Source organism: Podarcis pityusensis (genome assembly GCF_964106645.2).
Source record: "Podarcis pityusensis genome assembly, chromosome: 1".
Taxonomy (NCBI): domain Eukaryota; kingdom Metazoa; phylum Chordata; class Lepidosauria; order Squamata; family Lacertidae; genus Podarcis; species Podarcis pityusensis.
The window spans coordinates 70,146,979-70,291,157 of record NC_138028.1 but is presented as its reverse complement, the minus strand read 5'-3'; the positions used below and the strand labels follow the sequence as shown (position 1 = coordinate 70,291,157).

At 41.0% G+C, this 144,179-nt stretch overlaps 1 protein-coding gene across 17 annotated transcripts; it reads right to left on the bottom strand.

The window, feature by feature from the left end:
* Positions 1 to 83,530: 83,530 nt before the first annotated feature.
* STK33 (serine/threonine kinase 33) lies at positions 83,531 to 143,732 on the bottom strand. 17 transcript variants are annotated; one of them, XM_081013962.1, is made up of 18 exons: positions 142,902 to 143,131; positions 130,091 to 130,154; positions 127,105 to 127,192; positions 126,923 to 127,010; positions 124,467 to 124,517; positions 123,715 to 124,029; positions 119,707 to 119,829; positions 116,793 to 116,906; positions 109,972 to 110,076; positions 109,028 to 109,166; positions 108,021 to 108,109; positions 104,139 to 104,223; positions 102,324 to 102,399; positions 94,197 to 94,309; positions 93,832 to 93,917; positions 88,043 to 88,306; positions 87,382 to 87,465; positions 83,531 to 85,610 (listed from the first exon to the last, which is right to left on the bottom strand). In XM_081013962.1, exons 5-18 carry the CDS (start codon positions 124,506 to 124,508, stop codon positions 85,428 to 85,430), a joined length of 1,818 nt encoding a protein of 605 aa, XP_080870088.1. In that variant the 5' UTR covers positions 124,509 to 124,517; positions 126,923 to 127,010; positions 127,105 to 127,192; positions 130,091 to 130,154; positions 142,902 to 143,131; the 3' UTR covers positions 83,531 to 85,427. The 17 variants fall into 17 exon arrangements, with proteins under 17 accessions (XP_080870088.1, XP_080870086.1, XP_080870087.1 ...); XM_081013960.1 differs by lacking the exons at positions 127,105 to 127,192; positions 142,902 to 143,131 and adding an exon at positions 143,383 to 143,732; XM_081013961.1 differs by lacking the exons at positions 127,105 to 127,192; positions 142,902 to 143,131 and adding an exon at positions 143,234 to 143,355.
* Between the last annotated feature and the right edge of the window lie 447 nt (positions 143,733 to 144,179).

Below are 144,179 nucleotides of genomic sequence, written 5' to 3'. Positions count from 1 at the left end.
CTAGCTTCTTGAGATCAGATCGCACACACATTTTAGAAAATGGTTATTCAAAAGTGAATGTAATAATAGAGCAACATCATGACAGGAAAGTTTTAATCTATCCCACAAGGGATTTATCACTTAGGATAAACATACATGATGTCTGCATAAACAAGAGAGAATCTATGAGCAGAGGGAATGGAACCTGAAAATTCTTTGTTAGAGACCCCAAGCCCTCCTCACAGAAGTCCTGGGGAAAAAGAAAAAGTATTGAACCAGTTTAAATCTATGGCATAAATATGTCTTTAGACTTCCCCTATGCTATTCTTATGCTGCTTTTATACTGTTTTCATACCAGTGCTGAGCTGGTTTTATGTTGATCTTACATTATTCTACTGTATATTTTATGATTTTGTAAACCACCCCAAAAAAATTTTGTTGATGAGTGATACAGAAATGTTGTAGGTAAATAAATTGGTGTACACCAATTAAACAGGAGTCGTTGATCACATATATTTTCTGGATTGTGTCTAGTGTGTGTCCATCCTCTGGTAGAAGGCAATTTGATCCAGCAGAGAATTCTGTGTGCACAATGGGAAGGAACTCAATTGCTCCTCTCCCTTGCAGCCCCCTCTGTCCCCACCACCATCTCCCCCAGAGCACTAAAATCAGGGACCTTTGGGAACATTATAGAAGGTGGTTTGGGGGGGGGGTTGCAAGGAGTGATGGGCAATTTCTGAAGATCACCTCCTTTCCTGTTATGCTGACAGAAGCCTCTGCAAGAACACCACTGGATATGACATGGTCCAAAATATCTGAAAGACCTCACTGGGTGTAGCTCCACCAACCACAGAAGTTCAGGGATGGTGGCCTGGGAGAGGGCATTCTCTATGGTGGCACCTACATTGTGGAATTCCCTCCCCACAGAGGTGCACCTGGGACCTTTATTATATAGTTTACATCATAAGCTAAAGATGCTGTCGCCCACTCTGAGATCTTACGGTGAAGAGCAAGTAAGAAGGTTAATAAATGATGATGATGACAACGAAGATACCACCCCATACATTTTTCAAGGCTTGTTTTGTACACTGTAAAAAGACAAGGCATCTTGAGATCAGGTCCCTGATTTTTTTGTTCAAAGGTAGTGCTTTAAAAGGGGGGGAAGGGTTTAATGAAGCTTGGTGTGGCAGCCACTTCAATTTATAAGGTCAAAAAAGGATATTCTTTTTACCTTGAAAAAGATGCTGTCAGGACTTTAACTGAGCCGAATGACTTGAATTTCATTATAGCTTAAAATAAAAAAGATTTTTTTAAAAAGAGAAGAAGAATCCTAACACAATTTACAGCCTTTGTTCAACACATCAATACAGATATTTGCATAAGGTATTGATTACAAGTCATTATAATCACAAAATGTTAATTACGCCAATTAATTCCCAATCTGTTTTTACCCTATCTTGTTTGCCTTGAGCGCAGAAGGTTAAAGCCAGAGTGACTAACTTGTGAGGTTTTCTCTGCTAAGAACATTTCTTATAGGGGAAACACTTTCATTTTAGGAATTTGTATCTTTTCCCTTTATCAAGCTTGAAAGCGATTATACCTTGTAATGACTTCTCAGATGTATTTGTCTCATTTAATGTAATATATCTATATTAAGTGCAAACATTAATTATTGAAGCTATCAGAAAAAAAATTAATGAAATGCCTTATTTTTGTAGAACTACTTACAACTTGGATTTGATCAGATTGCAGTGTGTGGTATTCAACTACTATGTACCATCAGTGCAAAGATTTCCACTTGCAAATGAGACTTCCCCACCTCGCTGCCCACCCTGCACCCTCCCCAAATCTACTCCAGAGGGTTGGAGGAAACTTTGGGACAGATTTAGGAGGTGCACAATGGGAGGAGAGAGGGAGAACATTCTATTGCACAAGCATAAATCTTTGTGCTAATACAACATCCACTTAGTGTTACATTGGCTCTTTTGTGGTACCCAGCCTTAGGAATACTCCGCCTTGTGAATTATGTTTGCCCTCCCCACTCCCATTATTTCACCAACTAGATTGATTGATTGATTGATTGATTGATGATTGTATTTTATTGTATCTTATTTTTATCGTATTGTAATACGTTGTCCATTGCTTTGGGGGTCCTCTGAGTCCAAGAAGCAAGGTGAAACCAAACCACAAGTATACTTTATTAAATTGTGTGCTGTATTGCAGAAAGTGTTTCTCCCAAAAGGCACTGAACATTGGCCAACCTCACCCCTGACTACTGCAGTTCTTCATGCAATAGTTCAAGCTGTTCTGAAGAGTGACAAAACCTTCAGGAGCAAAGGGGTTGCAGAGGGAGGTGGGACAGAGTCTACAGTAAAAAGGGCAGATCAGGTGAAATTGTGTGTTCCAGCTTGGGGTGTAAGAAGGCAATGACTTCCATTCCAACCAATCTTCTTCACAATCCATTCAGCTGCAGTACAGCTTCCACCAAATACTATGTTATTCACCTTACTGTCCACTATTTAACATACGTTACATAATTATTTACATAATTTATGTAAGTTAGAAAGTTAACATAATTAATGGCACAATTATTTCTACACCATTCATTTCAGTGTAAAGGAAATGGATAGACAATGTAAAAAAGTCATAAGTTATGTATTGGTTGTAGACTTTAAAATGATAAATAGATTGATTTCTGTTCTGGACCTGTGATGAAAATGCAAAGAGTGGCAACTTCCACTTCTGATTTAGTTCTCCAGCATTTCTCACCCCAACTTGCACAAACAAAAGTCCAACTGATGGTGCAAAACCATCATCAGCTATAACCCATTATTAGTATTTTCATTAAGTGTCTGAATTACTGGTGTGTTCTAAACCTCTGTGTAGTGCCAGAACATACCAAACTCTGCCTCTTGGCTACAAAATCCTCAAATGGGGCATGCAGTTTCAGCATCTCATTCAAAAAGGAGATTCAATCACCATTACATTTGTGGTACATTCCCTGACATCAAATGCTCTAATACAGGGAATTTCAAATTCTGAAAGCTATAGTGGTTGGATTTTAGTAGCTATATATTGCCCAAATACAATCCATGTATTATGAATGTTCTCCACAATGTGCCTAAACCCTCTGAGGTTAAAGCACCACTGACAACAGCAGCTTTTCAAATGTACGTATGCACAAAGATTTGTAGAGCACTTTTTGGACATTCTGTTAGATCATTTTTAATCTAATCCTCTACGATAACCTTCCAACCAAGCCCTTTTGACATATCCTTAGTGTTGACTTCCAACAACCAATTATAAATCTTTGAAATTAGTCCTCTAGAAATATTAATTGAGGAATTTAACCTATAATTTATTGTTTGCATGATTTATTTTTTTCCCCCTGTGCAGCTGAAGCAACAGCCCCATGAAACCCAAGGAAGGGTAAAATATTTATGGGCAATGTGCTTCATCTTTAAGAGACAAACTGGGAAGCCCCTGGGAGGCAATGCTGCTGAGAAACCTGCCTATAGTGGCTTGGTGTCAATTTGCATAACATTACCCAGAATGCTTTGTGGTTTCACGTTAGTGTGAAGAATGTTATCTTTTCCTTTCATTTAGGGAACAGATGGCAGCACAGAGGGGCTGGTTGATAGGCTGTTTGATTTAAAGGTTTGTTCATAATGCAAAGGGGTGTCAGTGTGGTTGCTGTATTAACATGGAGTGGAGGAAAGAGCAGGTCATTAGTGATAGCTCTGCATGCCAATCAAAAATCAACTGGAAGCAGGGATATCTATCATCAGATTGTCTTAAATTCTGTTCTCATAGCAAAGGTGTGTGCAGTCCATGTGTGGAGGAGCAGCACATCCATACCTGCTGGCCTGCTCCCAGCTTTTGCACACGGATAATGTCTTTTGAAGCAGGTATGCATGGTAAGCTTGATCTCCTGCACAATTAGCACATATTGGCTGTGGTAGAACCATCAGATGTGACGTACCTGCCTCCAATCTGCAGGGACCTCACCTGCTCTCCAAGAAGTCTCAAAGATTAAATCTGCAAGCTCCTTTAGCACCCTTGGGTGCAGCTCATCAAGCCCTGGAGATCTGAATTCATTTAAAGTAGCTAGGTGTTTCCTTGCCACCTCTTTTCCTATCTTGGGCTACAGCTCCCTCCTCACATCATTGATTCTGTTATCACCAGGTTGGGCACTGCTTTCCTTTAGATGAAGACAGGGGCAAAATAGGTGTTGAGCAATTCCACCTTCTCTCTGACACCCAATTAGCATTCCTCAGTCTTCTTCATGCAGATGGTCTGCTACTTGCTTGTTCTTCCTCTAGCTTCAAACATAGCTGAAGAAACATTTTTTTATTGTTTTTAACCTCTCTTGCAACCCTGAGCTCATTCTGAGCTCTGGCCTGCCTGACCTTCTCCCTGCAACTATTGGCTACTTGTGTTTTATTTGTTTTATTTAATGTTGAATTTGCCCCTAGCTCCCCCCCCCCCACTTCCTCAATTCAATGGCATTTGAATTGCCATTGACATGGTCTCCATGTCTTCTTTTTTCTCTTCTTTTTTCTCTTAAGTACTTGCTGCAATTACCATATTGATACTAATATCAACATCTTTATTGCTGGCATAAAACTAAGTATTTCTGGAATTTGGGGGGGAGGACTAGTCATTCCTTTTAGAAGAGACAAAGAACAGATAAAGTAGTTTCATTTACTGAGCCAACTTTGGTTAGAGTAGAAACATGCATGTTTTTCAATCATATGCAGATTTTACAACCCACTTCTAATATTTACTTGGAATGCAGTCGCTTTTATCTTAATGGAAACTGCAAAAGTGCTTAGGATTCCTACTTTAAGCAGGTAGTCGGAACAGAGCGAAAGAGAGCACACAAAGTTGAGTGCAGATCCAAATATTTTTAAACAAGCAGACAGAACTGAAACCAAATGGAGAAACAGAAACAAGGGGAATAATGGAGACAGAGGGCAAGCAAAGTTTGATAGATGCCATAAATAGTAGGCAATACTTTGGGTTCAAACCAAAATTGTTGGTACATACAATATAAATTCCAAAGCCTTTTGAGCAGTGAACTCTTCATCTACTGTATCTGACATCTATTCTAGTTTACCATTGTAGGATTCGGTGGGTCAGGGGCTCCTTTTGGAACTAAAGAAATTACTATTCTTTTCTTTTTGTCGCCTGATGCTCATTGCATGGAACACTTTAAGATTTATACTCCTTGGATGGATCCATGAATGTGTTTATCTGCCAAAGTTTGCTTAAAATCTATGTGCACTGGCTTAGGGATAGGGGTGATGACGGTCAATTTCGATTTCTCTCTGTTTCCACTCTTCAGTTCTTCACATTTTCACATCACTTTGCTTTTTTTAAAGTCCTCATGAAAATTCACTAGCATTTCAGTGAACATTTCCCCCACTAAATATGTTTGTATGCAATTTTGGCTAATACACTCATTTTTACAAACATATTTCCCCCTACCTAATATTTATATTTTCCTAATATAGTGCTTGTTCAAAGGATGGCAATATTTTGTTTCTTGCATTGTTTTGAAAAGTGTAAATAAGGCTCACTTTTCAATGAAAATTAAATCAATTTTTCCCCATCCTTACCTAAGCGTAAACCCCAATGAACACAGTGGGAGTTACTTCTGAGTAAATGTGTATAGGATTGCACTGAAAGTAATGTTTAATACATTTGACCACGGCACCATATTTGTGTAAAACTCCTTATGCAATTAAAGACACTTCTGAAAGCTGTTTACAGCATCTTAATATAGTAAGGTAAGTAGAGTTATCCATAGTCTTTTCTTTATCTTACAATGCAATCCTATGCATGTCTACTCAGAAGTAAGCTTCATTGCATTCTAAGAGATTTACTTCCCTGTATGTGTTTATAATATTTCATCTCCAGTTGTACAGTGGTACCTTGGGTTAAGAACTTAATTCGTTCCGTGACTGGCAGAATCCGAGACCAGGGAGAAGAGTCGGTGGAAGAAGATTGGAAGAAATTTAAAGACTATTTACAGAAATATTGTAAAATTAATGAATGTTAGAATGATGTTGGAATGAAGCTAGGTGGTTTAAGCAGTAATGTTATAATGGTGTAGGTAAAAAAGGACTGATAACAGATGAAAATTTAAAGTTATAGTATATTAAGTTAAAGAATCATGAGAAAACAAAGAGGGAAAGAAATTGCTGACTTAACTAATTGAACTGGAATACAAAAAAGGGAGGTATGAGGAGGTCAGGGAAATAAGGATATGAATATAAGTTATGGAAAGATTGATCCATTTTTCTTTTTCTTTTTTTTCTTTTTAAGTGTCTCTTACTTTTTTTTGTATTTTGTATTTTGTATTTTCTTGTATTTTTACTTTTTGTTTTTGCGTAATTCTTGTATTCTTTGAAATTTTAATAAATATCTTTTTTTTAAAAAAAAAAGAACTTAATTCGTTCCGGAAGTCTGTTCTTAACCTGAAACTGTTCTTAACCTGAAGTACCACTATAGCTAATGGGGCCTCCCGCTGCCGCCGCACAATTTCTGTTCTCATCCTGAAGCACAGTTCTTAACCCGAGGTACTATTTCTGTGTTAGCGGAGTCTATAACCTGAAGTGTCTGTAACCCGAGGTACCACTGTATACAGAATGAACCCCATCCTCCTGCCTCCTCTTAGAGCAAACCAGTGTGTGGCTAGATATAAATGGCAACACTTAGCACAAAAGTCTATTTCTATAAAACTAGCTTCATGGTCTGCCATGGTCACTGTCTGTGTGACATTCCCACATTGTCCCCCCCCCCCCCCCCAGGCATCACAATAGTAAACGTATAGTTTTAAGAATAATTGTAGAATCGAGTCTAAGCATGACCTCCATCAACACAGAGTACATGCAAGCGATTAAGTTTTCTTTCAAATCACAAAGGAGCCAGGCTTTAGAAATAAAAACAAGCCGACCCTTTGACTTCTTTCAAGATTATTCTTCCACAATAATGTCCTTGTCAGTAATTTTTACAAGATACAAGAAAATTAGGTGAAAATTTATCAGGGAACATAAACAACAACGATTTGATCTTTCGTTATGTATTTTATTGATTTTCCTCCTCTGCAAAGATTAACAAGCAGGCACTGGCATAAATTTATGCTATAATATGCCAGGCACAGTTGTATCTTCTAGACTGAGCTGCAAGAGGAAAGTTCACTCACTTAAGGAAGCTCTTGCTTAGCATCAGTTAACCTAATTTGGCTGCAGCGGGAGATGCTTGCTCCATGCTTCCTCTTTCCCTGTGGATAGACTTCATAACTTTGTAACCTACCTTTTGGTTCTGAAAATAACTCAAGTTTTGTCCATTCCATTTGCCTAAAAAGGAGCATTTTAAGAAGAAGAAAAAGCAATTTCTTTTTATATAATTTGGTAGCCAAGTCTACATTGTCCACAAATTTATAAAAGCCAATTTTGTTCAGTCCTATCAAGTTCACATTTTGTGCAGATGTGTGGCAATGATGTAGAAATGAAGCAACTCCAAACATCAGCTCTAGCAAAATGAATTAGTATAAGCAAATAAGAGATGCCCAGAGGATGCACACATGGATTCCTTGTGCTGCTGAGGCAATGCTTTCCTACTAATTCTTAAAAGTAGAATTACCACTCTTTCTCCATATATGTATCAATACTATGCAGAGACATTGTGCAAGTGTTGTCCGTGCAGCATTAATGTTTGTATGGATGGTATATAGTAAATTGAGGGGGTCTGTGATGGCAAGTGGCTAATAGACTCCAGACCTTTCCCCCTCCCATTCAGGTTTCCAAATGATATAATATAACAACAAAAAACCCAGCTTGAGCCAGTGCCAGCATCAACATAAACAAAGACCTGCATACAATTAATATAAAAACTAGCAAAGAGAAAGCCATTTCAGACCCAGAGACCTCCCCCCCCCCCAAAATAAATCCACACATGACTCAAATTTTAGTCTTGGTTAGGGAAGTTTTTTAATGTGTGACATTTTAATGTATTTTTAATCTTTATTGTAAGCCGCCCAGGGTGGAGGGGGAAACCCAACCAGATGGGCGGGGTACAAAGGTACAAATAATGAATTATTATTATTATTATTATTATTATTATTATTATTATTAGTTACAGAAGGTGAGTGGTTGCATAGGCTCTGGTTCGACTAGCGCCCTGCACCCTTACAGGCAGCGCTGACCCAGGGCACCAGCATAAGTCAGCCCAAGGGTGAACACCTGGGAAGGCGAAAAGCCGGGAACAGACTATGTTCACCACCCAGATGCCCCCCTGGACTCAGGCAGGGCACAACCCCCTCTCGGGGGTTGACCAAACCAGTTGAGTCCCTGGATTCCTCTAACGGAATACCCTTCACATAGGGATGGCGAGACCGCTCCACCATCCCTATCACCTGAACCAGTGCCTATCCGCAACCTTACAAGTTGTGAGGATTTCCTGCCATGCCCCTGTCTCAACAACAGGCGACACACGACGGCATAGCAAGGTCAATAGCATAAAACCCTAAAAGTAGGGAGAGGTGGGCGGGTGTTCCAAATGCATGAGCCGAAAGAGAAAGCTCTGGGTCATGTGCATGGGTATATATAGGTCCCTCGATCCTTTAAAACTGTGCCCCATTGGCCAGATTGAACCCAACATCGAGAGACCTAACAATCGGCTAACCAATCAACCCACCCACAACATAGGGAGTCAGTCTCCAGGTCTCACCGCAACATGTGCCCTCTTTTAGGGAGGACATGATTTATGTCCAGAACTAAATGCACTGAAACTGAAAAGACCACAACAGGGGCATTCCCTCCCAAATAAGGGCCTAGTATCCACCCTCCTAATATGAATTGGCAGAGGCACCCAGAGAAGGATCTCAGATTAAGATATTCATAATCAAGAAAATATATGTGGTATATATGCAATAACTGGTCAGTCCTTCAAACAACCTGGTCCGAGGTCATTTAGGGCTTTAAACTAGCACTGGAATTTGATGAAAAGGAGGCATGATTGTATTGTTAGTTTGACTTTGTACTTGATGTATCCTGTACTAGGATCACTTGCTTGATGAGGCGTGGTTTAAAAATGAAATCAAGAAATAAAATTTAAAATCTTGTTTTCCCAGAGTGGGAATTAAAAAAAAAAAAAAAAAGGAGACATGATTCCGGGTGTCATTAGCATATTGGCTGCTGCTTTGTGCAAGGAAATGACTTGCTCAAGTGAGAAGAAAAGTAATGGATGGAGATAGTTATATTTATATTAAAGCACATTCCTAACAAATCCACATCTAAAGTTTCAGTGTTACAATACCTGAACAATGCTATTAAAAGTAAAATAAAAATATTTTTAAAACAAAAAATAATTTAAAACCTGTAAAAGAAAAACCTTTAAAGCACTAAAAACATCTAAAAACGTGTAAAACTTGTACCCTCACAGTTAATTTGCTCATAGTTAATAACCTCAACATTGCCAGGAACAGAATCTTTCAGCTATCACATGCCTGGGTGAACACAAATGTTTTAAAGTTCTTTCTCAAAGATAATAATGAGGGAAACAGATGCACTCTCTTGCCAGGGAGGGCATTCCATAAATGGAGAACCACCACCATGAAGGCCCTGCCATGGGGCAACATGACTGGGCGTCTCCCAGTCTGATACCTCACTGGTAAGTAGCTGAAGACTGCTAAAGCCTTGGGTGGAGCAAAGATTGGGAGTTAACTTGTCAAGGGCCTGCTCTTTGTCAGCAGAAGATGGAAGAAATGTTTGAGGATTATATATAAAACAGCCTCACTGCTGTTGTATTTCCCAGGGGTTCAGTTGCCTTTGGCACCTAAGCGGCAGTACTGTCATTATACATCAATAGTTGCAGCAGCTGGGGATCTGGCCTTTTGAGATTTGCTCACTCCAATATATAGGAAATCAAGGAAAAGGAGAGGCTGCAACAAGTCTGAAAATGAAAGAACAGTCTTGGTTGGTCAGATCAAAACGTCAAAGGGGAAAGACACATTCTAGCTGTGATTCCTTCTGCATTTTAATGTGAACCTAGCTAATTTGTACTTTCAAAAACAATGTGTGAAATAAAGCAGCTATCCAAGAAGGATAGATTCAAAATATATCCTTTGAAATTCACTCTTCTATATCTATGCAAAGCAATGTGTTTACCTGGGGAAAGTGTTCATAAAAAGGCATTTTATTAGAGAAAAATGGGTGCACTGGGGAAAACTGCATACAAAAATGTGTGTTTTAGGAGAGAGGCATCCTAAAATGCTCAAATGTTGCCCCGTGTGATATTCATTCAAATAGGGTTGCAAAATTTTCATATATATATTTCCAGATTGTAGGCAGGGCCTGGGGGCATGGAATGTGATCACCTGAGGGCTGAGCCCCACAGAAGATGCTCTGTTCATCTGAGATGTACAGCCATTCCATTTACTTTCCAATTCTCTGCCAATAAGCAAGATTATCCACACAAGATCTCAAGCCCCACAGAACAATCTAGCCCAGAGGTTTCCCAAAATTCTGAGTTCATTAACCCCTTGATGAGCTTTTAAAGTTGTCATAGACCCCAAATCCAGGAACGTAAATAAAGTCAAGAAATATCAATATGCAGTTTACATTTATTAACCATCAATCACCATGACAAGGAGTCATAAAATGTACAAAATAAGGAAATAAAACAAGTGAAAATAATAAAAATACCATACATTTTATCTTCTCTAATAAGATAATTGGGGCTGATGGGCTTAACAAGTGTATGAATATTGACGCTGGAAGTTAATCCAGTAATAAGTATCTCCACGTCTGTGAAGTCAGAATGTCCTTAAACAAAAGGTACTCAGGACTGTAAGTTTTCTATTCTTGGTATACTTCTGTCAATCTCTTATTCTTTTATTCCTAAAGTTTCATAGCTCTCATCCATTTGCTGTTTATTCTCAGAGTACGTTTGCTCACTCTGACCCTCCCCATCTTTTCACAACTTCCTCTCTATTTGCAATGCAAAATCTATTGAATATCTATATTGCTTGTATGGCTATTGAACATATTTAACAAGGGCAAATGCTAATAGGCAGCTTGATGTCCTTTGTGATGGACTGATGTGGATGTTAACAACGGTGATGACATCAATGAGGGAAATACCATTATTGCTTTTTAAGTGAATGCAAACATTATGGCCATATGCATTGCAGAGGGGCAAGTAGAGCATTGGTTTAGATTGATGCTGTGATTAACAGGGCTAAGAGTATAGCATCTATGAAAGGAGGTGGTGTCCCCCCTCCCAAAGGCTCATGTTCACCCGTCAACTGTCTCCAGTCCACAATGCTGATGGTGGTGAATGAACTTATAGAAGACTGGAACCACAATTGTACCATTATTGTATTGTGGTAATATTCTTATCCTTGTGGTAATATTCTAGATGTAATTAAAAGTGTACTTGCATTTGTATTAAGTAGAAATGTAGAAGTACAACAGTGCCTCAATCTTCTCAGTGATGTGTAGACTTTTCCATGAAGCTGTGCTAAAGTAGCATTTCCAGTACGACTCAATCGGCATTTCTGATGCTAGTTATGTATCGGAGAAGGCTTGATGACTACATGTCTAAAAGTTAAGTGCTCTAATAACTTCTCTGTGGTGCCGGCATGACTACAAACCATTTCCAAAAACAGGAAAATGCTGCATAGTTTTCTGAATGCCACACCCTGGATTCCAGGAGAGAAGAAAACAGTTTGCCAAAAACACTGAAATGAGTGCTAAACTTGCACTTGTTTAGTCGTTTAGTCGTGTCTGACTCTTCGTGACCCCATGGACACCAGGCACTCCTGTCTTCCACTGCCTCCCGCAGTTTGGTCAGACTCATGTTTGTCACTTTGAGAACACTATCCAACCATCTCGTCCTCTGTCACCCCCTTCACCTTGTGCCCTCCATCTTTCCCAACATCAGGGTCTTTTCCAGGGAGTCTTCTCTTCTCATGAGGTGGCCAAAGTATTGGAGCCTCAGCTTCACGATCTGTCCTTCCAGTGAGCACTCAGGGCTGATTTCCTTAAGAATGGATACATTTGATCTTCTTGCAGTCCATGGGACTCTCAAGAGTCTCCTCCAGCACCATAATTCAAAAGCATCAATTCTTCGGCGATCAGCCTTCTTTATGGCTGCACTATGGCCTACTATATTTCTACAAGTGGTTTTGACATCATGTGAAATCTCAAATATAACATGGAAATTAATCACTGGGGAAACAACATGGAAACGGACTAAACTGCCGTGTGAATGCAGCCACTGTGACTTGCTAGCGGTAGCAGATGGTGTCAGGAGAGTGGCTCTGCCCCACCATACTCATCGTTTGCTAATAAAAGTTAACCATTCATTTCACTATGAAGCAAAATGGAGACCTTGTGCCTCTAAAACAGTCAGCGATCTAATCAAACATACAAATGACAACTAGAGGTTGACTCTGCTATTGGGTGAGGCCTAAAGGGCTAGAACTGAGAAATTGGCTTTTCTCTGTACTACCACCCTATCCAGTGCTATTTTTCTAGAAAAAGAGGCGCCAACTGCTCACCATGAACTTCTCCCTTGTTCTCTTAGAATGGCAATGGCGCCCTCCTGAGAGGTGCTCCAATGAGCTTCAGCTGAGAAAAAGCCCTGACCCTACGTGTTGACCTCTTGCCTCTGGAAGGATGATAGGCAGCTACAAGAGTTCAATTCCAATGCCAGTTGAAAGCATTCATGTTCTCCCTGGCCTTCTGAATGCTGTCAGACTGTTTTGCACAATAGTTAGTATTGTTTTTTGTGGCTGTACGGTTGTTTGATTTGTTTCTATCTGCCACTGTGATTTTGCATGTTGATTATAGTTGCATTGTATGTGGATTTTAATTGTGTTTGTTCATCAGGTGTCTGTCTGTTGTATTTTAATGTTTTATTGTGCAAAGGGCTCTGGGATTTCTATGAAGAAATCCCAGAGCCTAGAAGCATGCAAATTTTATTTTCTATTATTTTCTATTTATATAGTGCCCTTCATCCAAGGATCACAGGGCTGTTTACAGTATAAAAAACACAAATATCAGCAAGAGTCTTGATAGCACAAGGATGGAAGAATGAGGAAACCCCGACAAAAGAACAGTGGCAAGAGAAATTGATGAACTATGCAGAACTGGCAAAAGTGACATGCAAATTGCGAGATAAGGACAACTGTGACTTTAAAGAAGAATGGGAACTTTTCACAAATTATTTAAAAAGACAACAAAATGAACTGGACTCCTTGGCAGGTTTTGAATAAACATACACAAATTTATTGAGGGTTAATATAGTGAATAGACAATATAAGGATGTATACAATTTTACAATATGCAGAGAACAATATGAGTTGAGAAATCAGAGAGAGGAGCTGAGGGAAGACTTGGGGGGAGGGAGGGAGGGAGGGAGGGTGTGTTGTGGAGGTGGGAGGGAAAAAAGGGGGAAATAATGAAGATGATTTGTTTTGATAATTTGTTATGTTCATATTGTTAATATTTTTTTAAAACATGCACACACACAAATATATGTAACATAATTACAAACAAAACAATACACCACCTTGGGTTCCATGATGGAAGAAATTCAAGACATAAATATAATAAAATAATATATGGACAAAGTCCGTCCCCAATGAATAACCACAATGAGTTTCCACAAATCTGTGACTAGCAGTTAAATTTTCTAGAGTGTAGAATGTAAGCTTCTTTTAAGGATTACTAGATCCACACCTTGTGAGGAGAGTGGTCCCTTTAATAATATGTTGGTACACGGTAGGATAAATGGTAGGGGCAGATGTGTGAATGGCTCATTCATCTACTTTTCACACTTCCAGTGTAATGTTTAAAAGGGAACTTGCTCATTCCGCACCAAAAGTGAGATCTGTGAGCTCTATCCACATATTGAGCTCGTTCATCTCACTTTGTGGGAGAAAGATACGCTTCACCATTGGATGTTATGCTGAAGAGCAGGTGTGTGAGAGGAACCCATGTATTCACTGTAATCAGTGCTGTGAAACGTCTCTTGCAAATCCCAAAAGAGCCATACAAAAAAATGAGCTCTCTTCATGATGCTGCTTTCGTCATGCCTGAAACCTTGGGATTCAAAGAAAACATTTCTCATGCAATAGACTAGAGCTGGAGGAAGGGCCCTGCCATCTTCAGGTAAGGTTGGCAAAGACTCCTGTCTGAAAAAACTCTCTCATGGGAGGTGGAGAGAGAGAGAAATGCAACAAGAACAAAGGATAGTCTGCTGGATCCAGCCAGTTCAGTCCATCTAGTTCAATATCCTGTTCTCCCATAGCCAACCAGATGCCTATGGGAAGCCCACAGGCAGAATCTGAGCATAATGCCACTCTCCCCTCCTGCCATTTCCAGCAACTGGTATTCAGAAGCATAATGCCACTGACTGTGGAACTAGAACATATCCATCAGGGATATGTAGCTACTGAAAGTCTTATCCTCCAGGTTGGTGGCCATCACTGCTTCTTTGGTGAACAAATTCCATAATTTAAGTATAGAGGATAGTGCCTCTTATTCCACGACTGCTAAGGTTACTTGCTTTATTGAAAGCTTTTTGTTTTTTGTTTTTTTTAAAAAGATATTTTTTAAAGTTTCAATAAAAGATTAAACATAAAACATAAAAAAGAAATACACAATTCAAAAATACACAATACATAATCCAAAAGAAAAAAAAGGAACAAAAAACACAAAGACAAAAAAGAAAATAGAACAATTAAAAACAATATCACCTTTTCATCTCCATTTTTAAATTTACTTATTTTCTGGACCTCCTCGTACCTCCCTCTTTTGTATTCCAGTTCAAATTGTTTGTCCAGCAATTTATTTCCCTCTTTTTTAATCCCAATCTTTACTCTTAATATAATATAATATTAAAATTTTACCTTTTAAAAACCAAATTTCCATTTCCTTAAACTTTTTTAATCCTAATCCTTAATCTTAATCTATCCATAACTTTAAATCCTGTACAGCTGGAAGCCACTTATTTTCAATCCAACATCACTCTAACATTCTTTAATTTTACAATGTTTCAGCAAATAGTCTTTGAATTTCTTCCAATCTTCCTCCACCGACTCTTCTCCCTGGTCACGGATTCTACCAGTCATTTCCGCCAGTTCCATATAGTCCATTCTTTTTGAAAGTCCACGTACACCATGTCAACCGGATTGCCTCTATCTATATGCTTGTTATCTCTCTCAGAGAACCCTAATAGATTTGGGAGACAAGACTTACCCTTGCAGAAGCTATGCTGGTTATGCTTCTACAAGGCTTGTTCTTCCATATGTTTGCTTATTTTATCTTTATCAGTACTTTCCACCAGTTTTACCAGGTCCAGGATTCCCCCTGGATCATCATAAAATTCATGCTACATTAGCCACAATCCAGTCCCTATGGATGCTGATCTTAGGGACAAGATGCCTCTTGATGTTAGCTCTGCCATTTCACATGGTAGTTCTTGGAGAGGATGCCATCTAGACCAGGTGATCGGCCAGTTTTTATTTTGTCTATTTGGCGTAGAACTTTATCTCTTGTCTCCCCTCTTTGCCTCAGTTCCTCAGACTCCCTTCCTGAAAATATTAGTTCAGGCACTGGAATTCGCCCTTTAACTTCCACTGTGAAGGCAGATGCAGGGAATTCATTCAACTTATCTGCAGTCTCATTCTGCTTTTGGTTGCACATAAAACTTCTGGTTGCAACAAGGGATCAGGGAAAAATTCAATTTTGTTTACATTTTAATAAGAAATTACCTAATTCACATTTCCATATGCAAACCAAAACACAGTTCCCCTTGAAGATTCACATTTCTCTTAATATTGCTATGCAGTTCTCCAAGAAACCAATATATGCCACAGACATATTATATTAGGGGGATATGCTAGCAAAAATGTGTATGTAAGTTAAACCTGTTGGCAAAAATGTGCTTATTGGGAGATATTCACACCAAAAATGCTGACAAATTTTATGAAGATTTAAATATATATATATATCACTGCTCACTGGAAGGACCGATCATGAAGCTGAGGCTCCAATACTTTGGCCACCTCATGAGAAGAGAAGACTCCCTGGAAAAGACCCTGATGTTCGGAAAGATGGAGGGCACAAGGAGAAGGGGACGACAGAGGACGAGATGGTTGGACAGTGTTCTCGAAGCTACCAACATGAGTTTGACCAAACTGCGGGAGACAGTGGAAGACAGGAGTGCCTGGCGTGCTCTGGTCCATGGGGTCACGAAGAGTCGGACATGACTAAACGACTAAGCAACAACAACAACAAATTGAAGCAGGTTGATGCCCCATCCGTTGTGTCATAAAATGGGACCTGGATCAGATTTAGTGCTAATGGAAGTATCTGGTAGGCTTTTTTAAAAATGTGGAAACCCTTTAATAATCTACAAAAAGGTACTACCTACACAGAACAATCTTCATCAGCAGGAAAAGAAAACCCTGTTAATATCCCAAAATTTGCTTTCTAGAGCCACAATACCCTAACTCTGGGGTAAGCCTTGTCAGTTGTGCTTTTTCACAATGGTTAAATTGGCCCTCTGCACCTCCAATCCTACTGTATCCAATGACAAGAGTTTGTCATTGTGTGATCACCGACAGTGTGCCATTATTAATTGAACAGATGGAATTCATCTTAATCGTTTGCCCCCCTCTTGGCTTTAGACAAAAGCTTCATTCTTTCCTTATGCTCAATTGCTCCCATAAATGGTTCATTAACACGTTCTTTTGGTGGATGTAGCAGCTGTTCCAGTTTCTTCACTCCTTTTTGGTATTACAGCTGAAATATATTTCCTGGGTGTTAACCAATTCTAAATGTGGTGTCTGCCCCCATCCTCCTCCTTTCTCTGAATGCATTCATCCTGAAGATGGGGAATGAGTGTTCAAGAGCACTGGACTCTGGAAAGTTGAATACCCCTTCTGTGCCCTGTTTATCCACATATTCCCCTTTCCTTATATCTTTTCATGATTTACATTTTTATTCTTAAAATACATCAAATCTAATGTCAAGTCCAAATTACAGAGTCCAATATTACAGAGTCCAAATTACGGAGTAAAATGTCTAAGCTGAAAACAAACTGTGGTTGTAGTCTGAACATAAACTTGCTAATAGGTAACACATGATACCAATTTAATGTCTTGAACATACAACATGCTCAGTGACTTTGTAATGTATTGAAGTGAGCTAAATGCAATTATTTCCAACATGTTAGTATTTCTGAATGAGCTACCTATCAGCACAAGCTACATTCTTGGAGTACATACAGGAGTACAGGAGTTCTTCCAGGTATAGCAACCTTGTTGGAATATTAGTTTCATTGTCCCAGTTCAGAGGATAACGTATTCTGATGGGAGAATTGATATTCACTTGTGAATTATTATCTGTATCATTAGGGTTTAATCAGGAGGACTGTGAAGAGTCACATTTCATATCAGGAATAACTAGGGTTCAGACAAGACTTGATGAGATGATTAATTGCAAATGGAAGTATGTGTAGCAAGCAGACATATGTGGTCATTATTGTCTTTGGTGCCACTATGGTGAAGTGGATGCTATGCTAGAAGCAGACTTCGTATATAGCCATTCTAACTTCTAGAAAGGTCCGGTGAATGGGGAGGTGGAAAACAGATGAGAAGGGATCCTTTGTGATAGTTTGAAAGCTTTCTTTTTCAGTAAAGGTTATATGTACCATGACTTAGAAGAGGCAAGCCCTGTAACAACATACTACAGCATATATGCATGCTAGACGCCAGTTGTGTAGAAGTCCAGACACAAGCTGTTCAGAGGCAGGGCCAGCAGTGTGCTTGATGGCCCTGCTCCCCAAGAATGACATGATGCTACCCTCACACATGTAATGCATGTAAAGGTCATCTATCTTGCCAGGTTCTGGTTCCTTTAAACCCACTTTCCCCCTTCCCCAGAATGGAAGTGAGGAAAAAAGAAATAAAGCATTTTAGCATACCTGTGACTGGGCAGGAGCTTCCCACCCACCACCCACCAATAAAAAAAAGACATAAATACCAATAAAAAAAATGTCTCTGGCATTCACTGAAAATCTGGAGGTTCCCTCTCCAGACAATGAGATGGATTCCTCCTATTTTCTTAATCTTTTTGTCTCCAGTGCTTTGTTGACACCCCAGAAGTTCACAGATCTAAGAAACTCACAGCTGGTGTTGCTATTTAATGTATATATTGTACACCATGGGGCTCATAACTATGCAAAAAATGTTACTTCCACATTTTTAGGTGGCTTTGGTTTGCCCTTATAGGCATCACCCAAGTTCACTGTTAGAGGGTCTGTACTAGCTGCAGTTTCCAAACCATCTTCCAGGATAGGTTCACACTAAGTGCATTTCAATAGTCCAGATGTAAGGTTAATACTGTTGTGAGGCCATCCCCATCAGGTAACTGCCATAGCTAGCAGGAATGCCAACTTAGCCCAGCGACTGTGGGTGCCCAGGACCATGGGTGCCATGCAGCGTGCATGGCACTGGCACTGAAATTTGTGGGTGCCCAGCCCCTTCATGGGGAATTTTGTGGGTGCTCAAGCACCCAGGGCCCCAGAGAGTTGACACCTATGATAGCTAGTGAATGAGCTAAAGTTGGAAAAAGGCTCTCCTGGCCATTATAGCTACTTTTGAGATCTATAGTGATATTGAGGGATCCCCAAAGATACCCATCTGCCTCTTCAAAGGAAATGCAACCCTAGACCATCTCCCCACTTTTTAGACATGGGAACTACCAATCAACAGTGTCTTCATCTTGCTGGGATTCACCCTCAGATTACTGAGCATCATCCAGACTCCAGGCACTAGTTTAACACTGACACAACACATTCAGATGGAATGGGGCAAGGGAAGCGAGAGAGAGATGGGTGTCATCAGTGCATGTACCCAAAGGGAGTTCTGTTTATCATGCGTGTTATAGGATCAAGCCTTGGTGCTGAAAACTTCTTAGGGATTACTGAGGTTAAGCACTCACTCTATCTCAAATCAAACCTATTTTTACTGAAAAGTTAATTGGGTATGTTGTCTGCTTGCCTGCCTGCCTCTCTCTCTCTCTCTCTCTCTCACACACACACACACACACACACACACATACACTGCTTTATTTTTTTTAATGTCATACTTTCTCTTGCCATTTTCTAAGCCACTACCACGATTTGCCCTGTGATTAGCAGGACTATACATGCATGTTTAACCACTAAAATGGGAGGGGGAGAAGTTCTGAACATAGCTGTCAACGTTTCCCTTTTTTAAAGGGAAATTCCCTTATTCCGAATAGGATTCCTTGCAAGAAAAGGGGAAAGTTGACAGCTATGGTTCTGAAGCAAGTGAATATTGTAATGCTTAAAGTAAGTATGCCTAGAACTACAGCTATCTGTGACAAACACTGAGCATGGAGACTGGACCGGAGTGACCAATGTAGTCAGAGCTGGCATATGAATAAGCTTTGAAGGGAGCTGTTAATCCAGCAAATGTCCATAGGAGAGTGTGGAACCTGGTCCTCTGCTGCATCATTGCTTGCAGCTGGATGTTGGCTTGCAGGTTGATCTGCTCCCTCCTCCTGAGTAGGCCCTTCCTCGCTCAGCAACTGAATCCTGTGACTTTTGTCTTGCCACCCAGACTACCACCACCTTTGCTTCTCAGGCTATAGGGGTAGGGGATGTGACAGGGGAGAACTGAGGAGCTAGATCTGGGGAATCTCCCGATGGGGTTACTAGCTAAATCAGGCTACCTTTAGCCTAGTGCAGGTTTCTCCAAGGGATCCTCCTCAGAAGAGATTTCCCCAACTTCTGGGTGAGCCGAGATCCTGACTGCATTCTAAGTGACCTAAACTTAAAAGAAAAAAACAACATCCTTCTGGGTTCTGGAAAATGTGGTTGCACTTCTAAGTTCAGTGTTTTCATATAATTAATCCCAGTCTTATTTGCTTTCATTTCTTTTATCTGCATCTTTCCACAGGCTATTAAAAATCCAAAGTCTTATTCACTGTGGCAGTTGGGGAGGGGTTGGCTGTGGGGAGGGGGAAATTATTTTATTTTTATTTTTTTGGTCCACCCAATGTGAAAGATGACAGGTAATAATATAATGTGTGGTAGAAGAAGAAATGCTGACAGACATTGTGTTACTTTGCTTCAATTAGGCTCTAATTACTTCTTCTCTTCAATTAGAAAATCACATGAACCAATTATGCCAGATAATGTGTGCTTATCCTATTCAAGCTGCACAATGGGTGAGGTCTATTCACATTGATTATCTTCAATTTATGCTTTTAGCCTTTTCCCCCCTTCTGTCTGCATGGCCCATTACAGTTTTAAAGTGGAAGCTCTTAAGCAGTTCACAGTATTATGATATCATTCATAACAATTGTTGTGTTTTGATGGAAGAATAATTTTGATGCCTTGAATAAGAAAGGGAGATTTCTTTGGATTCAGTATATTCTTCTCTCTCTTCATGGTTTATAAATGAAATGACACAAAACAAGGCTTTATTGAGTGCACACAAGTGCATTCAGATGATCAACTGTAGGGAGCAAAGGATTTAGAACTAAACTTTGTACTGTCTCATTGACAAGAGAATTTGATTGACACAGGCCTCCAACTCACTGAAAATGCTCTTACTATTTGAAAAGCGAAAAGGACCAGCATGGAGGAAAAAATGACAAGTAAAAAATTATAAAAGCCAGTCATTAGCTCTGGGTTCCACCTATGGTTGTTCTCCCTGACTTCTGCCCTACCAGTTTTAGTGGCACCAACAACCACTAGTAAATGCCAATGTGAAATTAGAAGAGAAATTTGCTATTGCCAGGGGTATTATGAGGGGGTGGCTAGATGTCCCAAGCTCTGAGTCTTTGGGATAACTCAGCCTCTTTCATCCTCACAGCAGCTAAAATTATATCATTTTCTCTTTATATTATGTCATGCCCTTTTTCTGTCGTAAGGTATGTTAATAATAACTCATTACAGATGAATGGTAAGATGCTATAGCTGTCTATCTCTCCCTCACCCACCGAGCTTATAGCAGCTGGAAAAGGATTTAGATGGGAGACACTCACAAAAGAAAGGGTTTAAATATCCCGGGTTGAAACCGGCTAAATAACTGCACATGCACAATGACTTCCACAAGTGTAGCAGAGCTTCCCTTCAATCTCTTCCTAATTCGATATCTTCTTCATTCCATCCAATTTGATGCTGATATACACAAACCTCTCTTCAGAATGCGGGACTGTCTTCAAAGGAACAAGACCCACCTTCCCTTTCCTAAAGGTATTCAACACATTGTTCAAAACTTACTAAACTAACTCCGCTTGTTTCAGTTGAAAATGCTGTCTTACACCTCTAACTACAGACATTTTAGAGAGCATAAAAGGCTTTCGAATATCTAACTATAGATTTGCTACAGCAAACCTACAATAAAACAAATGGCAAGTGCCCATTATTCAAGACAGGGGGACTAAACTTTGAGGGATGTGTGCAATTACCGTAATTACACATCCAGCCGCTGCCACCTGCAATCATGCAACTTTGAGCCCAAATTAGCCTCAAAATGGTACTTGCATTTCTACACCTACGTATATGTACTACATATATTTTTCCAAGTGCATGTATTATAGAATAATAATGGCAGCAGAAAGTCCAGAAGATAAAGCCAGAGGAGTTACTGTAAACGAAAGTATAAATAGATGTATACAGACAGTGGTTTCACAGTGGTATAAGTTTCAGGCATGAACTTCACATTTATAAGAGGCTGGTTTTCCCATGTGTGGCAGTGTACATCACTTGATAACTTTGCGCTTGACAACTATGTGAAAGGACTCCTTTGGAAAGCATTGCATATATGGTGATATAAAATGGTCTGTTGCTGGCACCTCTGATTTCTCATTCATACATACCACTTGATTCCACTCTCAATAAGTAGGGTTGCCATACGTCTGGGAAATCCAGACGTGTCCTCTTTTAAGGGAGATACATGTCCAATCAGGGGGGGTTTTACAATTGTAAGCAAATGTCCAGGGGGTTTTGGGGGGAGAATTGGAAAAAATGTGTGTGCACATGGACAGCTTGGGTTCAGGCTTGGGCAACCCTACATTAAGTAATGCCTAAGATGTTGGTTTCTGTGTCTCAAAATTCAGCTCAACCTCAAAACTGAGATCAGATACTGTACCTCAAGTATCCATGGGTAAATTATTAAAGTCCGTGGTTATAGAATTCTTCAGAATTACAGGTTTTCAGTCTGTAAAAGACTGCAGCTTGCGGAATTAGATAGCGCTAAGGATATATAGGCATAGAAACTGTATGAACTTTGTATTACCTTTGGAATCCAATGTAAGATTTTATTGACAATAAAGCTTTACAGTGCAAGAAGCCAATTAATAAGGGTACAGGCCTATGGATATTTATCTGAGAAGAACCAGCACTGGAGCCAATCAGAGCCTTTCTCCTGTTCCATAGAGTGCCTGGGAAGAGAAGGGTTTTCGTCGGGAGACTGGTGTGGGAGAAATACCCACTCTCATCTACACCAGTGGCTATCAGAAGGCCCCGCAGCTGTTATTTACAGTTTTTATAGATGCCCATAATTCCCATGGCTCTGTGTATAATTTGATCTTCATTTGTACAACACTTTGCCCTAATGAAAAGCATGGCTAGTAGAAACTCAAATATTATGAGGAGAATGCATATCAGTTGTGAAGTGGAGAGTCCTTCCTTGACCAAATTAAAGCACACATAGACACATATATCCACCCTCCAACCAGGAAAGCAGGAGGCGTTGTCACAAGGCAGGGACACATTTATAGGCAGGCAAAAGCACCGTCTGGAAGCCTGCTGGCCCACAGGCCAGAGAGTCCCCACCCCTACTTTACCTATTTCTTTAATTTGCTTATGTTCTACTGTGTTTTGTGCCACAGAAACACATAAGAAATCTGAAAAAAAACACAAAAAGCAGCTCTCTGGTCTATGCTACCTACCTGATCAGAAAGAGTAGAAGTTTGGGAATCTCAATGTTCACAAAGCATGTTTGACCAGAAGAGGCTCCAGCATCATCAGACTTCAATTTGTCATAGCAACAGTTTCTCATGCCACACATAGCAGCTACTACCCTGTTCCCCTGGGTAATGTTTGTGTTTGAAAATCCAAGCACAACTGCTTCACTGTGACTGTGATAAAATAGTTTTACATTTTCAAATCTCCAGGGCTTGATGAGCTGCATCCAAGGGTACTAAAGGAGCTTGAGGATGTAATTTCAGAGCCTTTGTCTATTATCTTTGAGAATTCTTGGAGAACAGGTGAGGTCCCTACAGACTGGAGGTGGGCAAATGTTGTCCCCATCTTCAAAAGGAGAGGGTGGAGAAGTCCCAGGTAACTACCAACCAGTGAGCTTGACATTGATACCAGGGAAAGTCCTAGAACAGATAATTCAACAGTCGGTCTGTGAGCATTTAGAAAAGGGTGCTGTGATTACTAAGACCCAGCATGGGTTTCTCAAAAATAAGTCATGCCAGACCAATCTGATTACGTTTTTGATTGAATTACAAACTTGGTGGATCAGGGAAATGTTGTGGACATAGTCTGTCTTGATTTCAGTAAAGCTTTTGACAAAGTCCCCCATGATATTCTCGCAAGGAAGCTGGTAAAATATTGATTGAACGAGGTAACTGTTAGGTAGATTTGTAGCTGGTTGACTAACCGAACCCAAAGTGTACTCATTAATGGTTCCTCATCATCCTAGAAAAAAGTGACAAGTGGGGTGCCGCAGAGTTCTGTCCTGGGCCCATTGTTGTTCAATGTCTTTAAAAATGACTTGGATGAAGGAATTGAGGGGGTGCTTATCAAATTTGCAGATGACACCAAACTGGGAGGGGTAGCAAATGATGCAGGAGACAGAATCAGAATTCAAAATGACCTTAACAGAATGGAGAACTGGACGTAAGCTAACAAAATGAATTTCAACAGGGACAAGTGTAAGGTTCTGCCCTTAGGCAGGAAGAACCAGATCCACAAATATAGGCTGGCGGACACCTGGCTTACTAGCAGTACATGTAAAAAGGATCTGGGGGTCTTGCTGGAAAGGATCTAGGGGTCTTGGTGGGCCACAAGCTTAACATACTGTAAGTTAACAGTGTGATTCAGCAGCAAAAAAGCTAATGCTATTTTAGGCTGCATCAACAGAAATATAGTGTCCGGATAAATGGAAGTAATAGTACCACTCTATTCTGCCTTAGTCAGACCACACTTGGAATACTGTGTCCAATTCTGGGCACCACAGTTTAAGAAGGATGTTGACAAGCTGGAACATGTGCAGAAGAGGACAACCAAGATGATCAAGGGTCTGGAAACTAAGCCTTATGAGGAGCGCTTGAAGGAGCTGGGTATGTTTAGCCTGGAAAAGAGGAGACTGAGAGGAGATATGATAGCCATCTTCAAATATATTAAGGGCTGTCACATGGAGGAAGGAGCATGCTTGTTTTCTCCTGCTCTGGAGAATAGGACTCAAACCAATGACTTCAAATTGCAAGAAAGGAAATTCTGACAAAACATTTGGAAAAACTGTCTGATAGTAACAGCTGCTCAGCAGTGAAACAGACTCCAGCAAGAGGTGGTGGACTCTCATTCCTTTGAGGTCTTTAAACAGAGGTTGGCTGGCCATCTGTCATGGATGCTTTAGCTGAGATCCCTGCACTGCAGCGGGTTGGACTAGATGACCCTTTGGGTACCTTCCAACTCTAAGATTCTTTTTTGTTAGTTTATTAAAAACCCAACAGATTGGATGCCAAACACTGCAGAGTTTTATATCTCGGTGGCTCACAGCTTTCATTCATTTGAAGAACATTGAAGGTGGCAGATGTTAACTGTTGAGAACATCTGACATAGGAATTGAACAGAACTTCTCTAGAGCCTTAGAATACTATGTGAATGAGAATACATAGGTGCAAATCATATTCATTTTAGGGGAAAGAATTTCCTTTCCCATCAAAGTGTGTGTGGGTGAGTGGGTGAGTGAGTGAGTGTGTGAATACTTTCTGAAATACATTCCCACTATAATTCCTTTTGCGGGGGGAGAAATGTTTCAATAGCTATGATAGCTCCCCAAGAGAAGGTATAATAATAATATCACACAAACAGCATTAATAGAATAACAATTTATATAATAGCTTGCTTTCACGCAGAAACATCAAAATTTATTTGTAAACCCTTTTTAATAAATCATACAGTGAATTGCTTTTACATGTCAGATAGAATAACATGCAACAAAATATTTAATAGCATAATGTTCTCAAGGGCTTCAATTATATCATCGAAACCAAAGTAACTTGTTTCCCGACAGACCCCAATATTCACCGATAGCCAATATTACACTGGGCGTTTGTAAGAAAATATGTGTCATGGGTACGTATCAATACTCAAAAATATTCAATACTATTGTGAGCATTTTTTATAAAATGTATATCTCTATCTACATGATATAGCAGCACTATTAAAGCTTAAGACTTAGGCCAGCTTTTGCCATCCTGGTTCCCTTCTGAAGTTTTGGACTACTGCATAGCCATACTGCATAGGACTGATGGGAGTCATAGTCTCAAAAACCTGGAGGGCACCCGGTTACAAAAGGCTGCCCGAGGGAGTAGACTAATCTTAAGACATGGATAATTTGGCAACAGTAGGCTCAACTTGGGGTGAAGGTAACCTGTCATTGAAGAACACCATAAAAATAGAAGATCGAAGCTAATACAATCTCCAATCATCTGACCCAGTAGTTCTCAAACTTTTTTTTCCTGTGGGCCTTTTGAAAATTTCTCAGGGGATTCTTAGACCACTTAGTAGCCTTTTTTTATCCTACAAATCAAAGTCTTACCCTTCTAATGCAATGAGCAAAGTTCTATGAAACCAGGTGTAGTAATGCCTGCCAGTCTTAGGCTCAGGTCATGTTAAGCATTAATCAAGGATGGACTTGAGGGTGCAGGTAACAAACGTTCTCTCACCCAGTGCAGAATTATGAAAATAATTAACCAGTTTGATAATCTGGCCAGGATCAAAATATTCTCAATCCCATGGTTAGAAAAATAATAAACAAAGTGCAGGTCCTAGCAACAATGTGCTTTTGTAGAAAGCTCTTCTGAGAGTACCAAAACTCTAGCTAAAGCACTTTGAATATGTTCCTACCACAGAAAAGCACCAGAGAAATCTGCAAAAGCCCACTGGGTTGGGCTGCTGACACTAGGCTCAATCCAGAGAAAATTGGACAAAGTTTCACTAAATCAGTGATTTCACTAAATCATCTAATATTTTCTGGATTCCACCTGCCAGCCTCAGTCCAGTATACCTGAAAGAGCGTCCCCACCCCCATCATTCTTTTTTTTTATATGATATTTATTAAAATTTCAAAGAATACAAAATCAGAAAGTAAAAATACAAGAAAATACAAAATACAGAAAAAAGAATAAAGTTTTTAAGATATAACAAAAAAAATAAAAATAAAAGGAAACATACAAAATAAAAACAATTAAAAACACATCGTTAATTTTCCATAACATATCTTCCTTTCACTTATTTCCCCGGACCTCCTCGTACCTCCCTTTTTGTATTCCAGTTCAGTTTGTTAGTTCAGCAAGTCCTTACCATTAAGCTTTTACCCATTTATAAAACCTTTTTTCGTATCTCTTAAAGCATTACAGCTGGAAACCACTTAGTTTCTATCCAACATCCTTCTAAAATTCCTTAATTTTACAATATTTCTGTAAATAGTCTTTAAATTTCTTCCAGTCTTCTTTCACCGACTCTTCTCCCTGGTCTCGGATTCTGCCAGTCATTTCCGCCAATTCCATGTAGTCAATCACCTTCATCTGCCATTCTTCCAGAGTGGGTAGATCTTGTGTCTTCCAATACTTTGCAATGAGTATTCTTGCTGCTGTTGTGGCATACATAAAAAAAGTTCTATCCTTCTTTGGCACCAATTGGCCGACGATGCCCAGAAGAAAGGCCTCTGGTTTCTTCAGAAAGGTATATTTAAATACCCTTTTCATTTCATTGTAAATCATCTCCCAGAAAGCCTTAATCCTTGGGCACGTCCACCAAAGGTGAAAGAATGTACCTTCAGTTTGCTTACATTTCCACCCCCATCATTCTGCCCGGACACTGAGGTCCAGCGCTGAGGGCACCTGCCCAATGTCAAAGAGAAGAACAACTACCAGACTTTTAGAAGACATTTGAAGGCAGCCCTGTTTAGGGAAGCTTTTAATATCTGAAGGACTGTTGTATTTTAATATTTTGTTGGAAGCCACCCAGAGTGGCTGGGGAAACCCAGCCAGATGGGTGGGGTATAAATAATAAGTTGTTGTTGTTGTTGTTGTTGTTGTTGTTGTTGTATCCTTGGAAAGCAAAAACTAGTACAATCCAGGCCTTCTGTTGGATTCAGGGGTATGGAACAATAAAACTGGAAGCTATTGAATAGAAAGTTCAAGGGTTATGTTAACTGTTTCAGTATAGATGCAGACTGGGAAAGTTCTCTAATGGGAAAGCTGGTTGGGAGAGGAAGGTCTTTAGGAGGTGTTGAGAAGACAACAGAAGTGGCAGCTGTCTAATATTTAATGGGAAGAGATTCCAAAGGGATCTCACAACATTAAAGGCCCAATTCCAATACTGTGCGGAACCAGTGCTTTTCTTCTAGGAAAAGAAAATGCCGGTACTCACCATGAAGTTGTTACAGTAAGTGCCACACTTTTAACCAGTGCAGAAAAATTGTGCCGGTACTGCATGCCCTTGAGGACCCCCAGAGAGAAAAAAGCCCTGTGTGGAACAGACCTCCTGATAAGATGACGTCTGCAGGAGACCCTCAGCTGCAGAGCACAGTGATTGGCTGTGTATGATGTATATGGTACTGTTCTTGCTGGATGTCTTCCATCTGCACTGGAGTTGGGGGTAACCTTAACTTGACAGCACAAAGTTGGGGCTGTTCTGCACACTGTCTGAACAAATGCCCCACCTTGCTGAACACCTGCTAGTCCTGCTCCTATGGGTACTACTTCTTGCCTGCCTGCTGTTAGGAATGCTGGAAAACAAGCTCAAGAAGATGAGGCAGGAGAGGGGAAAGGGAAATTCTAAAAAAAGAATGGTTGTTCTTACTCCCAGTCTTCTCAGTGTATAACTGAAATATAGTTCATGAACAAAAAAAAGTCTCACCCTCAGTTGAAAACAGTTGTAAATTGCAGTGCTTTTACACACACTCTCTCTCACACACACCCCTCTTAAGAAACAATTATGGCCTAGACATAAATGCTTTTATTTGAAACATTATTTTATTGTTTTTACAGCCTTCATAATTTTTCCTGGAAGTTCTGAAACAGATTGCAGGAAAGGCAGACGCAAAATAGATATTGTGCCCCTGCTCAAGTCTACATGTCTCTTTCTCAGATATTGCAGCTCTTGATAATCGTGCCAGGGGAACTTCCCCACTCTAATTCAAATAAACATTTACACCAAAGTCAAGAGGGATAAAACAGCTCAGCGGGGGAACAGAAACCCAAAAGAAGCACACAAGGGGAATCTTAAAAATTTCAAAGGTTTTCTCCCTTTAATAATTAAAAAAGACTCATCCTGGAAACCAAGGGCTTTTTAAATGCAGCTTCATGGTAGAAAACTTAGTTCTACAGATATAGATAAAAAAGGATTGCTTCAAGTTACTTTTAGCTCTAGAAAGGTAAAAGATTGAAGCGACTCAGTAGGAGGAAAAATAGGATTCCTTTTCTTCTTCTTTTTGTAGAAGACCAGTGACCACTCAACTAATAGAGAAATAAGATTTGGTTTTGGGGAATTATGTTTTAACAATTACAATTATGGAACTGTATCTGTGATGAATCCTCTGTGTTGGGAATACAATGGCACTGCAATTTTTAAACGACTGTATAATTCTTGGGCACGCTTTGATGATTCCCCCCCTTCCCCCCCCCCCCCGGCAATTGGTCTGTCTGTTTTATAAATCAGCAGGGGATTTGACAGAATGAGAAAAAGGTTTCCTCCTCCCTAGATTTATACATGCTTAGCTATATTCATTGTTAGCGCTGCTCTGAACAACTTAGTCATTGATTTGTGGCATGTGCTCCTTAGAACCTTTTAAATGTTTTTATGTGTCCTGAATGAACCTTTTACTCTAAAACTTGAAGCGTCGCAGCTTCAGACGTGAGTTATGGTAAAATAAATTGCCCCTTATTTCATCCCCCCCACCCATATATATTTGAACTGATGATACGTCCTTTATTTCTTAACTCAAGACAGAAAGCGGAAATGTCAAAGCCCTTACATCAGGGAGCCAAAAATAAAATTCTAAAAATTCAGATTGAAAATCAAATTACTCACTTCCTGGATAGGTTATGATGATTTCAGTAACCTTATGGTTCATCTTAATCTTCATAAGGGGAAAATGATGGGCTCATCCCTCATCAAGGAAGACCTATGCTCAGCAGAAATTGACGTCTGCTTGTCCAGCAGTGGATAAGCCTGTGGATGGGTATCCATACATTACTTTAGCATTACTGGAATGTTCTTTTCTCAGGCAAAAGCTACATGTGTTGGCAGGGATGAGAACACCAAGCTCCACTCTTGGAGGGTGAAGTTCTGAAGCTGGGAGCCTCCATTACTCATGAAGGTTCTCTGCATGCTTTGGAATCCTCCATAACTGGGGTTCTATATCATGTGGGGAGGAAAACATCAGACCTTTGCTCTCCATGAGTTGAAGGGCAATGGGGGCATGGAGCTTAGTGCATCTGTCGCCACTCTCCCTGCTAGCTGTTGGCGAGCAGAACACATGCACAGGGTTCTTGTGAGTCTTATTTAATGGCTCCAGCGGGACTTTCAATTGGATGGATGAGTACCTTGATGTGGATGTGGGTCTTCACGAAGATTTCCATGTAGACCCATAGCTATAGGACTTCCGTATGGTTCTCCAGGTAGTATTTTTGATTTAATTACTTTGTCTTCTGTGAACTGTGTGTCCCTCTCTGTACCACCACCCCTTGTTTTGAATATTTGTCTGGTTTACTTGCCCAACTCTTCTGATGCCTTTTCCACAGGAACAATAAGTGACATTTTCTATGTGATATGGTTGTTTATTTGTTTTTTTGTAAGCGTTTTCTCTCGTTGGAGACAGGGCTGGGATCTGCTACTAGCAATTTTTATGATTGGCTAGGTAGAGAAGATGGACAGAAGCATCTAGAAAGCTTCTCAGTCACTGAAAATGTATCAATGTGATTGTGGGGCTCAGGAGAAAGACTGAACTGCAGCTTTGAAAGCTTGTGAGCGAGTTCAGTGGAGCCTCCCTTGCTCAGAAGTAAACTGTGCTGTATTCAGTGGGGATGGCTTCTAGGAGAGTGTGCGGAAGATTGCATTTTAAATGCTATTTTATTTTTTGGTTGAGTTTCTGGAGCGGGAGAGGGATAACTGTTTAAAGATATGGCTGGCTGCTAATATTAATTAGCTAATTGTACATCAATTTTCCTGATTTTAATTGCAGTAGTGGGGGGGGGGGAATGAGGACTGTTTTTGACATGGCCTGTATTTGTATTGTTTAATTTCTTAGTTGCTAAGCACTTACTGTGGAAAGTAGGGGGTGAATTAAATGTTTCAAATAAATAAAACAAGGTGCCTACAGAATGGGATTGTGGGGCTGCACCAGAGCCCTAAGGCTGCTTAACCAATCTTCTCAGTTACTTTTTATGTAACTTTTATGTATCTTTTATGTAATCCAGAAACTCATAGACACCAGGTATTCTGAAAAACAGCTTAATGGACGCTACCAAGGGACCTGAATCAGACTTTATAACACAGAGACAAGTACCAATTTAAAGTGGAGAGCAATTCCCAGAATAGCATTATCTGTGTAGTGTTAATTCTTTATTATTCAAAAGATTGCTAACTGTTCATATCTGCACAAATGTGTTCATGCTTCATTCATTCCAAGTCAATAATAATGGATTCTTACTATTGATTATACATGAGCCTTTTTGTCCCATCATAATGAAATTTTAATGTTGATGGTCCCTAAACTATTATTTCAGCCTAATAACAGTGAGACTTGACAATTACCTTGGTCTGTGGATTGCAGATAGAACTAATAAGGTCATCCTTAATAACTTTTTGTTTACCTGACATTTGGTAATGTTATAGTTATTATGTATTATTTTAAAGTCAGCAGATTGTTTTGCAGAGGGCTGTTGCCTCCCCATGGAATAAAAATACGATTCCGGCAGGAGGATACCTCTTTTGGCTGGCTGCTCTCTGACCTGCCGTGTGGCACTCGCTTCCATTAAGAGATCCCTTCAGCCCACAGAGAAGAGAAGGGAGGAATGAGCTTCGATAATTACCATTCGAAAGGGCTGACCAAAAGAAAAGCAAGAAGACATCTTTAAATCTTCCAAAACAATTTAGAGAGAGAAACTTAATTTCAGAATCAATAAGGGCAGGACAGTAGCAGAAGAACTATTCTCTCTTTTCAATGAGCTAAACAAATATGTTTTATTCCCCCTATAAATTTCATGCCAACGTGAGGCTATTTGTACGACGTTTTATTTGGCCCTCATCGGCATGATGTCAGCACAACCCACTCTTTTTTCTGTTTTAGCCTAATCTAACCCTTGTGGCACCAGCAAATCCATTTTATGTTGCTGACTATGTGACAAGGGGTGCATGTATAAACACAAAGGTTTCCTGAGCGGTGGATGTAGACCCACACACAAGTCACTGGCAACCAGGCAATTTGCCACTAGACCTGGGGCGAGTCGCAATTATTCCACGGAGAGCACTCGAATATCAAACGGCACATGTCCCCGAAGTAGGCAATGGCAACCACCACAGCGCTGTTATTAAAACAGTACAGCAGACTGAATAAGTGACTCATCACTCTCTTCTAACTGCAAAGAGGCAGTAGCCTTTCAATGCTAAAAATGAAATGAATGAATGAATGAGAGCAATGTGTGAAGAAGTGCCAGTTCCAACTCAGAACTGGGAGGTATGAATCCTGCCATCTGAGATCTCACAAGATCAGGGCTGCCCAAGATATCATAGGATCTTGGACAGCCCTATGAGATCTCGCAGGAGCCTTCAAAAGGCCTCAAAGGAGCCCCCCAGTCTAGTAAGATGGAGAGCTTTAAAAGCTCTTTCTGGGAAAGGAAAACCCTTCATGGGAACAGCTTTTTAAGCCTTCCATCTTGTTTACCAGGCTCTGGGACAGTTGTGTGAGGCCTCTCGAGGCTCCCACAAGATCTCATGAGGGCTTCCAGAGTCCAGTAAGCAAGGGTCTCCTGCCCCCTTTCTATTTTTAATTGGCAATACGCATAAAGCTGCATTGGTGCAAGAGTGAAGTCTGCCTAAGTTGCAATTGCCCTATACCTCCTGAATAGTGATTGGCAAAATTGGTCACAGCAGCCTCACTGGTGGGTGAGCCAATTGCCCATTGGAGGTACTGGGAAAGCTGCAGCAGGAAGTTGCACTCTTGGGTCAAGATTAGAGAACCGTGATACACAGATTCTTAATAAGGAAGTGATTTGATTGGTTGTGCCTTTCAGCAAGCCATTCTGAAGCCACGTATTTGAAGGCTCCAGGCAGCTTTTCAGATAATTCAATTACATTATCTAAAAGGATGCTACCCTTTGAATTGCAGTGTGACTGTAGACTGTTTCACACATTAATACCCTGACCCTCAGAGCATGTATAACAAAGTTCTCTCCCCCTTTCTCCACCCCTTTCTCTCTCTCTTTCTCTCCAACACCACTTCTTAGCGCATGTACACAGAGTGAAGCAGATGTTTGTGTGGGCATTCACTCTTCTGGCATGAAGATCCATCTTCATTTTGGGGAATATGTTGCATGTAAATCATATACAGTTATCTACACATTACTAGAGACACAGGGCTGGAAGGAACTATGAAATCAGAGCTCACTCTGTTGCAAACCACACTGGAAATATTTAATTGGAAGGCAATAAGAAAATGTTACAAATATTTTTTAAAAAAATCTATCCTCTAAGTATCACACTCTCTTAAACCGGAATTTTGCATTCATCACATTTCCACACAATCTGTGCCACAGCAGAGACACACAAAAAGGAGACACATACTAGCCATTGTCCCTCATGCTTTGGCGTCATCTAGTTTGGACTACTGTCATGCAGTTTACATGAGGCTGCTTTTAAATGCCATTTGAAACCTCAGTTAGTGCAGAATATGGTGGCCTCTGTTCATTTTATTGTGTGTTTTGCTTCTATTGTTTCTATATCTGTCCTCCACTATAAAATGTTTATGTGGAGCGGAATGTGAATTTTGTAAATAACCTTAAACCTGCAGTTCTGGACACTGCTTGGTTGTGTATGCAAGCCCGGACCCAAGTCAGTGAAAGGGTTAATCAGACCAACAACAGATCATGAGGTCAAGCATCATCTCACCATGTGGAGGCAAGGAAAGGTCTTACTGGCGCTGTGTTGTGGCAGATCACATTGTGGGCAAAGAATTTGTACAAAGATGTTCCAGTGAAGAATAAAACATTTGTTATTGATTCCTGCATTGCAGAGGATTGGACTAGATGACCCTTGGAGAATCCTTCCAGCTCTACAATTCTATGATTCTACGAGTTGTGGTCTTGTTTTTTGTTCCCAGTTATACAGTCTGGTTAAGCATTATGCTGACTTAGGTCAATGCTTACACTTAACTCCAATTGACTTCAATGGCTCGCATCCCGCATGTCTGCAAAGCAAATAGTTTCATTGATCAGGTGAACCACATTGCAAGGCAAACACGCGGAGACTGTACGTCATGTTGGTCAGAATAAAATGACAGTGTCAACGATGTCAGGTGAAACTTCTGAATGGGCCAGAAGAACTTTTCATCAGGTGGGATGGAAAGGCAGCTGAAGGCAGAGCTGTGAAGTGGAACTGAAGAGGAAGATGCTCACTACACACACATATATCGGTCTGCTCTGCTGGAAACATGTACAGCCTAGTGAGCAATCCCAGGTCCCCTGAAACATAAAGATATATTTAAAAACATAGACTTGTCTTCCTCACATATTAGTGAGTACATGTTAAACATTAAATGCAAGGAAAAGCTTGTTATGATCAAAATCTGGGGGGAAATAATCTCTTCATTTCTACCTCCACCGTCAGAGGCAGAACACTGGGATGCTGTGAACTGCAGGAGAGGAAAGTGCTATTGTGCTCAGATTCTGCTTGTGGGCTTCCCATGGGCATCTGGATGGCCAGTGTGAGAACAAAACGCTGGAAAAGATGAGCCTTTGGCTTCAACCAGTGCTGTTCTTATGTTCATTTCAATTGTTGTAGGGTCGTGTAGTCTGTAAAGGTTTAGTGTGAGAAAATATATGTGTCCATCACGTGCGCCAACTCTAGGGGGCCAAGGTGTCTTCGTCTTCCTCAATATTTACTGAAAGGGGGCTGGGCCCCCTCGATTTTGAGGGGTCAGAGGAAGCCAAGCATGGAGCCAAGCAGAATCAGAATCAGAAGAATCTTTATTTGCATCAGCCACTAGCCATAGCAATAAAATAAAATGTTCTGAAGATAGAGGTGAAAACTTAACTACAGTAAATACAAAATACATTCTGGAGGCATAGCACAGCTTCAGTGGCCAGCTCCTCCAAAGCGCTTGGCCTCCTCCAGACAATGTGACATCACACAATGTGCGACGGTCCTCTCAATCTTGGGGGCAACTTGGCACCTCTGGTGTCCATGTAGGCTCTAGTAGCAGGGCAAGCCCAAGGGATTTTGCTGCCTAAGGCACAGCAGCAAATGGTGCTTCCTTCCCCAAGTCCATCAACACTGTGCCAAACACTGGGAGTAAGACTAGCCAAATTATTTTGGCACCTGATGGCAAAGCCCACAAGCACCTCTCCCCCTCCCTTGCATTAAAAATTCAGCATTGGTAAATTAAGCAATTAATAATTTCCCACCCTTTCATGACATCCAAAGCCAACTGCCTGAGGCAGCTCCTTCACTCAGCCTAATGGTAGGGCTGGCCCATAGTAGTTTAATAGGGAGAGATTTGCTTTTTGTGCAAGAAATGACAGAGCTGGGCCATTTGCCTGATCCAGCAGGCTTTTCTTACATTCTTAGCTATTTGCAAAATGCAATGATCATCCTACGGTGGGAGGAGAGGTATGAAGAAGAAAATATCTACATTAGAAAGATTTGTAGCTTTTTCCAGTCAGCTGGAAACTTGAGAGGCTCCAGTCTTCCATCTCAGAGGAAACTGCCTAAGGATCATTCACTCTGAAGCTTGCTAGAGGCCAAAATATTTGTTTACAGGGCTGTTCCTAAGAGAAACATTCCCGACTGCTGACAAGAACATGAAAATGCTGTCAGAGGATAGCACCTCCCAGACCTAGGAGAAAACAGGCCGAAGAAGGGGAAATCTGTTAAGAAGATTGATTTCAATTAACCAGTAGCTCTCTGACACTCTCTTGTTACTCTGCAGATGTGAGAAAGCCCAAAAGGCTGAAGTGTGAATGCAAACTTCTTGTTCATCTTGCATCAGATCACACTTAGGGCGTGGGGGGAATCTCTTCCCAAGGGGTGGAAACGTGGTTATCACTCATTTGCCTATATTAATTCATTTATATAAATATTTTTTCCAAAGCACAACATGCCAACACAGCCCAGCTATGTGACTAAAGTCCCCCTTTTAAGGCTTGTTTCTTACAGACTAATAGCAATTGATAGCATCCCAGTGAGTTCAGTAAGCATCACAGGATCACAACCTTTTTCTGGGCTGATTTAAAAGATACTTCTTGATCTGGTTGCAAGCTTTTCATGTGATCCCTTTGAAAGATGAACTCCTTGGAACCAGATGCAATGCTAATAGGGACGGTTCCTTAGAGCAGAGCAGAGCACATTAACCTGTACAGATTTCTGCATAAGGGCATACTCACATACCAGCTTGGGTCCAAGACCCTTCTTGTACTCCTTATGCCAGTGCAACTGCATTATGAAAAGCATCACATTTTTATCTAGTTTGTTCTTCTTCCAAGAGTTGGCTTGACGCAGTGTCTTAACCATCCTACTGACCAAATATTGAACGGCAGCATAAAAATTGAAAGGGACAGAGATAGTCAAAGCCATGATCTCTCAGCCTCAGCCACCCTTCTGCATGTCATCTAATGAAAGGATTATACAAGAAGATCATGTATGTGAAGCACTATGCTTGGTATTACGTATTCTATTTGATCTCTTAACTGGGAGTAAGTCTCATTAAACTCAGTGGCACTTACTTCTGAGTAAGAAAGTGTCATCTTCCATTCTACCCTGTATTCATTGCACAAGGCATTGTTTCCCTTCTGTTGCAGTTCCTCTTCCACCAAAAAAATACACTCTGTCTCACTGCCCACTGTGGCAAAATTATGTAATATTATACTATTCCACCTCCTTAATTTCAGTACAAAGGAAACACAAGGAAAGTGCAGGAGGGCGAAATCAATTACATTTCATTTGCAGACTGTAAACAACAGCAACCACAGTGAATGCCCATCATATTCACTGGATTGTTTTCTGTTCTGGCATGAATAACCAAACACGGGCAATTTCTGCTCCCGTTTCTGTTTTCGTTGGAATTCTCCAACATTTCTGCTTCTGAGTAGACATGCATAGGATTGCGTGGTTAGGCTTTCTTTATCACGCGGTGACAACTCACTGATCACTCAGCGATTGTGACATCAAGTGTAGACCAGCAGCATGTGTGAATGAGCAGGGCCAGTGTAAGTTGAACACCAATTATTATAGGCTTTCCTATCACCATCCATTTCAGTGGAGTTGTTTCATGCATTTAGCCGTGCGTCATCAAGGCTTGAGCAATCAAGCAGCATATAACTGTGTGTGCATGCTGGCCCTTAGACATCATTAGCAGCTCATTCATTTTGTCTGTTAGGCTAGGTGTCAAATCTAATGTGAACATATTTCCAATAGGAGTGAGAGTGGGTGTGTTTGTTCATGCAATTGTGTGTGCTTCCAACAATGGCTTACTACATAAATTAATGAAAGATAAAAGGGTTCATAATGATGCACACAGCAACTCAAAAGCAGGATGGCACATTCAAATGTCCCCATATAAAATAGTCAGATCCCATTTAAGAAAGAAAATATTTTCTTTCTTTCTTTCTCTTTCTTTCTTTCTTTCTCTTTCTTTCTTTCTTTCTTTCTAAAAAGTGCAAATCTGATTCAAGAAATGGGAACACTCCACACAAAGTGCACTATTTATTAAAAACTAAAACACAGCCCACCAAATCTTCTCTGCCTTTAATGAAAGCAAAGTGCCTTGGAAACATTTATAATCCATAGCTCTGCTTTAGTGGTGTACGTGCTTAAAAAGTTGACAGATTCCTTTGTAACAAATAGAGGCTTAATACACTGCATTAAGAGTAAATACAACCACCTTAATAAACATACTCATTCCCTCTTTAAAAAAGATAAAATGCAATCATAAAAAATGTGCAGATCTAAAAGGTACAAGGGACAATTTTCCACCACAGCAAACACACTGGGAGCAGCCAACTATTGCTCTTACAAGAGTGCTTCTAATTAAAGACCTAGATACATCCTTACACCAAGCTAATGAGACACAGTTTGCCTCTCTCAGAAGTTGCTTAGGCGCTGCTTCATAAAGAACATGTGTGCTCTCAGTGCAAGTTAAGGGTTGGGAATCTCAAGCTCAGTGGTCAAATGTGACCTTCCAGACATCTAGTCATGACCCATGGGACTCTCCGCAAGTCACAGCCCCTCCTTAACCCCACTTCATACCTTCAATGAGTTTTTGCTTGGCTGGAATGAGTCCTTGAACTCTCACAATGTATCTTGATTGCCTAGATGAAGAGAGACATGTCGTGTGTGTGTGTGTGTGTGTGTGTGTGTGTGTGTGTGTGTGTTTAGAAACTAGCCTACTATGCATAGTTTCGATTTGCATTCCTTGCTTCACCCACTTTTGCTTCTGGCCTAGCTCAATGCTGACATGTCCCAGCCCCAAAAAGGCTGTCCATATATGAAGGTGGCCCTCAGTCCAGAAAAGGTTCCCCATGCAGGTCAAGATAAGGCATGAAAAATAGCCAACAGCATGGTTCAATGCTATCAGTCCAACAACACTTGCTGTCCACAGAGATATAGAGGAAGGTGCCTTAGACTGAATATTCTGGTCCATCTAGCTCAGTATTGGAATTCTGTACTTTCTGGCAGCTTCTCTCCAAGGTTTCAGTCAGGGAATGTTCACAGCCCTACCTGGAAATTCTGGGGAACAAACCTTGTGCATTCAAAGAAGAAGGCCTCTTGCTAGTTGTATAGAGCTACTGGGTAGTGAAGAACTGGAGCAAATGATTACTTATGCACTTGGCCTCCTGAGACATTTAAACCAACATGAAAGAGCAATATTGACAGAACACTAGGAACCAATCTTCCCAGTCAGGGACCTCATCTAATGTAGCTGTCCCACTGGACTATAGATAGACATCTGAATATATGAATGGATCAAGTCAGAGCAAAAATTCTAGCCTAAACTTTTCCCTGACATGCTAGTTCTGAATGTGCCAGGAAGTGTTTGTTTAAAAAATGACAGAGCATTCACACATTCAGTCCCCCACCTGTAGTGTGAGAACAGCAACTTTTCCATCTCATGCTTCTGATCGTGTATTTTGCCCGAGTGCCCAGCTTTTCACAGCAGTATTTTATCATGGGATTGCATCTGACAGACAGTACAGAAGATCTGCTTGCTCTATATGCCAAGCACACAATGCCACCATCACTATTATTGTAGGTGCAAGTCGTTTTGTTTAAAGTTTTGTCATTTACTTGCTTGTTTGCTATATAGTTGTGATACTTGGAATCTGGGTGGTTTTTCTGCTAGGGATCAGAACCAACAATACAACCTAATTATAAGCTGCTTTTCTTGGCTGAAAAGTGAACCAATTAGGTTGTATTGTTGGTTCTGATCCCTAGCAGAAAAACCACCCAGATTCCAAGCTCTTCCCTCCAGATGGAGAGGACTGGATTAAGCTGCAAGAGGACTCAGGAACTGGCTGGTGGTAAAGATGCCAATCTACCTACCCAGCCGTTCCTTTAATCCAGTGGTTGGTTATGGGTTCTAGGTTCAAGATACTTCTCTCCAAAAAAGGGTGAGGGAGAAAGTAGACAGGTATGCTTACAGAACAGGGTGCCCACAAGCAATCCATAAAATATGCCAGTACAGGTATAATTTTTCTTATCTAGCCCATATTTTGGACAAGTTTATCTGTTCCTCAAAGGTAGAGCTACAGGACATGTGTTATCTAGTCTAGACGCCTAACGACTGCAGCTTTTTACCACAGGAACTAAGAGCAGTGCTTTGAAAAAGAATGATGCCATCTAACACAAGAAAGATATCAGGCAACTTTGTGCTATTGCCCTAAAAAATCACGCAGAAGAGAGCTCCCTTATCTTGGCATCTCTCTAACCTGGCAAGATCCTGCCAAGTTGTCTTCTGAGCAAGGAGGTTCATTTCTCCAATGCACTATTAGAATAAAGGGCAAATCTGAATCTTAATGGGTGCACCATTACCCTATAGGGCCTTGAGAAACTTTGCAATCAAGCCACACAATTTTGTAGATGGAGAACTCCCTGTCCTGTTGAATAAATCAGTAGACTATCTTCTTACACTAACTCAGACTAACAAATCTTTTCACAGAAACTGCTCTGCTTCAATCTCTGAAACAGAACAAGGGCGTTAAAACCTCTAAATAATTCTTGAAACTCTTATTACACCCCCTTGCCCACAGGAACACACACAAACAGCTGGGAGCCTCCCAACCTGAGATGCTTGACTGGAGCCACTTATCATAACTAACATTGTAAATGAGTTTGCCCTTTTCAGAATGTCCAGGCTCAGTTCTCAGCAAGGAAAAGAGTCATTTCTGTGCACTGAATAATCTCTCGTATATTTAAGACATGTTTTATAAGCTTCATATGTTCTCCACACCAGTTATAGGCATAGAACTCAAGAATATTAGAGCAAAGGCCTGTTTAGTCTGGCATCCTGTTTCCCAGAAGCCTTTGGGAAGCCCACAAGCAGGGTGTGAGGGCAATATTCCACCTCCACTGTTGCTCTGGCATTTATTGTGACCTATACAGAGAAGAAGCATGGCCCTTAACTCAATAACGTTACTTAGTATGGCCCAGCTATGGGTTTATTCAGCCCATCTTCTGCCTCTATCTCCCAGTGCACTCCCTGCCTGTGACCTCTACTCCTTTAGCCATCCCACCCTTGCTCTGAGCTCTTTGTGGGCTACTGCTTCCTTTAACAACTTTGTGTATGTTTGTATGTTACCCACTCCCACCTGGAAACATGTACATAGTGCTTCGTCCTTCCTCCTCAGAATTTGTTTTCTCCATAAAGCCTATTGCTTAACTCCTTAATCTTCATCCCCCACCACAACAAAAATCTACATATGTATAACAACCTTTGTATTTTCTCTTCATAAGCAAACCTCGGACTACAAGCTTTTTTGGGCAGTGACCTGTCCTGTCCTTTTCTGCTTATGGTCTAAAATACTGGGCTCACTGAAAGTGCTGCATAAATAATACATATTTATGATGAATATTCATTCGATCATGTTAGCATTGCAAGATATATATCGCTAGAGGATGATCTGTGAGTGCCTATTCCAAGTTGAGATAGTTAGTGGAGAGCTTCCCTACATGACCTATTCTTGGCTTGCTACATCCCCTTAAAACCTCTGAACATAGATGGAGCATTGGAGTGGCAAGGTATGTCCTGGTCAGTTGGTGTCACAAGTTGCCTATTACTCTGCTGGGTTTTTATGATCACTAGGTGTGCCCAACAGCCCATATCTCACCATGCTCAAAATATAAGTCCCTTCACTTAAGATGTCCCAGTTTGTCTGTCTTAAACAATATATAAGATATCATAAAAATGTTTCTTGGGGAGACTCGGTTGATGGGTTCTTTATTTCACATACAGATGCCCATTCCAAAATGTGTGTTGGAACCATGCAGATACATTTTGCTGAACTCACTCCTGGCTGTGCAGCACATCTTTCATGGTGTCTGCACTCTGCTCCAGGTACTTCAATGTCCTGCGATGACATGCTCAGCTGCTTGCACCTGGTTTTACCAGTATTGTCCTTTCAGATGCAATTTATAGCATAAATAAAAGGGAGATCTTTGTAGTGAGATGACCAAGACTAGTCTAAATAGTGGGGAACTTTTATGTGAGCCTCATTTATGTGAGTTGACTGGGAAACATCCCAATTATTCAGATGGCCAGACATTTGAATGCATTGGATTGCTATTTATACTGAGTCTCCTGGGGACAGGCAATGAACTTTGATAGCAAGGAATTGTGAATAACAAAGGTTGAGATCATGGTCCTCTAGTATTCCATTTGCAGCCAATTTGTTCCATCATGAGGCCACTAGGATGCTAATGTTGGTCCTCCTCCACAATCTTCCAATGGACATTTCATTTTAACTATTTATACAATGCTGCTGATCGAAGTGCCAAGGAAGGGCAACAAAAGGGCACAGCACTAAAGTAAAATACCAGCATGCGTGACAACGGAAGCAAAGCAAGTTAGCAATGCCTGATCTTAACTGAGAACAATATATTAGTAACAAGCTTCAAATCACAGAAAGAAATACTCTGAAGAGGAAAAGACTCGGAACAACTATTTGCTGTGCAGAGATCATTAGGTAAACAAAATAAGGAAGGCAAGGTTATGAAACTGGTCCTAGAAGAGAAGCACGAAGCCTAACACCAGTATTTACAAGAGGTAACAGATAAGGGGAACTTAGGAAGGAAACAAAACAATACAAACAAAACAAAAAAACCTAATAGAGTAAAAATCATATGAATTGCATTAAATACAAATTTTAGAATGCTAAATCTGTTGGAAATTGATAGAGAGAGACATAAATGACGCTCTTGCCTTGCTGGGTCATAGAACTGTAGCTCTAATAGTGCAGTTTAGTTTTGCTGTCCTCTGCACCAACTGAAGGAAAGTTCAAAGTGTCCTTTGTTTTAAAGACATTAATACAGGAGGCTCAATGTGTCTTTATAATAAATTGCTTCCTTGCACATGAACATACTGAGAGGATATTATGGGGTGTTGAACCAAGCCCATGGTTAGTTCCAGATTCCAAGTAAAATGAGTTCTGTCCGTGAGTTCTATTGGTTTTTTTACACGAATCGTGTGACAATCATGTTACTTCTGCAAGCAGCAACATTCTTCCCAGTGCTTTGCTCTCTCTTAGCCCCTAACTGCTAAAAGTTTCACAGAATTGCCACTGTTTTCATACAGTTATTTTCATCATTTGTGTGTCAATGGATCCTTCTTTTTCTGGCTTTTCTCTTTTGGGGGGCAGTTGCTGCTATTTTCCACAGGGGCATTTTCCCCAAAGGACTTCAATGTTCAGGGCATTCTGGAGCAATAAAATTGTGGCTGTCAAGAGCAATTGTCCCACCAGAAGAAAGTCAGCCCTCCGGCAGTTGGAAATAAGGGACACAGGGGCATGAATGAGAGTAATGAAAAGTATGCCGCTTCATTCCTCTGTACATTCAATGCAGAATTAATTAAAGTGGAACCACATCAGCCCATCAGTTACATTTTTCATTCATTCCAAAATGAATGCACAACCTTGTTTTTAACCTGAGTTTCCATTTGAGATTTTTCAAACAAGAATTCACACATCCTGACTTGTAGCTCCCAACATTTAGCTTCCTTGCCAGCCACTAACTAATACAGTGGTACCTCTGGTTACAAATTTAATTCGTTCTGGAGGTCTGTCCTTAAGCTGAAACCGTTCTTAACCTGAGGTGCCACTTTAGCTAATGGGGCCTCCCACTGCTGCTGTGCTGCCAGCACGAGATTTCTGTTCTCATCCTGAGGTAAAGTTCTTAACCCGAGGTACTACTTCCAGGTTAGTGGAGTCTGTAACCCCAGGTGTTTGTAACCCAAGGTGTTTGTATCCCAAGGTACCACTGTACATACATTTAGCTTATCCTCAAACTGCCAGCATTTTACAGATGCAAACGCATCACACTCGCCTCACCGTTGCATCTCCCTTCTCCCTCCCAGTAATAACAATTTAATAAGAATTGATTATTTACACCCCGCGGGTGGCGCTGTGGGTTAAAGCCTCAGCACCTAGGACTTGCCGATCGAAAGGTCGGCGGTTCGAATCCCCGCGGCAGGGTGCGCTCCCGTCGTTCGGTCCCAGCGCCTGCCAACCTAGCAGTTCGAACGCACCCTCGAGTGCAAGTAGATAAATAGGGACCGCTTACCAGCGGGAAGGTAAACGGCGTTCTGTGTGCTGTGCTGGCTTGCCAGATGCAGCTTGTCACGCTGGCCACGTGACCCGGGAGTGTCTTCGGACAGCGCTGGCTCCCGGCCTTTAGAGTGAGATGAGCGCACAACCCTAGAGTCTGGCAAGACTGGCCCGTACGGGCAGGGGTACCTTTACCTTTACCTTTACCCCGCCCATCTGGCTGGGTTTCCCCAGCCACTCTGGGCCGCTTCCAACAAAATATTAAAATACAATGGTCCATTAAACATTAGAAGCTTCCCTAAACAAGGCTGCCTTCAAATGTATTCTAAAAGTCTGGTAGTTGTTCTTGTCTTTGACATCGGGCGGGTGCCACTACCGAGAAGGCCCTCTGCCTGGTTCCCTGTAACTTGGCTTCTCGCAGTGAGGGAACCACCAGAAAGCCCTCAGCACTGGACTTCAGTGTCTGGACGGAACGATGGGGGTGGAGACACTCCTTTAGGTATACTGGACTGAGGCCATTTAAGCAATAGTCAAGGGACTGACTGGAGGTCAGGTGAGCAATGCTGTCCCACCACACACACCATCTGCACCTGGGCAGAACAGTAGCAAGGGAGAAATTGGGAGGCTTTAAGAATTGCGGTGCCACAACTATGATCTACAATGGAGCGATAGAGGTGGGGTGTGTGGTATTTGGGTGTCGCACAGGGCACCACTGAAATCTGAGACCTCAAGTTGCACCACTGTAAATCCCATGGAAAGAAGCAGAAGTTCCATTGACCTCCCACTGAAAGCAGGGGGGGAAAACCATGCATGGAATCGGACTGTTCCTGTTCTCCTGCTAGAGTCCCCAAATTTTCTTTGTTGGCTTTTGGCACAAAAAATGAAGAGTCCGTCATAAATACAAACTGTTTTTTAAAGTGGGGGTAGGTAGTATTACATGTTTTTGGGGGTTTTCTCCAATGAGCCAATTGTAGCTAAACTTTTCACTGCTACTTCCTCAAATGTCAGTGCTTGAAACTTGATGTGTTTTATTTATAAATGTACCTTATAATAGAATTTGACAGCAATGACAGGTAAGGCAGTTAAGGTTTCATCAGCCATTCTTGAGATGGTCTGGGCACTAACTGTCAATCCATGTATCCATGCTCAAAGATCCCATGGAGATGAATCAATCCAATTAAGTGTGACATTTTTTTGGAACAGATTTATGTGGGGTGGTGGGGAGCTTGGTTGTAAGTCACTTTGGGTTGTCCTGGGCAAGACAAAGCAACTAACAAATTTAATAAATAAAATAAATAAAAAAGCTCAGAAGAGAACAAACACCACTCCATGACTTGCAAACTATTTAAAAGCAGATGAGGAAGGAGTGATCCCAAGCTTCTTACAAATGCTTAAAAATCCCAGCTCTCCTTTATTTCATAGTTGTTATATGTCTGTTTACAACATTAAGAAAACCTTTAATTTTTTATTTAACAGTACAGTTTTGATTTTAAAAAGAAAGAAAGCCACCTCATTTATGGTGGAATCATTTAAAATAATTTTGATATCTCACCCTTGCTCTCCTGAAGGGGGATTAAGGTAATGCAATTTTGAAGTTGTTTGCCTTATCCCCACAAGCTGGTTGGTAGGGCGTGTGCCAGAACAAATGATGTCTCTGTGTAGAAATGTACATCTACACTTTTTAGTATGTACTTTTCTTTCTCCCTTCCAACCCCATTCCCACTAGGAATAGCCCAGATTCTTTAAATGACAAGAGACTGCCCACAGCTTGACACTTTTATGTTAGACTAACAGTCACATTACTTTTTCATCTTTAAAAGGTACTATTCTTGATCAGCGCCAACACACATATTATCGAGTGCCTTTCAAAGCTGGCATTTAAATATTGCTAATGGAATTTCTTTGTAATAAGTCCCAGAGAGTTTAACTCTGTATCACACAGCAAAGCCATCTCTGCATCTCCCTTTGACTCAGACAGACATAATATTTGGAGCTCAATCTGCTTCACTTTTTGGAAACCTGATGAAACCAAAAAGTGACTTTAAAAAAAGAAAGAAAGAAAGATCTTGATGCGAGGTGCAACAAAGGAGGCTCCTGAAGTGAAGTCATCCTGACTGCAGCATTCTAAGGGAACAGAAGAAGACCCCAGTGGGTCAGCCCAGTGGTCAATATAGTCCAGCATTCTGTTCTCACAGTGGTCAACTTATGGGAAGCCCAAAAGTAGGACCTGAATGCAACAACATCCGACAATGAAAAGCTCCTAAGGAGGGGATGGAGAACCGGTTGCCTTCCTAACATTGTTGGACTACAGCTCCCATCCTCCCTGCCCATTGGCCGTGCTGGCTGGAGCTGATAGGAGGTAGAGTTCAACAATATCTGGGGGCAGAGTTTTCCCCCATCATAACATGGTAGTCAAAGGAGCAGCTCAGCACTGTTTTAGTTTAATCCCTGGATTTAATTGTTGATTGTTCCATCTCAAACTCGCATTGAGTAAGCACTGCAACTATATTCTCCAAACTGATTTCAGCCTCTGGTCATTTCTTGTCACCACTACCCCTCTCACCCAATGGGCAAATTAAGGGTCACTTTCACACGCAAAAAAAGACAGCAAAAGAGGGGCACATATCATACACAAGAATGTCTTTTGGGGGCTCATCTGTACCATCCATTTAAAGCAATCATATACCACTTTAACAGTTGTGGCTTCCCCAAAAGAATCCTGGGAACTTTGATATATAAAGGATCTCCTAACAACTCTTGGCACCCTAACAAACTACAGTTCCCAGAATTCTCTGTGGAAGACATGACTGTTACAAGTAGTGTGGATGTGGCTATCAGTAGTGTTAAGTTGTGGGTGAACATATCAGATGACACAGCGATTCTTCAAACAGCTCTTGTTTATTCACAGGCCAGATCAGAAACTGAACTGAAGGGTTCAGTCAGTCTGCTTATATAGAGCTCCAGTACAATGTAACTGTAACAATTTTCTAAAACTATCCAATCACTGAATGTCACTTTCGATCCCTTATTTGCATAACTATCCACAGTATCCCCCTGCTGGCCCAGGGTGAGAACTTCAGTACATAACAAGTAGTGCGTTAGAACAACAAACCAGCTAAAGCAGGTACCAATTTCAGACAGACAAGTGAACAGGTTTTAGTCTTTCTTTCAAAGTATGTGGAGTTTCAGCTGAAGAACCGCAATTCCTTGAGAATAATTAGGCTTTGTTTTCACTCTCCCTTTGACTTGTAGGCTTCTAGAGTCTCCAAGTTGCCAATTCCCAGGCACTATTATTCACTGCATTGCTTGAGGGTGGGGGTTTCAATTCCAACTGCAGGAGCAAATTATGTTTGGGAGGAAATTACAGTAAATAGGTGTGAAAGTACAGTAGCTATAGAAGTGAAAGAATGTGAGTGAGTCACACAGAGTAACCATCTCATTAGATCCTGCGTTTTTTTGATGAAGTTGTTCATTGGGGAGCTGAATATGTGGGGGCGCACTAAGAGCCTGAATTATAGCCAGCCCCCGAAGAAGAGGGGGGGCTATGCAGACAAATAAAGGTACTTTGTTAAAAGACACAGAATCAGGAGGCAGGGAAACTTTCAAAAGCCACTTGCAAAGGGGGCATGCTCTGGAGTTAAAAGCAGTTAAAAGGTGGGGGGGAAATCCCACCATTAGAATCACACAAATTGCTCTCTATCAAAACCTGACAGAACAGCAAATTTTGATGACAAAAACCATTTCTGTGATCCAGACCCCCCATAATTTATTTCCATTTCCATTTAGGTTTTACTATAAAGAAAAAAGTAAACTAAAACACTCAAAGGGCACTTACATAATAGGATGTTGGAAGCTGCTTAGATGGTCACCGAAAGGTTATTGGAGTTTCATTGGCTCAGACACACAGAGGCTTCAGTGTTGATGTGTCCTTCTGGCTCACCCCTCCAACATCTATTGACATAATTTAAAGGAGTCACCTTAGGCCCAGCAAATGCTCTTTAAGCCATGGCTCTTGAATATATGCATTTCAGAAAAAAACTAGACCAGCACTTCCAGGTTAGAACTAACCAGCCTGGTAACATCAGAAGCTGCAATACACCGAATGTTTAAAATATAAGATGTGGGTGCAGCCCCACTGAGTTTAATAGCATACTCCCAAATAAGTGTGCCATAGATTGTAGCTAAAGGCTGCATCCAGGTGGAACCTTCTTGTTCTGAGAGTTCCACCCACAGATGATTAGAAGAAAATGCAAGGCCCATCACCCACCCCTGAGACTGGGAACGTTTCCCTTCCAACATCCTTGAAAACCAACGTCTCTGAGTTTTTGGAATCCTGTTTTTCTCACCATGACAGTCTGAAGTTATTAGGCTTATCACAAAGAGCTCACACCTTAGAAACAAGACACTATCCTTCTCAGTAAGAGCTGGTCATCTTCAGGGAAGAAGAGCCAAGATCACTAACCTCTCTGTGACAGAATTGTGGGTACCAGAAGGCTTCGAGACCACTGTTAGGGTAGCACTCAGGTCTGGGTTCTTGTCTGTGACTACTTCTGAGTTTTGTCTCAGATTCTGGCATCTAGTTGTCATCTCAGATTCCTCACTTGCATGATGTGCTCATCCCCGTCTCCCCTTCCTGAACTTACCTGTCGCTAAGCCCAACCCTCAAAACTGTGGTTCTTTCTTTACTTTTGGATGGGTAAGAGAAAAGTTGACAGAAGAAACACATACAAGGATTAAGACCCCATGGCCCTCCCAATGTTATTGGACATCAATTCCCACCAGCCCCAGCCAGTGTGGCAAGCATTCAGAGATGATGAGATCTGTACTCCAGCAACATCTGAAGGGCCACAGGTTCCCCAGCCTTGACATAAACACCCAATATCTTAGTAGAACATTGTCAAACCTGCCTCTGCTCAGATTCAAAGCCAACAGGTACGACTACCTAATGTTCTTGATTTATGTGTAGATCACCGCTAATCTGTCTCTTGGTGAGAGTAAGACTACATTCAATTCACAAAAAAAACTTTTAATATGCTGCATTAAGGGCCTTCCATGTTCACTCAAGTTCCAAAATGATGGGAAGTTGCAGGTGTTAAGGGCCACCTCATGAAAAGATGCATTATTTAGGTGATATGGAGAAGATATGGTATAGTATCCTATTCTGCGGTTAGTTCAAGCTTCACTACTAACCTGGAGTTGGATAGCTGTCAGTGGCAGAGTGGTGGGCCTAAATTACCAGCGCTCTCACTTTTATCAATCACTCACTCCCACATACACAGCCACCACACATTTATTGCATTAAAAAAATATTACTACACATCCTTTCATCAACATTCTTTCACATAACAGCCAATAATAACCTAATGCACTGGCCATAATAACAATCATAATAGCAGCCAGCAGCCAGTAATGATCAAACATCTCAGCATCATCACTAATCCCCCTCCCTCCCACTGAACTAACAGGTCCTCTCTCCCCACCCCCCAATCTCTCACCCAGGGAGGAGGGTGGTTTTTTTTGTTTGCCAGTGTGGGCTCTCAACCTAGGAGGATATACAACTACTTCCGGTCCATCTAGTTCAGACACTTGCTCATGATTATCAGCTGCCTTATTTGGCTGAGCTAGCTAGACCATTGGTCTGACCTCATGTAAGGGATCATGTAAGCTTCTTACATTTCTAGACCTCACATCTGTCAGAAGGCGGGTCATACAGGAGAAGATACTGGGGGCCGGTGCCATTTAGGGCAGCATTCAGCATAGCCCTTCAGATGTTTGGGACTACAACTTCCATTAGTTCCAGCCAACATGGCTGTCAAAAACTGCACCTTGAATTGGGTGCAAGAACAAACCCGAAAGCTAATGCAGAAGAGCTGTTCACACACACATGAATCACACCCCTCAGTGATCAGGCAGCAGCATTCTGAACCTGCTGAAGTCTCCAGACTGACTTCAAGAGCAGCCCCGGGCAGAAAGGCATTAAGACTAGTTCAAACAGAAAAGAACCAAGGCATGGGCGACAGTAGCCATGTCTCTGTTCTTTTCTTTCCTTTTAAATTGCAGGGGGGAATTATGCTATATTCAGTGAAAGGAGTGACCTCTCTAATCTAATTAATTTTGCTCTTTGTAAAGAAAATCAGCAGAGCCATTAGCAGTCCTTGATTTTTTTCCCCTTCTCATTTGAGATATTGTTCAGGATTCAAAGAACCATGCAGAGATACCTAGCTGCCCAAGGAAATTTGGAGCTTGTGTTTCTCAAGCAGGAGCCCCATGTGCTGTATAGCAAATTTACTTTTGAAATTGAGGAGTTTCAAAAGCAATTTGTGAGATGGCACAGTGGTCAGCTGTTGAAAGAAAAGAAGTCAAAATTCCCACTGAAAGTGTGCAGGGCCTTGGGTCCATTCTAGGTAGTTGTTTGGATCCTAGTCATTCACACAAAACAAAGCCACAAAACGCATGGGCAGGCAAACTAAGGCCCGGGGGCCGGATCCGGCCCAATCGCCTTCTAAATCCGGCCTGTGGATGGTCTGGGAATCAGTGTGTTTTTAAATGATTAGAATGTGTGCTTTTATTTAAAAATGCATCTCTGGTTTATTTGTGGGGCATAGGAATTCGTTCATTTTCCCCCCCAAAATATAGTCCGGCCCCCCACAAGGTCTGAGGGACAGTGGACTGGCCCCCTGCTGAAAAAGTTTGCTGACCCCTGATCTAGAGGTTGCCTGGCTGGAGAGGCCTGCACAACAGCATCCCTAGAGCAATCTACAATTAAATAATCAAGCCACAGGCTTTCCTCATACTTCTGAAGAGAATGAAGATTATTCAACCAGTGAAAGAACGCAGGAGGAAACCAATACCTGCATTTATGTCAGCTACAAAATTAGGTGTTCTTTTATTCCAGGAAGGGCCAACCCACTCAGCCAGGACTGAGTAACAGAGCTGAATTTACCTCCCCCACCCCTTGCAGGCCAACTATGACAGGTGGACAGATGAGGTAACAACCTGAAAGGGGATTGTCTTTGAAGACCCTTTGCAAGTGGTTTCAGTCATGTCTCTCCCTGCTTCACCCTGTGAAAGGATCCCTGCCGCACTCCTGTTGTGGATATTAAAGAATATCTAAATTAAACCATGGCTTGGATCCAGAGTTCCCATGAGAAGAGTTCCACTTGTGGGATTCTCCTGCTGGTGGTAAAGCAGGTGGAGAGGGCTTTTAAAAAATATTCTCCCTTCCCTTTCAGTATGCGGTGCCCTCCCTTCCAAAATCTGCTCTGAAGGGTTGGGTAACCATCCAGACAAATGTGGTAGGGTCACAGGGGTGGTTCCAAGAAACGGGATATCTGCAAAATCACCTCTTTCTCTATCATGTGAAGACACATCAGTCAAGAAGCTAGACTAGAAATTTATGTTCTCCTTTAAGAATAGAACAAGAGGAGAGTCTTGACCCCATCTAGATACAGCCAGGTGCAGAGCCAAAATTTAGTGATCAACCCACATATGACATTATCCACACACATCCTTCTTCCAGCAGAAGCCTCTCCTGGACCAAAGATCCTTCTGCAAACAAAAGGAGACTTTCCATGTATGGGACAGCGATTTCCTTCAACCTGTTGTGTGATAGGGCAAGTCCAACATACAAATGCATCCTATTGTCTGATATGCAGAAGTGTGTGAAATGATGCACAGGAAAGGAGCTGAACATCCCAATCATCTTATGTGTAGATGCACGAGTCACAGCACAATATAAACACATGTATTTAATGGAAATGGTGTTGACTTTCACTTTGAAATAATTCTGGCAAACAGGCCAAATGTTTGGCTTTTATTTGGAGAGTGGGTGTTTCTGGCAACAGAATAAGAGGGTCAAAAAGAGAACCGGGGGTGGCGCGAACGGCAATGGCGGTCCTCTTCTGAACGGGAGAGGAGGCTCCGCAGACAACGGGTCGTCCGCTACGGCGAAGCGGAGACCCACTTCGGAAAACCCCAGGCAGCAAGAGCCTGGGGTCTTGAGGCTCGGTGGGCGCCTTGAGCGACCCTCCAAGCGCGAAAGGAACCCCGTAAGGGGCTCCGGAGCGTGGAGGGGGGTTGCGGCGCTGAGAGCTGCTTCACAGTCTGTGGAGCGAAGCCGCGCTGCTGCTGCCGGTGAGCGCTGATCCCTTTTCCTGTCAAATTACGGATCCGGATGAAAAGCAACTTATTCGTGAGTAAAAGACTGAATCACTTGAAATTAGAGACTTTAAAGGAAAAATCTTAATTGGCTTGAACTTGGCTGAAAGCGGAGAGACGTGGAAACAGGAAGTCCGTCTTCCGCAGCCATTGAACTTGAAAAAAGCAATCAGCTGGAGGAGTGGAGGCTGAAAGAAAGAGATTCTAAACTTTACAGATCTAAGCATCTACTGAACTTGCAATTTAAAGTAAAGACTTTAAGCTAAAGATTTGGAATTATTACTTGCACTTGACTTTCCTCCTTTTATTGGATTACAAATTAGAAGGTGAAACCCAGAGTCAGGAGCTGCCTGAGCATTAAGAGATTGAGCTGTCAGTACTGCAGATTTGGATACTGTATATTGGAACTTGCAACAATCTGAGGGTATTGAGACCTTTTAAATTTGAAACATTCTTTTTGGAGATAAATAAGCACTGTCTGTAACAAAGTGACCATTTATAAACTCTGCTAAACATTTGTATCTGAAGGTTCTTGGACATTAAATTAGACTCTGAAAGACATTTTAAGCTCCCTCTAGAGGATTGGATTAAAACAGTGACTTTACATGTACATTTACTTTCGATTCCCTTGTTGTTTGCTTGCTCTGGGCCTTTCCATTCCCATGGGAATAACTCAGTGTGACCTTGACTGACAGATAACGTTGGAATGAGTGGCACAAGAAAAAGAGGGAGAGTTAGACAAACAACTTTAACAACTCTAACCTCAGCCTCGCAGACACGTAGATCATCTGTACCTACTTTGCCCTCAGAAGTAGAAGTTGAAGAAGTTGCCTTGTCACAGGCAAAAGAGGGAGAGGGTGAAGCAGAGCAGTTACAATTGGAAGATATGGCCTCAGGAGTATCTGTTTCTGTTCTAGACAAAATCTTTGAAAAATTGGAAGCTTTGGACAAGAAAGTAGATGTGCAATCAGCAAAGATTGACAAAAATACAGAATGTCTAAATAAACTAACCATACAAGTGGTACAGAATACACAAGCAATTGGACAGTTAACGGAGGCCTCAGCAGAAAATCGGAAATTGGCTGAGGACACCAGACAAAAATTGGAAAATTTAGAGCAAGAGGTAAGACCACTCACTAAACAAGTTGGGGAACATCAGATTTATCTTTCTATGATAGAACTGCGAAATCGTGAGAATAATTTGAGGATTAGATCATTACAAGAGGCAGAAGAAGGAAATCTAACTGAGTTTTTGACCAAAGAATTCTCCAAGTTCTGGAATTTGGAAGAAAAGGACTTTAAAATTGTGTCAGCTTTCAGACTTGGAAGATTCATAAAGAAGGAGAGGCCCAGAGACTGTTTGATAACATTGAGATCAAAGGAGGAAAGGGATAAGATTTTGGGCCTACACTACGGAAAGTCACTGGAGGTTTTGGATAGAAGAATTGAAATTTATAAAGATATCCCAAGACAACTGCTGGATCTTAGAGCCGCCTATTCTGAACTTGCTAAACTACTAAGGAGCAACGCAATTCCATTCAGGTGGGAATTTCCCCAAGGAATATCTTTTACCTTTAGAGGGAGAAAGGTCAAAGTTAGAACATTGGAAGAGAGAGACAAATTTTTGGCTACATACGGAGAGGATCTTCAAAAAGGAATTGAACTACCCTCTGGGCCTGGGGCAACGCCAGCATCAACACCAGCACCTGGGGAACCTGAAGATTCAGAGAAGATACCACCCCTGGAGAAATAACCAGATTGATCCAGGATGTCTCTGCAACTGCTGAGTTGGAATATTAATGGTTGTAACATTCCGGAAAAAAGGAAGAAAATATTTCACATATTAAAAAAAGAACAATTGGACATTATCTGTTTACAAGAAACACATGTGACGAGGCTCCACAGAAAAGTGTTAATAAATAAAAGATTGGGCCAGGAATTTGTATCGTCGGACAAAGTTAAGAAGAGAGGCGTGGTGATATATGCAAAAGAGAGCCTGTCACCTAAATTCTTATTTAAAGATGAACATGGAAGAATTTTGGCTATTGAGATACAATATCAAGGAGAGAAACTGTTGATATTAGGAATCTATGCACCTAATGAAGGGAAATCGGAATTTTACAAGAAGCTGCAGGAGACAATGCTGGACTATCTGGATTACAACAACATCATAATGATGGGAGATATTAATGGGGTCGTATCAACTAACATGGATAAGTCACAAAGTCAAAATGTTACAAAAGACGGCAGACTACCTAAAACCTTTTTTGAAATGACTGACAATATGGATTTGATTGACATTTGGAGGACAAAGAACCCACTAGGAAGAGAGGGAACATTCTTTTCTGAAGCCCAACTGACCTGGACAAGAATCGACCAAATATGGATTTCTAGAGGCCTGGCACCTAAGGTCAGAAAAGTGGAAATCTGCCCAAAGACCTGTTCCGACCATAATGCAGTAAAGATGGATATGACACTACTACCAACTGGATCCTTTAGATGGAAGATGAATGACAATTTGTTCAGAGATCAGGAAATTACCAAGAAGGCCCAAAAAGTTTTGAAGGATTACTTTGAGATAAATATGAATAATATGGTGGAAAAAAGAATAGTCTGGGACGCAAGTAAAGCTGTAATGAGGGGATTCTTGATACAACAGAATGCAGTAAAGAAAAGGACACAAAATGAGAAAAAAGATAAGATCTTGGATAAAATAAAAGAATTAGAGAAGAAATTAAGAGTGAATCCGAAGTCACAGCCAACTCTGAGAGAAATTAAACTTTATCAAACACAATATTCTAAATTGATAAATCAGGAAATTGAATGGAAGGTTAAATTAATGAAACAAAAAACGTTTGAGTCGGCGAATAAATGTGGAAAACTGCTAGCTTGGCAGTTGAAGAGAAGACAAAGATTAAATACGGTTACAAACTTAGAGGCTGATGGAAAAAACATTCAGAATCCAGTGGACATTAGAAAGTGTTTCCAGAGATATTTCAAAAAATTATACACCCAAGGGCCGCAAGACGATGTTGAGATTAAACAATTTTTGGCAAAAAATGGACTATCTAAATTGTCACAAGAAAATAGGACAATCCTGAATTCTAAAATAACACGACAGGAGATTGAACAAGCCATCCAGAACATGCAACTCGGCAAATCTCCAGGACCAGATGGGCTGACCTCCAAGTACTATAAGACATTAAAAGATTATTTGATACAACCCTTGATGGAGGTCAGCAATGAAATTATGGAGGGGAAGAGGGCACCGGAGTCGTGGAAGGAAGCGTTCATCACATTAATACCAAAGTCGGAAGCTGAAAAGACACAACTTAAGAACTACCGTCCCATCTCTCTTTTAAATGTGGATTACAAAATATTTGCAGACATTTTGGCAAATAGATTTAAAAAAGTTTTAAATGAAGTAATTCATAAGGACCAGGCCGGCTTTCTCCCAGGTAGACATCTGTTTGCTAATACAAGGAACATTATTGACATTTTGGAACTTTTGCAAACAGATATAAATACAAAAGCAGTTTTAATTTTTATAGACGCGGAGAAGGCCTTTGACAATATCTCCTGGAAATTTATGATGGGAAATTTAAAAGAGATGGGAGTGGGACGGGGTTTTGAGAATGGGATTGAGGCGATATATTCAGAACAGAAAGCTAAATTGATAGTTAATAATGTGGTTACAGAAGAGTTCAAAATTGAAAAAGGGACACGACAAGGTTGCCCTATTTCCCCTTTGTTATTCATTTCGGTTCTGGAAGTGCTATTGAACATGATTAGAGGGGATCGGTTGGTGGAAGGAATTCAGGTCGGTCAGAAACAATATAAATTAAAAGCTTTCGCAGATGACCTGGTTTTGACCTTGCAGAAGCCAGAGCCCAGTACGAAAAGAGTATTACAACTGATTAATGACTTTGGTCGGGTGCCTGGATTTAAACTAAATAAACAGAAAACTAGGGTTTTGGGGAAAAATTTGACTGACACAGAGTCAGAACGGTTTCAGAATGAGACGGAACTTAATGTGGTTAAAAAAGTAAAATACCTAGGGGTAAACATAACAGTAAAAAATCTAAGTCTATTTAAGGACAATTATGAAAAATGCTGGACAGAAATTAAGAGAGACTTAGATAGTTGGTCAAAATTGAAACTTTCTTTGTTAGGCCGAATTGCTGCTATCAAGATGAATGTATTGCCAAGGATGTTGTTTTTATTTCAAACACTTCAGGTTTTGGACAAAACGGAGTGCTTTCAGAAGTGGCAGAGAGACATTTCTAAGTTTGTCTGGCAGGGCAAAAAGCCCAGAATTAAGTTTAAGATATTAACCGATGCAAAACAAAGAGGGGGCTTTGCCCTGCCAGACTTAAAGTTGTATTATGAAGCCGCAGCGTTCTGCTGGCTAAAAGACTGGCTACTTCTTGAAGACACTGATGTGTTAGATTTGGAAGGGTTTAACAACGCTTTTGGATGGCATGCATATTTATGGTATGACAAGGTTAAAGCAAATAAGGCCTTTAAGAACCATATTGTCAGAAAATCACTGTTTAATGTCTGGACAAAATATAAAGACTTGCTGGAAAATAAAACACCAAGGTGGCTTTCACCTCTGGAAGCTAAGGCCCGAAAAAGACCCAATATGGAGGCTAAATGGCCAAAATATTGGGAAATACTAGAAAAGGATGGAGACAATTGGAAATTGCAGAGTTTGGAGAAAATGAAAGACAAAGTGCGAGATTGGTTACATTACGCTCAGATTAAAGAAGTTTTTAAAAATGATAAGAAACTAGGGTTCCAGGTGGAGAAATCGAAACTAGAAACAGAATTGTTAGAACCAAAGATTAAGGTACTTTCAAGGATGTATAACTTGCTGTTGAAATGGAATACACAAGATGAAACGGTTAAATCGGCTATGATAAGGTGGGCACAGGACATTGGGTATAATATCATGTTTGAGGACTGGGAGAGGTTGTGGAGTAATGGATTGAAATTTACTGCATGTAACGCTCTGAAAGAAAATGTAATGAAAATGATTTATAGATGGTATATGACCCCAGTCAAACTCGCAAAAATTTACCACCTGTCTGATAATAAGTGTTGGAAATGTAAAGAGTGTGAGGGAACGTTCTTCCACCTCTGGTGGACTTGCCCTAAAGTGAAGGCGTTCTGGGAAATGATTTATAATGAATTGAAAAAGGTATTTAAATATACCTTCACTAAGAAACCAGAGGCTTTCCTTTTGGGTATTGTCGGCCAAGGGGTGGCAAAGAAGGACCAGACATTTTTTATGTATGCAACAACAGCAGCAAGGATACTTCTCGCAAAACACTGGAAAACTCAAGATCTACCCACACTGGAAGAATGGCAGATGCAACTGATAGACTACATGGAACTGGCTGAAATGACCGGCAGAATTCGTGACCTGGGAGAAGAGAGGATTGAGGAGGATTGGAAGAAATTTAAGAATTATTTACAAAAGCATTGTAATTTGAGTGAATGCTAAATAAGATGCTAGACTAAAATAACTGAGCACCACTAAATTTAGAAGTTTTTAAGAAAATAAGTAAGACTGTGAAAATTTAACTCCTTTCGAGAATTATAAGATTATGAAATATAGAAGGGATATAAGAATTTAAATAAGATGATAAATTGCTGACAAAATGCTACAACGATGAAAGTGGGAGCGGGAGATGTGAGGAAGTCCAAAGAAAATGTGAAACTATGTTAAGACAAATGTTATATTGTTTATTATGTTTACTTTTATTGTAAAACCCAATAAATTGCTTTAAAAAAACAAAAACAAAAAGAGAACCACAAAAACCAGCAAGCCAGCAAATTTTTGTAAAATAAAATGCTGAGGGTATGCTATTCCTACAGACATAAATAACACGAGACCAAGAGATAGAGAGCAGCAAGGCAAATAAATAAAGAACATAAAGCCAACTTTTCATGAAGGTAGTAGCAGCTGACCTAACGTTCGGTCTCGTTTCACCTGGGCAGCTTTGCTGTGTGAGAAGAGAAGAACACATCCTAAAAACTTCTTCATGGAAAACCATGATGCTTATCCACAGAGCCAGAGAACAGAACTTAATTCTGTGCAAGAGTGAATGAGTGAGAACATGGCTTCACAATGCAATAGTTTAATTATTATTAATACTTCTTTATTGATTCTTACACCAAGATTATCTGTCAGCAGGGACAGTGTTGCATGAAGGGAGAAAAAGAAGTAATGGAAACAGGATAGGTTGAAGCCAGGCAAGAAGGGAGACATGAACTGACATTAGATTTTTTAATTAAAATCCACACAATTCTGTGGTCAAAGAACCTAGCCTGAAATGTAACCTCATGGGTAACTCATATGTTTCTTGATTTTAGGCAAGATATAAGAGGCACCCAGTAGACTGGGCAAGGGAGTTTGAAGAAGGGAACCAGTCTAATTAAATCAGCCATGCCTTTAAAATAAGTATTATTCAATTTCAAAAAAAAGAGAGAGAGAAAGATGAAGATGTGCTGACTAAAATTACATTAACTTGCCATTCCCTGCCCTACTGACAGCTGTCAACTGTGAAGTACTTTACCTGTCAATTTTGTATTTTCTGCTTCATATTTGTCCGGTTCCCTGTCACCGCCACCATTGACCATACACCTGATTTACCAAGCTCTGCTCTGAAATCCCTGCTGTCATCCATGTCCCACCAAACTCCACCAAGTTCTACCCTCTACGCGTGTGCACACACACACACACACACACACACACCCCTCTGGCTCCCCACCGGCCCTTGACTGAAGTTGTGTTTTTGTATATGCTGTGTTTTTGTATATTCTGTTGAAAGTCATCCAGAGTGGCTGGGGCAACCCAGACAGATGGATGAGGTACAAAATAATAATAATAATAATAATAATTATTATTATTATTATTATTATTATTATTATTACTACTACTACTACTTCTGCACACATGGGCTAGGGAACCTCAGATCTAGGGGCTGAATGTGCCTGAAGAGGCCTTTCTATGTGGACCTTGGGACTCTTCCCAAACCACTAGCCTCCTCAGCCACGCTCCTCACCAGCCTTGCTTTGCACCCTCATTTAGTGTTTTGGCCTGGCTAGAATGTCTCCTTGAACTGTGTTAACACCTCTTGCATTCTGATATAGCAGTATCAGAAATGTAGCCACTGCTTTGGCCCCAGAGAAAACTGTTTTCCTATTTAAAACTTGGGTTTCCTCTTTTTAATCTATATTTCACCTCGTATTACTAGAATGCTCTTCCTCCAGAGCTAACTCGCAGACATTACACGTTTTTCAATTAATATGATTTTCATTCAGTTTGTAATTTATTTCTCACAGGTTAAAGATCTATCAATGAAATTCCATTTCCAGGCATTCTCAAGATCTCAATAGTTACAATTGTCTTCACATGGACATCAATTTTAATTATAGCATCACTTCACATTACAAGTGGTAGGGCTATGTCAGCGCTGCCACTGTAAATAACTTTTCATGGATTTATCACCTAGCAGTAAAACTTACTTGGCTTGGGTTTTCAAGGTCCTGCACCAAATGCAAATATTTTCTTGGGGAGGAGAGATTTGAGTAATATTTTAATCGAACAGGAAGTTCATGACTGGAAAGACCTTTCTCTCCTTAGCTAAAATTTAACACACCTGAATCTATACAACATACATGCTCTGGGTAATTTAGAGCAAATTGTATTAGACATGTATTTGTCACAGCAAAATAACAAATCAGGCAAAGCACAGAATTTGTTTTACTTCAGTTACCTGGAATTCTTATTTTCCAATTCCGCATTCAGAATAATTATCCATCTTGTTTTGAAATTAGGGAAACATTTATTTCATTTATATCCTGCCCTTCCTCCAAGTAGCTCACTATCATCATCATAATATTCTTATCCTATTTGTTCGTCACTTTTCTTACAAAGGTAACTCAAAGCGACTTACTGTAAAACCAATAAAAACCAAAAAGAACACAAAAATTCAAATAAAACACTAACAATTAATCAAAAAGGCAGGACCACAAGTTCCACTCTACTAAAAGACACCACAAAATACTTCAAATTAAGGGCCAAGAACTCGGGGGGGGGGGGAGAGAGAGACTGGGTTTTGTGCAATGCCTAAAATGAGATAAAGATGGCACTAGCCATGCCTCTAAGGGGAGAGCGTTCCATAAGCAGGGAGGTGGCCACCACTGAAAAGACCTTCCCAGTCTTGCCACCCTCCAAGCCTCCAGAGGAGGGGGCAAATAAAGGGCCTCAGATTATCATTGCAGGGTTCATGTTGGTTCATGTGGGGAGAGGCTGACCTTGAGCTACTGGGGTGCTAAGCTGGATAAGGCTGTCCTATCCTGAGCACAACATAAGAAGCTGCCTTATATCGAGCCAGCCCTACCGGGAGATTCTAAAAATTAAACCTAGGGTCTTTGGCCTACAAAGCATCTGATCCACCACTGTGCTATGGTCCTTGCCCTGTGCGGTAGGCTAGGCTGAGAGAGTGTTTCATAGCGGAGTGGGGATTTGAACCTGAATCTCCCAAGCCCTTGTCTGATAACTCTTTACTACATCATTCTACAGTAGTTCCAATCCAGCAAAGAGGCATATACACATGGCAAATTTCTGCACACATCTCCCTAATGGGGATGAAGAACTACATGCACCAATATGTATACAAGATCCCAATCCTGGGACCAGCATATATGTAGCCCTGCTCAGATAATCCACACTCACATGGGTCAAATGTCAGAGTAATCAGGAAGCTGAATATGGTACCAGCAATTCCTTCTTCCCTGCCCAATCTGATTGATGCAATTTTGTGACAGCGATAAACATGCATAGACTAGGGCCTATATTATTTTATTCAGATGCTCCTTTTGAACTTGTCGATGGGTGCCATGTAAGTTGTTATATAACTTTTCCTATTCATTTTGCAGCTGTTTTTTAAACATGCAAGTAAAAAAAAAAACCCACTCAACAGTGGCAAGATATGTGTATATTTCAGAGTAGTTTTGATTATCCTTTGACTTTCATTTCATTGACTTTCATTCCTCATTCGTCTTCTCCCCTGCTGCAACTCTCCATTGGAAGTGAGGGTTTATGGCAGTTTCAACTACTCTCACAAGTAATTCTAAAGAGACCTCTGCTGGACAAATGGGAAACTGACTGCATTAGAAGTTAAAGGGCATGAGATGTGTAGAATCTCAAAAATACTTAATAAAACTATAATTGTCATTATTATTAAATATTTGTAACTCACCTATCTGACTGGGTTGCCCCAGCCGCTCTGGGTGGCTTCCAACAAATATAAAAGCATAATAAAACATCAAACACAGACCCTCCAAGTGTCCCTATTTTCCAGGGAGAGTCCCGGATTTACAGAATGTTTCTGATTTGATCCTGTAATGTCCCTCTTTTCCTCAGGACATCCCTATTTTCATCAGAGAAATGTTGGAGGGTTTGAAGTTATGCAACCCCAAGCCAAGGGGATAAATAACTACACAACCTTTAAAAGACATCTGAAGACAGCCCTGTATAGGGAAATTTCTTAATGTTTTATTATGGTTTTATATGTTGGAAGCAACCCATAATAAAATGACGACGACGACGACGATGATGATGATGATGAACGTCCCTATTTTCTTCATGTTGGAGGATATGCAAACATTAAAACCTTCCCTATACAGGCCTGCCTTCAAGTGTCTTCTAAAAGTTGTACAGTGGTACCTCTAGTTACGAACTTAATTCTTAACTAGAGGTGTGCTTTTGCTAATGGGGCCTCTTGCTGCCGCTGCGCCACCAGCACACAATTTCCGTTCTCATTCTGGGGCAAAGTTTTCAACTTGAGGTAACTCTTCCAGGTTAGCGGAGTTTATAACCTGAAGCATTTGTAATCTGAGGCGTTTGTAACTCGAGGTATCACTGTATAGTTATTTATCTCCTTGACATCTGATAGAAGGGTGTTGTTGTTAATTCCCATATTATGGAGAAAAGCACAACTCTTGTTAATGAAATTCTAAGAGTATATTTCTCAATCTGTCCCTTTCAGGCTTCCACATCATATTAAAACCCACTTTTAAAAATTAATCCTAAAAAGACTTGGGCTGTGTATGGCCAGGTACAGGCTGCCAATAGGAGCTTCCAGGCATTCACCTGATGGGCTAAGAGCCCTCCTGTCAATAACTAGGGCTGGCTGCTAGAGATAAAGAGACACAAAAACCTGTTCAGACATCTACCTCACATGGTTAGCAGATGTGTAAGGGGGGAGCAGGACCAAAGCAGACCTGATGCCACCACACTCCTCTGGCCATTCCCCCAAATCTGCACATTTATTTAAGACAAGTGGGAACAAGCTGAACGTAGCCCTAGGTTTGGGCCTGCTCTTGCCCGTTCCCAGGCCACATCCCTCGCCCTCCTCGAGTGCTTTTGTGTGGCTGGAATGCTTCCCTGAGCACAATGCCCCTTTCTTGTCTGGATAGAGAATGAATGTGTGCACAGTCTGGCTTGTGTGGTTGAAATGTAGCCTCTTGTAGAAAAAACGAGAATCACATCCATTGCTCCACCCACTTTTCCCTCTGGCTCCACCCAGCACAGGAAAGAGGTCCCTGTAAGTTTGTCCATGAGAAAAACATTCCCCATCCCTGAGTTAAGCTCATGAGAGAGGTTCCTACACAGATAGGGACATCAACACAACAAAGCTCCCAGCCCCATCAAAACCTCTACACAAGGCCCCTTTCACATGTTCAACTAAACCTGTGGACCTCAAGTGGCATGGGCAGAGGGGTACATTCATGTTGGTGGGGCTCCCTCATCTATTCACAGAACTCGTAAGCAATTTCTGAGCAGGGCTTAGGCAAAGCAGGGCTAGGGCTAGCAAGACTGCTATTGTTCCACACCTACGCTGGAAAGGGGCTTTGCCTTTTCTTTCTTGGCAGGATTTTTAAGGAGTTGCAGCAGAGAAAGCCTGTCTCTAGCCCCCCAAAATCCCCCTGCCTGGCTGCTTATCAATATATAGAATACAAATACAATGAAGAATAAAGACAGGGAATAATATAAAACACAGCTTAAACATAAAACATAACCCACGGTAGAATAGTTTTTAAAAGAGCTGTTAAAACTTAACAGGGCAGTAAAACCAAATCAGACTCATGATGAGATGGGGGATCTCTGCTGAACAAAAAGCGAAAAGAAAGGGGTCCAATCGAATCTCCACATGGAGGGGGTTCCATAATTCAGCATCGCAGCTGAAAAGACCGAGCTGTGTGCCCTAGTTCAGCAAGGCCTCAAACGAAGCCTATATAGGATGTTTAACAATGTAATCCTGTGCATTCTTCTTCCAGAAGAAAGTCCTCACCGAGTTCAGACCTTCCAAGTGTCCCTATTTTCCAGGGATGTCCCTGATTTAGAGAAGCTGTCCCAGTTTCTGATTTGAACCCGGAATGTCCCAATTTTCCTTAGTATGTCCCTATTTTCATTGCAGAAAAATTGACAGGTATGGAGTTATTTGACCCCCAAGGCAATCCTGTATAGGGAATTTACGTATGTTTAATGTTTTATTATGTTTTTATATATGTTGGAAGATGTCCAGAGTGGCTGGGGCAACCCAGTAAGATGTGTGGGGTATAAATAGTAAAATTACCGTTATGGAATGTGACATCCCAATTTTCCTAATGTTGGAGGGTATGTGAGTTTAATGTAATTTAATTACAGGTAAGTATATGCAGCATTGTTGCAACAACCCTGTAAGGTAGATGTGAAATTTTAATGGTATGCCAAACGGAAGGTACATATGGCAATTTAGAGGTAGGCTCAGGGGAGCATCGCAAGAACTGGGTATGCTAAACTCGTAACTTCTCTAATTCTTCTGTAATAGTCTCTGAAAATTTACTAGAAAACTCCCTTATGTGCATATATTCCCTCCCCACCTCCCACTTTTAACATTAAATTCATGGTAAGGTGTAGGTAGGAACCTCCATTCTTCCTAATCTTGTACCTGTAGAAGACTCAATTTTTACCATGATAGCAGGTGATATATGGTTATACCAGCTGTGATATGCTTTTTATACTTAAATGTAATTTAAACCCCCATGACATCCTTGAAAGAAGGTGTCTTAATTTCTGCAAAGGGCATTGCACTCACGATTGAACTTGCCCCGAACACACATTTATTATTGAGTGAAACAATCTTACAGTAAATCAGTTTTTTTTAACCTTAATCCAGATATGGGGCAAAGGCTGAGACAAAGAGAGGATCTTGCCTAAAGCCACCAAGTAAATTCAAGGCAGTGGCAAGATTTTGACTTACAGATTTCCCTGTTTGTAGCTCAGTTCAGAGACAATGCCAAGGAGAAGTTATGATGGATTCCATCTCTCTCTCCATGCTTCCATGTCTGCTCTGAAGCCCCAAAAATGCATGGATCTCAAAGTGAAGGAAGAATGTGCACCATAGAGGGTTGCTATTTATTAATATAAAGTAACCCTAAAATACAAAACGAATCAGCAAATACAGCCATAAAATAATTAAACACCTTACAGCAAGTTACCACTCCTATAGACTGTACTGTAACACAAGGATATTTTTTTCTTTATCAAGGTTGGCAAAATGTTTTGTGTTTGTGTGTGTATGTTTCACTGAGAGTGGTGCAACTGCACATATTTGTTGCTTGTTTTGTTTTGTTTTTTCTTGGTTTTCCTCCCAGGAGCTAAAAGCTATGTTCATTCCCCTTTCCCCCTTTATCTTCACAACACCCCTGTGCCATTGGCCAACTTGAGAGTTTGTAGTTCGGACACCAGAGTTGTTAAACTGCACATACTTAAGAGTATTTTTTGCTTGTTGTTATTTGTCATGGCTGGCAAACATTTTGTTTGTTTTGATATTTTGCTGAAAGTATCAGGACTATGGAAAATTTCAGTTAAAGCAAGGAGGCTGCTTTTCTGCTTTTCTCTACGACATGATCTGTGAATGACATCAGGCCAATAAATAGCCCATTTAGTCAAGCATCTAGAACCTATGAGAATTCCTTCAGCAACTAGTATTCAAGAAGCATAGGCCTCCAACTGTGGAAGCAGAGCAGAGCCATTGTGGCTAGCATTGATAACCTTATCCTCCATGAATTTGTCTAATCTTTTAAAGACATCCCAATCATTGGCTCCCGTGAAGATATATTCCATAGTTTTCACTCTGCATTTGTGTGCTTTTCCACCAAGGTTGTTTACATTTTCTTTCCATCCCTCTCTCCCTTTTATATTTGGAACAGCACTGTGAAGTAGGCTAGGCTAGGTTAATATAGGTACATAAGTAGCAGTTCTTGCCGATAGATGGGGAGGGCATGCAGAGGGCCCAATCCACCGTGTACCAGACCCTGGAAATCCTGTTGGCATCCCTGTCAGGGAGAAACTGCTAGATGCCAGCAAGGAAGCCATCCCTCTTGCAAGGATTTCTACTGCCATCAAGTCAGCTGACTGTGATACATAGGAAGCTGCCTTAGACTATTAGTCCATCTAGCTCAGTATTATCTAAACTGACTGGCAAGGCCTCTCTAGGATTTCAGGCAGGGTTCTCTCATAGCTCTACCTGGATATGCTGGGAATTAAATCTGGAACCTTCTACATGCAAAACAGATGCCCTTCCCTCGTGGCCTGGACATCATGTGATCTGCTCCCCAATTTGGTCTTGCAAGGGGAGTGTGTAGAAAAAGAGCATCCCAGGAGGGACTGTTCATCATGACAGCCAGAACCTGTATGAACCATCAGGCATAGGATGAAAGAGCCTGATTCTTTGGTTGAGTGTGGATGACTGGCATGTGAAAGCACACCTAGGCTGACATGCCAAACAACTTAATTCAAACGTGTGTAAATTACTTTTTACAAGAACTTTTTGTTGAAACGTGGTATACAAATACTCAAAGTAAATGATCATAGAACACTTATAACCCTACAAAATTTCTGTAGAATAGAAATTAAGTTAATTATTTGGGGGGGGGGTCCCAATATGAGTGTGATCTTATCTTCAACCAGGGCAAACCCTCAATTTCCACTATGCTGGAGAGGAAGAGCTGAGAAAAGTTCCATCCCACGAAAACTAGACCCCGACCCACCTCATTAGCAGAGAGAAGGGAATGTTTCCCTATTTTCTTATACTAGCAAACAGGATAGGACCTGGTAATATGTTTATCCACTTTCCTGCAATGCAAGAAGGGGCAGGTGGCAACACTGATGCCAGCATCCCAGCCCTTGTGGAGGTAGGAGGTAACAAGTTGGAGGCAGAGATGAGAGTCGGCTCCCATTAGAAGTGCCACCTGGCCGCTTTTAAACTGCTCTGGTGTTTTGAAATCATCCGCAGTGTCAAGTAATGGGCAATTTAATATGTGCATATATGCAAATTAATCAGCACAAACATGATCAAAGGCTTTTCCCTTTCCGGAAGAGGTGCCAGTTCTACTGCCTTCCTCCCACAGGCATTCATGTGCAATGCCACCTTCTTACCTCTTGGCCACAAAAGCCTGGTAAGTTAGCCGTTGGAGATACAATGTGCTGGCAAACAAGAGAAATGGCACGACTGATGATAATACTAACAAGCAGCCATCAGGAGATTCGTGCATACATCTAGCCTAGTTTGCAGCTGCAACACACATTTGCTGCATATAAATTTCTGACTCAGTGTTGGCAGCCTGCTACAGTCCAGATCTTTCAGAACCAAGCCCCTTATCTGTATGCAGCCTGCTTTTGTTCCAAACCTTTCTTCATGTTCTCCCTCTCTTCTTAATTAACAGAAAACAGTTATGAATATTAAAGAAGAAATTAACAACAGTGTAAATAATTTCTGGGTGTTTGTAGATTCCATATTTAGTTTTTAATTAACCCCCACTGGTTTCAAAAGAGTGTTTGAGAGACAGATATCCTTTTAAATTCTCCTTGTGCAGATGTTGTTGTTGTTTTTTAAAAGGTAACATTGAAAACGGTATTTTGGCATTGCAGACACATAAGTGTTATTTGGGGGGTGTTGATCATAAATTGCTTTGGGTGCTATTTTGGCTGGTGCTTATGCCCAGTGTACAACCTGAATTCTAATGCAACTTCCAGAAAGAGAGGTAGCTGTCAATGCCTTTATTACAATAATGTAGATCTCTCTTCCAGAATATCTGGCTGGAAGGCAGACACATGGAAAACCAACCAAAACGTAATTTAAGGCAGCAGTAAGTTGTATACCACTGCATCTCCTCCACCACCATTTTGAGTAAGAGAGGTGTTTTCTTTTTTCTTTTTCTTTTTTAAAGGTCTGCAGTGTTCTTCCTAAGTAAGAAATACTTTCCTCTGCCAGGAAGGATGTACCATTCATTCACTTCCAAGATCTTTAATCTGCCTTCCCTGCCAATCTCCGGAGTGCCAGGAGAGCAGCAAGGAGGATGGATAGTTTGATGGTGCCATTCAACACTGATGGCCCTTGATAACTTGCCTGATCTGAATAGTTGTTGGCACTGGCCACACACTAAAGAAAGGAAGGGGAACTGATACTCCCACCAGGAATTATTCAAATATATGAGTTGCATCCACATGGTGATCCCACATTGCCACAGGAGTGGGACTAATGGTATAGTTATTTCCTATACACCTCAGCTGAAGGGATCAGGAAGGTGATGTTTGAGTGCAAGGCTCCCCTGGGATGCGGGTGGCGCTGTGGTCTAAACCACTGAGCCTCTTGGGCTTGCCAATCAGAAGGTCAGTAGTACGAATCCCCACAACAGGGTGAGCTCCCATTGCTTGGTCCCAGCTCCTGCCAACCTAGTACTTCAAAAGCATACCAGTGCAAGTAGATAATAGGTACCACTGCAGCAGGAAGGTAAACAGTGTTTCCATGCACTCTGGCTTTTGTCATGGTGTTCTGTTGCACCAGAAGCAGTTTAGTCATGCTGGCCACATGACCCTGAAAGCTGTCTGTGGACAAACGCCGGCTCCCTTGGCCTGAAAGCAAGATGACCGCCGCAACCCCATAGTTGCCTTTGACTGGACTTAACTGTCCAGGGATCCTTTACCTTTTACCCACCACCCACATCATCTCCACCACCCACATGGTTCCTTCATGCACATATTGCTGGAGGGCTATGAGATTGCACTCCAAGGAAGTGGACCAACTCACCTATTCACACCCAAATGCCCACGTCTCACAGGACTGATCCTCAGAGCCAACATACATGTGATGTTACACATGATTTAAAGCTATGTGAATATTTTTACAAGGGTAAACAGCAGTGGCCTGATTAGGAGTACAGTTGTACCTCAGGTTACAGATGCTTCTGGTTACAGACTCCGCTAACCCAGAAATAGTACCTCAGGTTAAGAACTTTGCTTCAGGATGAGAACAGAAATAGTGCTCTAGCGACACAGCGGCAGCAGGAGGCCCCATTAGCTAAAGTGGTACCTCAGGTTAAGAACAGTTTCAGGTTAAGAACGGACCTCCAGAATGAATTAAGTTCTTAACCCAAGGTACCACTGTATGGTGCTCAAGGAGGTAGTCCTTTTCTCCTGCATCAGAGTCCTGATGAAGATCTTCAACCAAGCTATGATTCAGCTATGGAGAGACATTCCTATTGGAGCCACTGGAGTACACATATATTAGATAATAATTTGTTGCTCTATTTCTTATTTCTGTTTGATAATATTTTCCCCCCCTCCCCGTGCATCAATGAGGGCAGACCTTGTGCTTAAAGCAAATTTCTACCATAATGCAGGATACATGTGAGACTTGGGCAAGAAGGATCCGTGAGTTTAAGAACTCTGCCAACCATCCAGACTCACTTCTGTGGGAATTCTGCATGTAGAGTAATAACCTGATGTCGAGACGCTCTTAGGAATCTGATCTTAAAATGATTGTGGAAAGCTTCAGATTGTACTTTCCTAAGTGCACAAAGGGGTTATGTAGCCCTCTCCCCTGTGCGTAACACCCATTAGCGTTAATTTGAGTTTTCCTTGTTCACCGAGAAGAGAACATAGCCTGGAGCTGCTAGCATAGCTTCTTGCCTTCGCACTAACACAAAGTATTCCCTCTGCATTCCCACACAACCATTGCAAATGCATGTTCTGGGGAAACACACTTTGTACCACAGCTGTGCGCGTTTCTGTTAATGCAACACCTCTTCCCCCCTCCCCACCCACCCTCCATCCTTTAAAAGGAAGAGAGGGAGAAACCTCTTATCTTCACAATTGTGGACAATGCTAATCTGTTTCAAATATGCCATCTGATATTCTAGAAAATGAGAGAGTATTATTCATCACATCTCAGCGTCCTTACCTACTACAGTTAAGAGAGTTTTGTGTAAATACATTTATTTTCTGTTTTTAACATAAAATGTAAAAACTTCCTGTTAGGAAAATGAATTCTAGTTTATTAAAATTGTTACTTAATAAACATCATTCAGCCATCTTTTTTTCATAAACAGGGCAGATGGATAGGCTCATGTCCTCTTTCCCTTGCTCAGTGGTGGTGGGTGGACACTTGATGTGGTCGGGCAACTAGGTGGAGAGGTGGGGCCCGCTTTATTGTCTGAAGGTTGGTATGTGGGTGCATAAGACCATTAGATTCATAATTATAATATATTTCCTGCTTGTCCTCTCTATTATAATATTGACTAATGTGAGCTATTCAAGTATATGAACTTCCCACACCATCCCAATGATTTGCCACACTGGTGCACATACGAGAGTGTTGGTTTTATATGTAACACTTGTACCCTGTGCTTGCCCTGAAGAGCTCAGAGCTTGTTGTTGTTTAGTCGTTTAGTCGTGTCCGACTCTTCGTGACCCCATGGACCAGAGCACGCCAGGCACTCCTGTCTTCCATTGCCTCCCGCAGTTTGGTCAAACTCATGTTCGTAGCTTCGAAAACACTGTCCAGCCATCTTGTCCTCTGTCGTCCCCTTCTCCTTGTGCCCTCCATCTTTCCCAAAATCAGGGTCTTTTCCAGGGAGTCTTCTCTTCTCATGAGGTGGCCAAAGTATTGGAGCCTCAGCTTCACAATCTGTCCTTCCAGTGAGCACTTAGAGCTCAGAGCTACTTCCTTACAATTCCTTACAGTTTCCTACCCACACTGTACATAGTGGCACTTTGCTTCAGCAATCAAAGTGCATTGCGTACATTTCATTTAGACCATTATGTACAGATTTACAAGATGAACCTCAGGTGCATGGCTTGCCAAACAGAACAACTTCCACGTGCTTTGGATCATAAGTGGCCACCATGCCTGGATTTGGAGGCAATAAGTAATTCTTCTGACCTCTGCTAACCTGTATTCTCTGCTTATATTTTACACATATATACAATCTGAGCCTACAACAGAGGGATTCACAGCATCAACACCCCAATATTATCTTGCTTCTCCCATAGCCACAGCCTTGGACTTCAGCAGACATCAGTCAAGGCACTCTCTCTGCCTTTCCAACCCGCTGCTTTTGTATCCGGCTTCTAGCTACCACCACTCAACTCTGGCCTTTCTAACTAACAGACAGTTGAGGGACAGAGGCCCACCCACTAGCACAGAGCCGTTTCCTTTGTTACCCTAATGACACATGCTTGGAGGGCCATTACCAGGTTGGCCTAGCTATTACAGCACTTGAATCTGCACTGTGTCCAGGAATTAGAAGGGGGACTCAGGAATACAGCCTACCCCCAAGTCATAACACCATGATTGACTTGTCCTCCTAATCTTCCATCATGCATTTCCTTTGTCTGTGATAAGCATTTCACCCTGTGATGGTGGTAGCCTTCAACACGAGCAAGGCCCACATGTGTTAAGGAGTCATAAAAACGTCAATGTGTCATTTTAATTCCTCTTTTAAAAGGTGCTTATTTCATAATTAGAACTCCCAGGGCCTTCCCTCATAACAGAATGATAAGAATTGTTTTCTATCTTGCTACATAAGGTGGTTTTCATGTTAACTAGTCCATTAGCAATCTGCCGTGCCTACACATTACAAGTTAATCTTGCCTTGGGCAACATTAATTTAGCTTTGCTTTTTAATGGCACCTCCTCGGGGTTAAATATAGATGATGCAATGCAAATATTTTCATGTGTAACTTCACTCACTAACCCCCAACTCCTGATTTCTGCAAATCATTCATGTTTCTGCATTCTTTGCTATAGAAAATTCATAATCATGCTTCCATGTGTATTTTGGATACATTGAACCACACTTCCTAAACTCCAATACATAACTGAGTGATATAATGTTTATAAAGCCTGTTAGGACCTTATTAGGACTTTTCACAAACATTAACACAGGTCCTTGATCATTAATTTCAGCTTAACAATTACAGTATTTCAAAAAATCGCACCTGCTCTAGCCAATGAGCAAAAATAATACTTTGAATTAATACTCTGGTATACAACAAAATTACACTATAGAATACAAATAACAAATAGGGCCAGTCCTCAGATAACTCTTTGTATTTTCTTACCAATTAAAAATAAATAATATTTAGCACTGATACAGCACTTGCCAACTGTTTGAAATGCTTCTGATGTATTATCTAAGATGCAGTCAGTATCCACATATTCCTGCTGGAGGTGGAGGCTGAAGCTGAGAGACAACAACATACCTAAGGCCACCTAGTGAATTCATGGCAGAAGTGAGATATGAAATGCTGGCAACTTTACACCTCAGTTTTTATACCACATTGGAAGATGATTATTCTAGCTCATGGCAAAATACACCTCAGCTCCATTTAGGACTCAACTGCCAGAACCATTAATCTTTTATCCCTCTGACCATCCTTAAATACCTACAGTGGCTTCCTAATTCACTTCCGGATCCAACACAAGCACCTCATCCTTACTTTTAAAACCTCCACAGACTGACTCTCCCTTCTTTCTCCATTCCATTATCCTAAAACATCCCTGCCTATAAACAGTGCTGTCACTACATTTTGTTGTATGGCTAGGAGGCCACTTAAGCTAAGGGGAGGTGCAAATTCCCACTTGGTCTGTCAGAGCTGTCTAGAAGGTTCCATACTGGGGTTTGTATATCGCTACAGGCCATGAAGAACAGTGAAAATTGGTCTTTCACATGTGACTTAGGGTGAAGAAGAAGAGAAATCTGGCAGACTGCTTGTACATTTATATATCATATGCTTGATCAAATGTGAGCTCCAGCATATGGTGGCCAGTAGCTGTACTCTTCAGCTATATCTCTGTGCTCCACTGCTCATAGGCTGTTAGTGGGAGAGTAAAACTTTCTGAACCTGCTTTGTGTTTGTTCTTCAAAAATATCTTGAAGGGTTGCAGGCTAGAGTTTAGCCATGGGCAGCACTTTCCTGGTCAGTCATATGGCTGGTTAAAGTATTTTTTTGTATTTTGGCCATTCCATCCTATTGCATACTATGGGTCAGAAAGTCTATGTGATATAAGCACATGTGATCATTATGTGAACACTCCACAGATGCTGAAAAATGAATTTCCTGTTGATTTATTTGATGTGGAGACATACAGTGGAGATGGTGGAAAGCAAATAGCATTTCCTCAACTAAGCCAGAAAAGTGGTCGTCTTTTGCATTACTGCATTCAGCCAGCCCAAGCTTAGAACTACAATTGCTTCAACTGTTAACCAAAACCTTTGAATAATAATTGTAAAGAGTATGAGAAATATGGGTATTTGTAGAAATTAATGTGATATAGTTTCTCACACATACACACCCAATCCAGTAATTCAAAATAAGCTTCAGGAATCATTGTGCAGGAGCCTCTCTAATGAAACCTTGAGAGAACACAGATAATCTTTAGTTCAACAATTCAACTTTAGAGCTTTCTTTCCCTGCTCCTTTCAGATGTTTCCCCCAAGGTGTCTTTGCTAGAGAATAACTTTATGGTTAGACAAGTTCAAACACAACTTAAAGAAAATGTGTTTCATGTAATTTTTACAAGCTGAGGTTGGCACCTTACTGTTCTACAATGTCCCTAGCAGGTGAAGAAAAAAGTGAAAGGCAGAGGCAAAGAGAAATATTTAAGCTAAGCACTGAAGCAGTAATTCACAGAAAAGTTTAATTAATCTGCTAGTCTTTTTCCTGACACCTTCATCTTTTGACCTAGCCACACTTGCTTTTTAAGCTCTTGGTCATTTTCTGGTTTCTTAAATGATTCCCATCTCCTGTTATGTTCAGTAGTATTTTTCCAACCATATTCTTTGAAAGACCTACTTCTGCTTTCCTTTCCCCCCATGTAACACTTGTATTACTGCCAAGCAAGCTCCTGTACTAATTATAAACCAGATGTGCCCCACTGGATCATCACATGGCTCAAAATCAGAAGAGACCTTCCTTAGCCTTTGGCCTGGTTTGCACCTCATGGTAGGCCAAACAAACTATGGCTTACTGGGCATGCAAGCTCTTGGAGAAGCTCACAGATGCTTTGTCCCTCTTTGGTCATTTTTACTTGTGTGCTACACTGAGCTTAGAGTGCCATCTGAACCCAGGCTCCTGGTTAAGCTCTCTGCTCATGAACCATTAGCCATAGCCAAAAGCATCAAATGAGCTAGAAAGTAGGCAAAAGAAGCAGGTAAGTTAATGCAGCGGTGGATGGTGCCACATGCCACTGGCAGGTAGTTGGATGGGATTTCACACATGCACACTTATAGGGAAGACATATGGGGTGAGCAGAGAGACAACCCTCCCGCTTCCATGCACTGCCCATCACAATCACGCTATCCTTAATTTGGTGGCTGGGGAGAGCACAATTCACATGGAGAGGTATCAGCACTGAGACAGAGGGAAATTTGGCAACAGGCGATGGCTTGGGCACTCACACAGGTGACACTGAAGACCTTGAGGGGCTGCCCCCATGCGACTTATATGCTTGTGGTTTGAGCCACCTCATCAGGAATGGTTTCCTTGCATTGTAGGTATATATAAACACATAACTCCCTTAGGGTCCTTTGGAAATCCTTTCAGTCATATAACTCCCTCTGGCCCCTCGAAAAACTCAGCAGTGAAGGCACGGCATTGAAGTGTAATAAGACAGATCCAGTCCTTCCATTACACAGAGTACTCATCTCTCCATTATCAGATCTAACATCTTTTATTCTTTGAGATGAAGGATGCCCTGTGTGTTGGTGCCTTTGAATTTGATGGGATCTCTGCTCATTAAGAGCAATAAAACAGCCACTTCTTATCCATGAAATTATATTAAGTGACAGAAATACCCTTTCTTACTGATGTAAGCATATGGACTGCTGCATTTCCTCCCCATACTGTTAGCATCACCCATTAAGTGCATTAATATTGAATTAGAGGCCGTAGATCACTTTCCCATTCTTAATTAGTACTTAGATTTTCCTCTAATGAAAATACTAATTGATGTGATATTAAAACGAACTTTTTTTCAGCACAGTTACAAATATTCTGAATGCAAAATAACCTAAAAGAGCAAATGATTTTATAAATGTGTTGTTTCCCCAGACAGAAGGTCCACCTATTACATGGACACTCACAATATATATGTAGTTGTTGAAAACATATAATGCACTCAAACCTACCTAATTACATTTTAATACCCACTAATCAGTTGGGGTTTTAGGATGAGATAAGAGTTCAGAATAGCAGTTTTGAGGTTTAATCTTTTCAATATTTTCTTTAAAACAACACCAGAAAAGGGCAACTGGACAGTATTTACAGAGTAAAAAGGCTATCGTTTAAGGGTTGGGGAGCATCAGTGGATACATCAGTCAGCAATGGAGAGAACTTAAGTCAGACTTGAACTAAGGTAGGTTCAAACTGCTGTTCAGCATCTCTCACCCAAATCAAATTCTCAAAGTTGCATTTAGGGTTAGATCACCTCACCATGTTCACTGTCCTGAACACAACAGAGTGAAGTGTAGATAACAAATGGGGTTGATAGATAAATGTACAATTACATTTGCCCATACCATGCTTGTACACTATACTGGCATATACAATGTTGCCCCCTCTACTGAACTTTTACTGAGGCAGACAATTACTTCAAGTCTACTCCAACTTTGGTGGAGGTTTTTAACAGCTCTGGCAATTCTTGATGGATGAGGAAGCAGAACTGGAACCCTAGCATGCCTCTCACTCCACATTAACCACACAGGAAAGGAAAACTCTTCTGGGAAGAGCAATCGGTATGGGCCTACAATGTACTGTATCTTTAGACAAAAACAACTGTATTGATTCATTGATTGATTTGACTTATACCATCCCATAAACTAGGGTTGGCAACGTAAGTTCTGAAGGGGAGAGGACTGGCAAACCACATTAAGAGCAGAGAAGAGGGTGACAAAATAAGACCTTCTCCATACCAGATTGTCCTTAAAGGTATCTGAATCTTAATATAGGGTGATGTGTGGCCACTCAGCCCACATGGTTAATTTTTAAATATCGCAGCAGGTTCTTTAAATTTTGTTTCGTATTTAAATTTTGTTCCATTTTTTAAAACATTTAAAATTATCGCTTGAGGTATTGAGCATAGAAAAAGCCAATCAACAGTTGCTGAAAACAGAAAGTAAATTACACCATTTGCCTGGATGCAGCTAAATTTTGGGATTGGTCCACAATTTTGTATGTAAGATATAGTAGTATTCTAATTTAAATAAAATGTGAATTGGAGCGATATCAGTAGAGCAGTGTTTTGTTTTGTTTTGTTTTACCCTTTTCTTCACTGGGAATGGCCTCAGCTCCTAAGCAGGACTGAATACAAGTTAATTAAGATTGCTGTGGAGCAGTTCCCAGGAGAGATGCTCACATATGGTAAGATGCAATGTGCAATGTTCTGTTTTCTGTCTTTCAGTCCCAAAATGCTACTTTCTGTTCAGAATTTGGATGGGATAATATTCCCTGCCATGTTTCTAATGCAAGTCAAATTTGATATCTCTGTAATCCAAGGAACTTTGAATTCACAAATGCTAAACTGAAACAGACAAGAATAGGGCATAAAGCAATGTTAGCAATGGCATCTTTTATAAAGCACGACTAGACAATGATAAAAAGCAAGCCTTTGCTTCAGTAATTGTTTGCAGTATGTACCCCCTTAATAGAATGGAATTTGGAGGATACAGGTGGTGTGACAATATACATATATCAGTTAAGTGTTAATGGGAATTGCATCCATGATAAATGTCTGTAAGCACATGTAATAGATACAGAGATTAGAACATGCCTATAAAGGCTAGGCTATCCTATAAGGAAGGCATGTACAACTTCCAAGAGACTGTGATCTACTCCCACTATAAAAACAAACTGGCAGTGATCTACCCATTGGATTGACCAAAGTTGTTGAGCTTTTTGGGGGGGATCAAACAGGATCACACAATCGACCAGGAACACCCCGCGATTGACCAGTAGATTGCGATTGACCTGATGGACATGCCTACTATAAGGGAAGTGATCAGGTTCGAGAGGGGAATGGACTCTAAGGTTTCCTGCTCTGTGTTTTAATTACTTTGTGGGGATTTACAAGGCTTACATTGTTGAGATTCTATACATTTTTCTGGAAGAAGGGTACTGAGTTCTTCTCCGTCTTGGATTGAAATCCAAGTCAGAGAAAAACCCAAAGGGATGAACTCACATAATGCTCATGTTGCAATTAATGTGAGCATTACGAGTCTGTGAGGTTCATATTCCAAGTCAAGATGTATAAAGCTCAACCACATCTCCCCAGCTAAGGGAGCACTTACATCACAGGTGGGGCGGGGGGGGGATAGGCAAAAAAGGAGTTAGAGCAGTACTGAATAAATGCAGGCTATCAGCTGTCAGAGGCTTGATTTAGAAAACCTATTTTTGTTGCCTGCCTGTGACTACAAAATGCAGGGGAACCATCCAGCAACTAGTAGCCCACAATGCATAAGTGTTTAGCTTAGTAGGCCAGAAGTTGTGCAAGTCTGGTTTAAGGTTAAAAAGCATGGTGTCACAGAGGACTCTATTCTGAAGCAATCCACCCAGACAATATCACTGTTACTCTGAAGCACCCTTGCCTATTTATCCTCTTGATATGTTGGGCATTCCTTTAGAAGTTCCTATGTAAATAACTTTAAAGAACTGCGCATTGCATGCCTTGCTCTCCTTTCAGCATTTTTAAACACAATCGCCTGCTGATGACAAGCTTATTTTCATATGATTAGATTGTCAAATTAAATCTTATGTCCCTGAATCACCCTTTTCTGGACTGTTTAAAATGGTGCCAATTCCTGGGCTGCTGCCATCTTGATTTATACTAGGCATGCTCAGCACACCTTGAGAAATGTGTGTCAAATGATAATTGAAATGCAAACCAAAGAATACAACCATAGAAATATAAGCTATAAAGATGTGCCCCTACCTTTCCAAAATCAAGACCCTGATCTGCAATATTCCATTCAGGTCAATGCTTTCCATGCATTATATATGAAGGATATATAATATTGGGGCTATTGGTGGTCAACAAAAGAGGTTTAAAGACTGTCTCAAGGCAAATCTTTAAAAATGTAGTCTAAACACCGACAACTGGGAAACACTAGCCTGCGAGCACTCCTGTTGGGGAACAGCCTTTACCAAAGGTGTCATGAAGACACTCGAACTCAGAACACAAGGGAGAAACGTGCTAAGAGGAAGGCATGCTTGGCAAATCCACACTGTGATCAACTCCCGCCAGGGAACCAATGTCCCCTCTGTGGCAGGACATGTGGGTCCAGAATTGGCCTCCACAGTCACTTATGGACTCATTGTTAAAACCGTCTTTATGGAAGACAATCTTACTTGGCTGCAAGTGATCGCCAAAGAAGAAGAAGAAGATTGGGGCTATTATCACCTCAGCCAAATTTAACTCCTATTAAGGCACAAAGCAAGTGAAAGAAACTAGGGCACTTGTCATAGTCAGCACCTTGAGCTGCTCCTAGAAATATCTCTACCTCTACCTGGAAGCCAATGGCAAACCCTGAGCAAAGGTGCTCTGGCACTGGCTTAAAGTTAGCCCGATGCACAGCCCACTGCAGCAGCCAAATCTGGAAGTTACAATAACAAACAAAGGACTTCTGGTGTACCAGAGACATCAATTAGGCACCTTTAAGATGTACTAACATTCACTAAAAAGGTAAGGAAGGAAAAGATTAAAGTCTTTTTGTCGCTTTGAAAAGGCTCATCCTGACCTTTCTTTACTCTAGTCATACAGAAGCCCATTTTCCCCCCATCGATCATATCAAAGAGAAGCAACCTTGTGCTACAGGGTTTGCTTTCCATCCCTCACCTGCACATCTCTTCTTTTTCTTTGATTGTGAAGAGCTATGTGCTCCTTCTTCTTTTTTCTTCAAAACAGTTCCAGTGCTGAGAACCTTCAACGACATCCCTGATGCATTCCCTACATTAGAGGGATAGGACTATAATTTAGTTTGGGACTAATTTGCTCATATCTCTTTATTATGATTAATTAGCAAACCAGATATATAAAAGAAAAGCCGCTTTAAAAAAAAAGTTATCAATGGACTCCAAGCTTAGGAGGCCTTGAGGTTTTGCACACTGCTTTTCTAGTCCTTTAGCAGATTACAAACAATACAGATAAGCTGTGCTATTTCATAGCATCAACATGCAAGATAAATGCTTTTCCAGCAAACATTTTCATTAAGCTTCTGTTCTATTATATAGGAGTCTGGGATATTTATTCAAATACATTTTGCACGGCATGTGGTACTTTTTAATGGAATTTTAACAGGGAAGGGGGGAACTAGTAGAAATGTATTTTCCAAACAGCATATTTATATCACAGATCCTGAAAGAAAGAAACCATCATGAAGGTCAATGTATATTTTAGAAAGAAAAAAGAGTAAATGGGAATTTAATAAACATGACCTTTGATAAGGTGTTCTGTCCAGTTTTTGTATCCGAGTTGTCTTCGTTCAGTGCACAGACCATGCCACACAGCAGATACAAAGTTATTGCTACAGATAGGGAAAACTTCATGTCAAATGTTTTTGAGGAACTTCTGCGCTGGGAGTCCAGTACAGCTCAAAGTCGAAATCCCCAGTGACAATTCAACATTAAAGCCATGGTTTTCCCAGTAGTGATGTATGGAAGTGAGAGCTGGACCATAAAGAAGGCTGATCGCTGAAGAATTGATGCTTTTGAATTATGGTGCTAGAGGAGACTCTTGAGGGTCCCATGGACTGCAAGAAGATCAAACGTATCCATTCTTAAGGAAATCAGCCCTGAATGCTCACTGGAAGGACAGATCGTGAAGCTGAGATGCCAATACTTTGGCCACCTCATGAGAAGAGAAGACTCCCTGGAAAAGACCCTGATGTTGGGAAAGATTGAGGGCACAAGAAGAAGGGGACGACAGAGGACGAGATGGTTAGGTCAAACATGAGTCTGACCAAACTGCAGGAGGCAGTGGAAGACAGGAGTGCCTGGCGTGCTCTGGTCCATGGGGTCACAAAGCGTCGGACACGACTAAACGACTAAACAACAACAACAAATTCAAAATTTTCTGGTTAGGTAGCAACTGGACTCAACATTGCCATGCCAAAATGACTTATAATTTGGCTCAGAGACTCTTGGACACAACAGTCTAAGTACAAACCATTGATAAGGGGTATTAATTGTTTTGTCTCACTAAGTAATAAATAAATTCCTGTTAGCAGTGGAGATGTCGGGAGCCAATCCTTACAAAAAGAATGAGAATCCTTATTTCTTGGAGTTGGAGGCAGTGGTCGAGAGACACTTTGACATTTTGAGCATGTGACAGTTAGCTCTATTTGTCAAAAACAGCTCTTTGCTGGCTAGAAACATTTCCATAACCGTGGCTATTTCTGTTTTCCTAAATGGAAAACACTACAATGGGAGGAAAAATAAAAGGGAAAGAATGGAACTGCATGGAATGAGAACACGTGGGTGGTTTGCTGAATGCATACAAGCCAGGAAGCTACAACTGGTCTCAGCTTTCCAGCACATACAGTATACACAGTGGTGGCTTGTTGAGGCAGTTTGACAGAAGGTAATTCCATGCTTAGCAGTAATATAGAAGGATAAATTACCTGATGCTCTTAGCAGAGGATGTCATAAGGCAGCAGTGGAGACCTGGGAATGGTTCTGTTCAGCACCACGCAGGCACAAGCATGCAGCTGCTGAGTGGCTGGCAGTGCGCAGTATGGGCCACTGGCATTATGGCCCATCAGTGCATGGATTTGATGTAACTGTCCCATGCCTCCATTACCACCTTGCAAGGCCTTCCTCTTCCTGTCGCCATCAGTGTCCTGCAGCAGAACTGCCTTACTAATGGCTGCTGCATATATATTATATATGGAGGCGGCAAAACATGCATGTGCAATTGTCAGGGGATGCAATCTACGCATGACATGCATCAAAGCTTTTTCTTAAAATAGAAGTGCTTTTTGATCAGGAAAGGGGCAACAAGAGGTAAGGCAGATATTGAGTGCTGTTCTTGCTACATAGGACTATCCTTCTTTACCAGCAAACAGATGACATCCCCTAAGACACATCTTGCTTCATTACCTGCTGGTTTGCTCTTGAGTTATTTGCTCTTTCCAAGAAACTTTTGACCATGGTGTCCAGGTTCCAAGGATTAGCTTTAAAGAATTGTAGTCAGAGACTATGGCTAACTCTCAACTTCATTTTATATAGTCTAAAAGTGTTTAATGCAGATAGATGAGACAGAAGGAGATGAGAAACAAATGCAGCCTTGAACTTCTCCTGACTGACTTTATTTTTTATTCAATGGACATACAGAGCAGAAAGGCAAGGGCACTCAGACATGGATAATTGTGAAATATATCTGGTGCCAACACAGCCAAACCTATGTTGATATAAACAATCCCTTAGACCTTTGCAGAAACTTCCAGTAAAAATAAGGGTGGATACTATTTCATCCATCAAACATGAACATATAAATCATTAGATTTAGCTGTGGAACAGCACTTCAAACTGGAAAAAAATGTATATTTAAATTATCATTGAATGTCCTGAATTTGATGGAGCCAGTAAGGAAACTACTGTGGAAATAACTGAGCAGTAGATTTTAAACTCATATGGGCACACAGAATATTTAGATGTTATAATTTTAACAAGCTAGGCAAATCCATGGTATCATACAAATCAGTTTCAGTTAAAACAAATTGACCTATAAAATTTATTTATTAACTTTCTGTCCCACTTTGCTTCTCAAAGGAGCCCAGGCTAGCAAACACCAAAGTCATAGATCAAATGATAAATACAAACAACTAAAAAAATAATAATGTATATGTTTCAAACCTTAAAAAAACACATCTAAAAATATGCAAAGGAGTTACATGCTTTTGGAGTTGATAATTTTAAAGTTGCAAGGAAGCATTATTTGTCATCAAAGTTGTCCTTAAAGTTAATAATGAGGAACACAAATGCATCATGCCAGGGTGGGCATTCCACAAACAGGGAAGGGTCATCGAGAAAGCCCTGCCGTGGGTCAGTGCCAACCAGGGAGCATCCAGCAATGGCACCACCAACATAATCTCCCAGCTGATATTGAGGAAGACACTCTTTTAGGTATTTGGGCCCCAAGCCAATTAGGACTTTGTACACAAGTACTGACTTCTTGAATTGGGCACAGTAGTTCGTTAGCGGCCAGTGCAACCACATTCTGCACTAGCTGCAGCCTCCAACCCATCTTCAAGGAAGGCCTCACATAGAGCACATTACAGTAGCCCAGGTAGTAGGTCACCAGAGCAGAGGACAGGCTATCCTGCTCCACACATAGCTAGTGAATCAGCCTAACCTGGCCATAAGCATCCCTAGCAACAGAAACAACTTGAGACATAGAGGAGGATATGGTTATCCCTGTGTTAGTAAAAGAATGGGTTAAGTAAGAGAATGATAGCCCTATAAACAGTTATATTGGTGAGAGCAAATGGTGAGAGTTCACCAATAAAAGCTAGAATAGATTACTTCTGTTTCAGGAAAACCAATATTGACTTGTAGCTCTTTTGTTGTAAGACAGCTTCAATGTTTTCTACCTCATTTGCCTACTGAGGAACTCCTGATGCCTGCCACAAAACATTAATTCACTTCACTTTCTCCCAAATCCAAGGCAGTTATCGAAACCGATACTTCTGCAATGTACATATATAATGTGAGCAGGTTCATGATGTCCAAAAGACACAATACCCCTCTACTCAGATGCCTATCCAGTTTTGGTAATGCTTTCTTTTTTTTCTTCTTCTGTGAAATGAATTCTCTTCTGTATCATATGCAAGCTTATGCAGCCTTTAAAAAAATGTTCTTCCCTTTTCCACAGCAATACCCCATTTCAAGAACCTTTGGGGGAAACAAAAATCCCCTCCTCTCTTTTAATGTGAATCTCCCCTTCATTTCCCTGTTACTATAGGAGGCAATGCAAGTACAATGCAGAAAGAATGCCTTCTCTGAAGATGAAAGGGGGGGGGGAGTGGGGACATATCGTTTTCCCAGAAATATAGATCCTAGACCAGGACTGGTTAATTTTTGGCCCTCCAGATGTTGCTGTACTAAAAGTCTCATCATCCCCAACCATCCCACACCCCACAGCCTCATCCATGAAATTTTTTCCCTGGTCTTTCTATCTGCACGGCTGCAATGCCCACACTCAGAATGCTATTTCCCACTTCTGAATCCTGGAATATCCCTATTGTTCTAAGTAAATCAGATCAAATTGATACCATTTGTTTGTTAAAAGCAGCTGTAACTACTTATCCAAATCCCAAGGATGCAATTTAAGTGACAGGGTATGAAGGAATCTGTTAAGTATGTAACTCGCACAGAGCAAGAAAACAAGCACTGTATGAAATTTCCTCCATCTAAATTGAACGACAGCTGCTGTAACTTAAAGAAAACATTGGATAGCGCCTGTCCCTAGGATGGTAGCATGTAATACAGGAGTAGAATGTAACCCTGCAGCTCTTGTATATCAAGTCACACAATATACACAACTACTCTGCATCCCTTCCAAATTATGTTTTCACCAGTACAAGTATGATATGCAGATAGAGTCAAAGCAAAACAAAATTATGGAGTAATTCTTAAATCTTCTTAGAAATGACATTGAAACAACACTACTACTGTACCCTGGTGGAGCAAGAATAATGTGAACATTTCCACATATATCTTGCTGCTACTCATAAATGATAGTGTGCACCCAGCACGGAATCTAAACCGTATATTAATAAAGTACAGTTTTACCTACTGATGTGATATGATACAATGCGAGGAAGCAGTGCAGAATATACCAAATTCAGTCCTGAGACATAATTTTCTACTGACTCTGAGGAATTTCTGGGGGGAGGGGGGGAATCATCAACAGTCGTTTTAGCTTGGCATTTTCATGTATCTCATTTCTTTCTTGTGTAGCACTGAGCGTGGGCAGGAAGTATGCATTCTACAAAATAAATACATTTGTAAAAGCCAGCCACAGCTGTTTCACTAACTAGGTTCAATACATCATTAGTAAAAATCTACAGTGTAACAAAGCTAATACTTGTGAAAGCTACTTGCTTGGCTCACAGGCCCCCTTTTTAAAACATAAGTAGAAAGGTTCTCTGTTGTATCTCTAGATAACATGAATATTTGAAACATTCTTCAAGGTGATTGTATCTATCAAATTTTCATGTAGATAGGCTGAACAAATGAACTAGTATTGCATTTTTAAAGGATCAGACTGCTGTTGATTAAGGCCTTGTCAGATTGGGTACTTTCTTCCAGTTTTCCCAGTGGTGCAACTGACTACAAACTATACAAGCATTAGCATAGGCAAGCTGTCATTTTAATATAAAGCGCTCTAAGGTTTAGATACTTTTAAGGGGGCAAAGCTTCTGGAGTATATGGTGGTGTGGTGTTAACTTTTGCATCCCTACCCCATCCTTCCTCCCATAATTTCACAGCAGCACTAAGAGACGCTCCATTAAGCTTCAAGGTAAATGGCGATTTGGCCCTGGATTTTCCAACTTCAAAACCTAGATACTAGCCACTATAAAAGCAGTGCACTGGCTACCCAAAGTTTCATCATAACAAAGCAAAAGTTATGTATTTAAATAAGTACGTAAACAAGTCCTCCCAGTTGTGAGGTAACATGACTGACATATTTTCTTTTATTTACAATTCTATATGTCCCTGGGTCCAGGGTACAAAAGAGCAAAGGGCACAGTATATGTCAGCCCCAGTCATTAAAATTCCATTTACAATAGTCAAGGACTTATTTGAACACAAAATAGAATTGGCCTTAACGCTACATAGTCAGTTTGCAACTAAGCCAGTCCTGCGATCAGGTAGGATTGACCTGAGGCTGGCTAATGATGCCTTTGCAGCTCTAATAGAGCATGTCCTGGCATAGCCTACAAGCAATTATCTGACTAAAGGAAAATAACTGGTGCCAAGAGCTAACAGCCAACTAGATCTGGTCTTTTAGAACAAAAGGGACCTATTGCACCTCTGTCAGGAGACTCAGAAAGCTAGTTCGACTTTTTAAGATACTCTGACCATTTCATATCAAACCAGAGAGGCTGTCAGATCCAGTATCTGGGACAAGGCTTTGCTGAAAATAGCCTTAATATTTTTTTTTGGGGGGGGGGGTTAATCTTTAAGACCAGCTAAATTAAGAGAAGTACTTTAATGTAAATGGTTATAACATTCGTAACTTTACTATTACACATTAATAGTAAAATATTAAATTCTTCCCATGAAGTAAAGGTAAGACATCAAGATCTGAAGTAGAAAGAAGCAACCTCCTTATCACCCATGCATATTTGGGGAAAGTTTGGATGTATCCAACTATCTATCTGGACATATCGAATTATTTACCAAGTCATACAAATTAAATCCAAAATGATATTGTGAACGTCTAAAATGCCATCATTGGCTTGAAAAGTCTGAGTGGCAGCATGCCCACATTAAGTCACTTGCAGGTACCAGGAACTAGAATCCTCTGGGGAACCTGCAGCTTACATGGAACTGGGCCCTTGGCATTGCCCTGCATAATCATCTTGAATGAAATCTGCTTCATTCACAGGCTTCACTGAAGTACCTGGTATTTCTGCATAAACTGAGGACCCACAGTTGCTTGCAATCATAGGAAGACCTACACTAAATTTTCCACAAAAGTTTGAAAAGAACCAAATGTTCTTAAGCATATGGATGAGACCACTACACAAATATTTAGCCTGACAGTCTGAATAATTCACAGTGCAAAATGTGTCAAGTGTAAGCATTCAAGAATAATCTAATGAAAGAACTTTAAGCAAAAAGAGCTTTATCTTTAAAAGAAAAGAATCATATTACAAAAATATGATTCTTCTGCGGCACAATCCATCCTTTCAAAAATGAAGATTAACTAGCATGTGAAAAATATTTTTCTAAGATCTGTTTTATTTGAACACACAAGAGTTTTAGCAGCAATATGAACCTCAGCAATTTTCATAATACCTAAAAATGTTTAAAGTATGTTTTCTAAACAAACTAAAGTGCCATAAAAATATCAGAAACAAAATCCATTGACCTTGGTACACAGATTATAATGCCTACAGGGTTATAAACACAATCTACATACATACATACCACCGAGCCATTACATATTTTGGCTCCTTATTCCCCTACGCAACAAATATTTGTGACAATACAAAGCAAATTTAGGAAAAACATAGAAAGTAGATTGAAAGAAACCAGTCGTTTGCCTGAACAATACAATAAATAAAAGACCGGTTTTTAACACAATTCTGTGCTCTTGCTCTGAAAGTAATACGACCAGTGGATGCCCTCACATAGGTTAGGAATTCACACTGCTTCAGAACTTTTATCAGCACTACTGTGAAGCTAGAGCTCTCTTGATGATTATAGATCTCAGAACAACAACAAAAGGCAAAAGAGTTCAGGCTACATTGGTCCTTTTTATAAAGCTGCCACATTTTGGCATTGGCACTAGTTACTTCGTAAGAACTTTGTTTTGAGTTGATGGATACCCCCTAAGATTTCTTTTTCGTTTTGAGTAGGCCACTAAGGGTAGTTGATTTTTGTGAACTTTTGCTTGGAGACCCATGACTCGGAGAAAAGGAAGACTTTTCCATTTCAGTTTTCTTCTCTTGGCTATCCTGCATCCGTTTCACAACTGATCCTGGAGAGACTGACCCACTTCCACCACTCTGAATCTTAAAAACAAACAACACCAAAAACACAAATTAACACAGGGTACATTTGATATCACATTTATTAATGGGAGGAAGAAACAGTCATGTGATGATGCCTGTTCAAACTGTAGTAGAAATTTCTGATTTCTGATCAGTTATACAATGTCATTAGGAAAGGACAACTTCGACTGGAGCTACATTAATTGCAATAAAGCAAATCAGATTTGACAGCATTCTTGTTAATACATGGTGTTAGGAGTGGGAAGAATCCTCGTCTAACTACTCAGCAGAACCATATTCTGTAAGCTAAAAACCAATAGGCCAAAAAGCTCTCAGATGCTCAAAACGTACCAGGAAGAGCACAGCAGCAATGAGTGTCTACTAAAGAAAGGAAAAGAGGTAAAGGAACAGTAATAGAATAACAGAACAAGCTGCAACAGACCCTGACTTTGTATTCCATCACACTCCAGTCCCAGACAGAAGGAACTATGCAATATTGCATCACCAAAGCAGTTTGAGACTCTTAACCTCAGGGTCTTGAGTTTGAGCCCCACGTTGGCCAAAAGATTCCTGCATTGCAGGGGGCTGGACTAGATGACTCTTGTGTCCCTTCCAACTCTACAATTCTATTGGGCCCATCTATTCCAACTCCCTGTTCTCCCACTGACTAACCAAATGTCTATGGAAAGCCCACAAACAGGACCAGAATGTGACAGCACTCTCCGTATCTTTTTAAACCTCAGCAACTGGAATTCAGAAGCACACTGCCTCCAACACTGGAAGCAGAATACAACCATCATGGGTAGTAGCCACCAATAGCCCTATCCTTAATTAACTTGTCCAGTCTTTTAAAGCCATCCAAACTGATGGCTGCAACTACCTCTCCTGGGAATGAATTCCTTAGTTTAACTATGCACTGTGTGAAGAAGTACTTTCTTTTGTCTGTCCTGAATCTTCCAATGTTCAGCTTCACTGGGTGGTCTTGAGTTTTTGTATTATGAGAGAGGCAGAAAAACTCCCTACCCACCTTCTCCACACAATGCATAATTCTATTTACCTCTATCATGTCCCCCGCATACTTGCCTTTTCCCCCTGAACTAAGAAGCCCTAAATGTTGGAAACTTTGATAGCTTTATCACATCTTTGCCCACGCTAGCAGACTTCCTTTCCTGATGACATCATCTATAGGACTGAAATGAACGCCATCTACTTTGCAAAGTATTTCTGTAGTGGCAAGAACTACGGCACCACAAAGACTGAAGCAAGGAAGGTTTTGAAGGCTAGAGTAATGAAAACTTCTGCACCAAGTTTACACACCAAGAACAATGAGAAAGCAGTTACCAATAAAAAAAGACTATAAATCACACAAGTTGATATATGGAAGCTACATAACTAAACCAACCTCTATAAATTACAAGAGAATCTGCTTCGTCAGAATCAAATCCTCTAAATGATTCAGAGCAGTTTTATTTAGCCTCTTGGCATGCTGTTGGTTAAGATGCTGGGACTGCGTGAGACTGCCACTATGCTTGCTCCTAGACACCTAGGTATCAACCGGCATCCACTAATGGGAGCTCTACATGCAAGTGCCCCAATTCCCTTTTCTTATCGTGGGACTCAGGGCAATGACATGTAGACCATCTACTTAGAGGCACATTTAAAATGTGATCCCAGCCTGCTGCAAGCACAATACCAACTACAAAAGCATCTAAAGTACTTATATGGCAGCCAACACATAGCTGAAATGACCCTTCAGTTAAGAGAGAGCGGCTGATTTTATAAATATGCTTACGTTGGAAGCTGACTTGTTATATGAACTTTTCTTCCGCAATGTCCCATTTGGTAAAGTGTTGCTGTGGGTTTTTTTCTTATGAGTCTGAAAAAGAATACATGTTGTTCTATAAAAAAGTAACTGTAAAAGTTCTGTAAAAGATAACTATGATTCATAAACTTTGATTCTCCTTAACACAAACCTTGCCTTTACCAGCACTGCTCTATGCTATTATCTAGTTCAGGGGTGGGCAACCCAGTCAGATGGACAGGGTATAGTAGTAGCAGTAGTAGTAGTAGTAGTAGTAGTAGTAGTAGTAGTAATTTCAGCCTGATGGCTGCCCCGCTGTGCAAACTTCTGAGGGCTACACACCAATGAGAGGCAGGGCCAGAGGCAAAAGTGTGCACAGGAGCAAATGTGAATTTTACCTGTGTACATTAGGTGAGTTTCCATACAAAATTCACACACCCTCTCTATTTCCATCAGGGAAAGCAAGAAGCATTTATCAGAGTTTGAAGACACATTCCAGCCAAACCAAAACACTCAAGGAGGCTGCAAAACTGGTCCAGTAGCAGGTGTGGCCCAGGGAGAGTCTGGGCCAGACAGAGATTCCTAGAGAGACACTTTTGGTTCCTAGGACTGAGGTGCCCCACCCCTAAGATTGATTTAATCTTAGAAATACCAGGTAAACTTTTACTTGTTTTGTCGGCGTGGAGGATTTGCTGCTCCCACTCTCTGTTTCTGTTTCTAGACTGGCCTCTAAGTTGCCATTGCTGCTAGTAAGTCTATCATGCTCTTCACGGATTTCTTGTTGTGAAGTTGATGATGCGCCATTCAGTTCAACTTCCAGAAGGTCTACTTCTCTGTTGTCTGTGTTGATGTCATTATTCCACTTCTTCATCAATTCTAGGACATTACATGGCCTTGGGAAAATGTCTGTTTCACCCTAAAGAAATAATAAACCATTTATGTCCAGGCCTTTATTTCTGGAAGCCAAGGTATTTCATTAATTCTTTTATTATAAAAGTCCAAAGAGAGAAAGCTCCTCTTTTTTAAAAAAAACCAAACAAACTGATTTTCTCCCCACAAAACAAAATAATGATAATGAAGAGTTTTACATTGGGAATTATATTGTAGCACATGTATTCCTCTTCTTTTTGGCCAGAACATTCTAAAAACAGCTGATGCCATCTATACCTTATCCTAGGTGGCACCTTTTTTTGATCCTCCTTACAACTACTTCTTGAGGTGGCAAGATGGAACACCTACCTGTAGGCAATTAAAAATAGCACTGGTACACTTATTAGAAAGTCAATTGCTTTGGCAACCCCTCCGTACCTTCATTGATTTTCTATCACAAGTATGCAAGTCCAATAAAATCTGAAAATGATTTTGCCTGCCTGGTGGCAAGCTGTTTTCCCAAAAGCTCCACAAAGTTGTCAAGCACAAAGTCCTATTCACCTAGAAGTTTTAGAAGCATTTTTGACTAACAGGACAAATGTAACTATTTTTTTCATGGCACAGCAGCAACGAGTGTCTACTAAAGCCAGGCAAAGGAAAAGAGGTAGAGTAAAAAAAACAACACTAGAAAGACAAAACAAGCTGCAGTATATGGCATCAGATACTTTGATGCCCACAAATGCAGATTCTATGGAATCCTAAACGTGTTTTTTTTAGACTTGAGCCAAAAACATGAAAAGAGGTTTGTGTGAACATATTTTTGCTCCTGTGTTCCTTCATAGTAATTTCTGTGGAGTGGAACCAAGAACAAGAGTGAAAACAGCTTTACTTATTTTTCTTCAGCAACCATTCAGCGTGAGGAGACTGCTTTATGTCCTTATTCTGAATTAACTTTGTGACACTATCATTGTAACCAAATCCAATTGGGTATGTGGTTTAATGACATAAATATGGCTTATGGCTGGATCAAATAGGAAAAGACCTAATATAAGGTCTTTCAAAAACAGATTTCCTAAGCAACGACCTAGGCAACAAGCAATTATAATCCTGGTGGAGAGAGGAGGACATACCCCTCCCACTTCAATTCCATGCCAAAAATGTTTCAGTAAAGAACTTGAGCAAGTTAGACCAAGGCTTGCATTGTGTTCTTATATATTAACTTACTTAGCTTTACAGACCCATTCTTGTATTTGTGTAATGCTCATTATGGACACATATCAATTTCCATAGAAATAAATGGATCTTAAATATATAAATAAGCACTATTTTTAGTGGATTTTCTCCCAATGGATTTCTTCACTTTTTTGAGTCTTTATAAGCTTTTGGTTCTGAAAGTCTCTAGGGGTATAATACCTGTCTATTTGAAACTAGCAGTTACCCCCCCCCCAACACACTGAGGGGAAAGGACTATAAACGTAAAAGCAGCCTTGTAGCTTTGTCTTCTCCGTATAATGTATCAGCATCAGCTTCTTTAAGACTGGAACAGGAAAGTCATGTGTGTGGGCCCACTTAAAGAAAGATTATGGGTTTGATCTGTTGTGGGGAAAATCTCCCCCATGGATGTTGAATCCAATAAATGCAAAGTGATTCACAGTGAAGATTCAGTATCTTTAAGAGATACAAGCATTCAACCTAATGCTTTAAGCAAGAAATACTTTGTTTTTTTAAAAAAACCCAAGCACTATGTTTTTAAAAGTTTGCTTATACGTTTCTAAAAATAACATGTGTGTGAATCTTTTCCATTTAAAGAAATGTATCATAAGGTTTTGACCATACCATAAATCCATACATGACAATGGATCCATACATTCCAAGCAATATAACTAGATTTACACCTTCTTTTCCAACCGCAATACTATATTGTCTTTATTAACAGTATATTTCAGTCTTTGCCTTCCTGTGGTTTTGGCACAAGGTATGTATGTGTGTGTTGTTTCTGAGTGGTGGAGGCTGGGATAAGATAGCCATGCATAGAGAGAATTAGTTCTACATGAATCAGGATAATGTATTCCCAGTCCTTCTAAATTTATAGAATGATTTTCAGATGTGGACTCCAATTTTGCAGGTGCAAATTTACATCTGTAATTAACTGTAGACAAATTGATGTTGCAGACATCCAAATAACTACCTTATTTGCAAGCACATTCAGGTAATTAAATTTCTAAGTGCACCAAATCGCACCTACAAAATAAGAGGCTGAGTTGTGGCCTCAGGAAAAAAAGCACTATGTTTTAAAGAGCTACAAATACTTAAATAGCACATGAAATGGGGTGGTTGTGTTCTGACAGTTTTTAAGAAAGTGGAACCACTTAAGTTAATTGTCTGTATTGCCTCATTTGAGCACCTGTTGAGTTTAATTGGCTAGCATCTGGTGCTGATTGTGGGGAAAGTGGAGGATTACTAATTGGTTGCCTTTTAGATTGTTTCATTTTCTTTTGTCTTTCCTTCAAGCTTTTTATGTTCATATTTTAAGGGAGTGCATGTCAGTGAGATTCAAGGCATAGAAGGGAACAGTGTGCCCCTCCATCATATGGCACCCAACGTATGTCAGAAACACATTTTCCATTCTGTGATCTCTGCTAGACTCTGTTCTGAATGGCAGTACTCCCACACCACAGCTTCCGGACAAAAATAAAGGTTTGCTGGAGAAAATGTTCCAAAAGTAAGGCATAGTTTAAGAACCTTTTACGGTATTTGTGTGTGGTGAAAAATAAATGAATATTCACACAGAATGGTCAGTTAACTGGTGACTGATTTTTATTATTATTTTGTGAGGGATAGGCCATGTACTGGAGAACACACTTGTGTGATCAAAAAGGGAAGTGGAGGGGCAAAAGGAAGGAGAAGCAGCCTCAGTAGTTGAAAATGTAAGTGCTGAACTTATTCATGAATTGAAGAAATACCCACTAGTGACAAAATGTTCCATCGTGTGCAGTATGGACCAACTTGCTGAACTGAGAAGCAGTGTGCTTAGTTTTACAAACTAGAAGACTATGCATTAGGAAGAGTGAAACTCAGATTACGCAGAAGCAAATTCGAATATGAAATATTTGAGGCACTCGTGAAATGCACATTTACCCTAGTATCTCTAAACACTTTTCTGCATTAACATAACATGAGTTCTTACATAAATTTGGGAACTGAGGTGGGTGGGAGTAATTTAATTATAAACATCTAACAAACAAGACCTTCTGTCCATCTGTGGGCACAAGGGGGGGGGGAATCTAACAACCAATCCTATTGATAAATAAACAGCTGTTTATTTGGGTAAAGAGTACGAGGAAAAAACTATAGCAATTATGCAAAAATAATCCAGAAATAGATGCAACATAATTTCAGTTGTTTGCAGCAGTGTATGGAGAAAAAACAACACTGATAGAAGCTTTTAACCATTGCTATCTCTGCTCCAAAGGATAACCAATCACAGATTTTTGAATTAGCACTTTATATAAAATAGCAGCTATTAGAATTCTGTGATAATTCTGCCCAAATGCTTGTCATTCCAACAGCTATCCCTCTGTCAAATGCTCTGAAAGCTTCAGTGATTGCAAACCCTAAAGCTGTGTACCATGCATGAAGTGCCTAACCCCCAAAGGTAGAAGAAAGGACAACTGGATATGGACGATCCAGATATGGGTGAAAATAGATTGCAACCCTATTGATACAGCAAGTATGTGCAGTTGGCTAGGCACAGGGCAAGGACTGGATAGCAGAGATCTCACCTTTTATACGAAGGCGGTGCCCCTAGCCCATCTGCTGAGGCCACCTCCTGTGGGTTGCCAGCATAACAGTCCTCAGCGTACTATGGGACAAGCATCTGAGTTCTGGCTGGCAACCTGGGACAAACAGTGAAAGGCCTGCCCTGCTCAAGCCAGGGCTGAGGGCTAAAACACCACCTCCAAGTCCCCACTATATTAATGGTCTTGCCCAGTGCCTTATCCTGCTCAAGTTGTGACAGAGAAAACAAAGATGAACACCTAACAATGTAAACAGCTCTTGCTGAGATGAAGGTGAAAACCTTACATTATGGGCCAATCAAGATATGAGCAAAATTCCTTTCCGGGAAACCAAACAAGTTCCCAGCAAATGTCTTTACTCCGAGGGAGGGAAGGTGCATGGTGAAGCCATGGACAAGAACAGACCAATTCCCAAAGTCAAGGGCTCCTTTTGAGACTAAGATAAGCCCTGCATCTTCCCCATAAGCCTTGTGATAGTGTAGAAGCTCCCAGGAATTTCTGCAAGACCTAGTTAGCCCCATACATGGACCCCACCTCCTGAAGATTCTGCCCAGTCTGCACAAGGCGGCCCTGCTACAGGAAAGCAGAGAACTGTTAAGTTCTGGTAACACTAGGCTGCCCTATATAAGACAGTAACCGACATTCCATTATTAAATATCTCACTAGCAAAGCTGATCTTGTTCTTCATGGGGGAGGGGAGCCTTAGGATGAAACCTTTGCTAGAAATGGACTGGAACAAATAGAAATGTGTAAAGTATGGAAAAGTAATCAAAAGCGCATAACATCTTATTCATTTCTATATTATTGTTGTTTAAATAATTGCTTCCATTATTATCAGCGAACCTCTGTAATCACCAAAACTTCAGATATACTGGGAAAATAATATTTGTTTTGTAGGGTGTTCATGCTGTAGTTTACCTATACTGCTTGCTTAAATGTGGATACATTTGCTTTGGGGAACAACCATCCATGCACTCCATTTAAATGAAGTTTGCAAGAGAAGTTCCCTGTGGATAGTGCCCTTGATTCTGCTTATGCTTTCAGTTAACAAAAATATATACACATACCTCGGAGATATCGCGGGTTTGGTTCCAGACCACTGCAATAAAGCGAATATCATAACAAAGGAAGTCTCACTTTTTCTTTTTCTTTTTGTTTCCCAGTGCATACATAGAAAAGATATGTTTACACTATACTGTAGTCTATTAAGTCAGGCTTCCCTGGCTGCAGGGACAGAAGGGGGGGGGAACCTAGTTCTAGCCCTAGCCAACTCCACTCCCGTGGCCAGAAAAGGACCATTCTCTGCAAGGCGTATTAAAGTGAAGCACAATAAAATGAAGTATGCATGTACACAGATGGAATATGCAACTCAGTGTCTGGATCAGAATTCTGACAATTGGAACTACACTAAGAAAGGTCATGAAGAGTTGGCAGAATCTGGAGGGAGTAGAAGGAGAAATGTAGTAATTTGTGGCCCGGATTTTTGTTCCTGTTTACACAGTCTATAAAAGCCCAGTAAGCCCTCACAGTGACTTGTGTCATTGTTTATATACTGGCAGATACACCAAATGCTGTAAGTACAATTTAGATGCATATAAGGCAAATGACGAATGTCTTACCATCTTACTTGTTGTAACGTAGTAGAGCCTTCAGAAAAATTGGGATATGGCTATTATCTGAGGGAGGTGAGGGAGAAACATTTTCACAAATAAAAAGAAAAATAAGGCAAATATTTAGGATTTTTTTTAAAAAAAAAACAACAGCAGCAACTTACTGTTATCCACTGGATGTGAAGCAATTCATTAGCAGTCATTCTGTGGGCAGGGTCTACTCTCAGAAGCAGCTCCAACACAGCTTTGGCTATAAAGAGAAAGACTCGTAAACCTCATTTCTGTTAGCTGCTAACAAACACATCTCCCAGTTGTCTCTGAGTGCTTTAATCCAGCAGAGTATTTTACCTCTAATGCTGTGAAGCTAATTCATGGCAACAGTTCTGTGAATTTTCTTTAGCATCAATTTTACATTTATGAGAAAACACAGTACTTAATGGTAATAAAAAGGTCAAAATATTGCAACAATTTGTTGAATTTCATGCTGGGGATGTTGTTGTTTGTTTTTATCGTACAGTTGCCTACTTACCAGCCTTACTGACTGTATCCCAGATTGAATGTTTAAAATGAAGGTCTCCTTTCTTTATAAGTTCAAAAAGCTTTTCTTCAGAGCCTGCCATAAAAGGTGGATCACCACATAATCTGTTTTGCAGGAAGCAAAAAAGGAAGGCTGCTTTATATTCTGATTAGTACACATATATGTTTAAAAGATAGAAGCCCCGTGAGGATTTGAGAGGTGGCTGCAAGTCTAGTCTAGATAGTATAAGCAAGCTGTTCTTCACATTTGCAATACATTCTTTTGGATAGGAGTTTAAGCCAGGTTATTATATCTCCATTGTTGCTTTTAAAACGAATGTACATTGTTGTTTTTTCTCTATATAAACATTCAAATTCTATATAACATTTTTGTTTTCTGAAACAAACAAAATCCAAATGATTTTGAAACCCCGGAGGTTTAAGACAGCTAGTTTAAGCTCCCAAACAAGATGGCTCTTTGTCAGAAATGGCAAAACTTTGCACCAAAAACTCTGCTTCTCGGATTTTGACTGCTCAGCTCAGCTAGTCTCTTAAGACATATGATCTATATTTTTACACTGTTGTTCAGACAAGCCTGTAGTCCTATAGACAGTTTCCTGCAAGTAAGTCCACCGAACTCAGTGAGACTTGCTTCTGATTAGACATGCATAGAATTGCACTGAACAAGACTTAAACACATTGTGCGTGCTATGTCGGCAGCACTGATTGTAAGGTCCAATTAGTCTAGAAATGATCTCATGCTCATTCATAGGCAGTATTGTGGTGTGATTGCTGACTACTAGAAAAGAATGTTTGGCTACCTAGCCTAGGAACATTTTGCTTATGATCCCTCTATTGAGCCCTGAGATCAGTGGATGAAGCATTCCTCTCAATGTCTCATTAGTGGAACACCCACCTCACCCAGGGCTTACTGGGATTTCCCTCCTAAATTAATTCAGGCAATAGCAAAAAGTATTTATACCGGAGTGAACCTTTTAAACTTTCTTCTGTACCTACACATTTCTTCCTCACCCTTCTCCCCCTCCTTTTCTCTTATACTTGGCTTTGATGCATCTATCCTGGCTTGTTAAACCACTGTTTCCCATGATATCAGAACCAAGAAACGATGATTTAATCACTACTTACAATCCAAGATAATAAACCCCAGCAAATTCTTAGGCCAATAACCCATTAGCTTTTGGCCTCTGATCCAGGCTAGGAAATTCCTCATTGCAGCTTCTTGGTTGCAGTGCACAATATCCATAAAAAGAGCAAAGTATTGGCCAGAGGCAGAAGAGCAGGAAGGGAAATATTATATTGGTTCAAAAATAAGAGCAGCGGGAGAAGATTTGTCTCTGGAGCAACTGCAAGAAAACTTCCCCAAGCCAGTTCCAGAATACACAGTGGGAGAACTATCAGAACAAATCCTCAAAACAAAAGAGGTGCCAATTCTGCAACTCTTGCTTAAAGAGGAAAGAAAGGGTGTCAGAAAATGTTCCTTGTGGATTTAAAAGAAATTTGGGGAAAGACTGCTTCCTGTTACGAACAGCGATCCACTGTGGAGTGGTAGGCTGCCTCTGAATGCTAGTTAAACTAGATTCATAACCAGTGTTTGGAAGAAATCCTTGCTTAGAAATGGATTAGAGTTTGCTTTAAACTATGGCTCTTCCAATTTGATGAGTGGAAAAAGAAAATAAACAGTGGCAAATTCCTTTTCCTGGCTGTGCGAGAAGAAAAGAGTATATGAACCTGATGGTTAACTTAGGCTCCTTCCTGCCAGTCTCCTTCCCCACTGGGCGTCAAAAATTAATATGAGCATTCACACAAACAGCCAGGCCCTAGAATACCTGCCCAATGCCCTAGCTCCTGACAATTATGAAAAAGAAATTATACCAGGTGATCTCTAAAAAAATACTCATCATCACTAATTTAGAACTTGCACACATTACCATTAAGTGTAACATGACAAAAAAGTGAACAGAAGCATGAGGTCAGATTCACCAAATGTAGGGAGCGTGTATTTTTTCTTTAATTTTAAGTCTGCTGTAGATTTAGAAAATGCTGTCACCTATCCTTGATGGATGCCTGCCACTCAAAATCAAAATGTAGAATCATTACCATCAGGTTTATTTCACTCTGCTATGAAATGCCATAAGTAAACATTTTAGCAATTTATTTTCAAATGACAGTTCTCACAAGTCTCATATATTTATTTGATGGATTTTTAACCCAGAATATCCTCAAAAACACAACAGACATGATATACAGTGGTACCTTGGTTCTTGAATGGCTTGGTTGACGAACAAATCAGCTCCCGAACACCAAAAACCTGGAAGTAAGTGTTCTGGTTTTTGAATGTTTTTCGGAAGCAGAACATCTGACACAGCTTCCACTTGAGTGCAGGAAGCTCCTGCAGCCAATCAGAAGCTGTGCCTTGGTTTTTGAATGATTTCAGGAGTTGAACGAACTTCCAGAACGGATTAAGTTTGAGAACCAAGATACCACTGTATAAGCTAATAGGAGTAAAAGCAGAAAGGGGCTTACCATTGTTCTGGCCTTCAAGCAGCAACAGCATTGTTACATACTAGGACAGTGAAGGGGCAGGGCACAAGCAGAGCCATTCCTGGTGATGTGCCTAAATTACACAATGCGTCAGAGGCCTTGCAAAGCCTCAGACGTGATTTCAAGGCCCTGAGAAGTCTCGGACATGACTTCCAGTTCCTCCTGGAAGTTGCCTTAGAGGCCTCAGATGCGACCTCCAAGTCCGTGCAAGGCCTCCAATGCAACCTTTGGGCCTCACAAAGCACTGGAAGTAGCATCAGAGGCCTCACAGTGTGAATGCCGAGCACCCACACAAATAATATGGGGCCCTGGGTGCCAGTTGCTGCCAGTGACACCAATACAAGCCTGTGGCAATGTACTTTTCCTACTTCCGTTCTATTTTCTAGGCCTCTTTAATTTTGCGTTCTGCCACACTCCTGTGGCAGCCATTTTGTGACTGGCATTCCCAGCACTCTGAAAATCAAAATGTGTTCCCTGGTCCAAAATGACTTGTGACCCGAGGGCTACATGATTATGTCACTGAGGTTAAATAAAGTCTATTGAGAATGTGACAGCACTTATTCCAGAATAAGTCACATAGATGATTCTGGGCAACCAAGGATCATACAGTGTATGGATATTTGGCCAATCAGCTTTGGCTACATGGTTATATCACTTGATGGCAAGCAAACCTAACTGAGGATAAAGAATTTGAAAATATTTCATAGGCATTAAAGAAAAATTAGTGTTATTTCAGCACTGTTGAAATTGTTCCAGAGAAACTGGGAGAATTTTTGCTTCAATCCTGTTTGGCAGCATAGCTGCTTTGTAAGATGCAGTGAGAAAAATATTGGCCACATAAAATGCTACTATGCGCCTTGTGGTAGAACTTGTGGTCTACGAAACTAAGCCAAACACAGCCCACGAGGAGCTCAATAAAAACATAATTGCTTGTTGTTTTACTGGCCTATGCTAAAAGAGAAATGCCAAGCAAATTACAGATACATTCCATTAAAAGCATCACAGCAGCATTATTCTATTATACAAACACATCACATGCAAAATTCAACAAATCTGAACAAATGTCTCAGATCTTAAGGCCTGGATTTCCTGGGTAGCTCAAGATCAAGCCGATTCTAACAGATAAGCACTTGTTAAGATAAGTCATGCCATCTGTACTTTTGTCATTGCTTTGGCTGCTAGAAGGTGAATGCAGACTCATTCAGCTACAGGGAACATCATGTAGCAATGGCAACATTAAGCATTCACTTAGACATCGTGGCTCAAAAGTCCATCTAACAATAGTAGGGTGTGTTGCTTATGAAAACTGGATGAAAATTAAACACATATCTTATATATCTCTTGAATACCATTTGCAGCAATAAAAGGGGTGTGAAGTGGATTCTATTAATACTTAGGCAGTATGTTTGTGGGTTTTTTAACTGTCATCTGGATGAAGTGCAATATAATGTTGCATTGTTATAATACTATTGTGATTATAAAATGCTAATTTAAAATATTTATATGTTAATTAAAGTATAATGTCAGGAGTCCTGAGCTGTGACTACAATCAGCACAATTCACTGTTCTGTGTTTTTACAAGGCCTGTGAATTGTGCAAATTGCAGAAACAGCATGGAATTCTTATTGGCCAATCAGGTATTTCAGTTACCCCAGCCCAATTTATAATGCATTCAGCTGTGCTATACTGTGCAAATGTGACTTCTTCAGTGGCAACATTAATACTGTAAAGTATGGCCATAAAACTGGTACTGCCTCAGCATTAAAAAGTTTGTAGAACACAGTTTGTGCCACAAATTAAAAGAAAGAAAAGCAATAAAGCTGTTCAATCTTTTTATGGTATGCAGAAAAGCTACACTGAGGGAGTTGAAGGAACAATAGGTGGGGGAGTGGTACACCCCCTACTACATCAGCTTAAGGTAAGATGCATGTTCTTCCTCTGTTTGCACTTGTCCAGAACAGAGATGTTGTTGCTAGTTAACCTATCAGAGCCCAACACTGCTGGGAGCAGTTTGGTTACACAGGGTGAGGCGGGGGTAGGAAGGTTTACTCCCGTTGTCATCTCATGTTTAGCCCAAAGTAGCACTTTTAGCCAAGAAGAGCTGATGGGAAAGTCTTTCTCTGCACATCAAAGGGGCTCTGGGTTGTATTTAGCACTGCGTAAGCTGAGTTCCCTGAAACACTAGGACTTTCCTTTCATTTTCTCAACCTGCGCACCCCCAAAATGTGCTCCCGGGGGACCCCCCTCGACACTCTGGGACAGATCTTGAGAGTGTGCGAGTGCTGCAGGAGAGATGAGAGAAGCGAGTTCAGTTGAGCAAGCAAAAGTATGTTACACGAGTGGAACAGCAGGATTGGATACAATCCTCTGCCACAATTTCATGTTTCGTTTGCTTAGTTGAAAGGTTTCATTAAAGGAAAAATACTTTATAACCCTGGATCCACATGCCGTGTGGGTTTTTTTCTTAATGTTTTTTTAAAATAATAATAATACATACAAAATTTCAGCTTTTGTTTGCTTAATCTGAGCATTTTCTCTTATGCACAAATAAATATAACAGAGTAAATTCATTACTCCCACAATCAAATGGAGCTTTTAGATTATTTTGAATTACTCTATTAAAACATATGAATAATTACAAGAACTGGAGAAGTAAAAACATTTACTGGTGTATCTGGAATAATTTGTTTCTCTTACTATATTCTTCTATTATACGATATGTTGTACTCTTCAAATATAGTTACAGATAGGTAGCCGTGTTGGTCTGCCATAGTCAAAATAAAAAAAATTCTTCCAGTAGCACCTTTAAGACCAACTAAGTTAGTTCTTGGTATGAGCTTTCGTGTGCAAGCACACTTCTTCAGATACACTGAAACAGAAGTTGCCAGATCCTTCTATATAGTGAGAAGGTGGGGAGGGGTATTACTCAGAAGGGTGGTGGGAATGGGAGATTGGCAGATAGCTGAGATGAGCCTGCTGACGACTCTTAACGACTGTAATAGGTCTTACAGGAAAAGGCAAGGGGTGAGAAGGTGAGAAATGGCTTAGTCATGTATAATGGGATAAGAATCCAATGTCTTTGTTCAAACCAGGTCTCTCCATGGTTTTAAGTTTGGTAATGAGTTGCAATTCAGCAGCTTCTCTTTCCAGTCTATTTCTGAAATTCCTTTGTAGTAAAACAGCTACTTTGAGATCTTGTATAGAATGTCCTGGGAGATTGAAGTGTTCTCCTACTGGTTTCTCTGTTTTGTGATTCTTGATGTCAGATTTATGTCCATTTATTCTTTGGCGTAAGGTTTGGCCTGTTTGTCCAATATAGAGAGCTGAAGGACACTGTTGGCATTTGATGCCATACACAATGTTAGATGATGAGCAATTGAATAGTCCCGAGATGGTATGTGTGATGTTGTTGGGGCCAGTAATGGTGTTGTCCGGGTGTATGTGGCAGCAAAGTTGGCATCTGGGTTTATTGCAGGCTCTGGTGCCAGTGTCCGTGTTAAGTCTGGTTGTAGTATTATTGTGGGTTAGGAGTTGTTTAAGATCGGGTGGCTGTCTGTAGGCAATGAAAGGTCTTCCTCCCAGAGCTTGAGAAAGAGAACTGTCATTGTCCAGGAGAGGTTGTAGATCTCTGATGATGCGTTGTACTGTTTTAACTTGGGAGCTGTATGTGATGACTAGAGGTGTTCTGTTATTTTCTTTTTTGGGTCTGTCTTGCAGCAAGTTCTCTCTGGGTATAAGTCTGGCTCTGTTGATCTGTTGTCTAACTTCATCTGCTGGGTATTTTAGTTCTGAAAAGGTTTGCTGTAGATCTCTTAGGTGAGAGTCTCTGTCTGTAGAATTGGAACAGATGCGGCTGTAACGTAGTGCCTGGCTATATACAATGGACTGTTTGGTATGTTTGGGATGGTAGCTAGAGGCATGTAGATATGTTTGTCGGTCAGTTGGTTTACGGTATAAGGTGGTGTCTATGCGCCCATCCTGTATTTTTATAGTAGTGTCCAAAAAATGTATTTCTTGCATAGATTGATTCATTGTAAGGTTGATTGTGGGGTGAAAATCATTAAATTTCTGGTGAAAGGTGTCCAGGGTCTGTTGACCATGTGTCCAGATGATAAAAATATCGTCAATGTATCGCAGGTACAAGACAGGTTTGAGTGGGTAGGAGTTTAGGAAACGTTGTTCTAAATCTGCCATGAAGATGTTGGCATACTGTGGGGCCATGCGGGTGCCCATTGCTGTGCCGCTGATCTGAAGGAACAGGTCATCACCGAATTTGAAGTTGTTGTGGGTAAGGACAAATTGGCAGAGTTTGGTGGCAAGGTCCGCTGTGGTTTTATCTGAAATGGTGTTCCTTATAGCTTGTAAACCATCGTTGTGTGGGATGTTGGTATACAGAGATTCCACATCCATAGTAGCTAGTATAGTATTGTTGGGAAGATTATTTAAAGATTGTATTTTCCTCAGAAAATCTGTGGTGTCACGTACATAGCTGGGAGCACTGATGGCATATGGTTTCAGAACAGAGTCCATATAACCGGAGACACCCACTGTAATAGTGCCAATACCTGAAATGATGGGGCGTCCTGGATTTCCTGGTTTGTGTATTTTAGGTAGAAGATAGAAAGTTCCTGGTCGAGGTTCTGTTGGTGTGTTGGTGAGGATCTGTTCTTGGATGTGTGGGGGTAGCTCCTTAACAATCTTGTTCAGTTCTTTCTTGTATTCTTGTGTGGGGTCTGAGTCCAATTTTGTGTAAAAGGCGGTATTGGAAAGTTGTCTGTGAGCCTCCTGAATGTAGTCAGTTTTGTTCATGATGACGACAGCTCCACCTTTGTCTGCTTCTTTAATTATAATGTCTGGGTTGTTTCTGAGATTATCTATGGCTCTCCTTTCAGCATGGTTTAGATTTTGTTGTAAGCGATGGTGTTTTCTGGTCACATCTGTTTGGATTCTGTGGCAGAAGCAGTCAATGTACAAGTCCAGTGTGGTATTGCGTCCATCAGGAGGGGTCCATGTGGAGTCCCTTTTTTTTTAATTTTTTTTATTTATTTCTTCAAATATAGTAAGTCATTAAAAATTTAAATTTTAATTTTTAAACAATGTCTAAATACACTGGACACCGTATATAAAATTGTGCAGTACAATGGGCAGACAGTGTAAGCAAATGCCTTGAGCAGTGGCAGCAATGGCAAATGGTTCCCAGTTCTGTCAAGTCTACGCCAACACTGACAGAAAGAATGGACCACATTTTCATGAAACCTTATTTTTCATTAAAAAGATATTGTCAATAATAGCCTGACCCTTCACGCTGCCTAGACATGTACATTCTAAAGCTTTGATCCTAAGCACACCTATTTGAAAGAGTATCTAGAATTGAGGTTTAATTGTACCGAAAAGATTAACCAATCCTGTTAAAAAGGAGTCAAGAAAGACAACCTAAGCAATGAATAATTTCAGCTAGCATGTAGCCAAACCAAGTAACAACCCTTATTTTATTTTTTAAAAAAGGGAAGATTAAATACAAAGTTACGTTCTTTAGGATGGATATTTTCATTTTATATAAATGTTACAAGCTACTTACAGCATATACATAATGACACCTATGCTCCAAACATCACACTGTTGGCTATAGTCATGTGCACTGATCACTTCTGGGGCTGCCAACCAAGCAGAAAGAATATTATTAATAATACAAAAAATTACTTTTAAAATGCTTAAAACAAAGCATGTGCTGATGAGATATACTTTATTCCTCCCCGAAGCAAAAAAGAAAAGCAGCAGATGTTGAGATTAATAATGTACAGCCCTTAACAATTCATGCTGATGTGTCCTCACTTTGATCATTTAGGAATGATGACATTGTGGCTAAGTAATTGCATTATTGGTTTTCTTTCCAGCTATAAATTGAGAAAACGTTGCTTATAAAATACTGATAGCAAATGCTTCATGACACCACATAAACACATTTCCATTTAGTAAACAAGTGTAGTGCATAAGGTTATATGCTGGATTTAAATACAGAAGGGGTTCTTTAAATATTCATTTAAGACAAATCTGAAAATGGGTAACATCAATTTAAAATATAAACATGCTTTTGGAAATAAAAAAATGGCTTCGAATTATCTGTTTTATATATTTATACATGCCCTACGATTGAAAAATATACATAAAGTTTTCTCACTAATCACTGGCTTGGCTCAGATGATCACATATCAGGTTACTAAATGGAGATATGCACAAACCTTTTCCCTGCACATTCTGCCCTTTCACAGCTCCCTTTCTGTTGGCCATGTTTAATCCAAAAAGTTTCTAATTAGCCAAAGTTCCCCATTTCTCCGAACCAGGAAATTACAGTCACAAGTTTCAAGTTTGTTTAAGAACCTACTTCTTCCAAAGTGGGTAACCACAGTATCTCAGTTAAGACAACACATGAAAAGATTTTCCAGTTTCACAGCTGCATAACATGAAGAGAGGAGTGAAGGGGCTGCATACACAAATAAAAAGCTTGAATGTGTTTGATTTCAATACACTTAAAACAATTGCTTAAGGGTAAAGTTAGCAGTGCCTAATGTACTGTCCTTTAGTACAAGGTTAGTTCTCTTTGTCTGCCAAGGACATTTCACCTCAGAGAAAAGGGCAAGGTAAATAGTCATGCATCGGTACTTCATCCGTTTTGACACTGAAGCAAGTTAACTTTAATTGACTTAGTTTAGCATGTGTTACATAACCAACGGGCTGGCCTTCAAAACTTATTTAGTGTGTGTCACAGCTAGCAGAAAACATCCTTTTACTACATTCAGCTCTTGCTTTGAAGCTGTAAAGCAATTGCTAAGAGAGCATAAAATCTCATTTTGACATGCCATTATAATATCACAGCTATTGGATCAGTCTTGGTTTTAAACCAAGGGTCATAACAAGGCAGGAAACCTGATGTATGGTATCAAACCCAGGTCAACAACATAGCTTAAAATACAGAATGCAGAATATAAAAGCCAATTACAGAGAGGGTTGTCACACACAATACTGATTTCTAGATCAGAAAGTCACCATAACAAGCTGTATGCAGCTTCACAATGTCCTTGCCTGCTGAGCCAATGCAAATATAGTCATTTATATGAAACAAGTGGGGCCTTGCAACAAAATGTTGCAGTGTGGGGTGCATCTGTTTAGGGTTTGACACTTCCTGTCCTATTATTATTATTATTATTATTATTATTATTATTATGCCAAAGCAACGATGGGCAAAACGAAGACATTGTATATATACATCTAAACAAATGGAAACCACCTATTCACAGACTGTGGGCTACAAAATAAAGTTTTATTCCATTCAAATGCCAGTCTTTCATGTGATGAAACTAAATGGGAATACTACCATATGAAGCACTGAACTTACCCATGTAGATAGGAGTCCCACAGGTAGACTGGAACATGCTTTCGCTTCCTCCCATCTTTTGTACAGCTAAACCAAAATCAGTCACCTACAGGAAACAGAACTCAACTGTCTTGAAAATTCTCTGCTGGTATGTAGTTGCAACTCTTTTATTCCTCTGAAGAGCTCATTGTTCATTGCAAAACCGCTTCAGAGAAACCTAACGGAATCTGACTAGATTTCCCAAATGATCTCCTATAACAGCACACCTAAAGAAGAGAAAGCTCTGCACCAGTCCTATAAATATTCAGAGCCGAGTTTTAAACAACTTTAATACTTACACTGCAAATTGCACTAGCATTTGAGCATATGAAAAGTGATGAGCTTATTAATGAGATTCAAGCTAAGTGTGTGCTGCTATAGGGTCTGATCAAAGCACTTTAAAAAGCCGAATATTTTAGTTATGAGATCATTGGGGGACATAAATATGGGGAACAGCAACAAGAGGGAAAGAAGCCAGGAAGGAAGTCAGACAGGAAAGAATCAGGAGATAAATGATTTGCTGGGTGTTTGGGACACACTCTTCCTCTCCACATACAGAGGAGACTCCACAGGTGCACAGGATGGGGTGAAGTTGGGGCAGACTCATCCATCCTTCTCGACTCTATTCAGCAGCAGCGTAATGCTGAATGCTACCTCAACTGCCAGAACACTATTATGTGAGGGCAGAGACTGGGGAAGAAGAAGAAGCCCAGCCCAGTTTTGTATCCAGGAGCAGCTCACCAGGTGGAGTGGAGCAGCTATGCTAGCTTCCTGGGAGGTGGAATGCTGTTACTTAGGGAGGTCTATGGAGACGTGCGAGGCAGCGAGGATGTTGGCATGGCACTAGATCAGTTCTGCAGGTCTGTTTGCACCACATCAACCTTTCTGCCATCTCAGTCCTCCTGGTCGGGAGGCCAACGTTAGTGGCTCCCCTCCTTCTGGTGAGCCAATTCAGCTACTACCTCCCTCCACCTTCCTTGTTTTCCTGGGGCCTGACTTCCCTAGTAGTACAAGCTCCACTGTGTATAGTGCTTATTCCTGCGCCTAGCAAGAGACACACATGTGCACTGGGTCCAGGATACTGCATAGGAGATAGGATGTGAAGTGCCTGGGGCTGTTCTACTGTGGCCTGCCACACTGCTGTGTGCCTGGCAGAAATGAAGTACTGTGCCAACAGAAATACACAAACATACCTGAGGAAAAGTTAATAACTACCTTGCTCCCTCCCCCTCCCCTTTTAATGAATCCTGAGAGCATCTTGAAAAGCTAAGCTACAGAAATATTTCACATTTTTCCACTGCACAATGAAGCATTCCCCCCCAAAATACAGCTTTTGTTGTTAGTAGAAGAAGAATTTATTCATGCCATTTTTGTTCTTCCTTACAGAGGTTCTCTGTTTTAAAAAAAGTAACTTTTTCCTAGATAAATGACTGGTCCACACAAGGACCAGTCCACCAGCTGCTTCCTTGCACTTATTTGCAGTTGTTCGTGAGAGATCACAAGCAGAAATGTAGTAATATTATTTTCTTCCAAGGGGGTTCAGGAAGATATATGTAAGGTTTTTTCCTATTTTATCCTCACAACAACCCTAAAATATAGGTTTGCCTGCAATGGAGTGACTGACCAAAAATCACCTGGTCAGTCATTTATGGCTCAGTTGGGGTTCAAACTTAGATGGCCCTGGTCCAAGTACAACATTCTATACACTACCCCATAATGCTGCCATAAAAGGTAAACTAGTGGCTCAAAGATATATTCAGCAGCTACTCCTGTGACTGGCAGCTTCTAGAGCAACTGCTACCACTATCTGTATAATGCTAGAGCAGAAAACCATATCCATGGTAGGACTGGGAAGAAGAAAAATAAGGGACCAAACACAATAGAAATGAGTGAGTAAAAAAGAGAAATATCAGTTAAATTATATGGCATAAAGATCCGTGAGGCTACCACCTCACTGAAGCTAAGCAGTTCTGGGTCTGGTTAGGGCCTTGATGAGAGACCACATGCATGGAGCCTTGAAAGGTGGAATAGAAATGTAAGTAAGTAAACAAATAAGTATGCCAGAATATAGGACTTTTCCTGCCGAGCCCAACTGTTGGGATTCAGTTTCTGCTGGCCTAATCTACTAAGAAAGTATGGAAGGGATATTGGTAGTAGACAGAGACCCAAATATAAAAGGATGTCACATAGAGGAGGGAGAAAGGTTGTTTTCTGCTGCTCCAGAGAAGCGGACACGGAGCAATGGATCCAAACTACAAGAAAGAAGATTCCACCTAAACATTAGGAAGAACTTCCTGACAGTAAGAGCTGTTCGACAGTGGAATTTGCTGCCAAGGAGTGTGGTGGAGTCTCCTTCTTTGGAGGTCTTTAAGCAGAGGCTTGACAACCATATGTCAGGAGTGCTCTGAAGGTGTTTCCTGCTTGGCAGGGGGTTGGACTCGATGGCCCTTGTGGTCTCTTCCAACTCTATGATTCTATGATTCTATGATTCTATGATTCTAAATGCAGGTGGGTAGCCATGCCTTGGCCATTTCCCTGTGGGTAGGACAGACCCTATTCCAGTACGCTGGTCTAGGGTGTTGAAAGCCTCAGGGCCTCTGAAGGATACCCCCCCCCCCACACACACACAATAGTCTTTGTGGGATACCAATGCTCACTGAGCCCAAAGACCACATTTAAAAGTCCAAAGCAAAATGTCAGTTGTGACAGCAATATGGCACTTATGGGCAACATTCAAAATTGGGAGAAACTACAAGGATGGTGAAGAAAACAAGGCATAGGGTAGGAAGATCACAGAGGCTGAGCATAGTCCCAAAGCAGCCAAAACAAACGGGTTTTCTCTTTAGTCTTCCCAGGAAAAACAAACAAATAGAAGCTTGAATGTACCACATTGACACCAACACATGGGGAAGTAACAAGGCCGCACAGTCACATCAGCAAGCTGTCACAGCCCAGTCTGCAGAGGCAGGGGAAACATGACTGTCCTCGCTCTTCCTCTCCCTTCCAGTGTACAGCACAAACAACCCCCAGCTTGAGAATTATTGTGCATTTCTCCATGCAGCTACAAGCAAAAGTATGTTCAGAAGCAAACACATGAAGAGAAATGCCTGGTGGAATGTTCTTGTGAACTTGTGCAAAGAAAAGTTCGGATTCGCAAAGAACACTCTAAGTAAAATACAATTTATCATAGTGTGCTGCTTTAGTTACTGCAGGTTGAACCTCTGTGCTTCGGTTCTATGTGTCAGCATGCACTTTTTATACAATCCTCACAGCCATTTTATAACAGCAATAAAATTTTTAAGTAAGGATAAAGTAATATATAATTTAGCAACCATCAAGTTCCAATTATTTCCACACAAATAAATGAGTGTAAGTTCTTGATACGTTTAATGCGTTTAGGTAGTAAATACTTATAATATCCAAAGTCTACAAAATAGAAAGTAGCTGATATGTAAAGCATCATATGTTTTTCAAAATTACTAAAATGTTTAAAATAAATTGGCAGTATGCATAATTCATACTAATTACAGCTCCCCAGCTCACTCTTGCTAATGGCTTGGAACTATATCCAAAAAGGTATAAGAATAACACAGTACACTTCTAAAAACATTTCTTTTTAAATGGCCTATAACTATACTACTCTTTGCTCAACAAGAACTTTCTTCAATGGCACTTGACTCCTACATTCTTGTCAATTGTTCTTATCTCAGACCTTTTATTTTTGGCTTGATTACACCATTATGTTTCAGTTCAAAAGCTACTAATAGGCATTTACTTGGAAACTTGACTTCTGATTCCTGGGTTTTAAAAAAACCACAGGCAAAAGTACTGCTTAAAGTAAAGTGTTGCAATTTCTGGGCTTACCTTTATATTTAATTTCATTTCATTTTCTTCATCAATGTCACTGCTTTTAACTAAAATGTTTTCCAATTTCAGATCTCTGTGAACAATATCTGTCAAGATGGAGAACAAAAAGTAAGTGTTATTTATCAATTGCATTGAAAATATTCTGACATAAATGTTTTAAACCCTTTTGATTGAGTAATTTATGAGCTACACTTTTAGTGCATTTTATCCTACATTAGTGCACGTTGCAGACACCGTTTTCTTTTATAGAAAAAGTCTGGTCTGTACATTCCAAATCTGGATCAAACTTAGATCCGTTCTTTTAATAAAGGGAAAATCATAATTTTGAATAATATGATTTGTCATTTGATGCACTTTAAAAGCACCCATTTGTAAAATTAGCATATCAAAGGAAATCATCCAGCTAACTTCCTGTGCTCAGAAGGACAAAGCATAAGGTTCATCAGAAGTAAAGATGAACAACTCTTTCTCATTTTGTCCCATTTCCCATTCACAGTTGTGCTCTCAGTTATTATCCATAATCAATACAAGTATTTCGTATTATATTTTTGTAAGAAAAAACACTGCAATGCCGCAGTTTAGCTGGCTGGCCAACTGCGGCACAATGGCAGAACAATACTCAGGCGAGGGTAGGGTGGGTTAGGTGAACTGTAAGGGGAGGGGGCATGGGGTCTGAAGAGTGTGCAAGGGGAGGGGGTAACAACAACAACAACAACAACAACAACAACAACAACAAAATTAACAACAACAACAATAACAACAACATTCTGCACTTATTTGCTGAAAAAAGTTACTGCTGTAATGAACGAAGAAAAATAATTAGAAAAAAATAGGAGAAAGTAATGGCATTTTAACTAGTAAATGAGCAACAAAAAATGTGTGTGTTAAAAGAATGTTGCTTTTCAGTTGATAGGGCCACAATTATACTATGAAACAAGTAAGAGATACAAAATTGTGATAATGAGATATAATAATCTATAAGAACGTAATAATCATCATATTACCTCTTTTGTGAAGATATGCTATTGCTGAGGCAAGACTCTGAATGATGTGCCGTGTCTCATTCTCTGTAAACTGACCTTTTCTTTGTAGAATCTCTCTAAGTTCTCCATCCTCACATAGCTCCAATACAAGGTACACACGCTAACATTAAGAAATAAACAATATAAATGTGTGGGTATAATATGAAAGTATTAATATATATTTTCAATCTAAATGCCTCAAATATTTAGTTAAAAATAGAAAAAACATTTTTGTTTTAGAAAGATTGAAGAATTAATATTCTTCATATTTTTGAACAGCCAACTACTGTGGTACCTCGGAGGATGAATGGAATCTGTTCCAGAAGACCATTCGACTTCCAAAACATTCAGAAACCAAGGCGTGGCTTCTGATTGGCTGCAGAAAGCTCCTGCAGCCAATCGGAAGCCGTGGAAGCACTGTCAGACGTTCGGCTTCCAAAGAATATTTGCAAACCGGAACACTCACTTCCAGGTTTGCAGCGTTCAGAAGCCAAAACGTTTGACTTGCAAGGCATTTGGGACCCAAGGTACAACTGTATTCTTAAATGTTACAACATTTAAAAACTGAAAATATAAAGTGATATTGGTTATAAGTGCTTTTCAAAGAGTCATTCAAGGTAAAAAAAGGGGGGGGGAATAAAAAAAAGAAGAGTCATTCAAGGTGAAAAATGTGGAAGGACCCTTTGCACAACTCACTTCCCTGATAAACAGCTTCTTCATAGGTCTTTTACTCCTAGTGGGACTATATCAGAGCACCACTCGGTGGCTTGGGAGCTTCAGCACCCTCTCGCCCTCTATAAAGCCACATCTCCACTTTATAGGAACTGAACCGCAATACAATTCTAACACAACCATCTGTCATCATCACACATGGTTTGCACCTTTGGGTTAACTGCATTATAGGATTTCTATTGATAATGTCTTACCTTGGGAGTCTCAAACACTTGTTCAAGATGTATTATATGCTCATGGTTTACTGTTTTTAGGATGCTCACTTCCCTTTCAAGTAGTTTTACTGCAGAACTCCCCGCCTTTAAGAGTGAGAGAAACACATTTCTTGCGGCAGCTTCAAAGTCAGGTTCCATAGCCTTAGTCCTGTCAAACACCCCTACCAGAACTTCATGAGACAAACACATCAAAAACTAAACCAAGCCAAGGTAGGCATGGGTTGTTACATTCATAAGAGGAATGATAAAACTATCCCGATATTTGCAATAAGATACAGACAGGTAAGTGAAGAGAGAGCAAGAGGTATGGCACACATGAGTTGCAAGATACACAGAAAAACAAGCCTATAAACCATCTGAAACCATCAGAGGAGTACCAAGAATAAAAGGCTCTATATTACTCCAATTAGATGTTACTTGTCCTAATTTTTTTGAGACTTGTGGATGAGACCAATATAATTTTTTTTAATGTATTCAATAAAATCCCACCAGACTCGCAGGCCTTTTTATGTATGGTATTTTAATGGATATGTAGTTTTTACCTGCTCTTTTAAATATATTAGAACTAGTGTTATTTTGTTTTTAATTGGACTTAGCTCACCTTGGAACTGTATTGTGATGGGATGATGAGCTGCTTGTGCGTAAAATCGTATCCCCTCAGAGTTTGTTCAAGTCCACAAACCTCTGTCTGTGACGGAGCCCCTCAGACATGGCTCCTCTAGTCACTAGCAGATTCCGACAGTGGTTGCTTTCGGAATCGCTTCCAACATAAAAGCTCCTTAACGGAAACACGTCTTCTGGACTCTCTGCGTGACAGTTTCCGGCGAGGAGTGGGTGTCCCTACAGGAGGTCCTGAAACCTCCCCACTGTTTTCGCTGGAAGTGTCTCTGAGCCATCCCTCCAGCTCACTTTCCCTCAGCTCGCCTCCTCTCCCCCTACTGGTTCCCTCTTCAGCTGCTGAGTCTCTCCCAACCTGTGTGAGCCCTTTCACCTCCCTTCCTTCCGATGGCAGTTCCCTGACATCCACCTCCCCTCCAGGGCCCCCTTCACCCCCTCCCGCCCCCTCCTCTACGGGCGGTGAGGAGGCAAAACCCCAGAATGAACTTCCTTCATCTTCCGATGTCTCGAACACTTCTCTCCACCTGTTGCGGTTCCTGGTCTCGAAGTACTCCTCCTCCTCAGAGTCCATCTCCCCTTCCCCTTCCGAGTCCGGGAATCCTTCCAACTCCTCCTCCTCATCGGTGGTCCCAAAGTATTCCCTCCGGAACCTCTCCACAGGCTGAGGTTTCCTTGGGAACCTTTGATGGAACGTTTCTATCAATACCTCATCATTGATATCTTCTGCCATTACCCAAGTGTTTTCTGACTCCGGTTCTCCTTCCCACGCTACCAAATACTCCACCTGATCCCCCTTCCACCTGGCGTCGAGGATTTCTGCCACATGGCTGCTGCATTCTCTTTCTTCTATGACCGGTCCCCGAGTGGCCATCCCTTCTCGTCCCCCCTCATACGGTGACAGTAACGACCTGTGAAATACTGGGTGCAGTTTCATGTGGTTGGGTAACCGGAGCCTGAAAGCCACTGGGTTGACCTGTTGAATGACCTCAAAGGGACCCAATCTCCTGGGTCTTAATTTCTTACAACCTCCTTTGAACGGCAACCCTTGGGTTGACAGCCACACCCTATCTCCCACCCTTATGGTTTCACCTTCCCTTCGGTTCTTGTCTGCCTGCCTCTTGTATTCTTCCTTCGCCCTTTCTAAGTTGAGTTGGAGCTGACGATGGATTGCTTCCATTTCTTCTACAAAATGCTCGGCTGCCGGGGCGCTCCATCTCTCCCCTTCTCCCCCTGGGAAAGCCCTGGGATGACACCCATAATTAGCCAAGAAGGGGCTCATCCCTGTGGACACATTCTCGGCATTGTTGTAGGCAAATTCCGCCAGCGCCAACTTTTCTACCCAGTCATTCTCTCTGTCATTGACATAACACCTCAGGTATTGCTGGAGGACACCGTTTGCTCTTTCCGCCTGCCCGTTGGTTTCAGGGTGCCGGGCAGTCGAAAAGTTGACCTCCACCTGCAGTAAGCTCATGAGCTTCCTCCAGAACCGGGAAGTAAATTGTTTTCCTCGGTCTGAGACCACCCTCAATGGCACCCCGTGCAACCTAAAAATGTGTTCTACAAATAACTTCGCTGTCTCTTCCGCCGTGACTGCATGCGAACAGGCTACAAAGTGGCACATCTTTGTTAGTAGGTCTACCACCACCATGATGGCTGTTTTCCCCTTGGACTTCGGCAGATCAGTCATAAAATCTATCGACACTGCCTCCCAAGGTCGTTCTGGGGTTGGTAAGGGTTCTAATAGCCCCGCCGGCGCCCGCCTCTCCCCTTTGGCTCGCTGGCATTGCTCGCACCCTCTTACATACTCCCGTACATCTTCCCTCACCTTAGGTCACCAAAATTCCCTGGTGACCAACCACATGGTTTTGTGTTGTCCAAAATGCCCCGCCGTGGGGCTGTCGTGCAACTGCTTGAGTACCCTCCCCCTTAAGTCTCCTTCAGGGATATACAGTGCCCCTTTGTAATACAAAGCTCCATTTCTTTCCTCGAAACCCCCTGGTTCCTCTCCCTCACCCCTAAGACCTCTGAGCTTATTCTGGGCGTATTCATCATTCTCTGTTTCCTCTACCAGTTCTCTTTGTCCCACCAATGCCGCCCCACACACCCAGCGGTCCTCTGGAATGACATGTCTCTCTTCGGGTGCTCCCTCCCCCTCCAAATATTCAGGTTTGCGTGAGAGAGCGTCCGCCCTAATGTTCTCTGGGCCTGGCACGTAACAAATCTCAAAGTTAAATTTGGAGAACTCCTGGGCCCATCTCACTTGCCGTTGGTTGAGCACTCGTGCCGTCCTCCAATACTCTAGGTTCTTGTGGTCAGTGCACACTTGCACCTTATGTTGTGTGCCAATTAGCAGGTGCCTCCATCTCCGGAACGCCTCATGAATGGCGAGTAGTTCTCGGTCATACACCGTGTAGTTCCTCTCGGATTTGTTCAGCTTTCGCGAAAAAAAGGCACACGGTCTCCACTCTGACTCCTCCTTCCCTGGCTGCAGAAGCACCGCCCCAATCGCTCTGTCTGATGCGTCAGTTTCCACTCTCATCGGTTTTTGTAAATCCACATGCAGGAGTTGTTGTTCCGAGGCGAAGGCCCTTTTTAGTTCCTCAAATGCTCGCTCCGCCTCCTCAGTCCAAACGAACTTCTTCTTACTGCTGAGACAGTCCGTAATGGGCGCCGTCAGGTGGGCAAAGTTTCGGATGAACTTACGATAGAAGTTCCCAAATCCTAGGAACCTCTGCACATCCTTCCTTGTTTTGGGTGTTTTCCATTCCAGCACCGCCTGGACCTTGCCGGGATCCATGGCCAATCCCTTGTCTGACAGGCGATACCCCAGGAATTCCACCTCCTTGGTATGAAACTGACACTTCTCCAGTTTCACCCACAGCTGGTTGGCTTGCAGCCTGCTCAACACTTCTCTGACGTCTCTCACATGCTGCTCCTCATTCTCAGAATACACCAACACGTCGTCTAAGAAGGCCACACAATTCTTGTAAAGCAAAGGCCCCAGGACGTGGTTCATAAACGATTGAAAGCACGCGGAGCCTCCTTGTAGGCCGAAGGGCATAACGAGATATTCAAATGCCCCTAAAGGGGTGAACATGGTGGTTTTCCATTCATCCCCCTTCCTTATTCGTATCAGGTTGTACGCCCCCCTTAGGTCCAGCTTTGTGAAAATCTTTCCCTTCCGCACCCTTGTCAAAATGTCGTCAATCCTGGGCATAGGGAAGGCCACTGGTTCTGACACTGCGTTCAAGGCCCTGAAATCACACACCAGCCTCGGCTTGTCCGTGTTTTTTTTATCCACAAAAAACACTGGGCTGCCCCCCACCGCCCTGGACTCTCTGATGAACCCTCTCTTCAGGTTCTTATCAATGAACGCCCTTAGCTCCTGCATCTCTCTGTCTGACATGGCGTACAGCTTGCCTACAGGGAGCTGTGCCCCAGGGAGTAAATTGATTTGACAGTCAAAGGGTCTATGCGGGGGTAGTTGGTCAGCTTCCCTTTCGCTGAAGATGTCGCGGAGATCTGCGTATTGTCGTGGTACCTTCACTTTCTCCGTTACTTCAGTCCCTGCTAGGGTGGCTTGGGCCCCTGCCAAACCCTTTCCCTCTTTGCAGTGTTCTAAGCAATGTGCTGAACCAAAAGAAACCACTCTCTGATGCCAGCCCACCAGCGGATCATGTAACGCTAGCCAGCTCATCCCCAATATAATGGGAGCTCCTCCCAAGGTGGCCACATTAAACGCTATCAGTTCGGTGTGCCTTGCCACCTTCATTATCATTGGGACGGTCTGCAAGCTGACTTCTCCTCCCAACAGCTCCCTGCCATCGATCGTGGTCACCTGCAGGGGGTTGCTTAAAGGGATCGTCTGTATCTGGTGTTCAGCTGCAAACTCTTTGCTCATGAAATTGCAGGAGCTGCCTGAGTCCAACAGCGCCTTTATCTTTAGAGGGTGTCCGTTTGGCAGCTCTAGCGCCACTTCTATCACTAGGGCGGGTTTAGGAGGTTCTGGCGTGGGCACTTTCACTGCTCTTTGGCGTGGCTGCTGTGCCCCGACGGTGGCAGCCAGGCGTTGGCTTTTACTTGCTCCGGTATTTCTTCCTCTCTTCCCTCCACAGCTCCCACCATCCCTTGCCATTCCTTCCTCTGGGGGCAGACTCTGGCAAAGTGACCTGGCTGTTGGCAGAGATAGCATTTCCGGGCGCCTTTTCCCTCCTTCTTTCCCCCCTCACTGGGCTTTGAAACTGCGCGCGCGCGCGCTGTTCCGATTTCCATCGGCTCTGCCGGCGGGAAAGTTGGCTCTGGAATGTCTGGAATGCGGAACTCCTTCCAACGTTCCCCCTTCCCTTCCCGCCTCTCCAATGCTCTCGCCTCCTGGCGCGCTCCTATGGTCAGCGCAGATTTGGTCAGCTGGTCCATAGAATCCGCCCTGGGGCCCCGGGAAAGTTCGTCTTTCACAGCCGAAGAAAGCCCTTCTTCAAATAGCATTTGAATGGGTTCCGCCGATAAGTCCCACCCCAATCTGTGAACCAGCATGGTGAACTCAGTCCAGTACTCACGGACAGATCGGCTCCCCTGTTTGCAAGCCATTAACTGTCTGCGCACCACTCCCTGCTCAATATCGCTGGAAAACATCAGATCCATGGCGCGAAAGAACTTCATCGTGTCCCTTAGGACGTCACTATTCGCTGCTATCAGGGGTCTAACCCAGTCTCTCGCCCCCTTTTCAAGATGCCCAATCACGAAAGCCACTCGTGATTCCTCGTCAGGGAATTCCTCAAACTGCAGATTGAGGGCATATTGCATCTCTGTCCGAAAGGCATGATAGTCTTTGGGCTCCCCCCCAAACTTCTGCACCAATCCTGGTACCTTTCTGGCGAGCTGGGTGGCTTTCCCCTTTTTGTCTGCATCCTGAGCCCTCCTCTCCTCAAGCCTCGCCGTCTGCAGCGCTAGCTGGACCTCCAACGCCCGGTACCTTTCTTCCAGGCTTGGACCCGCTCCAGCTCCTGCTTCTCCGGTTCCGGCTGGGTTGCTCATGATGCCTTCTCCTGCACAAGCTGCTTTCAAAGACTGTCGGAATGCTGTGATGGGATGATGAGCTGCTTGTGCGTAAAATCGTATCCCCTCAGAGTTTGTTCAAGTCCACAAACCTCTGTCTGTGACGGAGCCCCTCAGACATGGCTCCTCTAGTCACTAGCAGATTCCGACAGTGGTTGCTTTCGGAATCGCTTCCAACATAAAAGCTCCTTAACGGAAACACGTCTTCTGGACTCTCTGCGTGACAGTTTCCGGCAAGGAGTGGGTGTCCCTACAGGAGGTCCTGAAACCTCCCCACTGTTTTCGCTGGAAGTGTCTCTGAGCCATCCCTCCAGCTCACTTTCCCTCAGCTCGCCTCCTCTCCCCCTACTGGTTCCCTCTTCAGCTGCTGAGTCTCTCCCAACCTGTGTGAGCCCTTTCACCTCCCTTCCTTCCGATGGCAGTTCCCTGACATGTATGTTGAGGTGTGGGCTAAAAGTGCTCCAAATACATACATAAATAAATATCCCCATGCAGCCTTGACCCTCTGCTCAGGCTTGAAATGCCAACAAGTAGAGACAGCAGGCTGAATTGAGATATGTAAGGAATGTGCAAGCCTTCCATTCCCCTAATGGCCTAGTGATATGCCACAGCCTTCTCACCAAAAAGGAAAGAGGAGGGTAGAAACATGAGTCTCTTGTGCCTGATAGCATTCCCTCTGTGGTTGGGTGATGAACCGGTGCAGGATAGGATCATGCACTACGTAACTCAATAATTACAAAATTGATTCTGCAATTATTTATCCAAATACTATTCCTGGAATTAAAATATTCAGAAAATACTAGGCAGTTCAAAACCACTTACTTCATTTGAACCATTTGTTTGAAAATGGTAGCATTATTATTATTATTATTATTATTATTATTATTATATTATATTTGTATATCACCCTTTATCCATAGGTCTCAGAGTTGTTCACAATATTATGTCTCATGTTTTCTGAGAAATGAAAGTTGAAGAAAACTGATGGCAGCATGAAAATCAACACATTCACCATTTGCAATGTGAATTTGGGGCACATAAATGCATTGTGGTGATTAATTTGTAATAAATAATATTATCATTGTCTGAAAAATAAAAACTCATACTCAAATACAATTGAAGCCTACCTTTTCCCGGTTCACTTTCTTGATTGCCCACTTCATGCCTGTTTCTTTGTCTGTTACTTCAATCACCACACCAAAGCTGCCTTGTCCTAATTTCCTTCCAAATGAATAAATTTGCTGCAGTAATAAGAAGAATAAGAAGAATAAAATTAACAAGTTGAATGTTACAGAGGAACACTCATGTAAGACTCATCCAGACTTGGTCTTGCCCCACCATTTCCCCCCCCCCCCGGGGAAACCCAATCTTTACTGCTGAATTGGACCAAACGCCAGCTGGGCTTTCTGTGGACTGACATTTGCTATGATTCATTGGTAAAGAGCAGGTTTTCTCAGGGAAATCTGTGGGACCAGGGCAAAACCGCTCAGACCTATGCCCAGAAAGTATGGGCAAGTGGAAAACTGCTCAAACCTGGGCTTTCTAGGCACAGGACAAGTGAAAGTGTGGATGAGCCCCTAAGTTATGTTAGTAGTCAAATATATATGAGGAAAATATCCTCAAGACTGATGAATTTCACTAAATATTCAAATCCTTATTACTGAGGAACGTTGAGTTTTGCAGGACATTAAAAAACCAGATTGTGATGACAGGGGCAGGGGGCTAACAGCAATGGTGTGTGCTTTGCACTTGAAAAAGAAGGCACTTGCAAAATAAATGTTCTAGGATGCTTTCAGGAAAATACACGGGTCTTCCATTTTATACAGTGGGGCAAAAGAATCCTAACTTTACATACATGCTGATGGTGACTGATCAGTAAAGGGATATTGGGTGTGTGGTGGATAGCTCAATGAAAATATCAGCCTAGTGTGCTGCTGCTGTAAAAAGGCAAATTGAATGCCAGGGGATCATTAGGAAAGAATAAAAAACTAACCTGCCCATATCATAATACTTTATACATATATATGGTGTGGCTGCACCTGGATTACAGGGCACAGTTTTGGCCACCACCGATTGCAAAGTATACAGTGGTGCCCCGCAAGACGAATGCCTCGCAAGACGGAAAAACCGCTAGACGAAAGGGTTTTCCGTTTTGGAGTTGCTTCGCAGGACGAATTCCCCTATGGGCTTGCTTCGCAAGACGAAAATGTCTTGCGAGTCTTGAGATTTTTTTTTCACTTTTCCCCCCCTTTATCTAAGCTGCTAAGCCTTTAATAGCCTTTTAGCAGCTAATCCGCTAAGCCTTTAAGCCTTTAATAGCCGCTAAACCGCTAATAGCGCTAATCCGTTAAGCCGCTAATAGGGTTGCTTCGCAAGACGAAAAAACCGCTAGACGAAGACACTCGCGGAACGGATTAATTTCGTCTTGCGAGGCACCACTGTATTGTAGAACTGGAAAAGTTGCACATGATGGCATTCAAAATGATCAAGCAGCAGGAGCAGCCTCTCAAGGAAATCTTTTTGGTGAGGGAATGTCGACCTGGCCCCATCTATTGGCTGACGAAAGAGCAGCTGCTCAAATACTTGCTTTCCTTTTCCCTTCCCCATTTCTTTTTTCCATTTGTATCGTGTCTATTCTGCATGTATGGGCTGCCTTTTCTTAATGTATGTTCAGTATTTAGAAAACCGCAAGTACTTTACAAGCTGCTGTTGTTATTGCTATCAATGGCTAATAGTCATTATTATCAATATATATTATCTCCAGTATCAGAGACATTCTGCTTCTGAATAGCACTTGCTAGGGAACACATTATTCCACTCATGACCTGCTTGTAGGCTTCCCATAGGCATCTGGTTGGCCACTGTGGGAACAGGGTACTGGACTAGACTGGCCTTTGATCCAAGGCAGCAGGGCTCTTCTTAAGTTCGTAGAATCCCAACTAGAAAAGTGCTGTATCTACAAAGTACATAATTTTGCTACCAATTTGTTGTTTGAAAAATGGGTTTAACACCACGTAAACTACTTGTCATCCCATTAATCTATTTGTATATTGTAGCTGTGTCCACTCCAGCCCTTTTTAGTTCCATTGTGTTCACCAGGTTGCTTTAGATCTTTTGGCCAAGCAACCTGAGGATGCCACCGTAACAGAACAGCAAAACTGTTCTGATAGATATAGAAATGCAAAAGAAGAAGCAGCTTGAATGAATATTATATTAGATTAACAATAATAAATGACCATTTTTATTGCCCCCTCCATCTTGCTTTGTTGAATATACAGTGTCAGGAGTCAGAGGATCAAACCCCCCATGGTAGGTTGCCAGGAATGGATAAGACAAGGAAAGTTCTTACCGATGCTTTTTATTCAATAGTCACAGAGAGAAGCTTAGAAATGCAGCCTCTTGGAGTAATGGTGTTGTTCCAAGTGAAACCCCACCCTCTCCACCTCTCCCATTATGCATCATCACTATGGTGGCTGAGATGCCTTCTGCCTCTGAGCCCTTATGCTCTCCTACTTTCAATGCCTGCAGGGTTCAGGGGGCGGGGTCTGGAGTGCTTCCTAAAGACACTGAGTCCATCAGAGTCCGTCAGTTGTCCCCCCTCTGGTGGTGCTTCTACCTCCTCTCCCATTATCTCCCAGCTTTTCCCCTCATCTGCCTCTGAGCTGTGATTCCCTCAAACCCCTGTTGTAATTCTGAACTGTCTCCTCCTTCTCTGGAAGGGTCTGGCTGGGGAGGCAGTCTCCACCATTCCTCCTCTGCCCAGTCTCTGACATCAAGCCTGATGAAGAGTGTTGAGGAACTTGAAAGCTTGCTTTTGACATTGAGATTGCTGCATTACAGAGGGTTGGACATGATGACCCTTTGGATACCAATCTGCAGTTCTGTGATTCTATGATACTGTATTATATCAGTCAGGATGGTCCTTATACAGGCATTACCACTCTCCCACCCATGGACCAACGCAGCTATTTACACAGCTATTTTTGCCATCTTCTAATTAAAAATTGTACCAAAAGTCTGGAGGAATGCACAACTACGAACCTGAATTGCTGCTCCATCTTCTATTCGCGTGTGAGGAACTTTGAAATCTGTATTACTGCCACGAATGCCTGGGGTGGTAATGAGCATTTTCCTCTGAGAGTCTGTTAGTTCTGACTTTGGCATCTTTAGGGACATAAAAAGAGAAGCATGAAATTAAAATACAAACCATTGTTTTAAAAGGCTATATGCTATTTTATGTACCTTCCGGCACATGCAGTAAGTTATATGTAAGTTATTACAAGAAAACGAGAAAATATATGAAGTGGGACGAGACCTAGAAAAGGTGAACTTATTAGATTTCAAAACAACAGATCGCAAAACAATCAAAATGTATGATGGAGCAGGAGGCAGCCAATGTAGTATCTGTTGTTGAACTTCAACTCACTTCAGCCCCATCCAGTATGGCCAATTGTAATGGATAGTGGGAACTGAAGTCCAGTAACACTTGGAAGTCACCACATTGGCTACCCCTGTGTCGGAGTATGAATAAGTGGAAAGAAAGAGAGTCTAAAGACACCTTATATAAAAATATGTATTCCTTTTTCCTTTCTGATGCATTTAATCTATTTCAACAAGGAGTTCCAACGTGATTTAAGCTTGCATTGCTTTTTTATGTTCTACTTCAGTTCTAGGAAATGCTTGCTGAAAAGCCAGTCTCACTCACAGAATGCAGATTCTGCAGCATGTCTCCCAATAAGCCTCTCTATTTCCTTGTTTTCTACAAGAGGACTAGTATGTCTAGGCAGCAGGTGAGCAGTTACCCCCATGTACCACCAGCTGAAAGAGCGAAAGCCACCCTGAACAGCACCATCCTGCATTGATAGCTGGTAGCACACCAGCTATGGTCCCAAAAGGGATCATTCCCTAAGGGTGATGCACATGCTTCGCAGGAGAAGGTCCATGGCTCAGTGGTAGAGCATACGCTTTTCATGTCAAAGGTTCCGGGTTCCATCCCTGGTGTTTTTAGGGAGGGCTGGGAAGGATTCCTGCCTGAAACCCAGAGAGGCATTGCTAGCCAATGTCAAGAATATTGAACTAGATGGACTGAAGGTCTGGCTTGTTAAAAGTCAGTTTCCTATGTTCTATGTACTTATAGTCAATCCAAAACCCCATATTCAATACAAGTCTCAAGACTGGGAAGAAACTTAATCTGAGTCCTGGAGAAGCTACTGCCAATCACAGTAAAGAGACAGTACTGAGCTAGATGAACTAATAATCCAATTCAATTTTTGTTTTTTTATTCCAAAATATTTATATAGCAGTATGGCACTCTCAAACCAGAAATAGCCAAATCAATGCACAATAAAACTTTTTTTCATAAAGCAGGTTCCTATGTTCATATTCTAATAGAAACATAGAATTGTAGAGTTGGAAGGGACCGTGTTAAAATAAAATAGGGCAATCTGATTCACTCTGTACCTATATAAGCCAACCAAGCAGAAGAGCCTAATGGCTGCTTTTAAAAAAATCCTTTTTAAACTGATACCGGACTATATATATAAGGAATTCCACTAAATAAACAGTAGTGGAAATGTATTTGTATTTACATATTTACAACTGTAAATGCTACTGGTGTTAGCCTGAATAAAGAATCTAGAATTAGTAGGGTTTTTAAAAATTCCTAATGCCTAATACTTTTTTTTTTTTTATCAAGCAGAGTAAAAGATTATTCTTTTTGTGTGAATCAGCCAACTGGGATACGCTAACAAAAAATGACACTGCATTAAGTGCTTGCCTTAAGTTAATCAATTAGATACTAAATTAATGAAGCAGCTGATGTTGGAAAAAAGACAAGTAAATGTATAACTAAGAGAATAAAATGATGCTAAAATTATTTGTGCTAATATAATATCCATCTTACACTAAAAAAGTAAAGAAATCTATAACAATAATGGATTTCATATATGGCAATTCTAAAGTTAATGGTCATGCTTTTCAAAACATCCTATGCATTCTACTGACCATCCGAGATGTAAAACTCAGTTGCCAATAGTAAAATGAAGTAATTCTTTTTGATTATACTATATGACATAAAGAGTATAATCACAGGTTACTATATTATCTTTTTATATCAGATGTAAATCACTCATGGTATGTTCAAACAAAGTTTATCTGAGATTGTTCAAAGTTTGCATCCCGCTTTTTAAGAGCACTACTTTAAGGAGGCCAATTTGTGTTAATTGACCAAATTATGGGTAATCCTCTGGAGTTTCAATCTTAAGTGCTTTCCCATCCCATTTGTTTTGAATGTATATTTATTTCAGGGGATTTTTTTGCAACAAAAGCTTTTAAAGATTTGTGCTGTACAAGTTTCAAATACTTGTGTTCTCAAATAAATGCAGTACACAGCACTGGACTGAAAACAAAAGAAAATGTCCTTTGTACATATTTTCTATAAAAAGCATCAGGGGAATAATAGAAATTTAGGTCAATCACCACTTCTGCTTAATTTCTCCACACAATTATTGTAACTTTTGAAAATTGTGAGATTAAATCTGAGCTATTATTTCAAAGAAAATCAAATGATTCAACATATCTACATTCTCAACATCAGCTGAAACTGATCTAATGATGTCACCCCAGTTGTTGCAAGGGGGACTTGTTTCATCTCTCTGCTGTCACTGCTCAAAGCGCCATGCCAATTAGGTTTTAAAAGAGGAAGGTTAGGGAGCTTGCGTTTCAGAGGCAGGGGACCGGCAGAAAGGGCTTCTGGGAATAGTAGATGCTTTTTCTGACGCCCTCAAATTTGCCTGAGCAGGGTGTGGGAGGGATCAGAGAATAAGTCAGTCTAAGGCAGCCTTTCTCAACCTGTGGGTCCCCAGATGTTGTTGAACTACAATTCCCATCACCCCTAGCTAACAAGCCCAGAGCTCAGGGATGATAGGAGTTGTAGTCCAACAACATCTGGGGATCCACAGGTTGAGAACCGCTGGTCTAAGGCAAGTTCTGGACAGCTCACTCATCCTTAGCAGTCACCAGAACACTTCTAGGTTTTCCTCTGTGGAGCTACCAGACAGGCTCCTGCACCTTTGCAAGATGACAGGCAGGCAGCTGCTTAAACAGGTAAAGGCATATCCAACATGTAGAAGAAGCCACGGTGAGCGTAACACCTGCAACTCTTCTGCCTGTTGTTATGCAGTTTTCAATGACAACGAACCGCCGCTGGGACAAAAGACTGGCAATCCCACCTGCCTTTGTTTCAGACGCTATTCCATCTGCCATGCCGTTCAATAAAAAGATTTCATACAGCTGCCATTTCTTTGTTACTGGGAGTTAGCGGATTGGGATCTCTTCTCCCATCCTAGTTCAATCTCACTTCAGGATGAGAGTCTTAACTGGGAGGGGTGCCAATGCTTTTTCTACTACTGGGATTTAAGTTCAGTGAGCCCTCCATTCAAAGCGGGCAGCCTCTCAGAACCCACAAGTGAAACAGGTACTGCTGCCACTGTAAAGGAGTCCATCAACTGGCAGGGGGAGGGGGAGGAACAAGGCATATATGATCAATAACTTAGCAGAGCTAGCCGGCCAAGAAAAACAGCACAGGAAGATGGAGCAGAGGTCCATTAAGAAACAAGTAATTTGCCCATCCAGCACCCAAATGGCTTGGTCAGGTGTGTCTGCACAAGCTTAAGCTTCCTATCCCTGTCTGAGTATAAGCCTAGGACTTTCTCCAGGCAAGACTTCTACTGTTTCATAGGGCTAGAGTTTCTTATGTGTCCTATTTGGTCCTGCCACATATGGTTGGAATTGTACATGGTCACCTGGAGGATGGCAAATGTTCCACGTCTTCTGCCTGTTTCTGTGGCTGAGTGGGTAAGCAGCTTTCCTGGAAGGGAGTGCTTTATAGGTTTGAATCCTGACATTTTCCTATTTTGCCTGACGTTACTATCACTGGCCAGATTTCACAAAGGCATTTCACAAAAGGGAAAGTTATCTGAACATACACTGGGGTGGTGGAAGGATGGTGGAACAGGAAGAAAATAAAATCTTTGAAGTTAGTATCCTTACATTTGCTAAATAAGATGTTTGTTTCTTTGACAAGGTGTCTTCGGGATCCGAACATTCACTCACTGAAGTAGTTGGTGAATCTGAGGTCTCTACTACAGCTTGTTCAGGGCTCATGGTGCCATTATTGCAACGGGGGCAAAAAAGCACAACATTGCTTGGTTCAAATGATGTGCAACACTTTGTACATTTTGCAGTTGTATTTTCCTGACTGAGATCAGCCATCTGTTTGGTCGTGTAGATCCTGCTGTGCAAATTAAACAGTAGCACAAAGATTGGCACCTCAGTGTCCACTGTTGAAGGAAGCAAAACAAAAAGCTGAGAAAAGGAATTGGAAGGTCACAGTTAGTGGATTGGTGGTATTAAAATGTGTTATGACTAGCAATGGCTTCAAGCCTCTGATCTCTCTCGATCTCTCTATACGCACGTGTGTACACACACACATACACACATTTTTAAATGGCGTTTCTGTGCGCTGCTCTGGTTTCGCCAGAAGCGGCTTAGTCATGCTGACCACATGACCCAGAAAAACTGTCTGCAGACAAACGTCGGCTCCCTCGGCCAGTAAAGCGAGATGAGCGCCACAACCTCAGAGTTGTTCACGACTGGACTTAACTGTCAGGGGTCCTTTACCCTTTTTTAGCAGGGGAAAGTATTTATCTTGATGATTTCAGCTTACAAAAGGGGAATATATAATGCTACATTTTTTATGATGTAATATTGGAAGGAATATTATGTACAACCTAAAATCTTACCTCAAAAAGTGAGGACCATGTTGAAATAGGTAGCACTGTCATGGAAGGGAGCTGGAGTAAGAATGGATAGAAAGAAACCACTGAAGTCTACAGACTAAGTAATCTGCCTACTGTTCATAAACTAAAAGACACCCCCCTCCCCAAAAAAAGCAACCATACAGAAACAGCATGCTAGAATGTTCTGTTGTTTGTTATTAGTTACTTTATCATTCTGGGCTGGATTCAACTAACTGGACTTCCCCTAGCATAACAAGGTTTTCCCTCCTGTCTTGCCTCCTGCACTTGCACCCCAAATTGGCCCAGTGGGAATGGGAAAACCCCCAGAAATGTTCATAGAGGAGAGAGGAGGGGTTGTTCAGTCCTTGTGCTGATAGAACATTTGTAAAAGCACAACACTGAATTCTTCCCTGTTTATATTCTCAGTTGTGGAATAAAAATTGAAAACATAAAACAAAGCCTATTATGCTAGAGAGGTAAATGTGTATTTGGCTAGCTTGAATGAATTGACAGGGCTTCAGGTATTTGGTAGGATGTTGGACTAGATAAGCCTTTGGATCCTATCTTATTGCTTGATCCTTAAAAGAAGAATACTTAATTTAAGCCAGTGTGTGTGTCAGACCTTAAAACAATTCCATCCCCCCTTAAAGCCTTTGCTCTCTAATGTTCTTTATATTCCTCACTAGGTATATTCCCCCAGATCCAACAACTTCTGAGATATGTCTACTCCACCTCCAAGATTGCTACCTGCCAACCTATCTACGATGGTGGTGGCACAGCCATCTTATGCCACTTCAACTGTGAAATGTGTAGGCTGAGGCCAATACAAACATAATCAAGATAGCTCTGATCTGTGTCATTGCCGAGCTGCCCCCTGCAGTCCCCATTGCCACTTGGAGCACTGGATTCCATGCCAGAAGCACACCAGGGCAGCATAATTAATATGGCAGAATGGTGAGTTTGGGCATGCAGTCCAGAGCTCCAGTCAAAGCTGTCCCCTCAGCCCTGTTGGCAGCTGCCATGGGCATGCCAGGAATCAGGTGGGCCCAGCATCTCACATGTTGGCAGCGGGTCTAACATGGGTTTTGCTCATCTCTAAAAATTAATGAGCTGTGCTTGTTCCAATGTTTGCTACCAAGGGTTTTAAATTTTGACTTTAAATATATGACAGGAAAGACCAACTGGCAATCCCGGGACCAAATCATTTTACAGCACCTTCTACAGCCCAACCAAATTCTAAGCATGGTGTCATGAAAGGCTGGTCTACAGTTTCAGCTGTAAGGAAAAGGAAAATAGATTCCATTCCCAAGAAATAGTGGCTCCACACATACTCTCTCTTTTGGATTTTGTATGTATTGTCCTGGCTAAACCTTGAGCACATGGGTTCTATAATTGTGATACCCTAAGCGTGCTCTGGTGCCTGGCGTGCTCTGGTCCATGGGGTCACGAAGAGTCGGACACGACTAAACGACTAAACAACAACAACAAGTATTGCACTGCACCTACTTTATTATGGAGCTTGACTAGTCATGAGAAAGTCGGTTGCTAGTTAATAGACACTTCCTACCACCGGGTGATTAGGAGAATGGCATGGTCCCCAACAATGCAGAAGTCAGCCATCCCTGACATATAGCAGCATATCAATGAGCTTAATGGTCAACCATGCAAAGTGCAAGTGTGATTTACCCACCACATGGATACTGAAGAATAATTAACCTAAAGAATCTCTTGTACGCTTTTTGTGTTAGCCAAGCATATCAAATTTATAGCTAGCTTCCTAATCTCTTTTTATGCAGAGAGCCAGAGTACATTTTAAAGCATTCCTAAAATATCAAAGAAGAACAGAAGTTATCTAAACAAATGCAGGATAAATCATTATAATCCCTTCTGGACAGACCAAAGCTTGTAGTAATCAAAGCAAAAGGTGTGTAAAGTCCTTACAGGTGAAACAGACCCTTTACATTTTGACCAGAATGCTATAGGAAGCTCATGTGCAATGGTGCCATGTTATTAAAGTCTAAAACCAATAGCTAGATAATTAAACAAAAAACAAAACAATACTATGTAACTGTATCCAAACATTTCATCTCTGCTTAACAAACACAAAACTTTTATTACTTCCAACTCTACAATTCTATGATTCTATTATTATCCTTTTATGTTTCTAAGAGTACATTCACAAGCAATAAGCACAACTGGGTCTGCCATCTCACCTATGTACTTTGTGATGTGTCGCATTCAAACATTTGAAGGTGCTAACTCAAGTTTATCAATATTTCAGCCATGCCATTATAGATCAAAATCAATCACTGTCAAAATTGTCTAAATGGAAATAGGTTACATTTGCTTAACCACATTATATATGCCTAGTTGCATCTCAAAGCAAATATACATGAGGTAAATGCTTCCCTGCTACTATTTTATTTTAATTCTTGTACTGCCAAAGTGTATCAACTCACTGAGTTATTATTCTAGTTACTCTGCTGAAGGTCACTGTGAAGTTTTCTTCCCAGTAAAATCAAATTTTGCACCATGGCAATACAGACTCTGTAAGAAGAAACCAAAAGATTTTTTTGAATAGCAAATCATGAACTTGTATAAATTTGCACAACCTTAGCCATGTTCCCTGCAAAGAGTTTACCTTGTGGGTGGAATTTGGAGGTTCGGCCTGGGATCCAGATGATGCAGAGTGGGGAGGGATAGGGAAGGTACTGAAATTCTGGAGGTACCTTGGAAAGAGAAGCCATAAAGTGGGGAAGCATCTCTGGCAGCATATTTGGGGCAAGTGAGAAAACCAGAAAGTGATTTGCAAGATCTTAAGTCTGTTTTCCCCATCAAATACTTTCAAGGTTTGCAATGAATATGAACAATAGGTGCTTGATCTTCTGGGGCAGTGACAGCCACTGAGTTAGAGGCTGCTGAATCCCGCTGTTCCCTGTAGTTCCGACACACTGGCACAAATCTGTTCTGGAGAGCTGGGGGAAGGCTTTTCAGAAGACAATTTACAGGGCAATGTCCAACTAGATTTTTCCTTCAACATAAAAAATCCTCACTTACACACCAGAACTCCCTCCTCCCTGCGCATGAGAACCCCACATCCTCCTCAAATTTGATCTACAGAGTAGGAAAAAACCGCTGAACAAATTTAGGGGCCATGAAGGGGGAAGAGAGGGGGTGAAATCCTTGTGTTTATGGAATTAGTTCGTTTCATACCACCTACAAAATCCTGACAAACTAAAACGTTCTATAGTGAAGTAAGAACTTAATAGCTCCATTTATAAAGTGAAAAATTAATGGAATACCAAAGTCAATAAAACATACTGTTAATACTCTTTCATTTAAGCTCCTGCAAAGCAAAATTTAGCAGAATTTGAAACAGTTTCCTGCTCAAAGGATAATTATCAAACTGCTTTCTACTCCTCTTTTAATTATAGTATTGATGTATTGAATGATGTTTTTATGGTAGTTGGAAAGATTTTATGTTTTGAAAGGCAGTACATATATAAATCCCCAAAATAAATAAATAATAAAACTGTACAGAGCATGCAAGTTTTAGTGGTTGAACATGTTTGGGAACCAGTAGACATGCTCAGAAGTGTTAGGATTAACTGGAAAATACCTTTAATAAACTAAAAAGAAAATGCACTTTTAGCATAGCAGTGTTGAAGTACAATATATGATGGATAAAAAATGAAAAAGTGAACAAGAACTCAGGCTGACTAGGAAGAAAAAGTAAAACAGCATGTACATTTGAGCACTGCAATGACCTTGAATACTCATCACAAAATGGAGGCAAATATCTGACAATTTTAGCAGGTGGTCAGAAGGAAAGACTATTTGAATAGCTTCCAGAAAAAGAAAATCCGACCATATTTTCTTTCACCTAGTGATGTTCCAGTACCTTATAGTGGATAATATTTTGCTTAAATGAACAGAATTCTGTGCTTATATGATATAAATTCTGGAGTAATCCTACTGAAGCCAATACCGTTACTCTAAGTTTAAAAAATCTGGTTCAGTGTGATTAAAATCAATAGAGCGCATCGTTTGATGATACTACTTCTCAAGAAAAGGCTATAAGCTTCAGGCATGCTATTATTTGATTACACAATTTCATTGACAGGTTGAAAGGCTTAAAAGGCAACTGAGATATGTGGAGGATTTCATTTTCACAGGAAGAGGATTCATTTCCTCATTTGAAAGGACATCACCATGTCATTTCCTCAAAGTTTTTTTTTAAAAAATCTGTCCTTTGTTGTAAGACACTTGACAAGAAAATTCCTTTTCTAATCTCAAAAAAGCAGATTTCTTGCCAGTTATGATTGGATTTTTTTTCAACAGTGCACAGCATCATTTTAAAAATATGAATTATAACTCTGATATTGTTCTATGTATGTATCTGAAGGAAAACTAATGTTTTTTATTTTATGCATTTGTTTATTTTTTCTCCATCCTCTCTGGGTCAGTTTATGTTTCTGTTGTTGAGTCCTCCAAGGGGCATGGGTCTACCTATAGTGTTCCGTACTTGATATCAACACCTTGCATCCTTCAGCAGGGCAAAATTTAAAGCAAAGTAAATAAATGATTTTGTTTCTGGTAGAATGACTGGTGACAGGACAGGAATATACAAACAAGGGAATTCTGCAACCTGTCATATATATGAAGCTTACTGCCTACATAACCTGTTTTCACAGGTCCACAACTGTCTATAACATGTATGAAATGAGGCAGTCACTAGATCCTACAAAACGTACTTTCAAGAGAAGTCACAACCTACACCTAAACAAAGATAAGAATTATTATTTTTTTACAAAAGAAAGCCACTCCATCAGTATTTGGGGCTACCCTGCCACATAGTATGATTACCCTCCAAGGCCTTTTGCTTTTCTTCCAGACATAGCTGTCATATCACCAACTCCAGCGAAATCCCCATCTAGGTCAGCAAACTACTGCTTCCATAAAAACAAGTCTGGACTGCTTTACGGAGTTAGTGCACTAGAGTCTAACAACAGAGAACAGTGTAAGAAACATCTTCCCCACTGAGAAGGAATGATGTGCAGTCTAACTCTTGCTATAGTAACATTACAGCCTAGATGTTCCTTGCTTATCTGACTGACTTACACTCCATTCTGGTCACCTAATATCTGATCCTTTGAACTGACTGATATTAAACCTGAAAGAAGCACTGTAGTCATCGCCTTCTTGTTCTTCATTGATACATGACTGGCCTATTAATACCTGCCAGCCAAAAAATATTATCTCCACAACTACTGCATAGCTTCATGGTAGCTGTTCATCTTTCTTACTTCTGCCTACATATTATCTAGACTGACTAAGTAATTGCTTAGCCTAAATGTGACGAGTTAGTGAGTGTGCAACATTGCAATGCAATGCATACTGTAGACATGCAGTGTGGTAAATACTGTCTTTTATCACATTTCAGTAACTACCATGAGTGGTACGTGGTAGAACTCTGCTGCTTTGTGATGGGTGTATAACACTGTAGCATAAGAAATACATTTAGATGCATGTATGTGTTTTTTCTAAAAGAGAAACCTATTGTGTGTTTCTACAAACCTAGCATTTGAAAATGAAATTGATTATTAACAAAAAATAATAATTCTTACCTGATACACTCACATTTGATTGGTCGCACGAAACACCACTGTAACTTCAAAATGTTCCCATTCCCTATATTTAAAAAAGGAATGAATATTTTACTTGCTATTTATACTTGCTGCTCCAAAATAATAAGCCTAGAAAGCATACCGGGGGAGGGGATCCACCTTATATCAGAGCAGCACAAGTCTAATCAGGTTTTCAGCGGCTGCAAACCAAGGTTTTATAATCAGTGGGGCATAACTGGAAGTGAAAAAAATCCATAAGCAGAGACCCAAGGAGAGTGGGGGCAAATTAATGTTTAATTGCACATGAGAGCATCCTATTGTCAAGGACAACAAGGGCCAAGTCTGTACAAGTAAAGGTAATTATTTAACTAGTCAAGCCGCTAACTAATGCTTCATACTGCTATGAACACTAATCTCACACACAGACATACAACACAGCTGGAACTGAAAAAACATTATTAGCCAATGTGAAAAATAAAACACATGAGGTGGCTTCATCAGATATTTGGTATTATCCATATTACTGAGTGTAGCTACCACTCATACCTAGGTGTTACATACGTTTATCTAAAATATTGTAATTATTTAAAATAAATTATTTAATAATTTTTCAAATATATTTTTTTCCACGTTATCTTCTTTTTTTAACAAAAATGCTTGCTTAATTACCAACATATATTCACCATACATTAAAGTAGACGGCTGTAATGGATAGCATCATAGAAGATACTAAGAAAAACAAGTGAAAGCAAATATATACGTAGATGCTGAACTGGACTAATTGGATGCTCTCTCTGTGTGGTAAGTACATCATAGGACATGATAATTTACTTAAAAATATGACCGTCACATTGGTCTCATAGATTGGTTTTCACAGATTATGCTGATAACATCGTGATGTTCTTATTGTAAGGAAGTTTTGGACAAGTTTACTTAAAGATTTGCTTTACCCCATACATGCCCACTCAAGAAATAAAAAAAAGTGAAGTACATTTAACACTGCCCTTTCTCATGGTAAATGTTATATATAAAAGCACCCTGGGTCAGTATATGCCTATTTAATTACCTCCATAAAGTTATATACTATACTAACAAGGGGCCAGGGAGGCGCGAAAGTGTGGTCCTCTGTTGCATTGGAAGCCTCTTTCTTTCTTTCTTTCTTTCTTTCTTTCGTTATACCAGCTCCTGGTTGGCAAAACTGAGAGGCTTAAGGATTGGGCCTTTGGGGGGAGGATCCATGGGACTTAGCCTCTGCCGCCCCACCTCAAAACAAACTAATCTGTTTCTATCCTTTCAGCTGTCGACCATCAGAATAAGAACCACCAACAGTAGCTTTCTGCCCACTTTGGTGGAGCTGGGACAAAAGCCAGTGGGGAAAAAGCTCTACACACCAACCTAACTCTCTCCATCAGAGAGTAAGGATTGCAGCCTACATCTGTGAGGTATATTTCACATACCTATTTTATATATTCCAGAGAGATGCCAGTATATGCTGTATGGAAAGTATGTTCCCTGTTCAAATCCACTACACTGCATTCTCTATTCAATCTCTATTAAAATCTCTTATACGTTGCTGTAAGGCTGTAGCCTTTTACTTTCCAAAAAAATAATTACATAAGAAAAGGAAAGATTGCCACAAATTATTAAAATCATATAATTCAGCATGACTGCTCACCACCATCAGTTGTCGCCAATTTTTGTTCACTTTTTATTGTGTTGAATATTAATTCAAATATGGTATTACATACACTAATGAAAGGACAAATGCTTCTTATCTACTCCCTCTGTGCAGGACTGTTAAAGCCATCTTTTGTATCTTGCCTTAGTAATAAAATGCTGATTTATAGTGTTTGCTTTATCTGTTGAAGTAAGATAATGGAGGAGCTATTGCCCAAGTAGATTTTCATTTCATCTGGCGTAAGATACAAATCCCCACCTTCACATATCTTGAACCTGCTACTCCTAAAACATAGGTATAGGAATAATGCACTCCAGTGAACAAAGAAAAAAAGTATCAAGAAAAACCTGCTTGCTATCAAAGCAAACACTGCTACTGTTATGTGATTCACAAAAATAATTTCTCAGAAACACAACAGCTCTTAAAATCTAAGACAGAAACCAAATACAGATTGTACACTTAGGTCACCTGCCAATGCTCTTCTTTGAACATCCCACTGATGCAAGTAAGGCAGGTGGCAACTAGAGAGAGGGCACTTTTGGTTGTGGTACTCCTCTCCCAGAAATACTCACCTGGCACGTATTATGCTATCTTTTTTGTACCAGGTCTTTTATTCTCCCTGGGTTTTTTTGTTTTTTTACCAAAAACTTTTACAAAAACTTTATTGTTTTTATTATATCCAGTTTGTGAGGCTGCACAAGCATACAAACTTCGGGAGAAGAGCTTGTAGCCACTTTGCCCATTTCTGGTCCTTTTTTGCTCCTCTGCCATACTAAGCTAGGACAAGGTTTGGCTTAGCGGGTTGTACAAACCAATGTTACTTTATTATTGATTTTAAAAAAAAAAAATTAAGAACAGGTTTGCAATGCTGTTTTTAATCCTGTAAACTTCCCACAATCTTAAGATGAAGGGCTTTATAGAACCCTAATGATGATGATATCAATAATAATAATCACGAAATAAAATAGGAGAGGTGGCAATCTCGCTTTTGTTAACCTCATCCCTGAAAACCACATACTCAATTCAAAGGGCAAAAGCGGAATTCCTCAACTGCAGTTGCATCATAGCAGTCTAACTGTAGACCCCCCTCATCACATACTACGGCCAGGGTTTACAGACAGCTCCTATATTTACATACTTAGTGCAGTTTCATGTACACTCCATGCCTCTCTGCTTCCTGCCTCCTCCACATCTGCACCCACACTCCTCAATCTGACCACTGCATCTTCAGCCTTAAGTACTATGATCCAGAGCATGCACGCATGATCCAATTCCAGCAACTGCAGCAGATTTAAATCCACATTTTGGGGAAATCCACAGATAACTGTTTTCAATAGCAGGTGTCAAATTATCTGTGCTCCTCATACATGACATACTCATCCAGGAAGTCTACCCTCCTAATTTGAGAAATATTCTCAGACAGCAGCAGACTTTGGTACACAAAGTCCAGCCTAGAAAGAAACCCAAAAGTTTCCTAGCACCTTATCAATGAACTAATTTATAACAATGATAGTTTTTGTACACAACAACCTTCCTCATCAGATAATGACATAGGCAGAGCTGGTGTTGGAGACAAATAACTGCACAGATATACATGGATTTGGAATCAGCAGAAGAAACTGCACCACTCCATCATGCTAACAAGCTGGAATTAATGATATATATTCAAGTCAAAGGCTAAAACAAACTGAACAATACTCATCTCGAAAAAATGGAATGTACTACAGACTTTCTATTTTGTGTGCCTATGTAAGACAAGGAAGCTAACATTTCTTTGGGGGAGAAAGTTGAAGAAAACAGCACTCTCTAAAAGAGTATGTAAATCATGTAGATATCTAGTGTGAAAAATCCTCTATGCTGCACTGTGTTATTCTCTCCTCAAAGGGAAATAAATCAAAGCTATTATCTTTGTAGTTTTATCGGGAATAAAGAAGGCAGACTGCTGACCTTTTTTATCCTCTGAACTTCAACAAAATTGTTTAACATTTATTTACAAGTCTGTCATATGATAAAGACAATACCTTCAATGAAGCTTCACTCAAAGACCAAGGGTTATATACCTTATACTTTAACGCAACATTGCTGCAAGCAGAAAATTAAATGCTGAAAGGTACAAACTTGATAAGAAGTCTTTTAAAGGGGTTTTTTTTTAGGTGAACTTGGGAACTTATGCTCAAGGAAAAGTGCAGCTATAATAAAGATCAAGTGCTGAAGCATAAACTGCAGTTGTCTAGTTTAGCTACCTGGAAGGTGCTTCAACCCTGAAATTAAAAACTTTTGTATAAACTAGTACGTTTTTAAAAAATTGGGAAATGACTTTAAAAACCTACAGGACTAACTTTCAATGTTTGCAAAATTTTATGATCAGAACCAAATTAAAAGTCCCAAATACGTCTGTGTTCTCATTAATAAAGTTACCTAGCACTGCAGTTATTTGTTTTTTCCACGAGGTGGCACTTTTGTACTGTCATGAAAGGCTTGGTGATTTCTTTAATCAAGCCACATTCCTTCATCCTTTCCAAATCCATTTATACTTTATGGCGTAAGAGAATGGGGAGTCTGTGTGCTGTATGGTTTGGCATTAAACAATGGATTTTCAGCAAACCCCTGTCTCCAAAGACTCCTATACGTCTCGCTGTTCTCTTAAGTTCCATTGCAGCCTGTATTCCTCAGCTGATTTTATTATTCATTTATTATTTAGTTATTTCAAAACCACACTTTCATAGAAAATATAACAAGGCATTGAACAGCTTATAAACACAGTACTGCAATAATAACAGTAAAAATGCCAATGACATATCAATGAAAAATGGTCAGTAAAAAAAATTGTATTTAAAGGCCTGTCTGAACAACACATTTTTTAAAAGAGATCTATAAGATAGCAGAGGTGACACCTGCCAAACGTCTAGGAGTTCCACAGGGCAGGAACTGCCAAACTAAAAGCTTGCCCCCTGGTAAAAGCCAGAGGGCATTGAAGGGGCACCAAGAACTATCCCGTTTATGACCTTGCATCACATTCAACAACAGAATTAGGAAGGTGCCCATGCACACACTAGGAGGAGTACAGTGGTACCTCGGGTTACATACGCTTCAGGTTACAGACTCCGCTAACCCAGAAATAGTACCTCAGGTTAAGAACTTTGCTTCAGGATGAGAACAGAAATCATGTTCCGGCGGCGTGGCAGCAGCGGGAGGCCCCATTAGCTAAAGTGGTACTTCAGGTTAAGAAAGGTTTCAGGTTAGGAACAGACCTCCAGAACGAATTAAGTTCTTAACCCGAGGTACCACTGCATACACATTCTCTCACTCATGCACACACATTCCTAGAGCGCACACTCTCACATGCACACACACATGCAAGCATACAGACCACACATGCTACATTGATCCCCATCTCAGTGCAGGCTGAAAGACGAACCAGGTGCCCCAGGCTCCTTCAGGCGGAAAGTGGGACAAGAAAAGGAGGGAGGGCAGGGAGGGGTTGATGGACCACTAACAAAACTTCACAGAACTTATCCTGCCATGGATTCACCATAAACGTAAACCTCTCTTCTTTGTAGCTTCTGTGACAAAACATCTTCTAAACAATTCAACATACTCCTCAGGCAGTGTAAAATTGTTTCTCTCCTATGCAGGTCTGAGGGGGTTCTGAAATCCTATTTTAGTCTCCTCAGGAATAAATTATCCCACAAATAGTTACATTTATTAACGGAGCCTAAGAAAAAGTGAGTAACCACTGTGCGTACTTCTATCTACATGAAAAATAATTATTTTAAAAATCCCATTCTTAGCACTTCCTGTACTGTGCTCTTCTGTCTTGGCAGTATTGCAAATTTTTGCATGCTACCTGTAAGGGTCCCCCCCCCCCCGCACCCCCTTAAAGTGCTTTTCCTGGGCTTTCTTCTGTGCTGCTCTTGCAATGAGGAATGAATTTCCCCTTTTTAAAATGGTTGCAGCTACATCTGGTGTTTTATGGAGCAGAGCTTACATCCTCTACCCTTCCTCTGTGCCTAGCATATGAAAGCAAAGTTCTGCTGGGGGGGGGGGGACTTATTTTACAAAGATTCAGCAGGCTTGTAAATTTCTGAACTTATTTTCAAGACTGGTTTAGCACTTGACATCTTGTGAAGCAGGACCAAATAAAGACCTTTGGAGGTCCTAGGCACTTGGTGCCCCCATATTTATCTAATTCAAAATTATATTTTTTGAAATGAAACAAAACCTACAGAAAGATGGAAAGTAATGTTTATTTTTGTATACTTCCACTTTTTTCATATTTGGGGGAAAATTCTACTTTTTCTTATTGCAAAGTCTTTGATCAGATCCTTAGAACAAACCTTACATAAGACATATGCCTCCATACTTAGTAGAGATAATAAGGCATCCAGCCTACCTCGTTGCATAGTTGTTCTGTTGGGATTTTTAATATACTTCAACTGAGAAAATGAACACTCAGCTGAGCAATTTGTGACCATTAATGCTAAAAATCTGGCAATGAATCTGTGGTGCCCCCTTCCCTTGATACCCTAAGCAAGTGCTTATTTTGCTTAATGGTTAATCCAGCCCTGAGTGGAAGTATTAAGTGGTTTCCTTAATTCTGTCATTTGTTTTTTTCCACCAGATGGCACCTTAGTACGATACAGTATCTGCTTTGTATAGTCACATTCAATTGGCATTTGTTTTTCAATACACTGTTTTGCATTTTAGTGAAGAAACATTAATGTGGTTTACACTTCAGAGTCACCTAAGTGTTCCATTCAAACATTATGTGAAAGAAAATGTTTCTTATCTATAGCTATCCTCAGCACAATATGCATATATATTAAATATACAGAAGTTATGTGCAATTTGATCTCTCTAAATCATCAGGAAATTATGTCCTTCATCATGGATGTTGGGAGGTACACATTGCAAAATAAGTATGCGGGATAACTGCACAACAAAATTGCACTAGCTCTTCTCGTTCTACTTTTGAGTACATTTAAATTAAGTGATGCAGCTCTTCACTTTCAGTTAATTTCCAAAGAGGTGATAATGGCAGTACATCATTTGAATCTCAGTTGTATCCATTAACCAGAGTAACCTTTCTCCTTTTTGGTAAAATGTTTCCAAGCTCAAACCTACTGTATCCCACAACTCCCATTTGTGACACAGCTGACAAAAAAGAGATCGACAGCAATGATTTGAAATCTTTTTTAAAAAAAAAAATCCAGTTGCATGGGCTGGCACCAATATAGATGGGTCCCTGCTGAATGGAAGCCCTTTCTACCAATTTCTGATCTATTTTGCATACTACTGCCCTAACAAACTCTGCTGCAATATCCTACCAGCATCTTAGTTATCAATCCATACTACCTTGTTGCATTAGCTCATACCCGAAGCGTGATATCCTGGTTGTTATATTGCACAAAGTTTTGTGAACTGATTCTACTTTGTTGACTCAGAAGCTCGAAAGATCAGGACATAAATAACCCCATCACCATACAATCTGAGCACAACAAAGTATGTACTGTGTTCAGATAAAGGTGTAAAAGATCCTAAACAAGAGACTACAAAATATGATAAGATAAAGGGATAGAAATATTAACAGTGAAATTGTGAAATTGAGTCACTGTGATGATCTCCACATTCATATTAACAAACTGCAGATAAAATCTTGTCCAGACAGCTCCACTGTTAAATGGAAACCACAAAAGTTCACATAACAAAGAAGTTTGCTGTGCTCATGTTTACTGCAGGTCTTGGCTAGTTGCTAGGAGCACTGCTTTCAGTGGGATTTTTGCATTCTTGTCTAGTTCACTTCCTCAAGTGCTTGAACATTCCCATAATAAAATTGCTTTTAGACTGCCCTGTTCAACACACCACAGAGAACCCAATTTTGTCCAAGTCAGTGTAATGTATCCCTGTTTACATCATATTGTAAATGTAATGTTCTTTGGAGAAAGTTAGAAGGCTCTTATATCATATCTATGGTCTGGATATGCAGTCTGTACAACATAAAGATATGATTGTACAGGTCTGCAATTCCCCATTGGATACACTCCAACATTTCTCCAATGAAAATAGGAATATTCTAACATACGTAAGCTAGACTCATACAGGCTTTCTCATAGTGGGAACGAGGGGGGAACCTATACATATATATATATATATATATATAGCCTCCCAACCACATTAATAAATATTGACATAAGTAACTAAGGAGCATATGATAGAAATCTACAAAATCATGTACAGTGTAGAGAAGGTGGGCTGGGGAGAAAGTATAGTACTTTTCTCTCTTTTCCATACCAGAACTCCAGCCAACGAAATTGAATCACAGAGGATTCTGTATTACAGGTAGATCCAATAGGACTGTTCTTGTGTTAAGGGTGAAGGGTTGCAGCTGCAACAGTATAGAGAATGTCAGCTAAGAAGCAGGTTCCAAGCTAGAAAATATGAAAAAGTTAAGCACAGGGAGGACTAAGTGTCAAGGAGTACAATTAGCAGGTTTTTTCTAGGAGCAGTTCGTGAACCTAAGTAGTGCCAATTCAGTGGGGTAGCATTTCTGTTAATGGTGCAAATGGACAAAATTGGGCTACACTAAACTTACTGGTTTCACAGGGTAAAGAAAACCAGCTCCTATCCCCTTTTTGTATTTTTTTCTGGACAAGATGGCTGGCTTCTTCTCTCTCCTCCCTTACAAAAAAAAACCAACTCCCACCATTCCTTCCTAATGTGTTTTAGCAAATTAATGATTTGTGAATCCTTGATTTAAAGCATCTATTTTACAGGCTGCCGTGAACATTCTTGAGGAGAGTGAATATGACTATCTATTGAAAATTAGATAACATAATTAGTTACTCATTTAGAAGCAGAGAGAAAATGAGTAATCATCTTAGTCTATTGCCCTTGTGTCTTATGGCCCAGTAGCCATAAGATGGCTTTTATTTCAACAACACAGAAGGGATTTTAAGAATTAGATTCATATAATTGAATACATTCATAGAATAAGGGTGATCTAATCAAATTTAATAAAATAGTTGAAAATTCTGTCAGAAATCATGTAAAGTAGGAAACAAGGGTCAAGACTGTGCCTATGATGGGCAGTAAGCTTTGTTAGCACTTCTGGAGACGTATCACAGTGTGCTGTTTTATAACAAGTGGCTATATTTTTTTCAGAAGTTATAGTTTGGTCTACAATAATAAAAACTAGTAAATACCACCAACACAGAGAACTTCCATGTTGCAAAAGTGTTCATTTCCATTAAATGATTAGAAGAATCAGTGGTGCGGCTGCCCACTAGACCTGGTGAGGATGCTAGGAGTTCATGGGGTGCAGCCAAGTTGTTTTGGTTTTCTCATCATCATCCTCCCTTGCTATTGTGGACACTTAAGAACTTCAATTTTACAAATAGCTTTTTAATTTAATTTTAATTTTGCCAAAATGTTTTTTTACCGTCACAACTCTGTAAAGTAAACCATTGTGCAACTTGAGCAAAACAACAAAAAGAACAAAACTACTACCTTAACGGCTAACAAATTTATTATGGCCTAAGGTTTAAGGGACTGAAATCCACAGGATCAGATGTCTCATTTTTTGTAATTCATGCACGCTTAAGGAATAATACATTTTGCTAGCCTCTAAAGTGCTACTTTAGAGCACTTTAGAAACTACACTGCAGTTTCATTTCTGCTGTAAGCCATTGCTAGTTGTATAACATTTCTGAACAAATCAGATAAAAGCAGCAAGATGGTTTCATGTAAATGCTGAATAGCATGGGAGACAAGAACTCAGAATATTAAAAACCCCACAGAACTCAGAATATTAAAAGCCAGGGGGCTAAGCAGCAGTCTCCCAGCAACTTCTTCTGAAAGTTGCTCTCCAGATAGGAATGTAACCACTTCACAGCACAGCCTCTAATTCCCAACTCAATCAGCCAATCCAGCATGGTCTATGGCAGGGGTTGTCAACCTGGTCCCTACCACCCACTAGTGGGCGTTTCAGGATTCTGGGTGGGTGGTAGGGGGTTCTATGGCACAAGCTGAATCCTCCTTCCATCGAGCACTGGTGGGTGGTAAGAAAATTTTACCATCAAGAAAGATGCATTAGTGGGCAGTAGGTATAAAAAGGTTGACTACCCCTTGTCTAGGGACGCAGGTAGCACTGTGGTCTAAACCACTGAGCCTTGGGCTTGCCGATCAGAAGGTCAGCGGTTCAAATCCCTGCGAGAGGGTGAGCTCTCGTTGCTCGGTCCCAGCACCTGCCAACCTAGCAGTTCGAAAGCACACCAAAAAGTGCAAGTGGATTAATATGTACCACTCCGGCGGGAAGGTAAACGGCGTTTCCATGCGCTGCTCTGGTTCGCCAGAAGCGGCTTAGTCATGCTGGCCACATAACCCGGAAAAACTGTCTGCGGAGCGGACAAACGCCGGCTCCCTCAGCCTGTAAAGCGAGATGAGCACTGCAACCACAGAGTCGTTCGCGACTGGACTTAACTGTCAGGGGTCCCTTTACCTTAACCTTTACCTTTACCCCTGGTTATGGAAACCAAAAGCCACTGCGAGTGGCAGAAAAAATAGTAAGGTCTCACTCTCCTCTGGTCTCCCAACCAGATAACATATCAGGGTAACCAAGGCTGTTTTAGTGATGGAAATGGACCATAATGAGATTGAAATGGATCTAGATAAGTAGCCTTGTCTAAGAATGCTAGATAGCACCTTGCCCTGTAAAAATCTTTTCTTGACTTTTGTATCCTACGGATGTGCACATCGCTATAACCCACCAGAGGGAGCATGAACATAAGAATGAAAAAGTAACAGTCAGAGACATATGGAAATCTTACACCAGGAATGGCGAGCCTGTGGCCCTCTAGATATTGTTGGACTGCAACTCCCATCATACCTAACCATTAGCCATGCTGGTTACAGCTGGTGGGAACTGGAGTCCAACAACATCTGGCGAGCCACAGGGTCCCAGTTCCTGTCTTAAACTGTAACCAAAGAGGTTTAGATGGTATATTAGAAAGAACTTTCTAAAACATATGTTAACCTTAAAAGCAGCCATTGCTTCATCTGGGTTTGGAATGCTAAGCAGTATAAAATTTACATTGCATTTCAGATGTTTTCTTTCTATGCTATATTTTTGCATAAAGTTTATGTCACACACAGTGCTCATTGTGTACAAACAGCATACAAAAAGCTCTAAATCAATTTAGGTCTCATATGAGAAAACACTTTAAGGTTGCTGTCCTAAGCATAATCACATGAAAGTAAGACCTACTGAACTGTGTGGGACTTACTTCTGATTAAACATGCTTAACTTGTGGGATAGTTTTTCCTGATTCAGACAATTCTGTAAAAACTACAGAGACAACATTCCAATTTGAATTGTATAACAGTAACAAAACAATAATATACAAAAGTGCCGTAATATTTCTGCAGAGAACTGTGAGTTTATGAAAAAGACTTTCCATGTTGCCTTATGGCACCAGGACTGCTTAGTCCAGGAAACAAGAAGGTTCTGAAATAACATATTTCCTTAAAGTTATGTACTCCCAAAAAAAGAATAAAAGGCCTGGAAAAATCCAAGACTATTGGCAGACTGAAAGCCTAATCATTGCTGCCACCCAGGAATCTGATTCTTTCTCTAACTCTGAAGGGCAAGATAAAGTAGCAGGCATCTATTCATTTGACAGGCACCACATTGGGAAGGAAAGTCATTAGGAACTTTAAAGCAAGGTGTCTATTGCTCCCTAACATCTGAATCAGGAGATAAGAAAGCTCTGAATATACGAAAGCTCATATGAACATATGAAAGCTCTGGATCGGTGTCTGAAAGGGCCAATAAACTGTTGATTCCTGAAAAGAGGCAGTATCTTTGGATAGGTAGTTTCTGTGTGCAGGAGATAGGCAACTTATCAACTGCAAGGTAAGAAAGAACAGGTGCATAGCTTGGGGATACTCCTCAACACATCTCTGTCACTAGAGCACCAAGTGTCCTCTGTGGATAGGAGTGCCTTTTACCTGCTCTGCCTATTTCACCAGCTATAGCTATTGCTGGAATACCCTGGCCACTGAAGTTCATTTACTGTTAATCTCAAGGCTGGATTACTGCACTCTGTGTCGGGCTTCCTTAAGGCCTGGATCAGAAGCTTTCGCTGGTGAGGAATGTGGCACTTAGATTGTTGTTGGGGGCACATTGCCAACATCATGTGGCATTTTTGTTAAAACATCTGCACTGGCTGCATATCAACGACCAAACCAGGTTCAAAGCCATTGTATTAATTTTAAAAGCCTTAAATATCTTACGTCCAGGGTACCTTAAGGACAGCCTAAACCCTTCTACCCTGGCTTGATCACTGAGCATCATTAGTCTTCCCCAGAGCTGGCAAGGCTCACCTGACAGCAACAAGAAACCAAGCCTTTGGTGTCATCAACCCTGTCCTGTGGAATGCTCAGCCAACAGAGATTCAGCAGGCACCCTCTATTTCAGCTTGCAGAAAACGTTTCTCTGCTACCAAGCTTACACAGGCAATTAAGAATACATCTGATTTTAATTTTTAATGCACTTTTATTCTGTGCAGCTACTATTGCTGTAAACCGCTTGGAGATGGCTTACGCTATAGCAGTGTATAAGTGCTTTTATAAATAAATCAAATGAATAAATAACACGTGCATTTAAAGCTGCAACATCACTGCCAGAGGAGATGTACCTCTCCTCCGTCCTCCACAAGCCTGCCTACCCCGCGTATAAATTCATGCAACGCCTTAGATCGATTTATTAAACTATAATAGCAGAGTAAGCTGCCTCCAGCCTCTACGTTGCTTTTGCTGCTGCAGCCTAACCCGGCCGGCCCCTCTGAGAGCGGATAACACGGCAGACTCTCCGAATAAGTGACTTGTGAGGGACCCCAAAGGAAGCTAGCTGACAAAAACACAAGCAGGTTCCTCCTTCACCCGGCAGCCCCGAAAAGCGCCCACAAGCGGCGAAGATGCTGTGCTCCCCTCCCTGGAAGCGGCCGCTCCGGGCGCCCAAATGCAGCCGGCATCCTCTTCGTCGTCATGGCAACCGGACAACTTGCAGCCTCCCTCCCTGGCTCCCTCCCTCCTTCCCCCTCTCGCCCCTCGCTTCGCAGCGGCAAACGCACACACCTCACCGACCCCGCTGCCCTGCCGTGGCGGCGGCGATGGCGGCTTTTTCCCGCCTCTCGGTCCCCGGCCGGCTCTTCAGCCCCTTCGCGCATGCAGAAACTTTTCTCCACAGCCGCCCAGCCTGGGCACCGCGGGTAGTACAGGGGCCTCGCAGGGACAAAGTAGCGCAGAGCGCGGAGACGTTCCTCCCTGCAACCCCCTCCCCCCGCCCTCCTCAGAGGCCGCCCGGCCCCACCTCAGGGAGGAGGAGGAGGAGGAGGAGGAGGAAGGGGCGGTGGGGCTTTCCCGTCTCCCCCTCGCTTTTCTCTCGGTACCAGAAGGGCGGGCGTTACCTCAGCAGACCGGCGCTCTGAGAGAACTTGGTCTTCGCTTTGAAAAAAGTTACATTTCAAAAACCGGCTGCAGCCGCCGCTCTGCCCCACCATTCCAGCCTCTAAGGAAACTTAGCAGGGCAATCTGGGAAGTAAATCGCATTGAATACCGTGGATCTTTCCCCTCAGAAAAGCGTGCATAGGCTGGGAGTCTCTCAGCTCCCTACGAAACTTGTCCGTTGGGATTGTCCTCTTTCTGATTTCGTGAGGCTCACTTGGCTCCGCGGTTTTTATTGCTGCTGCTGCTGCCGTGGATGCGCTTTCGCGTATAAAGAGTGGTGTGCTCAAGACATGGCCCCTGGCGCAGAAGAACCAGGAAGCAGGAAAGAGCCAGTTGCACCGAGTACCATAATGTGCAATTCCTGCATCTTCTAGTTCCTCACTTAGCAAGACTGCTTTGTAAAGTTTCAAATGCCTTGCAAGAACATGCAGTATAAGCCGCAGACTGCCCCCTGTTGAAAACAAGAGGGTTAAAGGAGTTTAGGCCGAGGTGAGGGGCGCCCAGCCCAAGATACGGTACTTCAGTATCTGCAGGGGGGACAACCCCACTAGCTCCCACACCTCAGTGCAGCTTGCACAGGAGAACAATAGAATTGTAGAGTTGGAAGGGATCATGAGGGTCATCTAGTTCAACCCCTGCAATGCAGGAATGTTTCACCCAGTGTGGGGCTCAAACCCATGATCCTGGAATTAAGAGTCTCATTGCTCTACTGAATGAGCTCAGATTATTGTGTCCTGTAAATCAAATGTCCCACTCTGATGCCACCTTTTAACAGCGCCCAAAATATGCCTGCTGAGGCACCCTCCTCATCTTGCCTCACAACAGGATCACTTCTGAGCTTTTTAAACAACTTCTAACTGTGTGGCACTACATTATCTCTTTATTGTAGCAGGAAAACCCTCAATC

Bases quoted from the DNA above. Each gene is read 5' to 3' on its own strand.
- STK33 (XM_081013960.1), bottom strand. From the start codon at position 124,508: ATGACAGTGCTACCTATTTCAACATGGTCCTCACTTTTTGAG. The intron at 104,224-108,020 runs GTAAGCCCAGAA...TGTTTCCTGTAG, and splicing joins AAATGAAATTAAATATAAAG to GTGACTGATTTTGGTTTAGC. The intron at 93,918-94,196 runs GTAAGTAGGCAA...TTCTCTTTATAG, and splicing joins GGATACAGTCAGTAAGGCTG to CCAAAGCTGTGTTGGAGCTG.